The sequence below is a fragment of the Urocitellus parryii genome, chromosome 1 (assembly GCF_045843805.1).
Source record: "Urocitellus parryii isolate mUroPar1 chromosome 1, mUroPar1.hap1, whole genome shotgun sequence".
In the NCBI taxonomy this organism is placed as follows: domain Eukaryota; kingdom Metazoa; phylum Chordata; class Mammalia; order Rodentia; family Sciuridae; genus Urocitellus; species Urocitellus parryii.
Genome location: NC_135531.1, coordinates 96,321,724 through 96,465,609, shown reverse-complemented (window position 1 = coordinate 96,465,609; position 143,886 = coordinate 96,321,724). Strand labels below are relative to the sequence as shown.

General features: G+C 42.8%; 4 protein-coding genes and 1 long non-coding RNA gene across 12 annotated transcripts; 2 read left to right on the top strand and 3 right to left on the bottom strand.

Annotated features, from left to right (window-relative positions):
• The first annotated feature begins 32,758 nt into the window (after positions 1-32,758).
• Gnpda1 (glucosamine-6-phosphate deaminase 1) lies at positions 32,759-44,099 on the top strand. Its single transcript, XM_026384436.2, has 7 exons — positions 32,759-32,814; positions 33,603-33,732; positions 35,895-35,996; positions 38,167-38,349; positions 39,309-39,493; positions 41,322-41,496; positions 42,568-44,099. Exons 2-7 carry the CDS (start codon positions 33,609-33,611, stop codon positions 42,666-42,668), a joined length of 870 nt encoding a protein of 289 aa, XP_026240221.1. The 5' UTR covers positions 32,759-32,814; positions 33,603-33,608; the 3' UTR covers positions 42,669-44,099.
• A 7,933-nt stretch (positions 44,100-52,032) lies between these two features.
• Positions 52,033-69,504, bottom strand: Rnf14 (ring finger protein 14). Of its 7 annotated transcripts, XM_026384396.2 has the most exons (11): positions 68,669-69,379; positions 68,389-68,434; positions 67,431-67,537; positions 66,791-66,964; positions 65,372-65,533; positions 64,188-64,339; positions 58,680-59,207; positions 57,580-57,808; positions 57,039-57,211; positions 54,020-54,150; positions 52,033-53,409 (listed from the first exon to the last, which is right to left on the bottom strand). In XM_026384396.2, the coding sequence occupies exons 5-11, from the start codon at positions 65,523-65,525 to the stop codon at positions 53,352-53,354; spliced, it is 1,425 nt and encodes a 474-aa protein (XP_026240181.2). In that variant the 5' UTR covers positions 65,526-65,533; positions 66,791-66,964; positions 67,431-67,537; positions 68,389-68,434; positions 68,669-69,379; the 3' UTR covers positions 52,033-53,351. The 7 variants fall into 7 exon arrangements, with proteins under 7 accessions (XP_026240181.2, XP_026240180.2, XP_026240182.2 ...); XM_026384395.2 differs by lacking the exons at positions 68,389-68,434; positions 68,669-69,379 and adding an exon at positions 69,389-69,504; XM_026384397.2 differs by lacking the exon at positions 68,389-68,434.
• An 11,886-nt stretch (positions 69,505-81,390) lies between these two features.
• Pcdh12 (protocadherin 12) lies at positions 81,391-96,967 on the top strand. The gene is given in 5 exon segments (XM_026384347.2): positions 81,391-84,694; positions 87,840-87,937; positions 90,652-90,803; positions 93,880-94,224; positions 94,227-96,967. Coding segments are annotated over 5 exon segments (3,567 nt in total). The 5' UTR covers positions 81,391-81,814; the 3' UTR covers positions 94,319-96,967.
• LOC113179642 (uncharacterized) lies at positions 88,484-92,911 on the bottom strand. Its single transcript, XR_003300376.2, has 3 exons — positions 92,872-92,911; positions 92,269-92,364; positions 88,484-88,552 (listed from the first exon to the last, which is right to left on the bottom strand). It is a non-coding gene; the product is annotated as an uncharacterized LOC113179642 (long non-coding RNA).
• Positions 96,968-99,394: 2,427 nt separating the features above from the next.
• Dele1 (DAP3 binding cell death enhancer 1) lies at positions 99,395-111,977 on the bottom strand. Of its 2 annotated transcripts, none has more exons than XM_026384348.2 (13): positions 111,858-111,977; positions 110,989-111,103; positions 110,776-110,893; positions 108,590-108,737; positions 107,502-107,663; positions 107,171-107,259; positions 106,973-107,069; positions 105,004-105,146; positions 103,830-103,988; positions 103,643-103,735; positions 101,458-101,617; positions 100,729-100,950; positions 99,395-100,040 (listed from the first exon to the last, which is right to left on the bottom strand). In XM_026384348.2, the coding sequence occupies exons 1-12, from the start codon at positions 111,886-111,888 to the stop codon at positions 100,730-100,732; spliced, it is 1,536 nt and encodes a 511-aa protein (XP_026240133.1). In that variant the 5' UTR covers positions 111,889-111,977; the 3' UTR covers positions 99,395-100,040; position 100,729. The 2 variants fall into 2 exon arrangements, with proteins under 2 accessions (XP_026240133.1, XP_026240134.1); XM_026384349.2 differs by having other exon boundaries at positions 99,395-100,037.
• Positions 111,978-143,886: the final 31,909 nt, after the last annotated feature.

Sequence of the window (143,886 nt, the reverse complement as noted above, 5' to 3'; positions counted from 1 at the left end):
AAATAAACAAATAAAATAAAGATATTGTGTCCACTTATTAAAAAAAAAAAAAGAACCTAGAGGAGTTTATTTGGGGATCACAGTTTCAGAGATCTCAGTCCATAAATGGCCAACTCCATTGCTCTGGACCCAAGGTGAGGCAGCTCATCATGGCACAAGGACCAGTGGAGGAAAGCTACTTGGATCACGAAGGGGTCAGGAAGTAGACAGAGAGGAAACGGGACTACAGGGAAGATGCACTTCCGGGGCACACTCCTAGTGTCCCACCTCCTCTGGTCATACCTCACCTGCCTACAGTTACCACCCACTCTAGTCCATTCAAACCAGAATGGACTGATTAGGTTACAGCTCTCATATTCCAATCATTTTACCTCTGAAGATTCCTGCATTAACATAGGAACTATTGGGGGACATTTCATATTCAAACCATAACATAAATTTCAGCTTCTCCAGAAAATCACTTGAGTCAGGAGTTTGAAACCAGCCTGGGCAACATAGTGAGAACTCTGACTCTTAAAATAAATAAATAAATAAATAAAATAAAAGATTGTGCATGATTCCAAGTATCTAACTGCAGAATATTTTCATTTCCCAAAAGAGACCTCATACCCATCAGTGGTCACTCCCCAGACCTCACGCTCTCCATCCCCTGGCAACCAATAATCTTTCTGTTTCAATGAATTTAACTATTATGGACATTTCATATAAATAAACTCATGCAATATATTGCCTTGTATGACTGGCTCCTTTTGCTTAGATAATACAGGCAAAATTGTAGCATATATTGGTATTTCATTCCTTCTTATTATTGAATAATATTGCATTGTATAGATGGATTATCTTTTGTTAACCCATTCAGTTATTGGACAAATGTGTAATTCTACTTTTTGGTTCTTATGTGTGATGTTGCTAGGAACATTCATGTGCAGGTTTTTGTGTGAACAAAATCTTGGGTACAATCTAAGGAAGAGAATTGCTGGGTCATTGAGTCACATGTGCTTTATTTTTGATATACAATATGCAATGCTTCCTTTCTCTGGAAATACCCTTACTTTATCTTCCTTGCCAAAACTTAACCTATTCTATGCACCATTCACACCTTATGTGAAAACCTACTCAACACCACCAGTTCCGTGTGCCATTCCTTCTCATTAATACATTCACAGTTTAAGAAGAACTTCCTGGAAATACAATAGTATCTGAATCATTTTCCAGTTTCACATATTCTGAAATCATTTATTTGTAAACCTCTTTTTAATATGATAAACCAATAATTATGAAATAAAATTGATACTTTCCATAGAAATAGGTTTATTTCCATTTTTAGTTATTATCATGAAAATATACATTTGTCATCAATATCATATGTTAGATATCTTAAGGAACACAAACAAATTCCAAATGGTCTAAAGCAAAAAGAGGACTTATTTACTTACGTAGGTGGCAGGATAGCTTATAGACTCTGAGGGTGAGTTACAGGAACCAAGATTTCAGGGGGAATCTCTCTTGCCCTTGTTCTTGCTATTTTTCTCTCCTTCTCTCCATCTCTCATTTCTGTTACCTATACTTGACCTCATTCCATAATCAGTTTCTTTCCAGGTGCAAGAATGATGTCTGGCAGAAGCTTCAGACTTACTCCCTCTCGGTTTATTAACCCAGAACAGGGGCCCTCTCTCCTTCAGCATTGTGTAAGCCTACTCAACCCTGAATCAATTAGGTGTCCAGAAAAGTAAAATCCAATGTTTGGCCCACAATGATTCCCATGCCCATATCTGTGGCCAGCTCAGAAGAAGGGAAAAAGAAAAAGAAAAAAAATATATATATATATATATGAGGGTAGGTGGTAGGAGACACATACCGAGCACCCCAAAATAATTGCTGCCAAAGACTTTAATCAAAGGAGAAGCACCAGTGTTAGGAACTACAGAGTCCATGCCAGACTGGTAGAAGGATATTTTGAGACATGAGGGACCTGAAATCAACTGCTCAGCTTCGTCCATCTGTGTCTAGAGCCAGCCCTGCTCTCAAGAGCCTCGTGGGGAAACACAGGATTCAGAGTCCCTGGAAACCTGACAGGCACTTTTCAAATTATAGGGCAGCGCGCATCCCACAGCAAACCTAAGGCCAGGCAGACCTATTACTTAACCTCTCTCTGCCTCCTCCACCATTTCACTGAGTACAATTGTACTTTTGCTAAATGAGCAGAGCAGAATCCATTTTGGAAAATGGAGGAACAGCTTCAATAATTGAAAGCATTTTCTTTACTTTTCCTAGGTTCCACAGTCTAAGAAAGGATCCTACCGGGCTTAAAAACACTGTTTAAATAAGGTTGCACCAGAAACTCAAGCCCACATTGTAAAAAGAAGAAATAAGGTGAATCCTCGAATGTCAGAGCTGAAGGAGCCCCCCAATTCTCCCACCTGTTTTGCAGAGGGAGAACCTGAGGTCCAGAGCTGCAAGAGACTGTCTGGTCATGGGAATGGTAAATGGCAGAGCTGACTCGAAATCAGGCTCTCCCAGCCCCCCTCACTCTTTCCTTTCCCTCCTGAGCACAATCAAAGAGGGAAAAAAAAAAAAAAAAAAAAAAAACAGCTTCAGGTACATCATAAAGACCTAAGAATGAGGTGCCGAATGAATGCAAAGACTTTCCAGTTTTAATTCCCTCTTTGGGCACGGCAGGAATGCCATCTATACCTTGGGGAGGGCTTCTTGCTGAAATAGGCACTGCTGGAGCCATAATCCAGCTGTGAGTCACATCCTGCGCAGGAAGCATCTTAATGAGATCTCTCTGAGAGGAGTACCTGAGGGCGAGCAACACAGACAGGTGCAGACATTTTTGGAAATGAGCTCAAGAGCTGAAATCTACAGACTCAATAGGAGCACTGACATGCAACGTTCTGTGGGCAGTACAGAGTCATTCCAGATGCCATCCTCTACCTGTGCCTTTTACCATCTAGGTACCTAGAAAGGAGGTGCTGCTGGGACACGTTCTGTAGTTTTTTTTTTTTTTTTTTTTTCCATGTAATTGTGAAAGCTCTTTCTTTAAGGGCTTAGATCTTATCTGTTTTACAGGTTACAAATATTCCTCTTAAAGCGTTCATTTGTGTTGTTTTGCTTTTCCAAAGTATTTAACTTTTATACATGATCATATCTGTCAATCTTTTCTTTGATGTTGCTTAAGTTCTGGTGTCATGGTAATACCTGTCAGTACCTTCCCCTTGTGTTATTTGTGCCATCTGAGAATTCAATATCCTTTTCTACTTCATTTTCCTTATCTGAATTTCCTCCAATACTTTTTTTTAAGAGAAAGAGAGAATTTTAATATTTTATTTTTTAGTTTTCAGCAGACACAACATCTTTGTTTGTATGTGGTGCTGAGGATCGAACCTGGGCCGCACGCATGCCCAGGCGAGCGCGTTACCGCTTGAGCCACATCCCCAGCCCCCTCCAATACTTTTGAATATGTAAATGTTTCAACTGTCTGGAATTTATTTTGGTGTACAATGTAAGATATACATTTTTGTTATTTTGATTTTTTTATCACAATGGTTAGTTTTTTATCACAATAACATTTATTGAATATGATTTGGATATGAGAGGTCTCACCAAAGCTCTTGCTAATGCACAGATGAAATCATTAGATTATGAGAGTTGTGACCTAATCAGTCCATCCTCCTTTGAATGGACTGACTGGGTGGTAACTGTATGCAGGTGGGGTGTGGCTGGAGGAGGTGGATCACTGGGGATGTTCCCTGGAACAGCATCTTCCCGGTAGCCCCTTCTCCCTTCTCTCTTCCTTTCTCTGCTTCCTGACCTTGCCATGAGCTGAGCAGTTTTTCTCTGTTGGCGCTTCTTCTATGATGAGCTCTCTTACCTTGGGTCTAGAGCAATGGAGTTGGCCATCTATGGGCTGAGGTCTCTGAAACTGTGATCCCCAAATAAATTTTTCTTCCTCTAAGTTGTTCTGGTTGAGTATTTTGATCACAGGGACACAAAAGCTTACTAAAACAGTGACTAATAATTCTTCATTAATAATGTTTGATAGAGGAACAGACTGACAGAATGTATGTGTAGTCGTTTTTTTAAAAAATACGTGTACAAATTGTATGATACCACTCCCTTCGAAAGGTGGGATTTAATATCCCTTCTCAGAGTCAACTGGGCTTAGTAGCTGCTAATGAATAAAATATAATACATGAGGCCAGGTGTGGTGGTGCATGCCTGTAATCCCAGTGGTTCAGGAGGCTGAGACAGGGGGATCAGGAATTCAAAGCCAGCCTCAGCAACTTAGTGAGACCCTAAGCAACTTAATGAGACACTGTTTCAACAAAATATAAAAGGGCTGTGGCTCAGTGGTTAAGTGCCTGTGTGTGTGTGTGTGTGTGTGTGTGTGTGCAATTGTATGAATGCTCTGTTAATATAAAAAAAAAAGTTGTTAAAAAAATAATGTGAGAGAGAGAGAAAGAGAGTTGGGCATATAAGTGATGATAAGTGACTTTGTTAGGTAGGAGTTCAGGGACTCCGAGATGGCAGAGGCAGGATGCAAGAAAATTGCCGGTGGAGGACAAGACAGGAAGATGAGTCATCCTGTCCCTGTTTACGCTAAGTCCATTTACCATGACAACTCCTACACTGGACTTATCACCCACAGGTTGGTATTCTAAAATAATCAATGGGGGCAAAGTGGACAGTATTCTAAATACAAGATAACCAACGGGGCAAGGCTTTCCATCAGGTTTATATAGGGAAGAGAGCCCCTCACAGCTCGGCATAGAAGACCCTGGGCCTTGTGCCTCTCTTCCTTAGCCCACTCTGCTCTACTTTACCAAGTGCTACTTTTACCTTCACCTTCAATAAATCTGTACTTTGCTTGTTACTTATGCGTCCTGTTCAATTCTTTGTCCAGGCCACCAAGGATTTGGACCCCAACTGGACATCCCAAAAATAACAACTGCTGAGACAAGGTCAGAAAGGGCTACTTCTTGTGCTCTCTTTCTCTCTTTCCCTCTCTCTCTCTTTTGGTACTGGGTATTAAACCTAGGGGCCCTCTACCATTGAGCTATATTCCCCACCCTTTTTATTTTTTATTTTGAGACAGGGTCTCACTAAGTTGCTGAGGCTGGCCTTGAACTTGAGATCCTCCTGCTTCAGTCTCCTGCTTGGATTACAGGTGTGTGCCACTGTGCCCAGCTATTTCTGGCTCTCTCTGAATCACCCTGGGAGAAGGTGACTATCATACTGTAAGGATACTCAGGCAGCCCTGAGGGAAAGATCCATATGGGGAAGACCTGAGGCCTCCAGCCAATAGCCATGGGAATAAGATCCTTTAGCACTATCCAACCTTCAGATGGGGCTGGGGCTGTGGCTCAGCGGTAGAGCGCTTACCTTGCATATATGAGGCACTGGGTTTGATCCTCAGCACCATATAAAATAAATAAATAAGTAAAACAAAAATATTGTGTCCATCTTCAACTAAAACAAACAAACAAAAAACTCCTTCCGTTGACTGCAGCCCAGTCAATGCCTTGAGTTTCTACTCACTAGAGACTATGGGGCATAATCATATAACTAAGCCACTCCTGAATTCCTGGCCCACAAAAATTACAAGATAATACATTTTTTGTTGTTGTTGTTTTAAGCTGCTAAGTTTAGGGGTAATCTACTATAGAATAATAGGAAATTAGTACAATGGCTACAGAGTATTTGTTGAATAAATCAATTAGCTTGTTGTGTGGTTCCCAATTCCAACACTTCTCCTTCACCTTGTACCTTTCATTTCATTCCTTTTGTGATATTTAGACTATTTTGCAAAATATCCCTGATTTGCATGCAGGCATTGTGTTGGTCGAGGCATTCATTTGGCTGTTCTAACAAAGAATAACAACAGCAGTCAAAACAAGATAGACATTTATATCTCAACCACATAAGAGTCTGTGCTTACAAAGTCTGGAAGAAAGGAATCCTCTGTTTCATGATGTAGTCCAGGCCCCCTTGAACAATAAAATGGAAGATACAATTCCTCAATTGCACCAGCTATAGTTAAAGTGCTTCATATTCACATATGCTAGTGGTTCCCATCGGGGGCAGTGCAGATATGTAATGTTTCCATCACCATCTGTCTTAGGGTGGTATCTTCATCCCCAAGGTAGAAGATTCAGCCTATATTGTTTGGATGTGGTTGGCCCTCTCATTTTAATTTATCAGAGAAAGAAAATACAGTTTCCTTTAAGTGACGTGCTCCAGAGAATGAGTGTATCTCTTCAGTTCAAATTACATTGGCCAAATTTTTGTCAATGGCCACATCTAGCTATAAGGGAAGCAGAAAAATATAGTCTTATGGAAAGTGGCTAACCTCAAAGTGATATATAGCCTGTTATTAAAAGGAAGATTGGAGACCTTTTAGTAAAGTCTGTAAGCAGGGTCTTCCCCAGCCATGTTCCTCGAGGACCAATATATCCTCTCAAGTAGCATCCATGGCTCTTTCTGGGTTTTTTGTTTGTTTGTTTGCGTTCGTTTTTTGTTTTTGGTACCTGGGATTGAACCCAGAGGAGCTTAACCTCTGAGCCACATCTGTGCTCCTAAATCCCTTGGAAGGGCATTGCCTCTTTCTCAACCTTCATGAAAGACTGGTGGCTCTTCTAGGCTCCAGGGCAGAGCATTTCCTGCAGGGTTGGGACTGGATTGGCTCCTTTTGAGCCATACCAGGTCACCTGGGTCCTTGAGCAGCTCTATTTTTCCCTGAATCTTGGAAAGTCCATCTTGAATTGACCCATCTTCTGGCTGTGGCCCCTCTCTCTAGAAAGTGCTCAAGTCCAGTCCAGAGGCATGGGTAGGGTTACTCCCAGACATTACTTCTCCCTCCCACAGTAAAACTTCCTGCGTGAATGGATAGAGCTCAATAGCAGCTGTTAGGGATATGGATTGTCAAAACAATGGAGCAGAATCACCATGCTGTTATTTCCTGATCCTTTTTTATCGACTTCAACTGAGAAATCCTTGATTAGTATTTGCCTGCTCACAGATCCACATTCCATATCTGGTCTTTGAATAATCCTACAGCTCCCCCTCTGCCCCAGAAAAACCCAAGGGCCTGTGCTTTCATGTTATAGATTATCAAGCAGGCCTAGGGAAACAGTGCCTCCTGCACTTTAGATCCAGGAAGGACCAACCCTAGGTCCTCAAGAGGATTCTCTGGCTCTCTGTCCTCTTGCTTCAATGTGAGGGGGAGCTCCTGGGGAGACAGTTTGACAGCCTTCAAATCATGAAAACCAGCCTTTAACAAGCAACTCCACTGTTGGGAACTTTTAAAGGAATGAGCCAAGATTGAATGGCAAGGGTGCTCTTTATAACATTGCTTATATTAGTGAAGAATTGGCAACAGCACAAGAGCAAGGGAACTGATTAAATTATGGCAGGTCCAAACAATGAAATATTATTTAGCTTTTAAAAACTATGCTAGGGTGAGTTTTCAGGGAAAGATGGTCATACTAAATTGTTAAAAAAAAAAAACTCTTTTACTATGTTGTCATTTTTATCAATACTGAATGGATAAACGTATGGATGGATATATATCAAATGTTCATAGTGGTTGACTGGAGGTAATGGGTATTTTTATATTCTTTTTTGTCTACATGTATCTTCTAAGTGGTTATCTGTTATCTTATATAACAGATAAGAGAACAAAACAAGAATTAGTTTCAGTTCAAATCTAGATTGCCTTCTTATTAGACTAGTTAAAAATCGAAAGGACTGGGGGTGAAGCTCATTGGAAGAGCTCAGTGGTACAGCACTTGCCTAGTATGCACGAAGCCCTGGATTTAATCCATAGTACTTCCCTCCAAGAAAGGACTGACAATGTCAAGTGTTGGTGAGGATGTGGAACAACTGGGACTCTGACCCATGGCTGCTGGGAATGTGGATCATAACAACTACTTTGAAAACTGTTTTCCAGTGTTGTTAAAGCAAAATGTATGTTTAACTCATGACCCAGTGATTCCTTTCCCAGGTACATACTCATTGAAATGAGTGTTTATACAGAAGCTCATTGACTTATGATGGGGTTACACTCCTGTAAGCCCTCTGTAAATTGAAAATATTCTAAATTGATAATGCACTGAATGCATTTTCATAGTGCACCATAGACAAATTATATTCTGTCTGGCTGACTCAGAGTGCTGCTTTGCTGCTGCAGTCTAGCATGACCAGAAAATATCATACTGCATATACACTAGCTTGGGAAGGAGTTCAAAATTCAAAATTCAAAATTCAAAGTCTAGTTTCTGCTGAATGTGTGCTACTTTTGTACTATTGTAAAGTTGAAAGTCCAGGACTATCTATACACCAAGATACATATATGAAAATTTTCATTATACTTTATTAAAAATAGCACCAAACTAGAAATGACCCCTATGTTAATCATTAATGGAATAGGCAAAATAAATTGTTGCCCATTCATATCACAGAATATTACAGAACAGTGAAAAATAACAAATAACTACAACATGAATGGATTCCATAGATTTAATGTCGAGTGATAAAAACCTGATACAAAAGAGTATTTCATCTATGAAGGTCAAAAACACCCTACCATGAATATAGGGTGGTAGAGATCAGAGATTCTCTTTCATGATAGCACTGATGAGGAAGGACCATGAGTTCTAGGGTGCTGGAACTCTTCCATGTCAGGGCTGTCCAAAAGAAATACAATGCAATTTGCAAATAGAATTTCAAATTTTCTATTAGCTACATTTAAAAAGATTTTTAAAATTGGTGACATTAATTTTAATTAGATATTTTTATTTAATGCAATACACAAAAAATATTGTCATTTGGACATTAGTCAATAGCAGAAAATTATCACTTATACACATATACACACACACAACTCTAAGATGTTGAAGCTGCATTTTATGTTATTTTATTTTTTGGTACTGGAGATTGAACCAGGAGCACTCAACCACTGATAAATATCCCCAGCCTTTTTAATTTTTTATTTTGAGGTAGGCAGGGTCTCACTAAATTGCTAAAGCTGATCTCTAACTTGCAATCCTCCTTCTTCCTGTCTCAGCTTCCTGAGTCACGGGGATTACAGGCATGTGCCACTATGCCTGGCTCAAAGGTGTATATTATACTTGCAGTGCATCTTAACTGTAACTAGCCACACTTAAATTGTTCAATAGCCACATGTGCAGACTATATTTTGCTCTGAGTGGTGGTTTCATGAATATATACTTCAATAAAAGTTAATCAAGCTATATAATTCAGATATAAAAGTTATACCCCAATAAAATGAAAGAAAATATAAAAAATATACCTTTTTAAAAAGAGATTTGATTCCTATCAAGCATGAGAGCAGCCTGTAGCTTGGCTGCTCTGCTGATCAAACATTTCTGAGGCTCAGGACACACAGTTGGGTATTTCAAGGGCAGCTCCTAAAGTCAGATGATTTGCCTTCAGGATAGAGACCTGACCCATGTGAGGGGCAGGAGGGTGAATTCAGTTCCACTAAAAGGAGGAAGAATAGGAACTTGGGAGAATGTCCTGGTGTAAACAGGAATGTGGACAGATTCTAAAGGTTTGTACCCAGTGCCTTATCACTGTTTGCTCTGAGTCCCTAGAACACTCTGAGGCTCCTGCAGAAGAGAGGAAGGTGACATCCCACACCCACTGGCTGAGAAGGCCCCCTGGGGCACGTTGGTCCTTATTTCACTTAAGCTTGAGAGAATCCACCTACATAGATCTACCCTGAGCACCAAAATCTGAACCAATGTTCCTGAGACAGACACACATACTAGATGATTTTAGTGGCACACCAGTAAATTTTATTTTTAATAGCTATGTATTTATTTAGAATTGTGTGTATATGTATATAATGGAACATAAAATCCACATAGGTAACAATCTCTTTAAAGATGACTTTAAAGAGAAATACTAAGAAAATAAGAACACAAATGGTTCATGGATACAGAAGAGAAAAATAGAGAAAGGATCAGTATACAAATCTTTCAAGCTTAAAAAATGGTAGGTGTATACCACCCTCCCTCTGTGAATTGATCCTGGATACAGGTTTTGGGAATGGGAAAGAAAGAGGTCCACACTGGTAAATCAGGAGGAAAGTAAATCTGGAATGTGTTCAGAATCTCTCCAAGATCCATCAGAAAAGGCCTGGTTGGGCCAAACATGGTAGTGCATGCTTGTAATCCTAGCTACTAGGTAAGCTGAGGCAGGAGGATCTCAAGTTTGACAAGACCAGCCAGGGCAACTTGTGAGACCTTGTCTCAAAATAAAAATATTTTTTAAAAAGGGTTGTGCATGTACTTCAGTGGTAGGGTACTTGCCTAGCATGTGTGAGTCTCTGAGTTCAATCCCCAATACCACCCACACACACACACAAAAAAAAAAAAAAAAAAGAAAAGAAAAGGGAAGAAAAGAAAAGAAGGAAAAGAAACTGGAAGCCATTTGCTAAAATAACCCAGACTTAGAAGAAAACAAATAGTGCAGGTTTCTCAAGAGGAGTTTATGTTGTAGTCACAATAGAGACTCTTCTTCCTTCTAGGACAAATGGAAAGGGCCCCCACTCTTCAAGCAGGTGACGTCCCTGGAGCAGGCACTTTCAGGTTTTTTCATGTGGGTACTTCCTGTTTGTCTGGTCCATTGACAAAATGGCCGCCTATAGGATTGACCAAAGCTGGTACAGGCAAGCTGATGGCCTGACAAAGGGGAAAGCCAGGCGAAAGGGCACATCTGTGAATACTGAATTTATTGAACAAATAAAAACAGAGCAGTAGCCTGTTTTGCAGTGGCCAGTCTCTTATCAGTAGATCCATTTAGTTTTCTGATCAATCTTCTGAAAGTTTTTCTTTTTTTCCTATTTCTGACTGGAATACGTCCCAACTTGGCTAAAACTACCTTGAGATTCCAGAACTAGCTGTCAAGATCATGGAGACCTAGCATTTGTCCTAGTCTTAAATTCTCCTGGGAGTCTTAGAACCCACTAAGAAGAGAATCCCCCCTCTCTCACCTCAGAAAATACTTTGGTGTCACCAGTATCTTTACTCCTAAATCCCTATGTATAGCAAGCACAGAAGAACACAAGAAACATTTGTTCAGGTATTGAACCCGAGGCCTTGTATATATAAGGCAAACACCCTACCAACTGAGCTGTATCCCTAGCCCTAACTCCTCCTCCTCCTCCTCCTCCTCCTCCTCCTCCTCCTCCTCTTCTTCTTCTTCTTCTTCAGTTATAATTGCACACAATATCTTTATTTATTTTTATATGGTACCGAGGATCAAACCCAGCACCACACATGTGTGAGGCAAGTGCTCTATCACTGAGCCCCAGCCCCAGCCCTAACACTTGTTCTTGATAGTGCTTAATCCAATTGATGGTAGAGTATATAAGCAATTAAAAAAAAAAAAAAACAAGAATGGGCTGGGGTTGTGGCTCAGTGGTAGAACACTTGCCCAGCATGCATGAGGTACTGGGTTTGATCCCCAGCACCACATAAGAAAACTAAATAAACAAAATAAAGGTATTGTGTCCGTTTATAATCAAAAATATTTTTTAAAGAAATAAAGAGAGAGAGAAAGCTGAGAAAGAGGAAAGTGTAGGATTGGGCTGCAAATGAATCCAGTCACTATTAAGATCCTGTGCCAGGTCAAGGACAAGGCTGGGAGGAGGTGACTTTTACATCCCTCCTCAGAGTTGCCTGCCACATGGATGGGCTCAGAACAGCGATGACAGCTACTGTGTACTTATCTGTGGTTTATAATGGGCCAAGCATTTAGTGCTTTCATGCATTATCTCATTTGGCAGAGAAAACAGTTTCTGGAGTTACTCCAGTCAGCAAACTGTAAGAGCCTACTATGTGCTGAGCCCTGTTCTAGGTATGACTCCAATAGCAGTGCCAAGGTGAAGTCCCTCCTCTATAAATCACACCACAGGCTTCACTCAGACTCACTTGAACTGCCTTCTACTAATTCTTTTTCATCTTTCTCTCCTCCCACCCCCACACACATATACTTTCCCTCCCTTCTCTGCTTCTCTCTTTCTTTCTTCTTCTTCTTTTGATACTGGGGACTGAACCCAGGGGCACTTAACCAACCCCTTTTATATTTTGAGACAGGGTCTTGCTAAGTTGTTAGGGCCTCAGTTGTTGAAGCTGGCTTTGAACTCGCAATCCTCCTGCCTCAGCCTCCCAAACTACTGGGACGCAAATGCTCTACTCCAGACCTACACACTGAGCCTTTCCTTTTACTAATTCCATGTCCCATTTTTAAAGGAACTAGCACCCTGTTTTCCAGTGGCTACACAATTTCACAACAGCGCACACAAGGTCCAGTTTTTCCACACCCTTGACAACGGTTGCTATTTTCTGAGTTTTTGACAGTAGCCATCATAATGAGTATGCAGTGGCATCATTGCAGTTTTGATTTGCACTTCCCTAAGAGTTAGTGATGTTGAAAATCTTTTCATGTGCTTGCAGACTGCTGCATAGCTTCTCTAGAGAAATGTCTATTCAGGTTCTTCACCCATTTTAAAATCAAGTTGTTTGTTGTGTGTTGCTATTGTTGAGTTGTAGCAAGGCGTTTCATATGCATTTCTTCCTTTCTTCCCACATACCCCTGGAGTCTCCTATTAATTCCCTACCCAAGCCACAGGCCCTGCCTCCTCTGTGGTCCTCTAGAGGGAGCAACATCAGCCTAGACAAAGATCAGACCTAAATGCAGTCTGCAAGGGTAACCAGAGACAGGAAATAAACACAGGAAGAAGGGAAGGGATGGCCCTCCAGAGAGAGAAAACAAACAGGTTCCAATTCTGTCAGTTCAGTCCATATTAAATTAGATACAAAATATCAGTGCTTCAAATCCAAATAACAACTGATACCTATAAGTTTCATCTCTTAACTTCACAAGGGGAATGGGTCTTTGTACACTTTAGGGGTGCCCTCCATGCCTACCCCACAATGGAATAGCAGCAGCAAAGACCAGAATAATGAAAAAAAAGGGTGAGGGGTCTAGAAAGATGTTATGTCCTGTGCAAGAAGCTGTGGGGGAAAACAGAGTGATTGCTGCCCACACACAGAGGTGAAGTCTTTTTTTTTTTTTTTTTTTTTTTTTAGTGAGAGAGAGAGGGGGACAGAGAGAGAGAGAGAATTTTAACATTTATTTTTTCTTAGTTCTCGGTGGACACAACATCTTCGTTTGTATGTGGTGCTGAGGATCGAACCCAGGCCGCACGCACGCTAGGCGAGCGCGCTACCGCTTGAGCCACATCCCCAGCCCCCAGAGGTGAAGTCTTAAAAGAATAGTGCAGCGGGGCGTGGTGACACACACCTGTAATCCCAAGGGAGGATTGCAAATTCAAAGCCAACCTCAGCAACAGTGAGGCACTAAGCAACTCAGTGAGACCCTGTCCCTAAATAAAATACAAAATAGGGCTGGGGATGTGGCTCAGTGGTCGAGTATCCCTGAGTTCAATCCCCAGTACCCCTCCCCCAAAAAACCAATAGTGTAATAAGAGATGAGGTAGTGAGGCTAAAATGAAAAGTTGTGCAGAGGTGTTGCAGAGGAGATCCCCCCCCCAGGGAGCCCAAGTGAGGTAACCATGGAGGTTCCCACCCCCAGATTCTTGTGTCCTTCTCCCCTGCACCCACCCCCAACCATGGTGCTGGGGATTGAACCCAGGGCCTTATGCATGCAAGGCAAGCACTGTACCAACAGAGCTATATCCCCAGCCCCTTGTGTCCTTTCTTTTTGTTAAATTTATATTTTAGTCGTAGGTGGACATGATATCTTTATTTCATTTTTATGTGGTCCTGAGGATTGAACCCAGTGCCTCACAAGTGCTCTGTGAACACTCTACCACTGAGCCACAACCCCAGCCTCCTTTGTGTCCTTTCTTGAAAGGATTCCAGGCAAGGCATGAGACTTAGTAAAAGAATAGCAAAGTTTATTAGTAGGGTTAAGAAAAGGGAAAAGGGGACACCCTCAACAGAGAGAGTGGGTTCTTTTAGAGAGGAGAAGAACATGTGCTCCTCCTGCCCTCCACTTTTATTGGGGGTCTCAGGGAAGTTTCCAGAGAGTCTCACCGGGGTCCACCTCTTGACTTTTGACTGACAGCAGGATTGCATCAAGTTTTCAAGTTCCCATTGTACATGGCAAAGATCAAGGGCAACCCTGGGTGGCTTTGGCCCATGCCAACTGGTTCTAATTGGAACTTATTCTTTAAAAAAAAAATTATATATATATATATATATATATATATATATATATATATATATATATATATTTGTAGGTGGACACAATACCTTTATTTTATTTATATGTGGTGCTGAGGAACGAACCCAGTGCCTCACACACGCTAGGTAAGCACTCTACCACGGAGCCACAACCCCGGCCCTCTTACAGATTTTATGGTTAAGAAAATTATTCTTATCTCTCTAAGTTCTGGGATCTGGTCTGTGTAAAGGTCACAAAAATCCCTCCCTTCTGGTAACTTGTGTTCTTCTTATTGGTATTTCAGCCCTGACATTCTCCTGCAGATAACAGGTTATTTGCTGAGGAATGTAACATATCCTATTTGTCGTAAGCCAGGCAGAGCAACAGGTAAATTTCTTTTTCAAAGAAAGTATGTTGGGGGCCCACTTTATAGAATTATTTCCTTCACCTCCCGTTCCTGTCACTCCCATCTGTCTGTCCTCTATCAGAGGAAAGTGAAGTCAAGAGATCCCCTAGAAAGGCAGCCATCAGTGAGTCACTCTAACAAACTTGCTCTTGAGCTGTGACTCCAGCCCTGCCCTGGGCCTCTTCCCCTGGGTACTGGAATAAGAATGTAGCTCAGGAATGTAGGGACTAACTAGTGTCATAGGCACACCACGCCTCCCCTCCCCCAGCTAGGGCTCTGGGCTGGCCCAGGAACCAGCTGTTTTTCACCCAGCTGTGCATAAGGAGGTGACGCTGGTGGCAGAGCCCATGCTAGAGGCACCCGGCTGGTAATGGAGACTCTCCTGGGCTTTCCTCAGCCCGTGGATCAAGGGGCATAGTTTCGTTTCTGTTCCTTCATTCCCTCCCAAATTCCTAGAAGGATACATGAGATAATGAACAGAAAAAAAATAGGAGGTGATGACTTACCTCTCCCTCTACCACAGGATTCTTCCCTTCCCAAAAGAACCGGCTAAGAAGTGCTTGGGCCTTTCAGGTGTTTGCCTTGTAAGTGTGATTGCCACATCAGGATCATGAGGGAGAAGCTGAGCAGCTGAGGTCCAGGAGAGAGAGCACAGAGCCTTTAAGAGTTGTAGCAAACCATATGTCAATGAGCACTGAAGAGCCCTAAGCTAAGTCACAGAGAAAATAAGATCTGATTTTCATAGTTGTCAGGAGCACATTACTTTGTTGAGTGCAATAATCACAGTCTCTGAGCCAGGCCCTGTGCTGTGTTTTAAACACTAATGTATGAAAATATGTTTGTTTATGGATGAGCACACAAAACAAATTGGCTCCATAAGGAATCTGCATTTATAGATGGTCACAGGTCACCAAGCAATGGTTTAGCACATGGCTTCCAGACAGCCTCTGGTTCATGTCCTGACTTGGTAAACTTAGTAAGGTTCCAAGGCCTCAGTTTCCTCACATTTTAAGAGTACAGTGCCGATATGTAATAAAACTACACTTCTGAGTGTGATTTTTTGGTTTCAGCTCTGGTAACTGAACCCAGGCCTTGAGCATGCTAGGCAAGCGTTCCGCAGCTGAGTCATATGTCTGGTTTCTTTTATTTTGTTTGCGATAGGGTCTTACTAAATTGTCCAGGCTGGCCTTGAATTTGTGATCCTCCTGCCTCAGCCTCCTGAATCACTGGGATGGCAGGTGTGGGCCACTGTGTCCAGCAGAGTGGTTTTGTAATGGGGGCCCACTGGCATAGAGTCCTGTTACAAAATGACATTTCATTGTTGTTTTCTTCGTCTTCTCCCTCTTCCCCTCCCTAATTACTGGGGAAGCAAGATTAACATTCTTCCCATCCTAGGCCAAGTCATCTATCCTTCAGCTCCTGAACCACAGGAATGAAGGAATCCAGACTTTGGGGCTGGTACTGGAGGATCCAAGACACTGCTCTCTCTCAAGGCTACAGATGAGTGATGATTCCTGATAGGACACAGCTGGAGCGTAGCCTTTGCATTCCCTCAGTAAAAGCGCACTGTTTCCCCCTGGCAGTTAGAATCACAGCCCCTGGGACAGGAGTCTGCTCTGTTTCTTCGTTGCTAGGAAAGCAATAAAACTTCTTTTCCATTTTCTCAAAACCTTGTCCTCATTTTTGGATTGGCTTCGGGGAAAAGGATTGAGCTTTTGATATCAGTTTTAATGTTGTTTATTGTTATCATTAGTGCTGCTAGAGCAGGGGGGGAGTCCCTGAATTTAAATAGAGAAAGTTGGGTCTGCAGCCATTTTTCTTTTTAGAACTGAAGATTTAACAGAGGGCTTCACACATGCTAAGCAAGTGTTCTACCACTGAGCTATATACCTAGCTTTTTATTTTTTACTTTGAGACAGGGTCTTGCTAAGTTGCTCAGGCTGGCCTTGAATTTGCAATCCTCCTGCTTCAGCCTCCCCAATAGCTGTTACTATAGGCATGGGCCTGTGCACTGCCTGTAGCCACCTTTGAATTTTTACTTATCTCCAGAAAGATCCAGAGGGATCCAAAGGGTGCTGTAAGGCTGGCATACAGCTGGGTGGTATCCAGAGAAGGACATCCTGCCCTTTTGTGCTTGTGTTCCTATGACAGGTAAGACAGTATGGCCTGCATATTGGAGGACCCTCCCTATGCAGAAACCATGTCCTAGAAACTGGGTACCTATTACATCCATGTGAAGTCACCTTAAAAGTCAAGTGAAGAGCCAGGCATGGTGGCACACACCTGTAAACCCAACTACTCCACAGGCTAAGGCAGGAGGATGGCAAGTTCAAGGCCAGCCTGGGCAATTTAGTGAGACCCTGTTTCAAAATAAAAGTGGCTGAGGATGTAGCTCCATGGTACAGCATTTGCCTAGCATGCACGAAGCCCTGGTTCCTGTCCCTAGTACAAATAAATAAATAAAAGTATTAGATATATAGTATCTTACACACAGCAAATAAATAAATAAAAGTAGTAGATAGTGCCTGGCGCACAGCAAATATCAATTATCCATAGACATCATTATTATCTATTATCTATAATTTTTATAAAATTTGCTCTAGTGTCTCTAGAAACATGTCCTCGTTAATAATAATTAGCACCAGTTGAACATCAACTTTAAGAGCCATCTTTTGGGTCTGGATGCCAGTACCTTTTCCTTTTCCTGGTGATAACACACCATTTTACTTTGGGGAACTGCCTACTCCTTCATCCCATAGACCTGGAGGGGCTGCCAATCACAGACCTCCATTCTAGGCCCTGAGAGTTCTTTTAAAAACCTAATCAATTAGAGACCATGTAATGCCACAGTCTGGCTGGGCACAATTCAGGAGCCACTTGTCAAAAGAAACTAACTTTATTTTTAGAACTACAAACGCCAAGCAAAACAGCTCCTCAGGAAAAGAAACCCTCAGAGCCCAACTGCCACCACCGGCTTCCACAAGCCTCTCACCCCCACACCAACAACCACCTCCCACAATCCTCCTGCTCTTGAGGCCGATTGGCTAGGTTGCATGGGTGGAGCCAAAGAAGTCCCCCAATGAGCAGTTCCATAGTCTGAAGGGCAGGGAAACAGCCCAATGAACATGACCGCAGAGGAGCCAATCAGCTAGATGTTGCTGGGGCCACTGTGAGCCAATCATCAGCCGGCAGCTGGAAGTTTGCTGGCAGCTGGAAGTTTGTTGGGGCCCCTTTGGCTGTGGCTCTCAACAATGTAACAAGCTGGTAGTCTGATAGAATCTGATTTCTTGACTCTGTAGTGAGGCAGGGCTCTCCAGAGAACTTCTGGAAGGAGGGCAGCTCTCTGATAAGCCCAAAGTATATCTTAGGGATTCCAAGGAAGGTCTAAGGGAAGCAGGAGTCAGTCCAGGATGGGTTGCTGTTTGGGATGTGCTATTAAGAAAAGCAGAGATTAACTAGGGATCAACTGCTGTCATGAGGCTAGGGTTGCTGAGCTGTTGGCTACTCCCGGTAACAAACTCCTTAGGTAACAAACTCCTTAGCTTTTGTCTTTCGTCATGTGTAACAGAGCAGTGGTCACTTAAAGAGGAGGCCTGATAACTCCTCACAGCTGTGCCTGGCTCTGGGCGGAACAGGGTTTCCTGCTGGCTTTGGGGCTGGTTTCATCACCTCTGTCCTCCTAGCCAGCTTTTTTCTTTTTTAGTCCAAGCCGAGTTCCATTTTTAGTCTCAGGGTTTTACTCTTTCTGCTCCAACTGTGACTTTGTACAAATGCCTCCATCCTCAGGACACTTTACTGCTATCTTCCAGAAAATTGTTATAATGAGCCGTTAAGCCTCTGCTGCCTGTGGTGGCAACCCTGAGTTATATAGCCCCACTGCAGTGACAGGCAGCAACCCTGAGCCATGTGCCTTAGTTGGGACAGGTGGACATTCAGGGCTGGGGCTGGCACTCCCAGCTGGGGAAAAAGGTTAGAGCAGGTCATTAAGGCAGAGCCCTAAGGGAGGCTGAGCTACAAGCTGCTGTTTCTGAGGATCCTGTAGCTGCCTGGGCTCTGCTGGAACTCTCTGAGGACTGTTGAACTCTTTTTTTGATCCTGAAACTATTTCAGTCTTTCCTAAGTAATGCTTTTTTTAAAAAAATATCATTATTTTTTAAAGCATTATAGCTCTACATAGTAGATGGATCATTTTCACAAAATCACACATGTATGGAGTTGATTTCAACCTCTGTTTTAGGTGGACACGATATCTTTATTTTATTTTTATGTGATGCTAAGGATTGAACCCAGTGCCTCAAGTGTGCTAGGTGAGTGCTCTACCACTTCAGTCACAAACCCAGCCTCTCTCTCTCTCTCTCTTTTTTTTTTTGATAATTTTTTATTTGAGATGGACAAAATACCTTTATTTTATTTATTTTTACATGATGCTGAGGATCAAACCCAGTGGCTCACATCCACTAGGCAAGTGCTCTACCACTGAGCTACAACCCCAGCCCCTGTTTGTTCAACTTTGATTGGTACTGTCTACATGTACCTAAAGGTGAATTTCCCCTGTGGTACATTTATATATGCACATAACATGATTTTGTTAAATTTATTCCATATTTCCTACTCTTTCCTGCCCTTCCCTTCCTCTCAATCACCTTCTTCTACTCCACTCATCTTCCCTATATATCTGATATCTATCCCTCCCCGCCGCCACCTTGGATTCTTTCCTTTATTTTCCACATATGAGACAAAACACTCTCCTCTTGATTTTCTGAGTCTGACTTATCTCACTCAGTATGATGTTCTCCATTTACATCCATTTACTGGCAAATGCCATCATTTCTTTCTTTATGGTCAATAAAACTCTATTGTGTATATATGAAGCCAGAATTAGACAATAAGTATGGATAGGTAAATCGACTTAGGTCAGATCTAGGAGGCCAATTTCAGTGAGTCGGGGAAGTTGGAGACTGCCCCCCCCCCCAGGGACTGAAAAGCTTCAAGTCATCAAGGCACAGCCCTAAGGGAGGATGAGCTATAAACCCTTCTTCTATCCTATCAAGATAATCTGCCCCTGCACCAACCTGTTGCTAAGGTAACGGGTCCCAGGAATTGCCCCTCCCTACAGGGAGTTATAAAGTTGTTAAAGTGTCCTGGGCTGCTCCATCCTGCCCTTCCCCCTACAGTCCACCTGGTTCCCACCTTTTGGCCATCCCACCAAGCATTTCCTGGGCCTAGTCACAGTTCACAGGAAGGAGAAAGATAAAGAGAAGAGGGCAAGAAGCCTAAGACATATAAAAAAGCAGAACACCTTGCTTCTTGGGATACCAGGATACAAACTATGCCCCCTTCTCCCTCCAGTGAGAAGTCTATGTTACCCCTTTTTAAATAACCCTGCTTTTTTTTTTGTGGAAATCAAGTTTTTTTATTAGGAAAAAAAACAGTTTTCCTATATCTCAAAAGGGGGAATGAAGATATTGACACATCATTTATCATCTCAAGGAGAGAACAGAGAAACCAGCATTTCTCCATTTCAAAGGCTGGTAACTCCTCTCCTTTCTCTCAATGATAAATAACCCTGCTTTATATGCTTGCCCAGGTGTCATGATGGGCAGAAGGTGTGACCTATGCAGTCCAGGGGGAGAAATAAAGAATGTCCACAAGCTTCTGCCCTTTTCAATGCTTTATTCACTCAAGTCACTCAATACAATTTCACGCTATAGGTTCTTAATCAAGAAAATGACGATCCTTAATGCTAGGCACTGCAATAGACACAATCAAGTATCAGCAAACAATTGTAGGTTAATTCTAAGCACTGCAAACACACTTACTCATGACAGGCTCATAACAGACATTCCCTCTGCATGTTAAGCTCTAGTGTCAGATCAAAAGTCTCAGTCTTAGACTTCAAGTCCAGCAGATGCAAACTTACTCAGACCACGGTGATCAGATCAGGAACCAAGGCAGGTTTCTCCTGGGGTAGCCAGTTGAGGAGAGGATCCTAGGAAGAAGTTGTGGCTCTCACCAGGGCCAAGATGTAGCTGCAGAGTTTGAGAGTGGTGAGAAAGATGCAGAGGATCAGCAAAGGATGAGAAGAGTTGGGATGTCAGTCCAGGTACTCATCAGGCTCTCAGGCTTGTGTGTGTCAGTGTCAGCTGGCTGAATGTCTGTTCATTTGCTCCATCATTTATACTAAATTTGGGGGCTTGTGACCACCCTTTCAATTCCTATCAGCTGCCACAGGATTTCTCAGTGACTTCATTTGCCCTGGGGTTAAAGCATCTGGTCTGGTGGTCCCCAACCTGATTTTCTTGCCTTTCCCCTTTATCAGGGCAAGAACAACCTGACAGAGACTTCACTCTGAGCTTGTTAGGGTGGGGAGAAGTCACTTGTTTGTGCCTGAGGGTCATAGTGGAGGGCTCCATTAGGAGTGCCCAGAGAGACTGCAGGTTTCAAACTGGAGTTTTAAAATGGAGTTGCCTAGGCTCAGGCCTAAGGCCATCCTTACACTGGGCTTGCTTTTCTACTATTCAAACCTCAACATGTGAGGGAGCAGAACTCGCCACTGATAACCAGGGGTTTCTATACCACAGTTTCTGGATCCATTCATCTACTAATGGGCATCTAGGCCTAGATTCCATAATTTGGCTATGTGGACTGTGCTGTGGTAAACATTGAAGTGGCCATATTGCTGTAGTATGCTGATTTTAGATTTTTTTTTCTTTCTTTCTTTCTTTTTTTTTATAAATACCAAGGAATGAGATAGCTGGGTTATGTGGTAGGTAGTTCCAGTCCTAGTTTTTTGAGGAATCCCAGTAATCCTTTTTTTTTTTCTCTTCTGTACTGGAGATTAAATCCAGGGGACCACTGAGCCACATCACCAGCTCTTTTTATGTTTAATTTTGAGACAGGGTCTTGCTAAGTTTCATAAGGTCTTGCTAATTTGCTGAGGCTGGCTTTGAACTCGCTGTGCCTGGTGGATTTTTTGTTTGTTTATTTATTTATCTGGTACTGTAAAGGGGTCCGGCGGAGCGTCGGAGGGAGAGACCACACAAGAGACTTACTTCATGCAATTGCAGGGGGGAATTTATTGGGGATACGTTCCAGCGTGCTGGGGCTCTGTGCTCACTCAAGAAGGGAGAGCATCCCAGAGCCCAGAGCAGAGGTCAAGCAGAGCTTAAGTACACTTTTTGGAGAGGGTGGGGGGCTTTGCATACATCAGAACAAATCATCATGAGGCACGGGAAAATTGAACAACAACTCTGAGACAGGATTAGTACATTCATTGGCGGGAACAGTCTGGGCAGGGGTGATTGGTCATTTCTAAGGGGGGTACACATTTAAACTGATTGGTTTTGGAGCCTAGATGCATACGTGCCAGGCTACTTGGAGCCCTTAGCTATTAAACAACCAGGGAATCAATGGAGATATTTACTGGGCAGTTCCAGCATTGTCCTAACAGCTACAGAGATTACAGGTTCCGGGGGTAGCAGAAAAATTTTAACAATACGTAGTCTTTACTTTTTAGCTCAGGTCTTGCCATTTAGAAGCTTTACAATGCCCAGTCTTTTACACTTTAACTCAAGCTTTTGCAGCTTAGAATCAGCTTGGAAATTTTACCTTTACAGTACTAAAGATTTAACTCAGGGGCCCTTTGCCACTGAGTTATATCCCCAGCCCTTTCATTTATTTATCTATTTATTTATTTGTTTGTTTGTTTGTTTAAAGACAGAGTCTTGCTAAGTTGTCCAAGCTAACCTAAAACTTGAGATTCTCCTGCCTCAGTCTCAAAGTGCCACCAAATGAAAAAAAGTGTTCTTCCTTTCACAAAATAATTCTCCTCTGAGTCCTCCCTTTATTGCCCCAGCTCATTCTATAAGCTCCATGATTTCACTATATCCCCAGTGTGTAGCCCACAGAAAGCCCTCAACAGATTCACGAATGAAAGGATGAGTGAATGGCGTAGTTAACCATTTCTACAGATAAGGAAACTGAGCTTGGAAGAGGCTCATGACTGAGCATATGCAAACGCTGTTAACAAGTGGTAGAGCAGGGATTTAGAACCAGGCCAGAAGGCCTCTTCTCTGCACTCCACCACATTATGTTTTTCTTATTCATCCAGAAGGAAGTTATCTACTTTTCCTATACAGAAGAAAGACAAGGTACTGCTGGCTTGTTGTTTAATTAATCAGAAGGGGGGAGATGCTGAGAAGAAAATTTCGATGTGTCATTCCTACTTGGCAATGGCTCTCAGCAAGGTACCAAGGAAATATTCTGATGTTAAAATATCACATTCTGGTGGGAGCAGTGGCGCAACCCTGTAATCCCCTGGCTCAGGGGATTGAGGCAGCAGGATCTCCAATTCAAAGACAGCCTCAGCAAAAGAAGACGCTAAGTAACTCAGGGAGGCCCTGTCTCTAAATAAAATTGTAGCAGCCCAGAGACCCCCACCCAAAAGACCCTTTCCATAATTAAGCTTCTCCTCTCAGATCAGCAGGATGTGTGCAAGGTTATTATGGCTGAAGCTTCCTCTTTCATGTAAATGCCAGGTTTGCACACAAAAGGTGTGAGTTAGTCTGCAGGCTTGTTGTGCACAAAGGTATTATCTCTCCTTTCTTGGTAATAACTTGTGAAACCTGTGTCTGGTCTAGAGGATGGAACAGAGAGCACTTGTCATGTGAATCTCCAAGCCCCTCCCCTGACTGGTTATAAAGTTCAAAGAATTCCAAAATCTTTGTTCAGAGGAAGAATTAATTCTTAGGCAAGAACCACCTCTGAACCCTGAAGTCAATATACCTGCTTCCTGAAAATTCCTCAGGTGTTCAGCTTCTTCTATCCTACTTCAGTATAACTCACATTATATGAAATACCTGAAATAGGTAAATCCATAGAGATGGAACCCAGAGCAGTGGAGACCAGGGCAGGAAGAAGAAGGGAATGAGAATGTTCTTTGCTTATCAGAATTTCTTTTTAGGGTGATAGAAATATTTGGAATTAAAGAGACAGTGACTGTACAACATTGTGAAAGTCCTAAATGCTTCTAAATTGTTCACTTTAAAAGGACTAATTTTGGTATGTGAATTTCACCTTTTTAATAAATAATGTTGAAACTTCTGAGTCTGATAAAAATGATTAAAATGGTAAATTTTATATTATGTATATTTTACACCAAAAAAAAAAATTGTTATTGCAACCCTGGCCCTCGAGAACACAAATGTTTCTCACAACACCACTCTCCTAGTACTGGGGATGCTCAGTGAATGTTCTATGGTTTAACTATTGTTAAGGCTGTGCTGAGGAAGTCCTCTTCTGGAGGCAGTATGGTCAAATGGCCGGGGCTTAACCTGGGATCAGCTTCTGACCAGCTAGGTGAACTTGGGTGAACTTACAAACCTGTCTATAGAAGTTTACTTATCAATAAGATTGGAGCAAACATGCCTCCCTCATAAGGTTGTTCTAAGGACTAAGCAAAAAGATAATGTGTACAAAGTACTTGGGAACAGTCCCTAGGACACAGTATGTGCTGAAAATAGCTGCCCTGATGAGGATGATTATCTGCTCAGTGGGTTCCCAGGCTCCCAACTCCTCCCCTTTCACAATTGTTTACCATAGTCTCTCTCCGTCACACATCTTGGGCTTCAGGTATTTCATTTTTTTTTTTTTGTATGAAAGGAGCTATTGCCCTCAAAGCAGGCTGAGTCCAAATGAGAGGCTTCTTGTGATGAAATTCAAAGGAAGGCTCCTTGGTTTTCATCTCCATCAGCAGTGGAGAGTTCCCAGGAAGTGAATGTTACACAAAATAATTAGAATGGTTTCTGTCCCCTTTGGCTGCTTGTGTGATTTAGCACGTTGGTAATGAGCTCCGTTTTTCAGTTCATTCACTGTGTGGAATGACCCCTGCCCCCAACCAGACTCCCTCTTTCATACACAGGCTATTTTTTTGCTCTGATATATAACAGACTTGGAGACATGGGATCTCCCACATGGCTAATGGCCAGGGTTACAGGTCCACCCAGATGCAGAGAGGTCACCAGACTCAGACCTATCCATACCCTGAAACTTATCTGTGCCTCTTGCTTATGCCATAATTTTTATTATTTAAATAATAAAATAAAATTTTTAGTACAGGCAATGCATCTCAACGGAAAAGGAAATCAAACAGTACCAAAAGAATATTCCATTAAAAAGTAAGATGCCCTCTGCTCTCTGCTTTTAGTTCCCCTTTTAGTACCTTTCTTTAATAACTTTCTAGAGAGAGTTTATGAATATATTTATTTTTAAAATTGTTTTTATTTTTTAAATACATGACAGCAGAATGCATCACAATTCTTATTACACATTAGAACACAATTTTTTGTATCTGTTTGTATATAAAGTATGTTCACCACATATTTATTCTTACCTCCTTGACTTTCATGGATATTTTACCACAAACACCACCATATACATGGAGTTCTGCATCTTTGCATCTTGCTCTTTTTTGGGACTTAAGTATTGTGGTTGTCTTCACATAAGTTTATGGAACTGTGTCCTTTTAAATTTATTCTACTTTACAGGTTCACAAAATTGTATTCAACTAGTTTCTGATGGTTTAGATTGTTATAATATTTTCCTTTAACAGGCAGAGACACGAGGAATTTTCTTCTAGAAGAATTCAATTTGTTTTGACTTAAGCCTTGTGATACATGAGAATTCAATTTCCTTCTATTGGGGATGGGGCTTCCTCTCTCTTTCCCTGTCATTTTTCCCATGCAGTTGCCTATATGTACAGGACATACCCTGTATTTTGTTGCATGACCTATATTGACTTTGATGGGACGCCCCGAATGTCTTGTGTTCAGCATTTTTCTATGTATATAAAATTTTGCCAGAGCTATTTTTCCTCCACAGCAACTGGCACTTAAATCATTTAAATGTCACTTCACTGAAAAAAAAAAAAAATCTCCACAAATACAATCCCTTACGGCCTCCTGCAGATTGGGCTAGGGAAGAACAGAAGAGTCTGAGAATTAAAGTTACTGTTTTCTTTTTCAGGAAAGGAAAACACGGTTCTTGGCAGAAGTCCCGAGTCAGGAACAACATCCCCTGTTAATTAGAAAACTTGCCTTCAGTGCAAACATTCTGAAAACCCACCAGTCAGCGACAGCCTCACTCCGGTAACTAGGCTCCTGGAGGCAAGCTGACTCACGAAGGCAGCCAATCAGCGGCAAACCCCTCCTAACACCAGCCAATCAGCAGGTGCCTCACTTTGGGGACGGCCCTTCCAAAGGGAGTCAAAGGCCCTTACCCTGATGTGCTAACACAGCAGAAAGCCCTTAGGTCCCTCAGTACTTCCTCTTGTGAAAACTCACTAGTACCCGAGCGCCACGCTTCCTGAAACCCTGAAACCTACGTAAAATCACTCTGGGGGTGTTGGGGCGATTTTGCCGTTCAAAACAGGAGGCGAACAGGATCTCTCTCTCTTCTCTCTCTCTTCTCTCTCTCTCTCTCTCTCTCTCTCTCTCTCTCTCTCTCTCTCTCTCTCTCTCTCTCTCTCTCTCTCGGCATCAGATGTCAAGGTCATTTTAACACATTTTTTTTTTTTAAACTGGGAAACCTCCTCCTACACCTGTTTGTGGTTCGTTATGAATTAAGTCTTGTGATACATGCCTAAGAGTCTGTGAGCTTAGCAAATTCAGTATCTTCCATTCTTGTGTGGTTTCTGTTATCTATATGTGTATAACTGAACCCCAAGTGAGGAAAAAGCAGGTGTAAATTTTTTGAGCAATGGACATTTATTAAAAGAGAAAAAGGTCCTCTTCAAGCTCTTTGTGCAGTATGCAGTTGTTTATTTAATATAAAAAATAGCAGAAAGTCAAATACTAGCATATACTAACTAGTAAGCATAAAAAAGGTATGATTTCCTCAACTAGTTCTAAGAGAATTGATAAAAATTTTTGGTCAAGAGAAATTAAGATGATAACCTTGGTAAAGAAATTGGTCAGATTACGACGTTGTGTGCATGTATGAATATGTAACAACAAATCCCACTAATGTGTGATTAGAATACGCTAATAATTTTTTTTTTAAATAAGGTAATCACAGCAGAAGTTGTAATGGTTTTCCACACTGCATCATCAACAGTCTTTTAGCTCAAATAACTGTACCAACAGAAGCATTTTCTAATTCTAAAATTACATGTATATTTTCAAATTCTAGAGTAAAATAGAATCTACTGCCAAAATAAAAATGGTGATAGTTTTATTCGTTATTTCATACATTATCAAATATTTGAATGCCTCACTTTGGTCATAGCCATGATACAAATAATGACAATACAGAAACAATTTTTTCCTTTGTCTAATATTTTTTCTCATGAAAAAGGCTTACTTATAAGGCAACTGCAAACAGAATCCTTTCCAGATGAGATTTCAGAAACAAAAGCAAGTTTTTGCAGTGACTCTTGTTGAGTTGGTAGTTAATGAGAAAATTTTTACTGCTTTTGTTGGAGATAACAAATAAAACTTTTGGTAGTTGTTTGCATAAAGGTTCAAACAATGCTTATTCAAAGTTGAAGTAAAGCATAAATGATTTTTTGGAAGATGTCAGCTGTCTTGCCATATTCTGCATAATGCCCCTCAAATAGCCAAATGTCTTCCAGTGAGATTGAAGTAATTGTCATTAATTGCCTACTTCAGCATTCATAGTGTTCTAACTGAGCAATTAATTATAGGATTTTAATGATTTTGTTGGCATTCATAATTTTTCATTCATCTCACATTCAAAAATCCATTGACAATCTTTAACAAAGGCAGTTAAGAGAAACCTCCGTTTACTTGAAGCACTGTTTTCTGAAGAAAATCTCCCCCAAATTCTTGATTTTTAAAAATAATCCATTGAATGAAGCCGGATTATTTCTTTGTTATGTTTTTAATGTCAATTTAGCAGCAGGATTATGCAAATTGAAAAAGCAAAGAGTGTTATGGTAGTACTCTATATCAAGTTTTTTTTTTTTTTTGATCAGTGGCAACATTTCTAAAAGTTGTTGATCAAAGATGCAATGTAACCTTGAGGAATGAAAAAGCAGTTATGCTATGAGAGATGTTATTATTATGGGCTTCAACCAATCAAATTTGAAGAGCAAGTCTCAAGAGTTGTTAATTTTATGCCAGTACATGTCCAGAATACTGACTCATAATGCAAATCTTGAGCATGATTTCTCATTAATGCCTGTTCAGTGGCCAAAAGAACAAAATAAGTTTGATATGACCCCTGCAGAAGCCATGTTAAAATGTAAATGGAACACAGACCAGAATTGAAAGGATTTTTATAAGGAAATTCTGCAAAATAATGAGGAAGTATTAAGAAGAAACAAATCACCAAGGACATTTAATGAAAGAGAGAGGTATGTGATTTAGATATTTGTAATTTAGTTCAGACTAAAACTGAATATGTTTTTAGTATAGGTATATCCCTTGCAATAGTGCTCTTTTATCCCAACATATGTATGAATGGCAATTAGAAATTATTCAAATTTTACTGGGTGTCCTGTACGTTCACTTATTAAATCTGGAAACGATTTCCCCAGCCCCTGTGCCTCTGTGCTTTATTTCATGTCTGTCTGCAAAGCTTCCTCTTTGAGATCAAATCCTGACTGAAAACCTTAGCAATAATAATAGTGAACCCTTAGTGAGGGGTCACTCTGTGCTGGGCACTGTCTTAAATGCCTTAGTCATGTTAAATGAATAGTTTACTCTTCCCTATGGTGATACTCTAGATAATAATAGTAAAACTAAAAGATATTATTTTTCCTATTTTATGAATTAAGCAATTAGTGCACAAAGAAACTAAGTTACCTCCAGAGGTTAGACAATACCTAAGTAGTGGTGTAGTGGCACCCCCACTCCTCCACAGAAAATCTTAACTAAGCTTCTCCAGAAGTCTTCACCATAATTGATTTTAGGACTATCAGCAAAAGAGTTTGATGTAAATAAACTTCCTATTTTCCTGTTGCTTTATTACTTGGCCACTAGCCTGGAAGAAATCAGCACTCCAACTGCTGAATGCCAGTTTACTAGTTTTTCACAAACATTTATCCAATATAGTAGTTTGCAGAAGTGTGTTTGCAAATGCAAAATGTGATTAAAAAAATTTTTTTAACAAGGCTCTGGCCTTGAGCTGGACTTCACAGAGATGCCTACATTTCTAAGATAAGAGAAGTTACCAACTGGGCTTCATGGTAACAGCTGGCAGAAAAGAAAGGGGGGAAAAGCTCTCCCCTTCTCAGGTGTTGGCCTTGAAGGGTTAACTTGCCCAAAACAGTGAAAGAAAAAGCTGCTTTTATGTGAAATTCTGCAGACAGTGAACTTCTGAGCCTCTTCCCTTACACACTGGGTATAAAGTTCTGAAACTACCTGAACTTGGGGTTCAGGGGATTAATTGATTACAGCAAAAGCTGTGCCCTCTGAACCTGGCTGCAGCCAAAAAAAAAAAAAAAAAAAAAAAAGGCTTCCTGATATCTTCGGTGCCCTGCTTTATCTGTCTCCTATAACAGTGGCGCTGGGATTCAAAGCTAGGCCTTTCCCCAGCACACCACCTGTATCTGTCCTGTCCTGCCCCATGTGGCTCTCCGTAGCTCTGACCTACTTTCCCATTTAATGTTTTAACCACTCAATAAGGCAGTGTTATATTGTCTGTCCCTTGTGGTGGAGCCTAAGATAACTAAATTTGTTCTTGTTTCCCCCTTTAAAAGAAATTCTGAAATACCCAAGTGCTGGAAGCAACCTGAACATCCATCTACAGGTGAAAGGATGAACATGATAGGAAGAGGTAAAACTATAGTGATGATAAAAAGTTCAGTGGTTGCCAGGAGTTCAAAGAGTTCATTAGGTACAGAATGGATTTTTTTTTTAGGGCATTGAAATTATTCTACATGATACTGTAATTGTAGATACATGACACTATGCATTTATCAAAAATCTTCAGAGTTTTATGGCACAAAAAGCAAATCTTTTTTTCCCCACTTCCAAGACTGGAGATTGAACCCAGGGCCTCACTCATGCTAGGCAAGTGCTCTACCACTGAGCTTAAGTCTCCAGCCCAAAGAGTAAATCTTGATGTATACTAATTAAAAAAAAAATGTAGGAGATTGGGGGAACCTAGGATAGTGCTATAATTCAGACCCTTATACTTTATTTTGTGGTATAAAGTATAAAGGGCATGCATGCTAGGTAAGTATACTCTACCATTCAGCTATATCCCTTGTTTGGGTCATCAATGTTCCTGAGAATCCCATGATGTTGAAGGCTTACTCCTCAGCCTTGTGCTATTGGGGAGGTGGAAACTGTTTTTTTTTTTTTTTTTTTTTTTGAGACCGAGGATTGAACCCAGGATCATTTTACCACTGAGCTACATTCCCAGCCCTTCTATTTTATTTTGGTTCAAAAGATTGAACCCAGAAGCACTTTTTCACTGAGTTTTTAAATAAACATCCTCAGTCCTCTTTATTTTTTATTTTGAATTATGGTCTCACTAAGTTGCTGAGGGTCTTGCTAAATTACAGAGACTGTTCTGGAACCTACAATACTCCTGCCTCAGACTCCCAAGTAACTGGGATTACAGGCCATCAGGCCTGGCTCAGGAAGTGAGAATTTTTTAAGAGACGGGGCTTTTCTTGGAAAGATCTGGAAGCAGCTGCAGACAGGCCTGTGTTACCTGGTGTGTTTGGAGATTGGGGCTGGTACTTCATCGTGAAACATCTGCAGTCCTCATGCTGAGATGGGATTTTTTTTTTTTTTGTACTGGGGATTGAACTCAGGGGTACTGAGCCACATCCCCAGCCCTATTTCGAATTTTATTTAGAGACAGGGTCTCAGTGAGTCCCCGAGTGTCTTGCAGTTGCTGAGGCTGGCTTTGAACTGGTGATTGTCCTGTCTCAGTCTCCCAAGCCGCTGGTATTATAGGCCTGCACCACAGCACCCGCCCTGAGATGAGATTTGGCTGACTTTTTAAATAAACAAATAAAAACTATACCAATAATGAGGCCAAAAAAACAAGTTCCTCAATCTGTAAAGGTATCAGTTCCACCATCTCTGGTCTCATCAAGGTTTACAGGTTCTCAGCAGCTGAAACCTACCCCTATCAGCTAGCCTAGCACTGCAGCTGGGCCCAGGAGCAAATGAACCCCTGGGGCTGTCCACAGTAAGCAGAGTCAAGAGAAATGCAGAATGTGGCTCCTCCACTGAGGGAAGAAGATGCAGTCATCAGGGATGCAAAGCCAGGATTCCTTTGGCCTTTGACTACTTGGAGGAGGCCTAAACTGACTCAGGAGGTGTGGCTACAGCTCCTAAGAGCTGCTCATGGTCTAGAATGTCCCAAACTGTGAGACCATATACCATAAGTCTCTATACTCCTCTGAGCCCCTTTTTCCACATCTATGAAATGATTGTGATCATATCTGCCTATTGAGAGGGATCATATGAAACCATGGGCACCAAAGTTCTTGGCAAAGTCCTATATTACGGCAGGTGTTACTAATGACCACTTATTCTTTCATCCTGATCTCTGTATAGAGGATTCCCAAATGCCCTCAGAAGTCTGGTACACTCAAATGTTAACTTGAAAGAATAAGATGACTCTCTTGTTGGCACATACGGTGTACAAAATCTGCTGTCATAGCAGTTGGGAGGCAATGCAGGCTAGTGGTGAAAAGCAAGGCTTGAACTTCGGAAGATCTGCCTGATCTCAAATCTTAGCAAGTCATTTGTGCCCTGACCAAGTGAATGTCTCTAAGCCTCAGTTTCCTCATCTATAAGAGAGTAATAGCAAACCTACCTCACTGGAAGTCAATGAGAGTTAAGTGAAAGTATGCAGGTCAAATACCTTACCCTTGGTGTACACACACATATTACTGTGTGCACATAGTAAAATAAATGTAAACATATTTTTAGAAAAACAGTTTAGAACGTCCTCTACCTGTTAGCAACGGTTACTTTGGTGTGGGTAGTTACAGCAAGGTCCTGCTTTTTTCTTTCTTTTTGCATTTGTTTTTTATTGTTGTTCCTCGGATTTTCTTTTCTGCTAGGATTGAATCCAGGGGTGCTTTACCGTTGAGCTACATCCCCAGTCTCTTTTATTTTGAGGCAAGGTCTTGCTAAGTTGTTGAGACTGGCCTCAAACTTGCAATCCTCTTGCTTCAGGTGCTTGGATAACAAGTGCTGATAGACCCAACCTGATTTTCTCTTAAAATTGGGAGCCATCTCACCACAAGGCCATGAAAAGATAATTTCGGCTTTATTAAAAACTACTGCAAATTCTGAACCTACTTGGAATGCCTGCCTGTGCCTTGAACTCACCCATGCCAGGCTCTCTGACCAGATAGCAGCCCTCTCAGAAACTTTAGTGAGGCCTCATAAATCTTGGACTCCCCTGGCCAGATACCGACCCTCTCTGAGGCTCTGATGACCTTCATAAATTCTGATATCAGGGCCAACAAAAATGTAAACTAGCCTTTTTTTTTTTTGTTATCTGTAACCCCACTTTTCTGTAAAGTTGGGCTGCAAGAAAACTGCCCTGCTGTCTTATTCCTGAGGTTTTTGTGGGGAGAGGCAGCCCTGCAGGTGCAAATAAGCAGCTTGCTTTAATTTAATTTTAATTGGAGTCAGTGGTCTTTTCTTGCCTCCTGGTCTAACAATGCCACCCTTCTAGCCACCCTTCCTGCTCCTGCCCCTTTGTCTAGTACATATTGTTGCAAAGCTTGATCTTAAAGGGAACAAAAAAAAAAAAAAAAAAAAAAACACAAAAAAAGCCCAGTTATATTTAAAACAAAAAATGTAGCACCTAGCTCAACAGATCCCACCTACAGGAAAAGCGGGCAGCGTCAGGGCAACCCCGGGGCCTCCCATCCCCCGCACCAAGCGGGGGACACGGGGCCAGGAGACTCCTACTAGCCAGGGACCTGGCGCCTCCAAGTCTCTCCTCCCGTGCAAAATCAGGCCCTGACCCCGCAAGTGTGTTTCCCACAGCCCATTTCGGCTTTGCTCGCTCCAGGCCCACGTTAGCTGGCGGTAGCGGACGTCCTGGGCTGGCCAAAGTCGAGCCTGGGGGCCGGCCCGCTGAGTCAGCCTGCGGGGCGGCGCGCACACCGCGTGACCGCGGCCACGTGACCAAAGCGAGGCCCGGCAGCCGGCGCAGTCGCCTCGGCAGCCTCGGGAGGCGTGTGCGTAAGTGGGGAGCGGGAAGGGCGGGACCCTCCTGGTGGGCAGGGGTCCCGGCGTTGTCCCAGTTCCCCCGCGTCCAGGCGCGGCCCGGCGAACCGCTTGCACCCCTTCCAGGAGGGCTGGAAGGAGAGACGAAGTCGTAACCTGGGTGGGAGGGACACTGAACCCCACCACCTCCGCGCGGGCGACCCCTCTCCGGCCTCCCCAGTCCCCACCATTGATTGTCGTGCTGGGGGTGCCTTCCTTCCGGAGTGATACCTTTACCTGATTGTGCTTTGGGGGAAACTGAGGACCCAACAGTGTTCCCCAAGCAAGGCGGTCGATGAGAGTACCCCTTTTCGAGTGCTGAGTAAGAACACACCTCCCCAGGCAAAGCATCACCCCCACCTGTTCCATTGGCCCAAGACGATCCTAGGGCCCCTCCAGTTCTTGAGCAAGACTATGGGGTGGAGTATCCAGCCTGTAGGGCTGTGGGAGGGGAACTGAGTCAAGCTAGAAGAGAATAATCGCCAACATACTGTGGGGTTTACCAGCATTTTCTCATTTGTTATTCCCTGTCTGAAGTCGGCGAGTAGGTACTGCTGTACCCATTTTTACATAGGAAATGTCTTCATAGAACGCGGGTGCTTTATGAGTTCCTACCATTGGTAAATGGAGCTGAGATGAGAACCCTGGTCTACCCTCATAATAGCGCCTCCTGGTGGGTGGAAGAGGTGCCCAGCCCAGCCTATTCCTCTGAACTCAAAGTGAGGGCCATTGGTTCCTTTTCTCATCTCATCTACCCACTGCAGAACAAGATGAAGCTCATCATCCTGGAGCACTATTCACAGGCCAGTGAGTGGGCGGCCAAATACATCAGGAACCGCATCATCCAGTTTAACCCAGGACCAGACAAGTACTTCACCATGGGACTCCCCACTGGTGTGTTGTGGAATGGAGACGGTGGGATCAGAGGGTTTTAAGGGGCCAGGTTCTGGGCTCGTTCAGCCCAGGGACTTACAGGAGGACTTAAGGTATTGGTGCTATGAGAGAACACCAGAGCCCACTCTACATACAGAACAGAGGACCTGGCTTTCTTTATGGGTTGGTTTAGTTGTTGCCTATAGTTCCTATAGAATCTTGGAACAGTTAGACAGGAAGAACTTGATTTTAGGCTACATCCTAAGTCAGCTCTATTAAGGCATTCAGGGTGCCTTAGCAGAATTAAGTCCTGATTCCTTAAAGCATGCATTTTATGAAAAGAATTAGTTTCTCTTATGTGTGTTTGGGGGATGCTAGCTAAGTACCATTCCTGAGAGAATTGAGAAGATAGTTATTCAAATATTCTCTGTAAGGTTTAATTATGCACAAGATCTAAGTGGAAAAGTCCCAGTTTCTTCTAAAAAAAGGTCAGAATGTTGCCTTTATAGGAAGATAATTTGACTCCAGCTTCTCAAGCTGAATGTCCTAATTACTTCTTTCACAGGTGGGTGGATTTGCCCCATGGGTCTTACTTGACTCATCCACTGGAGTAGGGGCTGTGAAACTTTTTCTGTAAATGACTAAACAGTAAATTACTTTAGACTTCCCTGTTGCAACTACACAACTCTGTCACTGGAATATGAAAGCTACCAATAATAGGTTGGTGACTTTTATTGGCTGTGTGCCAGTAAAACTTTACTTATAGACACTGAAATTTTCATATGTTGCAAAACATTCTTTTGATTTTTTTTTTTTCTTTTGGTACTAGGACTTGAACCCAGGGGTGCTTAACCACTGAACCATCTTCCCAGCCCTTTATTATAATTAACTTAGAGACAGGGTCTTGTTGAGTTGCTGAGGCTGGCTTTGAACTTGCAATCTCCTGCCTCAGCCTCCTGAGCTGGGATTACAGGCATGCACCATTCTTTTGATTTTTAAAAATGTAAAAACCATTCCTTCTTAATTTTTTTTTTTTCCTTTTTGTATTGGGGATTGAACCCAGTGGCATGTTAACACTGAGTTCCATCCCCTATCCTTATTTATTTATTTATTTTTTTAAGACAGGGTTTCACTAAATTGCTTAGGTCCTTGCTAAGTTGCTGAAGCTGGCCTTGAACTTGTGATCCTCCTGCCTCAGCCTCCTGAATTGCTGGGTTTACAGGTGTGTGTCACTGCACCTAAGAACCATAGTTAACTCATGAACTCATACAAATAGGCAGCAGGCCCAATTTGGCCTGTGGACCAAAGTTTGCTGAACTCTGCATTGGAGCCCTGTGAGAGTGGTATCTGCCTGCACCTTGTGAAACCACCTGTGTCTTGAACCTGTTGGAATTGTGTTAACATCCTGTCTCCTATCTAGAGTGAGCCAGCCTCCACCTGATCAGTCTGGCTTCTATGTCAGGCAACTCATTGCTAATTCCCGTTATCACACAATCAGATCCAAGCTCTGCAGAGTGGCATTGAAGGCCCTTCAGAACCAGACCCCTTGCTGCCTGTCACATTTTAAACAGCACAGCATTTCCAAGTGGGTTCCTTGTCATAGGGACTAGTCGATTATTTTTGGTGGGACTGGGGGAGTTTCCATTATCATTCATTCAGCAGATGTTTATTAAGTGTCTCTGTTAGCCAAGCAGTTCTTAGCTCTGGGGATGCAGCAACAAACAAAAGGGTTTGTTATTAATTCCTGTCTTCCAAAGCTTAAATTATAGTGGGAGAGATAGACAAGTTAATTAGCAAAGTGTGGAGTATGTTAGACAGCAATAAGGAGGAGGGAGAAAAATGAAGCAGGAAAGAAGGATAGGGAGTATTTAGATGGAGGTTTGCCATGTTGGATATATTGGCAGGGAAATCCATTCTGAGAAAGTAACAGAGGAGAGGCCTGAAGAAGTGAGTTAGCCGTACAGATACCTGAAGAGTATTCCCATTAGAATAGCATGTGCACAGGCCCTGAGGTGAAGCGACTCTTGCAAGATAAGGTATGCAGAGGGGTAGCCAAGGGCCCAATAATGTGGAGCCTTTGTAAGGACGGGTTACCACTGATAGTGAAATGAGAAGCTGTTGATGGATTTTGAAAATATGAATGACTATCTGATTTGGATAGGTTTTTAATTTTCCTCTTGCAGGGAGCACCCCACTTGGCTGCTATAAGAAACTGATTGAGTACTACAAGAATGGAGACCTGTCCTTTAAATATGTGAAGACCTTCAACATGGATGAGTATGTGGGTAAGTCTTTCTCTTTCAGGGTTCTAACCTGATTCCAGGAGTCATGCTCTTCTTTCAGAGGCTCACCTCTGGAGAGAAATGGGAGCATCTCAAGGAACCAGTGACATTTGGTGATAGGCTCAGTTATTGATAACCTCTGTCTTTCAGCCTTGGTTTAGTTGAGTTATAAAATGAAGTTAATAGGGCTGGGGATGTGGCTCAAGCGGTAGCACGCTCGCCTGGCATGTGTGCGGCCCGGGTTCGATCCTCAGCGCCACGTGCAGACAAAGATGCTGTGTCCGCCAAATACTGAAAAATAAATGTTGAAGTTCTCTCTCTCTCTCCCTCTTTCTCCCTCTCTCTCACTCTTTCTTAAAAAAAAAAAAAATAAAATAAAATGAAGTTAATAAAGTTGACTTCATGGGTTGTAAGCATTATGATACTCACAGATATGGAGGCTTCTAGCACATAGTAAACATTTAATGAATACTTAATATTAGAGTACTTCCTTCCCCTTTGTCTGCTTCCCAGCTCAGTGCTATTTCTTTCTGGAACAAATGCATGTAAGTAGAATCTTGGCTGGGGTGGTTTGAAGGTTCTTTGTCTATATTTTCTCTCTAGTGTGCATCCTCTACTTCCCTTTTTGCTTTCTTTCTTTTTCTTTTTCTTTTTTTTTTTTTTTTTTTTTTTTTTTTTGTGTGTGTGACTGCGGATTGAACCTCAGGGTTACTTTACCACTGAGCTATGACCCAGCCCTTTTAATTTTGGGGATGGGGGTCTCATTAAATTCCAAGCCTGGCCTTGAATTTGCAGTCCTCCTGCCTTAGCCACCCAAGTCCCTGGGATTTCGGGTGTGCATCACCATGCCTGGCTCCTTTAGCTCTCCTTTCTGCCGGGTACACTTGGAGGGGAGCTGAGGCTTGGTCTTCTATTACCTTTCTGCTCCCCACTTCCCCATATTATAGTAGCTTCACTTTAAATGTTCTTTTAAAAAGGATTGTAGTAAAATATATACAACATAAAATTTGCCATCTCAAATGCCAGGTTGATGTTTGAGTCTGTAGTCCCAGCTATTTAGGGGCTAAGGCAGGAGGATCACTTGAGCCAGCCTGGGCAACATAGCAAGACCCCATCGCAAAAAAAAAAAAAAAAAAAAAAAATATATATATATATATACACACACACACACACACACACACACACACACCATCTTAAGCACTTTTATGTGTATACTATGGTAGTGGTAAGTACATTCACATAGTTGTGCAACCAATCTCAGAATTCTTTTCATCTCATAAAACTGAGACTCTGTTTCCATTAAACAACTCCCTGTTTCCTGTTTTTCCCAGGCTCTGGGAACCACCATTTTATTTTCTGCTTTCATGAATTTGATTTCCCTAGATACCTCATATAAGTAGATTCATAAAGTATTTGACATCTTATGTCTGGCATCTTTCACCTAGGAGAATGTCTTCAAGATTCATCCCATGTTGTAGCACTGTGTTGGATTTTCTCGTGTTTAAGGCTGATTTTAATTTTTTTTTTTGTACTGGGGTACTCTACCACTGGGCTACATCCCCAGCCCTGTTTATTTTGAGATAGAGTTTTGATAAGTTGCTGAGTCTGGCCTGGAATTTACCATCCTCCTGTCTCAGTCTATTGAATTACGGGGATTATAGACACAGGCCACCACAGCTGGCTTGAATTTAAATATTCTTAATGCTCAACATTAACCATTTATTTTAAACATTAGTTTTCTTTCTGGATTAAAAAAAAAAAAAAAAAAAAAAAACCAAATACATTTTGAGAAGCCCTGAGATAATTTTCTCCAGCCACTTGGTATTTAAGTTGGGGTTTAAATTGAGCAGGGTATAAATGGTGGGGTATGTTTGCTTCCTTTCCCAGATGAGCCCAGTCCTACCCCAGGTGACCAGGCTACCTCCAGAAGCCCAGAGTGTTCCCACCCTCCAGCCTATGGTCATTCCCTTGTGAATGAGGGGATTTCCCAGGTCCAGCTCCATAGTCAGTGGATACCTAATGGACACCAGCTCAGCCTATCCCAGGAGGATGGGAGGCAGGGGGCTGGTGTCCAGGGCTTTCTGATGGACAGTCCCCTAAGTGTTCTGGCATCTTCCTTGGGAGGAGAGCTCTAGCGCAGCCTGGGTATGACTAAATGTCTCTGACCCCACAGGCCTTCCTCGGGACCACCCAGAGAGTTACCACTCCTTTATGTGGAACAACTTCTTCAAGCACATTGATATCCATCCAGAGAACACCCACATTCTGGATGGGAATGCAGCTGACCTGCAGGCTGAGTGTGATGCCTTTGAGCAGAAAATCAAGGCTGCAGGCGGGATCGAGCTGTTTGTCGGAGGTGAGCTTAGCACTCCTCAGCACATATCCAGGCCCAGGCCCAGGCTGGCTGGATTGTATGGCAAGGACATGATGCCAAGCCTGTCCCCATGAAGCCTTCTTTGTGCTCGTGACACTGGGGTCATCTATCACCATGTGGATGCAGGGAAGGCATAGAGAAAATGGGAGTCTTGGGTCCTAGCCCTGGCTCTGTTGCTCAGGATGGAACCGTGATCATGGACGCATTCTGTTTCTATACTTTGATGCTTTATGTAAACTGAGAGGTTTGAGATTTGGACACAGATCTTTTATCCCCAATCTTTAGGCTTTATGGATCAGTCATGTAATTTACCTAAACATTAAAATCATGGACTCATGTAGTTTCAGAAGATTCCATATGGCCCTTGCATGCTCTCCATAGGACCTGAACCCCAGAGAAGTTGTGTGACTTATCAAGGTCAGCCAGTGAGTAGCAGTGAGAAGGTGGGACTCTAGGGAATCTACCTCTGAGGCTTAGGCTCTTATTCCTACTTAGGTTCTTATTCCTATTCTACATGTTACTACCTTGGGCATCACCCACAGGGGTATAAAATTGGACTTTTTCTGGGTCTAACTTCTATAAGAGTAGGGAGGAAAAACCTTGCATATTCTGAGGTTTTGGAACTCGGCACCCGCTGCCTAGGTGCTGGGTGTGTTTTCCCTATAGACAGGAGACAGAGAAATCATACTTCCCAATAATCTAGGGGGTCAGGAACTATTTGGAGTGCCCCTTACTGAGCTTCCTGAAGGTGGAAGCAAATTAATAGTGTCTGTGCCTCAGATAGAAATGGTGAGGAGGGGGCAGAGTTGTACCTCAAGAGTACAAATGAGGAGATAGTTTTCAAGGATTTTTTTTTTCCAGACCCTAATTAGAGAAGGATTGTACAGTTTTGAAATTGTGGATTCCTAGGACTCACAGAACTGTTGTGGCTGTCTCTCTAGGTATCGGCCCCGATGGACATATTGCCTTCAATGAGCCAGGTTCCAGCCTGGTGTCCAGGACTCGTGTGAAGACATTGGCCATGGACACCATTCTGGCCAATGCTAGGTTCTTTGATGGTGATCTTGCCAAGGTGCCCACCATGGCCCTGACAGTGGGTGTAGGCACTGTCATGGATGCTAGAGAGGTAAGGGTGCAGGGGTCCACCAGCCTTTGTCAGAGTTGGGGCCAGTGGGCTTGTCTTTTTGTTGTTAATTGTAGCTATACAGCTGAACATATTCATATTAAAGATGAAGATGTAATAAATAAGGCTAAAATCCCAGCTGGTCCTGTTTCTCTCCCTTCTTTGGAGGTAATCATTGTTCCCAGTGTGGGTAAATCCAGTAAGCAGTTTTTGTGTGTCTTTGGCTAATTGACCAGGGGCTGCTACCTGACCTTGGCCTCTGCTGATGTTCCACTTCCATGCTTCTCACGGGCAGAGAGAACCCCAGCACAACTAATGTGGGAATGTGAATTTGTACTTGCCTAGGCACTGAGAAGGGACCCTCTTGGTGTCCCTGAAGTTGGTCACTATTTGAAAGAATGCTTCTCCTACAATCCAAGGATGTGATGATTATGGCCCTGTGCTCAGGAATAATAAATGTAGTGAAGTGTGATTAAAAGATAAGTCTTTAAGGCTTTGGGGATATAGCCAGTGGCAGAGCAATTGCCTAGCATGCACAAAGCCTTGGGTTCAATCCCCAGTACCATCAAAAAAAAAAAAAAAAAAAAAAGTGGCTTGAACTGAATTTAGGGAGTTTTTCTCCTAGAAAATTGGTTATCATTTGGTGTGTGTGTCTGTGTGTCTGTCTGTGTGGTTCCAGTGTCCTTACTGCTTTCATTAGAATTTTAGAAATATTTTCTATTCCTTTGTGAGATACATTCACTGAGTGACTGGAGACATTTTAGCTTCAAATTTCTTTTCCCAGGTCTATAAGCAAACATCTAAGTCAGTGGAAAAGTTCCCTATTTATATAGTGAATTTCTGTGAAATGAATGATGTCTCCTAGATTTCCACTGGGTAACCCTGAATCAGTAGCTAGGGGCTTGCTGCTTATAAACGTGACAGTTTGGGAGCCATCCTTATCTAGTGAAGGTATATGGTCTGGGGAATATCTGGGCTGGAAATCAGGAAAATCTCTTCTAAAATGAGCTTAGAGTTGCTGAGGGGTTCTGAACTTCTCTCTGTGCCTCTTTTAAGAGAGGGAGAGTTGTGGCAGGGGCTGTAGGCTGTAGCTCAGTGGTGGAGTACTTGCTTCACACTGAGGCACTGGGTTTGATCCTCAGCACCACATAAAAAATAAACATATTGTGTCCATCTACAACTAAAAAATATTAAAAAGAGGGAGAGAGAGGGGGGGAGGGGGAGAAGTAGAGAGAGGAACGAACAGTAAATTCTATTCACAACTCCATGGCACAAGTGTATTAAAATGGAAAGATATCTGTAGAGCTGAATTCTTTAGGATCACTTTTTGGCACTTATGCTCTTGATAATTGAACTGTTAGGTGGAGTCTCTACTGTATCACTTCAAGTCAGGTTAAATGCTATGAACTGAAAGAGATCAAATTAAGGGAATCCCTTTCTGAAGGGATTCAACCTTAAGGGACCCACAGGTAACTCCTGGCATTGTTTCCAAAACCACAGGGTAGCTGGTGCAGGCAGGGGCCTCTTTCACACACTGCGAAAGCTGATCTAGCTATTGGGATGACCCGTGTGGGCCTGTGCACGGCACAGGGCACCTTCACAGTTATCATTAAAGTTGTCTGGAGGCACTGTCATGTGGTGGTGGTCAAGAGCATAGACTCAAGTCACAAATGACCCTGGGCAAGTTACTTAACTTCCTGGAGCCTTATTTCCTTTTCCTAAAAGGTAGGAGTTTGTGTGATAAGACATAGAGGGCTAGCAATAAAAAAATAATCCTTTTAGCATTTGTTGTCTGGGCTGCTCCATCATGGGCTTGCTTTCTCATCCCCAGGTTATGATCCTCATCACAGGCGCTCACAAGGCTTTTGCTTTGTACAAGGCCATTGAGGAGGGGGTGAACCATATGTGGACCGTGTCTGCCTTCCAGCAGCACCCCTGCACCGTGTTTGTGTGTGATGAAGATGCCACCTTGGAGCTGAAAGTGAAGACTGTCAAGTATTTCAAAGGTGAGGGAGGGTGGATATGGGAGTAGGTAGTCAAGCCCAAGCATGCTAGGAATGAGGAATGGATTTTGTTTTCATTCTGGCCATTTTATTTTTTTATTTTTGTGTACTGGGGATTGAACCAGGCACACTCTATAACCGAGCTGTACATCCCCAGCCCTTTTTATTTTTTGAATCAAGGTCTCATCAAGTTGCTAAGGCTGGCCTCAAACTTGTGATCCTCCTGCCTCAGCTTCCTGAGTTGCTGAGATTACAGGTGTGTGCCACCACACCTAGCTCATTCAATCCCTGGACCCCCTCTCCTGTGCTGGGGATGGAACTCAGTTTCTCCACATGCTAGACAAGTGTTCCACCACTGAATCACATTCCCAGCCCTCACTTTGGCCATTTTAATGGACACCTAGAATCTCAAAAATGAGACCCTACTGCCTCACAATACAGTCATTTCTCTACCATCCATGACAGCAAGGGTCCACTTCTGGAGATGTTTGCTCTGAGGAGGCAAAAAAAAAAAAAAAAAAACCAAAGTTTTAGTTAAAGAGCTGTGTGTGATCTCCTTGTGATGACATTGAGTCTTAGGTGTTCTCAGTCTAGATCTCATACACATCTTTCCCCTTAAGTCAAGGTCCTGACATGCCTTGAAGTGAAGATCTACAGGATCTTTTTTTTTTTACTTTAAAAGGATACTTACTAGAGGGTTGGGTGTAGCTCAGTGGGAGTTTGCCAAGCACACATAAAGCCCGGGCTTCGATCCCTGGTACACCTCCTGCTTTAGGCAAATTACATGAACACTCTCATCTAATAAATGGGAAGGTAAATTAGGAATTTTTCTTTGTTGAAAAGATTAACCTTTAAATAATCAGCTGTCCTTGTGATTGTGCTGACAGAACTTCCATGAACTCTAGCATTCACTGGGAGTAACAAACTTTTCCTGCTCTTAATGTTTTTATGATTTGGAGATCAGAAAGATAAGAGTGTCAGTTCTAGGACAAAATTGGAGAGCTTCTAGAAGTTCTTGTTGATAATCGTGGAATTCTTGCCTCTATCTGCATTAACTACTTTTTTTTTTTATAGGTTTAATGCTTGTTCATAACAAGTTGGTGGACCCCCTGTACAGTATCAAAGAGAAAGAAATTGAGAAAAGCCAGTCTTCTAAGAAACCATACAGTGATTAGCCTATGCTGGGACCTATTATCAAGTACCTCATAGGAAATTTTCTTTAGGAGAACAGAATTGTTTTTCTTTAGTCCAGTATGGTTACTGCAGTAAGTAGGTGAACTTACTCTTCTTGGTTCCGAGGCTAGAAGCCTTGTCATGGAGTTCAGCTGTGGAATGACATGTAACTTAATCAGAAACAGTCTCTGAACAGTGTTCTCCATCATGTTGCTGTCCACCACACCCATGTTAGGGCTTCTTGGCTTTTTGTTCTGCCTTAGCCACTGTTCACGTGTACAACACACTCCTGTCAGGAATTTCTATCCTTATGTGCACCTATTAGAGGGTGGGAATTAGGGGCTTGTGTATTTTGGACTCAATCTCTTTGGAGTCTTGAGACCTCCTCTTGAGCAAGCCTGCCCCTTATGTGAGAACTGCTGCTTCAGGTTAAGGTGTGCACTTGATATCTAAATGACATACAAGGTAGCAGCTTCTCTGGTCAGTAACAAGTACCACAGAAAGAAAACTGTTCCTTACTCTCTTTCTCCTAGTTGTTTTTCTACTCTCAAGGTGGCTTTTCCATGAACTGGGAGGACTCCTTGGAGGAGGATTTGGGTGGCTGGGGCTAAAGAGGTAGCTTTTGCTATTAACTCCAAAGCTCCAGGAGTCCATCCATGACAAATTTCTCTCCCTTTGGGGACCCAAAAGGAGAGAGGTAGAAACCTTTTCCCTCTAGAGCCCTGTGTTTTTGTCAGAGGTCTCTTACATACTCATCAGTAAGGAGGAGACGCACCAGGGCAACAGACACTTCTACAGCTTCAGTGTTGTGATCAGACAAGGTGCTGGGGCAGAAAGCAGCTCAGTTCTGAGTTTAGTCACTACACACAAATGCCACCCTCTCCTGCCTCCCTCAGAGTTGAGTGCCAAGGCCACACACCAGATACTTTTAGTATTGTTGCCCCATTTAACATATCCTGCTCCTCTAACCCTCTCAGGTTTGTGTGGTAGGATCTGATGTCAGAACATCAAGAATTACAAGCCTGGGCTGTGGATGTGGCATTTGCCTAGTGTGCATGGAGCCCTGGGTTCTGTTTACAGCACCACAAAAAATTTCAAAAAACAAAAACCCTTTGCCCATTTGTCCTTCAGCCCTTCCTGCCAAATATTTTGTTGCTGTCTTCCTCTTATGCCCTTAAGCCTTTGTGGAGTGGTTGCTGCCACAGCCTCCCTGTTCTTGTGCCTGTTTGAAGCTACTGCTGCCTATTTCTGGGAAAATTCTGGCTCAGGCCTCTCTTTAAGTGCTGCCTTTGGCATCAGCATCTCGTCCTTTAGCTTTTATACGTGATTGTGCTGTCATTCTATGTTAAGCTAATCAATCAGTGGACTTGTTTACAATGTGATTTTTTCTATTAAATCCAATATTTTCAATAAAGTGTGTCATTTGTGGGTTTCTACCTCCGAAGTTCAGAAGGTTGTCTTCTGAAGTTTTGTTTCCAAAATTGATAAATTTTGTAAGTAGCTGGTGAACCAAGCTTCACACTGAGTCCTCACAAGAGCTTGCAGGAAGATCACCAGCATAGCAACAGTCTGTTGGTCTTTAATCATCAGGGTGAAAAAAGATTTTTATAAAAATGAAGCACCTATGTGAAAAAAAGGTGGGAATAAACAGATGAGCAATACATTTTCATATTGTGGCTATACTTGAGTTTTTAAGCAGGGATAATGGCTATTAAAAATGATAGGAGCCGGGGATGTAGCATTGGTAGCATGCTTATCTAGCACGTGTGAGGCCCTGGTTTCAATCCCCCGCACTGCAAAAATATCTACAAGTTATGCAAAAATACAATTTTTTTGTGTGTATTAAAGTTCTAGGTAAAGAATTATCTTTGGTCATATAATTAAGGACATATAAATGAAGGGTTTTTATTTTATTGGAGTATAATTTTCATGCCAGTAAAATCCACTTGATATAAATCCATTGATTTTTAGGTGTGTGGAGTTGTGTGATCCTCTTCATCATTCCACAAAGCTCCCTGCTTCTGCCTCCAGTCCCAGGTGGTCACTGATATGATCTGTCTGTAGACTGACCTTTCCTGGACATATTTTTGTAGGGAGGCAGTGCTGGGGATTGAACCTTGAGCCTTGTATATATGTGCTAAGTACATACTCTACCACTGAGTTATATCCCTACCCTTCTTAGACGTTTCATACAAATGGAATTTATGACATCTTTTGTGTCCGACTTCTTTGATTCAGCATAACGTCTTTGGTGGTTATGTGTGTTTTGTGTTGCTGGTTATTGAACTCAGAAACTTGTGCATGCTAAGCACTCTTCCACTGTGCTGTTTCCCCAGTCTAAGCATATTTTTTGAGGTGGTCCACATAACACAGCAGTTGTCCATTCTTTTTTATTAGTATTCTGTTGTGTGGACATACCACATTTTGTTTATCCAGTCAAGATAAAATAACTATAGTAGAATTTAAAGAAAATGGATTTAGAAATGACAGCCAAACTGGAGACATCTGTATGAACTTGAGACCTTGAAGAGATCTGATCTCAATCTGCTTCCCCGGTGGCCCAAAAGCAGGATCATCCTTCTAATACCAGTACTTATGTGAATCAAGTGGGACTTGCACCTCTGGGCCAGTTTAAACCTCCAATCTACCCCAGGCTTGTTGGAGAGGACCTAATTATATGTTTTGGGTCAGGGATCATGGTGGTGGACCTGAAGTATCTTGTTGCTAGAAAACAAGAGTACTTGGGCTGGGGTTGTGGCTCTGGTAGAGCGCTTGCCTAGCATGCATAAGGTACTGGGTTCGATCCTCAGCACCACATAAATGTAAAATAAAGATATTGTGTCCACCTAAAACTAAAAAATAAATATTTAGAAAAAGAAAAAGAAAACAAGGGTGCTTTCAGGGGTGTCTAAGGTAGTGTTGAAAAGACAAAACAGCCAGTTAAACTGGACTCCACTGACCAGGTTGTGATAATTTGATTAAAAATACTAAATACAGTCTACAGTGACATGTTGAATCTATAAAACTGAAAGTCTGATACTCAAAAAGGGAAAAGGTAGTATTAAGTGTACAAAGAGTAGTGTTTCAGGAAGTGTGGATAGAATGTGTTTAAAGTATAACATTTGGTCAATAGTGGCAGCATGGACATAAAAAGGTGTCACCTTCCTTCTTCCTATGTAGTCTGCTCATAAGTACAGATGCACTGCTGTGGCCTACTCTTCCTCCTCCTTTCCAGTCTCTGAAAATATTCAAATGCCATTTGTTAGATCTTCCCTGACCCTACAATACAAAGTAGCAATCTCTGAAGCCTGCCCTCCCTGCCCTGCTCTTTTTTCTCAGAACCATTTACTGACAGGATTTCCCCATTCAATTTAAGCTCCATGAAGGCAGACTTTGCTAAATCCTACTCTATCCTGCACCATAACAGTGCCATAGAAGGCACAACTGTTTGCTGAACAAGAAGCATGCTCCCCAAGAGTAGCAATCATACATGAGAAGCAAGGAAAGTAGCATATTACATGATGATGGGTTAGCCCACTGGCCTACTGAGAAGGAAGTCTAACTTAGTGTGACAAGATGCTAGTGAAGCCTGCCTAAGTGTCAACAAGGCACTCTGTGACTGTGATGAGACAGTGGGTAAGTAAAACAAAATGGAGTTACTTGAACCTCAAGGGAGCCCTAATGCCATCAGGTAATCAGACTAGTAATCATGCCCACTCCTTTGAGTCTCCTTGAAGACCAATTCATAAGGTCTCAAGCCACTCCGTCAGCTTTTCTTGACTGATGACCTTGAAAACAGAATAGAAAATAATGTCCACAAGTTCCCACCACCACACACACCCATATGCCCAAGCTGGCCTGGAACTTGCAATACTCCTGCCTCAGCCTTCCAACTCACCAGGATTACAGGAATGCGCCACCACCCCAGCTGGCTCCTGGTTTTTAATTCTCAAGGTGGTCCACACTCAGTCCTCAGTAATTGGTTTAAATTCAATCACTGGCTCTAGCAGTTTCTGCCTTAGGTAGGCTAACTGTTCCCCATCCCTTTCCTTTTTAGAAACTGTTCAGTTTGTTTAGCTTTTTACCTGTTGTGAGAACATCCCTTTCTTTCTCAAATACACTCCAGATTTTCATCTCCCCTCCACTCGAACAGCACCTATCAAAGTCTCCCAATGACCTTAACACTGATTGCTTGATTATTAGAGCTCATATTACTTATGTGCAGCATCTGACACAATTGATTACTCCTCCCTTCAAACTTGACTTGACTTCCAGGACAGCACACACTGCTGGTTTCCTTCCCTTACCGACCTGACCATTCCCTGTCTCCTTTGCTGGTTCTTCCTCATTTCCTCAGCCTCTTAGCATTTGGGCCAGTCCTTGGCCCTTTCTCTATATACAACTTACTCCTTTGATAAGCTAGCTCATCTAGTCTCTTGGCTTTAAAGATCATCTATATGTTGTCTCCAATATTTTTATCTCTAACATGAATCTCTACCTGCCTATTTAACATCTCTGCTGGGATAACTACCAGGCATCTCCAACATACTTTCCCACAACTAAATTCCTAATCTTCACCCACAAACCCATGCTGTCTACATAGTCTTCTCCATCACAACTGCTCAGAACACCTAGAAATCAACCCTGATGCTTCACTCTCTCTCAATATATATGCAGTCTATGAGCAAATCTTATTAGTTTTGCCTTCAAGCTAAGTACAGAATCTAATTCTCAAGAATTTTTTTTGTATTATTGAGGTACTGAAGATCGAAACCAGGAGTGCTCTACCACTGGGCTATGTACCCAGCCCTTTTTATTTTCAGACAGGGTCTCACCAAGATGACAAGGCTGCCTTGAACCTATGATCCTCCTGCCTGAGCTGCCCAAGGCCCTGGGATTATAACTATGTGCCATCATGCCAGGATCCAATTCCCCAAATTCTGCTGGCACATTAGCACAATCCATCTGTACTTCTTACCTGAGTTGCCACAAATGGCCTAACTGGTTTCTAAGCTTGCTCACCCCTAAAACCTAACTCAGACCATATTACTCCTCTGTGCAAAGTCTTTTAAATTCACTCAAGCCCTGGAACTGTCTGTAGTACTACCCATTCACGTCCTATCTCTTACTGTTCTTCCTTCCTTGGTCTATTTCAGCCCTTACTGCTTACTATATTGTTCCTAGAGCCCTCTAACGTGTCCCCATCCCAAGGGCATTTGCCCTGGTGTCTATACCTGGAATTTTGTCTTTCCAAGCAGCTAAAAGGGTCACAGCCACATTGCCAAGCCTTTGTCATTGTGCTATTATAAAGAAGTCTTTTCCCTCTTTAAAATTCTAGCATTGTGCCTGGCATGGTGGCACACACCCATAATTCCAGCCGCCTGGGAGGCTCAGGCAAGAGGATGAGACAGGAGGCTTTCGAGTTCAAAGCCAGCCTCAGCAACAGGGAGGTGCTAAGCAACTCAGTGAGACCCTATCTATAAATAAAATACAAAATAGGACTTGGGGTGTAGCTCAGTGGTCAAGTGACCCTGAGTTAAATCCCTAATGTGCCCACAACACACACCAAAAAAGGGCTGGGGATGTAGCTCAGTGGTTAAGCACCCTTGGGTTCAATCTTTGGTACCAAAAAATAAAAAATAAATCAAAAAAATAAAAAATTTTAAAAAATCCAGCACTGTCCTGCTTCCCCTAACTCCCTATCTCCTCCTTGACTTCTTTCCACTGACACTTATCTTCTGGTGACCTATATAGTTTGCCTATTGTCCGTCTCTATCCATCAGAATTTAAGTTCACAAGGGCAGGGACAGTACATCCATTTTATTCATTGCTATGTTCTCAGCAACTGGAAAAATAGGCCCATTATGGGGTGCTCATTATTTGTTAAATGAGTGAATTATTCAAGGAAGTATAATAAGTTGCAAAAGTGGAATGGATTGAGAGTAAGATACATAATTGCTTTAAAAATCTTATGTTGCATAAGTTTATTTTTTTCTTTTTTGGGAGTTGTTTTTATAATGGGATAAAACAGTATAAGCAAGTTAAAGAAATAACTGTGCTAACTTTGCTAGCTACATGAGCATCAGAATCCCACAAAGTTTTCAATGTGCTCAATCTTCTCCAAAGCATCCTGTGGCTCAGAGAAATATGGAAATGCTTGGAGTGGTGAATCTTCAAGCCACCGAGTAATTGTACAAAGTCTAGACTATGGGTGCTGAAAGTCAATAAGCACCATAACATCTGTGAAGAACATCCCTAAAGTTCCTAGAGCCAGCCTTCTGACCACAAAACCTCATCCTGGTCTGCTGACCAATTTTTTTATTCAGCCAAGTTTAGGGAACAAATTGTCTTCTTCTTTTTAACCAGCATCAGTGGGCATCACATTGGTACAATTCTTTGGTCCTACTCAGGAGCTTGATAAATAACTTAATTGCCTTCCATTAGTAGCTGAAGATATGTGTACCTGTTAGGCATAATACTTGCCATTGTGGAACAACTGAATAAGATAGCAACTATGGATCAAGTAAATTTTGAGTGGCCTAAAAGTTTTTGGTAATACTACTCTTCCTGCCTTGCTGATATTGTCATATTCTGTCTCCCAAGGTATAAAAGGTATTATGATAAAATACAATGAGGAAAATTATAATCCCAGAAATTAAGTCTGCTTCTGTTAACAAAATACTATTCCTAGCTTAACTCGTCACTCTGTGTTTGTATGTTTGTTTTTTTGAGATTGAGTCTCACCATTTTGTCCAAGTTGGTCCTGAACTGCTAGACTCAAGTGATCTTACTATCTCAGCTTCCCAGAGTAGCCAGGACTAGAGTCTTGCCCCACCAGGTCTCCTAGGCCACTCTATTTTTATAACAGGGGAACTGCTGCCACCTGTTGGTGATGCTTATAATAAAGTTAATATTTGGTGGGAGATTCAAATTCCAGTCAATGAAACCATATAAACCACCTCAAGATTCTTACCTGATTAACTCACTACTCTTGACAGAAAAATAAATAGCAGGTATATTATGGGATTTCTAATGTAAACTAGAGCCCTCTACTACTAAAAAATGACCTTATTGACAATGCTACAGGCCTGGAAAGATGGTTTCCAAGTCTTTTCTGTTTGCCACATCTCTAGACAGAAAGAAAAGCACTCCAAGCTCTTCAAGTTTTAGTCGAAACAGCAAGCTAGTTCTCTCAGTGCAAAGCCATGTGGGCCCAGCTGATCCACAGGATAGTCTGATCAACTTGTCCAGGGTTTAATGACCACCTCCCCCCAATAAATCTGAGCAGGAAAATGACCATCCAAGTAAGCCTAAAGCTGCACATGCAGCAATGAAGTATCCTGAGGAAAAACTGATTGGAAGACCTTGATCATTGATTTATCGTACCTGCTAGGACTAGGTGATCAATTAGCCTTCAAGAAAAGTTTTTCAGCTCCTGGTCAATCTAGGTGTTTTAAGATATAATGATGTTTATACAGCACTAACAATAAAAATGGATTTTGACAATTAAGACATGGTGACTATGTAATAATGTGGTATCCTGGATTGAACCCTGGAACAGAAAAATGGACATAAAGGAAAAACTCTGAATAAAATATGGACTGTAATTAAAAATATATCAACACTGGTTCATTATTGTGACAAATGCACCATACTAACGTTCAGTATTAACGGGAAATTTGGTATAGGATATATGGGAACTCTATGCTACCTTTGTAGTTTTTTATAAATCTAAAACTATTCTATAAGTTTCCTTTAAAAAAAACAAAAAATTATGAGCTGGGTGCAGTGGTACACCTGTAATTCCAGCAGCTCGAGAGGCTGAGACAGGGGGACTGCAAGTGCAAAGCCAGCCTCAGCACTGTGAGGCGCTAAACAACTCAGTGAGACCCTGTCTCTAAATAAAATACAAAATAGGGCTGGGGATGTGACTCAGTGGTTTAAGTGCCCCTGAGTTTCAATTCCTGATAACAAAATAAATAAATAAATAAATGTTAAACAAGATGTACCTCAATTGACAAATACAGGCCCTTTGTTCCATCACAAACAAGCTTAAAAATTCAGAGCTTCTATTTTGACTTAAGGAAAGAAGTTATTTGGAAGCTTATTTTAATTTCTCCACTCTAGACTCACAAACCTTTCATATAAAATCAAGAGACATCGCCTCTTTAAATTCCTACCAAAAGGACCCATAAAGGTTCATGTCAATGTATGGCAAATCTCAGCCCACTTGTAAGATAAGGTCTTCTTATTTTGTCCTTAGGTACAAAACTCTATTCCATCATATACTTTTGTGACATGGCAACTTTCCCCAAACTCAGTTGTTTTACAGGGTAGTCAGGGAGTTACCCCAATCTTTCATTTTACTCAGAAACAAAAATACTCTACCCAAACTATACCATATCAAAATCAGCTTATAACTATGCCTCAAAAATAAGGCTTTGCGGGGCTGGGGGTGTAGCTCAGTGGTAGAGCACTTGCCTAGCAAATATGAGGCAATGGGTTCAATCCTCAGCACCACATAAAAATAAATAAATAAAATAAAGATATTGTGTCCATCTACAACTAAAAAAATTTTTAAATTAAAAAATAAGGCTTTACTATGTAACAACAAATCCCACCATTATGTATAATTATGATGCATCACTAAAAAATATGGGTAAAAAATAAGGCTTTATAAGCCTTAAGTTCTTTGATAAAATTAAGGGATGAATATTTTGTACCTAAGAAAGGAAGAAAGAAAACTTTCAGGTGAATAAATACCTGTGTTAGGTTTTTAAAAATCATAAAAGAAGAAAAATATCCTTCCATTTCTTTCACAAAACTGTACTATGAAGACTTCTTTCCTACATCTATGATATCATCAATATACAACAGCTTAAAATAAAATGATCGGTAGCAAATATCAACCAGCTTATGAACTAGAATTTCTGAGTGGCTACTACTAAAAAATTCCAAATTATTCAATCACTTTTCTTAGGTATACAGTCAATTTTCATTTCTTATCACCAACTTATTCTTTAACTTCAGTTCTCATATAAAATGTGTTAAATGAAAGTCCATAAAACATAGTTGTTTAAACAAACATGAGCCTTAAAATCTAGGCTCAGTCACAAGCCCAGATAAGAAAAGAAAGTTCCATTCAGGACTTTCTTTTACTCACTTTAAGAGCTATACCTAGGTACAGGGTTTTATGACCCCTTGGATACAGGTGTAGCTCAGGGGCAAAGTGCATGCTAAGCATGCTTGAGGTCCTGGGTTCAATCTCTAGCACCAAAAAAGTAAAAAGTTATAATAGTTTTACCATGTGATCAGTTGCCTCAATGATAGAACAAACAGCAGCAACTCCGTTCTAATTATAAGATGATTTTTAAAAACTATTTTTATTTTTAAGATTAAGCATCCTCATTGACAATCCAGAAACACACTTGCTGACTTTTTGGACATACACACCTAAAACAGTTAAAAGTGATTCCTCAATTTTCAATGACAAGGTAGAAGCAAAAACATGTTCACAAGCTACAACTGAATTCTTCTATCCCTCTTTAAAAAAAAAAAAAAATTTTTAAATTTGCTAGCCACTCACCAAATCATAAGGAAAAACAATTTTCCAAAAAGCCAACAAAATCCAGAAATAGGAATCTAGGTATCAAGCCAAAATTATCACCCAAAGCACTGCTGTTGCAAAAAAGCCAAATTCCCATAGCTCATTAGAGAAGACCTTTAAAAAGAACTCAGGTTAGGGCTGGAACTACAGTAATGTATATAGGTTCAAAAACCAGATAATTAAAGAACATTCAGCTTGTTCAGCTTGAGAATACATTAGGCTTTCTCTTGTTTCTGCAGAGGAAAATGTGTGCTGCTGGAATTAATATTAAAACTGTCCTTGCAACAGAAGGCAGGGGGAGGGTAAAAGGAGAAAATGTAGAATAAAAAGGTAAATCCAAGCTCTACTGCCCAGGAAAGTAGAATAGGGTAGAAATTCTCCCACATCAGTTTCATTACATTATAGATTTGGCTCAAAATCAGTGAACTATATATATCACTCATAAATATCAAGCCACCCACAGTGTTTGTGGTACTGAAAAATATTTCTTAAATTATTATAAATTTCTAAATTCTAAAAAGCATCAATCAAAATAACACTGGGCCATCCAGTCATAGAGCAAAAAGCTTCCTCCAAAGAGAACTTAGCAGAAATTTCAGTTGGAAGGAATGTGAGTAATGTGTAGTGAATGGGATCAGGCTCTCAGTACGATTTTAATAAGGCTTCTACCCACCCCAGCTGTTAGGAGTACTGAGTGGGCTCCAACAGAATGTCTCAGAGGGATGCTCCTTGGAGACAGGTCTATATGTTTAATTCCTGACCCTTCTCCTTATCTAAAGCTTGGGGAAGAAAATAAATATTTACTTTTTAGTTAAAAAGAGCTTTGGGCATATTATATTATTTAATATTCTGTAATTTTCATTTTCTGAACCTTTGGCTTATAATTTTATCAATTTATGATACATGGAAAAATGTATGAAGGTGCCATAATCAGTAGTACCAAATGAAAATATAAACCTTGCTCTTCCTTATCTTCTATGAATGCATGGTACCCTAAATATCCTGCAAAGTTACTTTGTACACTTGACAAGATTAGGGCAAACCATTCCATTTCCATATTATGAGCAGAAAGAGTTAACTAGTCTTCAATCTCATCTTCCCAAATATCTCCATTAACATCCACAGCATGGAACAACCTGGAAGCATAAAATAAGGTACATATTTAAGCACTTCAATAAAACTAAATGTTTTTTCTCCTCTCAAAAACACTTTCTGTACTGTTTTAATAACATCTGTGTATATCTTTTCTTCTTTTTAATCACTCCATAGAGGAGGGCTGACATCTGGGTCCCTCTCAGCAAGCTGCCTTAAAGTTAATAAGAATAGTTCTTTTAGCTACTTGTGGTGGTACATACCTATAATCCCAGCTACTCAGCAGGCCGAGGCATGAGGATCACAAGTTTAAGGCAAGCCTCAGCAATATCCTATCTTAAAATAAAGTAAAAAGGGCTGGGGGTGTGGTGTGGTTTAATGACAGAGTATTTGCCTATAATGTACAAGGCCCTGGGTTCAATCCTGAGCACCAGACAGACAACAACAACAACAAAATTGAGAGGAAAAAAAGTATTTTCAGACAGTGTGTATTCTCATTATTAAACTCACTTTCAAGAAACTAATATAAACATTTATTTGGAAAATGTAGTGGAATTCCCTAAGTCCGAGTACATAAGTAAAACATGCGATTTGTAGTCTGCAAATCAGGTATCAAAAAGTGCTGCTAAGTCTATGGATTCTGTGTATACATACCTGTTAAAACATGGGGAATCGGGATCAGTAAAATGTTTGTAAGGGTTTGCTCTAGACAGAGAACCCATGCAAATCCAGCAGAAATATTGCATACAGCCAGTACATGTCATCTTGTTACATCCATCTAACTTCTGGTGGGAAGGACAAAAAGAACATTATCAAGGATGTAAAAGCAAAAGTGAAAAACAAGTGCCAAAAAGATTCCATATAAAATTCTAGTTTTCTCCCTGTTTTCATATAGAATTGAAATATACAGGTAACACACAACTATTTAATGCTTACAATTTTGCATTACAAGTAAAATATAGAAAATATCTAGTAGGTATTCTACAAATAGATACTTAGCAAAATCGTGTTTTTTAAAAATATTTTTAGTTGTCAATGGATCTTTATTTTTTTATATGTGATGCTAAGAATCAAACCCAGTGTCTCACATATCTTTTCTGATAAATGGTAGATACAAACCAAACATATGACTATATATGTAGTTACATATGACCATATATATGACGATATTATAGATATTATAGATTAACATTAAAATGTTTGGATTAAATGTTTAAGTTTTAAATTTTTACATAAACCTAAGTAAATATTTGGTATCAAGTCTTCCAACCTATTCTAGGGCTAAGGCATATCAGAAGTGATCAAAATACAACAATTACTAATAGGGCATTATGTAAAATTGTGGATGTGTAACCAACGTGATTCTGCAATCTGCATTTGGGGTAAAATTGGGAGTTCATAACCCACTTCAATCTAATGTATGAAATATGATATGTCAAGAGCTTTGTAATGTTGTGAACAACCAATAAAAAAAAAAGGAAAAAAAAAAGAAGTGATCAAATATAATGCCAGGTTCCTATGTGTGTGTGTATAAACACACACACACACACACACACACACACACACACACACACATAAACTGAAACTGGAGAATATGTAATACCATCAATATTAACTAGAGAATCACCACTAGGTTCAGTTCAGATATAAAGGATTGGAACAGTAGTTATATTTTGACTTTAAAAGGTTAAAATTTTGGCAAGAAATAACAGATTTTTCTACTTATTTGACTCAGATTAATAGAAAAAAATTTCTCTACTTTCTAAGTATATACTTGTTAAATGGGTATATTGCTTTCCTGGGCAGTTTTGAGGAATAAGATGTGACATTTTTCCCTCCTGTACTGGGGATTGAACTCAGGGCTGCACACATGCCAGGCAAGTGCTCTATCACTGACTTTTTTTTTTCTTTTTTTAGTTCTCAGCAGACACAACATCTTTATTTTATTTTATGTAGTGCTGAGGATCAAACCCAGCGCCCTGCGCATACCAGGCAAGCGTGTTACCGGCTTGAGCCACATCCCCAGCCCTCACTGACTTTTTAATGTTTTTATTTTTTTGGTACCAGAGATTGAATCCAGAAGTGCTTAACTACTGAGCAACACCCTCCACCCTTGTTTATTTTGAGAAAGGGCCTTGCTAAATTGCTAAGGCTGGCTTTGAACTTGCAATCCTCCTGCCTCAGTGTTCTGAGCTGTTGGGATTACAGACCTGAGCCACTGCTCCTGGCTCTTCCAACTGCATTATAGCCCTGGTCCTTTATCTCATTTTGAGACAAGGAATGCTAAATTGCCCAGGCTGGACTCAAAACTTGCACTCCTCCTGCATCAGCCTCAAGTAGCAGGTGCCAGTATGCCTGACCAGATGATTTTTTTTTTTTGGGGGGGGGGTAGTATGAGGGTAGAACCCAGGGACCCTCTACCACTGAAATGAATCCCTATCCCTTTTCACAGTGCTTTCTTATAGAGACAATTGTTCTCACAGTTTATCCACCTCAGAATTGAATGAGTTATGCTTTACCTATTATTTATTTTTATTTTGAGACAGCATCTCACTAAGTTGCCAAGGCTGACCTCAAACTTGAGATCCTCCTGCCTCAGCCTCCTGAATAACTGGGATTACAAGCATGTGCACCATACCCAATCAGATATGATTTTTTAAAAGTTCAGAGGTAGTTAGTTGACTGTATCTCCAGTATGTCCTCCTCTAACTAGCTACAGTTTGAATAAGGTTTGTACCCTCCAAAACTCATGTTGGAGTTTAATTCCCATTGTGGAAACTTAATCTGACTATGGTGTTAGAGGTGGGCTTTTGAGAGAAGATTAGGATTAAAGTCATGGCGGGGAGACTTATTAGAAACTGATGAAATTATAAGATGAGAGACTACAGGAAACACACACACACACCCTATCTCTTGCTATGTGATGTTCTGTAACGGTCTTGGGACTTTGCCAAAAAGAAGGCCCCTCAACGTTAGACCAGAACCTAAGCCAAAATAAACTCTTTTCTTTATAATGTATCCAATCTGGGGTAAATTAGCAAGATAAAATGGATTAAAGCATAACCCATTCAATTCTGAGGTGGATATACTGTGAGAACAATTGTCTCTACAAGAAAGCACTGTGAAAGAGAAGTATACATACGTTTCAGGTCAATAACAAACTCAGTGGAAGTGCATTGCTGTAAGTGCACCTACTGGGAAATCAGAGGCAGGAGGATTACAAATTGAAGGCCAACCTGAGCAACTTAGCAATACCCAGTCTCAAAATAAATTAAAAAATAGGGCTGGGAACGTAGCCCAGTGGTACAACACTTGCTTAGTATACACAAGGTCGGGGCTGGGGTTGTGGATCAGCACTCGCCTACCATGCGTGAGACACTGGGTTCGATCCTCAGCATCACATAAAAATAAAATAAAGATATTGTGTTCACCTATAACTAAAAAATAAATATTTTAAAAAAAGTATACACAAGGTCTTTGGTTTAATACCTAGTACTGCAAAAATAATAAAACAAAGTCAATAACATTGTTAATAGTCAATTTTGCATTTTCTAAGTAATAAAGCTTAGTAAATACTAAATTGTATTTGTTTATTAACTCATAAAATTGACTAATAATAATGATGACATGTTTTCAAATCTGTTTGCCTCCAAGTCTGATACAAAACATTCACCTGTATGGGAGTCCCACAACATGGGCAACTCTTTGAGTTCTTTTCCAGCCACTCTTTACTTTCCATTTCTTCCAGGGCCTTCTGAATCACCCTCTTACCATACCTCTGTTCCAAAAATCTTTTATTAGCTTCATCTGCTTGCAGGTACTCATTTCGTAAATCTATTAATTTCTCTAGAAAGTGAAATAGAAAATAAACTTTTATACTACTTTGAATGCTAAAAATCTTTTAAATAAATGGCCATAATCTTTGACTGAAACATTTCATATCCTGCCTCTGCTTTCTTTTTTGCCCTTAGCACCTACCATTATCTAATATCCTTATTTATTTTGTTTGCCTGTTACTCCCACTAGAATGCAAGTTCCACGAAGGCAGAAATTTTGTCTCTCTGGTCACTGCTATATGCCCAGAGCCCAGGGCAGTTACTGACACAGAAAGATATATCGGATGAATACTTCTAAATATAAAAGAATTGAAGCCATACAGCCTTGGTGGAGAAGGGGTAAAGGATACGGGGCCTGAATTCACAGTTACAACATACCTGCAGTTACCTTACATGGAGAGACCCCATGATAGGTCAACCTACACAAGGTACAGAAGGCAAAATTGCAGCTGGAGCAGATGCCCATGGTACAGCCAGGCTCCTGCATCACAGGCAGCTGGCAGCATGGGCGGGGACAGTATACAACATCTGCCATCAGGTCCAAGGTGGACTGGAGGAGAAGGCGGTCATAACGGGCAAATAACTCTGCTTCCACTAGCTCTTTGACCTGAAGGGAAATATAAAACACCATAGGTTTAATAATTCCTTAACCAGTTCTGATCCCGAGGAGATTCTTAGAATGCTGGTATAAATTAGATGGGCACAGAAATTGAAACTTCTATCCTCCTTCAGAATAAACCAAATAGGCAATGGTCTCTATCTTGACTGAATGGTGGTAGCATGGATCTACACATTTGTCAAAACTAATCAAACCATACAATTTAAATGGGTATCTCTTATTGTAAATAAAATTATGCCTTAAAATTTTATTTTAAAAACAAAGAAAATAAAAACAAGTAGGATGACTTATGCTAAAGTCTATGAATGGTTCCAAAGGATGTCCCCTTCAGATCCCAATCTCACCCCAGTAAAGGCTAGTGATTCCAAGGTTGATAGAATCCTAGCAGATACACAAAGTAAACAATTATGAATTACTTCATAATTCCTTGAACACTTCTCCTTGTCTAAGACTGCCCATTCCAAGGCCAAAAAAGGTAGCATTTACGTTTGCTTAAATGATAGATTAAGACCATAACAGCTTTTCCGCTCCCCACAAGTACTGGGGATTGAACCCAATGGTGATTTACCACTGAGCTCTATCCCCACATCCACAGCCCTTTTTAAAAATTTTAAAACAGGGTCTTGCTAAGTTGCTAAGGCTGGCCTTGGACTTGTGATCTGCCTGCCTCAGCTGGGTTGCTGGTGTGTGCCACTGTGCCTGGCCAAACTATATAGCATTCTTAATGGATACAGTGAAACAACTTGTGTGCTTGTTCCAAGGCCTTAGATTGCCCCATGAGCTATCAAGGAAGTCCCTGAGAAGAAGTCTCCTTCTGTGAAAGATAATTAGGAGGCAACCATTAGCAAAGTCAAGTTACCTGACCAGGAGTGGCCACTGAAGGACACTTTGGTTCTGGGCAATTGAGGCATTGGACTTGGCCATCTTTTATCTGGATTTCAAAGTAGTCCTTCAGACAGGCTTTACAGTACACATGCCTACATTCCAAGAAGTACATGCACTCACTACCCAACTTCTCACAGAAACAAATATTGCACAGGAACAATTTACTATTAAAGCATTTCATCTGCTGAGCTTGATCAAAGTCCAAGATTTCCTGGATCAGACTTGACAATGATTCCACATCCTGTACAGCTCTTTCATCCACAACTTCCTCTTGGTCTACATCAGATCCAGTAGCTCCTCCAAACTCTAGTTCTGTATTGGAAGAGGCCTGAGCCGTCCTTCTCTGCACTTTTTTCTGAGAGCCCATCTTGAGCTCAAAAGGAGAGACAATGTTCAGGTATGCTAGGGTGTCTTCCTTAAGAAACTGCATCCAGGCAAACAGGACCACGCTGCCTCGGTGCTCTTCCCACAGGTTGTCTAAGTGCTTGCAGAGAGCAGAGAGCTAGGAAAAAGCACATGAAAATGCTGTTGAGTTTGGAAAGAAGAAGCTGCTATCAATTCTTTGATCTCTCTTGGAATATTTTTAACTTGTATGTTAGGCCCTCACACTTCCTAACATAATTTTTATTGCTGTGATAAACTGTGCTACAGAACAGTATCAACATTCTTATTGAAGCACTCATATTCAGCAACATGAGCCACAACAGAATACCAAGTCCTAAGTTAGAAGTACCAGGAAAACAGGAGAAATGGCAAAATTCCATATGATGTAAACAAGATTTACATTTTCAGCTGAAATGAAGGATTTTTTTTTATTCTTTGATTTTGGTTTTAGTATTACTTTATACCTTTATGCAGAAGAAAGAGATCTAGTTCTACAACAAACTATTTCTTTTCTTTTGGGAATCCTAGCCCTGTAGGTATTCTGGAATTATGGTTAGAAAAAGAACAGTTAAAAAATATCATCCAGGACTGGGGATGTGGCTCAGTGGTAGAGGGCTTGCCTAGCAAGCCTGAGGCCCTGGGTTTGATCCACAGCACCACAAAACAAAATCATTCAAGAAAGAATAATCTTGGGCTGGGGATGTGGCTCAAGCGGTAGTGCGCTCGCCGGGCATGCGTGCGACCCGGGTTTGATCCTCAGCACCACATACCAACAAAGATGTTGTGTCCGCCGAAAACTGAAAGAAATAAATATTAAAAAAAACTCTCTCTCTCTCTCTCTCTCTCTCCTCCTCTCTCTTTAAAAAAAAAAAAAAAAGAAAGAATAATCTTTTCAATAAATGATGACGGCAGGGCTGAAGTTGTAGCTAAGTGGTAGAGCACTTGCCTAACACATGTGAAGCACTGGGTTTGATCCTTAGCACCATATAAAATAAATAAATAAAAATATTGCATTCATCTACAACTAAAAATGCATTAAAATAAAATAAATAGTGATAGCAAAATTGAACATTTACATGCAGAAGGATAAAACCAGACTCTTATCTCTCACCAGTTTAAAAAACTAAAACCATAAATGTAACACCTAAAACTATGAAACTACTACAGAAAACATAAGAGAAATGCTTCAGACCACTGGAATGAGCAGGGCCTTTTTGGATAAGACCCTAAAAGCTTAGGAAACAAAAGCAAAAATGAACAAATGAGATTACTACAAACTAAAAAGCTTGTGCACAGCAAAGGAAATAATCATCAAATTAGGAGACAACCAATAGTATGGTGAAAGTATTAGTAATGTATACATCTGACAAGGGTTGATCCAGAATATATAAGAAACTCCAAAAACTCAATAGCAAAAACAAACAAAACAAACAAAAAATCCCCAACAAGTAACTTGGTTTAAGTAATCTGGGCAATAGGAGACTAGAGGTATAGCTCTGGGATAAGAGTGCTAATTTAGCATGCACAAGGCCCTGGTTTCAATCCCCAGCACTGCAAAAAGACTAGTGGAGGAGCAGAGAGGAATAGACCTAAGTAGATATTTCTCAAAAAAAAAGAAATACAAATGGCTAATAAGGTATATTAAAAAACGTTCAACATGACTAATCAGGGGAAGTGCAAACCAAAATCAGAATGAGATATCACCTCATTCCAGCAAGCACAGTTATAAAAAACAAGTGCTGACAAGGATGTGGAGAAAAGTGAACCCTTGCACACTGTTGGTGAGAAAGTAAACTAGTACAGCCAATATGGAAAACAGTATGGAGGTTTCTCAAAAATTAAACACAGAACTATAATCTGATCCAGTAATCCCACTACTGGGTATATATCCAAAGAAAATAAAATCAGTATGTCAAAGAGATATGGGAGTATCTTCACTCCCATATTAATTGCAGCACTATTTACCATAGCCAAGAAGGGGACTAAACAATCATCAATGGATGAGTGGATAAGGAAAATGTAGTACACTTATATAACAGAATACTATTCAGACATAAAAGAATCTCCAATCATGTAACTGGAAATCATTAAGCGGAATAAGACAGGTACCGAAAGACAAGTACTACATGATCTCAGTCATATTTGGAATACAGAAAAGTTAATCTCATAGTAGTGGAGAGTATAATGGTTGCTACCAGAAGCTGGGGAGAAAAAAAGGAGAAGGAAGACTGGGGAAAGTTGATTAATAGGTACAAAGTTACAGTTATATAGGAGCAAAAAAATTCTGGGTGCTATTGCACAGTAAAGTGACTACAGATAACAAAAATATTTAAAGAAAAAAGGAAGGATGTTAAATATTTTCATCATAAAGAAATTATAAATACTTGAGAAGACAGATATTTACCCCAACTTAAACTTATATATGTAGGTATGTAATGTAAACATACATAATGCATGCATTAAAATATCACATATCCCATAAATACAATAAATCTTTATGCTTTCATGTCAGATAGAGAATAAATTTAGAAAATAAAAATACCACCCAAGTTTTAAAGTTTATTCTAACTTTAAGTCCTCTCAAAAAGTCAACTCATCTGAAGGATTTACTAGCAGACTTCAACCTTAGAGCTTGTTTTTCAGATTTACAAGCTACTTTTAATTAAGCAATCTGGGCTTACATGAGATCCTGATTAATAGAGGGAAGTGACTGATACTGACCTTGGACATAACTACAAGCCCTCAATATGGTTTGGCTGCCATAGAGTTAGTTTACGCTTTCTAAACTAAGCAACCAAAGTTAAACTATTTTGTCTTTTTCTCTTTAAAAAATGGTCTGTTCAATTTGAAAGGCAAATATAAGAGGATTTTCCATTAAAAACGTAAAATATTTGTAAGTAGAGCTCAGGAATTATAAGCTGCTTTTCCTTTTTTAGGTAAACACTCAAAAATAAGCCTTCCAGATGGCAAACAAATGTTATAAATTTAAACAAGTCAAAAAGGACCACATTTTCTGTTCTTTGCTCTGCACAGTGCTACTGACTAAACCCCATACAAGTAAAATCTTATATACTTATTGGTGAGATAAGATTGGACAACTAATACTATTTCACATTTGCTTGAAGATGCTTATAATATCACTCATGCTTTGGAGAAATGTGCTAACATCTGTAAAATGTAATAAATACTTAAAAGGGAAGCTCTGTATGCTGTGTGAGTGACCAAGTCCAATAAAAAACCCATTCTTTGGCCATCCCTTTTTCTTCTCCAGTCCCTTCTCAAAAGACAGGGATGCATGTTAATGTTAATGTGAAAGGGAAAGGGGAAGACAGTGGAAAAGAGCAAGAGAGAGACTATGTGTGTTTACATTGGAGGAAGAACAATGGAAATACCAGAAAACTAAATCCACTTCTTGAATCCTATCTACCCACCCCATTTCAATGAATAACAACAGGTCCATGTGTCAACTTCACTATCAATAGGTAAATTTATAATGCCATGGAGTCAGGGTGCAGCAACAAATGAGAAATGAACCATGAAAGAATCTAAGAGACCAACTAAAATGTCAACTATATGCATAAGAATTTGATAAAGAATCATACTATAATTTTAGCTGTAAAACAAAAAATGAACAATCCTCCTCCTCTGCAGCCCCCAACAGGTCAGCATTAAGTATGCTAGAATCTGAAACTACCACTAGACAGTTAACCTATCCTGTTTGCATGTGTGTACATGCATAAATGCATGAAAGTCAAATATCAAGAGCTCTCTGGAGAAATGAAACTATAAATATCTACAATAATCTGGTCATCTTTCAGTGATCTAAATGTCCAATAGTCTTTATCTTCCTGGGCAAACACTCAGCTGTCTTGCATGTACTGGCTCTGGTACAGATACTACAATGCAAAGTAATATACCTTTTTATTCTACATGTATTATCTTTTATAGAGTTAATTTTTTCAAAACCATAATCTCAATTTTGCAAAAGCACTTTCATCTAAAAGATTAGACTGGTGGGTGGGGAAATGAAAATTATATGTTTAAAAACTAAGGAGCTAGGGCTGGGGTCATGGCTCAGTGGTTTAGCGCTTGCCTAGTACATATGAGGCTCTGAGTTTGATCCTCAGCATCACATAAAAATAAATAAAGCATTGTGTCAATCTATAACTTTAAAAACTTAAAAAATTTAAAAATATAAGGAACTATTCCTTGAGATCAGCAACTCTGACAGGTTTTGTCTTAATAAATATCAATCTTTATCATGACCTCGAGAAAAGTAGCTCTTATTGATCCATTATGTCCCAGAATATATGTTTATCAAGAGTTCAGGTTGAAGAAGTGCATGAAGGCTTCAAACATAAATGATAAAGAGAAGAAAATGCTGATTACCTGATTTAATTAATACATACTGTTTACATTTGTTGAAATATCACACTGCGGCCTATAACTATGTATAATTAAGAAAAGAAAAAAGAATTGAGGATGTTACTAGAAAAGAATATATAACCCAGAGGGAATAAAGGCTCTCAACAAAGGGTCTCAAACTTTAATGAGATCTCTACAAGAACTGTACACGTTTCTATTTGTGTACATTTACAACTAAATGATACTAGTCAATAATTATTGATTAATATATAGATTTTTAGGAAGAAAATTGCTTGGTATATTTACTCAAGAAATTCGCTTATTATAGCTACCTTAGCTCAATTTTCAGTCCTAATTACATCTTTCATTTAAGGAATGGATTTAAAAAACTAAGAAAAAAATATCAACATCTATGAAAAACAAGGACCTTATAGTCTCCATTACGATAGAGATTAAATTTAAAAATAGTAAAACCAGAAACAATATACTTGATTAAAACTTATTACCATTGCAATTCATGATTAATCACTTCAGTTACTGCCATTCCTTTTTAAAACACCAAACATTTTCAATTCATTAACATTAGGATTCATGAAGGCAAGTGGGAAAAAATTACAAAATCAAAGCCATTTGTTCTTCATGCACTGAATTCAAGATCATCAAAGTAGTCTTCAATTAAAGATGATTTTGTAAGGTTCTAAAATGGATAGGAGAAATTAAGTTTTGGGTCTACCTGAGTTGGTGACAGCCATTTGCCACTAAGTGTGAATGAAGGTGGGGAGGAGGATGGATAATCTGGTGGCAGTTCAAAGTTCAGCACAAGTGGAGGCAGAAAGCAAATGGTGTATTCAAAGCCACTAGTCTGGAGACACTCATTTGAATTGCCTGAACCAAAAACAAAGATTAGAAAGGATCAGTTGATCAACACTTGAGTGTCCATTACTGTTGAGCAGTGCTCAAGAAAGACTAATGCTTTAGTTGAGGGAATAAAAACCCTCCCCCAAAGCACTTTCTATTTCCTAATTTTAACTTCATAGCCACCACTTAAAAAAAAAAATCTTCTAAGCCCTCAAGAAATCTACTAAGCACCATGAAAATGTGTAATGAAGACATATAACATATTATTACATAACACTTCTCAGTACATTTCCTAACATTAATAATCAATGTTTTGTTTTGTTGTTGGTTATAAACAAGACAATTAAAGATGTAATCCAAAGAAAAAGATGTTTATTTCTATCAAACAACCATGACTTTCTTAGACTAGGATGTGCCAAATACCCACGAATCACAGTTGAGAATGTTTGTGCCAGCACAATGATCTCCGGCTTGAAGACCTGTTAAAGCACACAACACTCTCACAACCAAAGTTTCATTTAAATAATCACTTTTTCTTATTCAATATCCCTAGAGTAGAAACATTTTGAGAAAGCATGCATCAAGGTCTTCTGTGTTTGTATCAAAAGCAGCAGTTTTGTCTTTTTGAAGCAAACAGCCACAGAGTAACAGGATATGTCACTTGTTTATGATAGCTGAAATGATTCTGGAAACCAAATAGTATCAACAATCACCATGGTATTTTAAGGCTTTCCCAAGTTTTATGTGTATATTCTTTCGTTTTCTCTATGATTATCTCTATTAAACTATCAGTGACTCACGGCTGTAAACTGCTAGTTAGAAGACAGAATGCATGAAACATGCAAGATAATGCCTCAATTCAGTGGTCAAAAGGCAGAATGAAATTGCAAACTGCTTATCTCCCATTTTTTAAAAATAGAAACATGGATTAAATCTGTACTACTACCATCTATCACTAATGCCTAGAAACACACAATGACAAATAGTTTAGAGTACACTAAACATTTGAGAATAATCTTTATTTAGAAAAATCTGTGTAAGAGAATATTATTAACTAACCGCTCACAAATATCTTGAAATTTTGTGGCAAATCCAAATAGATCCTGGTTTCTCCACCTTGGACAGACTCTGCTTTTCTAAATTCATCTCCATCATAAATACTCGCCAGGGCCAGCAATTCATCCTCCTGAGCTTCTCGGTCTTCTGACGACATTTAATGTTCTGAAGAATTGAAGATAATCGTTCAAATCAGTTAAGAATAGAAATTATACAGAGTTGGGAAAAGTTTAATAGTACACAAAACAAAAAGTTCCTCACAAATAACTGCAAAGGATTAATCAATACTCTCACTCTTCTATTAAACTAAAAATGACAGCCATATCTAGCATTCTACTAGCTTTGCAATAAAATCTTTTTTAAAAAGGGTGCTTATGGTGCTTCCAATTGTTCACAGTATCAGTTAGGTATCATGACTGATTCAGGGGGTAAAAGCACAATTTTAAAAAAAAATTCAAAAGAACAAATAAAGCTGGGAATATAGCTCAGTGACAGAATTTCAGCCTATCATGAATGAGATCCTGAGTTCAATCCTCAACATTGCAAAAAAATAAAATAAAGGACAAAGTGCAATCTACTTTGACTTATCCACTGAACTTAGCAAAACCTTGTTCATCAAAGGGACTGGAAAGAATATCTGATATGCTTTTTAAACTTTTATTGTGAGGAGACTGTGTTGTGCATTATAGAATATTTAACAGCATCCCCTGGCCTGTACCCACTAGATGCCAATAGTGCACCCCCTCCAAGTTGTGACACTCAAAAATACCTCCAGATGGGGAGTAAAATTGCTCCCAAATGAGAAAACTCTGTTCTAGATAATGTTACAGACATAGATACTATATAAGAAAGTTAGACAACTGAGCAAGCAGCAAAATAATAGATTTCTGAAAGAATACCAAATTCCAGATAATTTAAATGGGAAAAATATGCAATGAGAATCTATAAAATTACTTTAATAAAAACAAAAATATTACCATCTTGTCAATTAAAATGTTGTATGTAACTACAGTTGTTCCCTCTCAACTACAAACTTGTTTCATTGACATGTACAAAAGTGAAAGGTTAGGACTTGGTTTTATAGATTATAAAAGTTGACACTGTAGCTGGTGATGTAACTCAGTAATAGAACTTGCCTAGCATGTGTGAAGCCCTGAGTTCAATCCCCAGTACCAAAAAAAAAAAAAAAAGGGCTGGGGATGTAGCTGAGTGATAAAGCACTCACCCTAGCATGTGTGAAGGCCCTGGGTTTGATCCCAGCACCATGACACAAAACGGTGACACCAAAAAAGTTAAACAAAATCATTTAAAATATTCCATTTTCTAGTTATATATTTTTTCCAACAAATGCTAATGGCTCTGTTTAAACTGCATCCCCTATCTAAGGCACAGTGACATGTTCTATTTGAGGTCAGTTAGTACCTGTTAATAACAACCAGAAGAAAATGATATTAACACTGCAGTCTGAATTTCAGTTCTGTTTGGAATTTGTGCAAATCCCATTTATTCTCCAGCCAGTGGAGCTGAGACTGCTGAAGCTGGGTAAGAGGCCAAGATGTGGGACTCATATTAGATATACTATAGAAATCCTGCCATCTGCAGAAAAGAAATATGAAAGATGGTGTTAGGACCCTGTCCAAATTTAAGTTCTGAATTTTCATTATGACTACTTATGTCAAACACAACCTAACATATGGCCAATCCTAATGTACAGCTGCATATTACTCTCCCACAACAGACTGAATCAGGTGGTTAAAGGGGCAATTGCGTGTTCTGCAGCAATGACAGAGGCCTTCTTATCTCACTGCACTCAGCCCAGAGAGGAACACAAGGTCATATGAAAGGACAAGATACATGCCCCATAACAAACATTTTCCTAAATTTGTTTTTTATTTTTCTTTCCTTCCTCTTCTGCTTCTTCTATTCATTTAAATCCCCATCCCCCTCCAGTTTTTCTTTTCTCCTATACATGAATTAACCTTGGCAGCAACATTCAAGGTTGGCTCAATGTCGATTGCAGGATAATATTTTAAAACAAGAGAATATATACATGCATACATACACTTTTTAAGTTTTATTCTAAATGCTTTAGAGTCAGACTTCTAAACTGGGGTCCACAAGAAGGGAAGTGTATTCCACAGACGGGTTATGGAGAATCCAATGAGTACCCTGAAATTATATGAAAAATACTGTATGAAACCATAGTTTTAAAACCAGATTCTCAGCCAGTTTCGGTGGTGCATGCCTCTAATTCAGTGCATGAGACTGAGGCAGGAGGACCACGACTTCAAAGCCGGCTTCAATAACTTAGTGAAGCCCCTAAGCAACTTAGTGAGAACCTTTCCCTAAATATAAAAAGGGCTGGTAATGTGGCTCTGTGGTTAAGGAGCTCCCTGGGTTCAATCCCCAGTACTAAAAACAAAAAGCAGATTCTCAGATGTGTGACAATAATATTCAGAATCAATTTTCATTTATTGAGCATCTACTATGTACTATATTGGATCCTTCTGCATGAGTTTTAAATCTTCAACAATTTTACCAGGTGATAACAGGATTAAGCAAGCTTTTTGTTTCTTTCCATTAAAATATTGATAGATGATATGAAAAATGAGCTTATAGTTTTAGGTTACTGTTCTCCATCTTGTCTGAACATTAGACTTTCCTAAGGAGCTACTTTTGAAAATCCCAAAATCCAGGCTATACTCAAGGGCAACTGAATCAGGCCTCTAATTTTCCAAGCTGTCCAGGTGATTCCAATATGCAGTCAGGGCTGAAAACCTGTACTCTTAAGATGTACTTCCCTTCAACAGTTCTCATGACCTAGCACACTAGACTTCAGCTGCTTAAGTTGCCAGTGGGCCCTAATTCCCTAATTCTGGTCCCTAAATTCCATTTTCTACTGATTCCATCCCCTCATCATCCGAGGCCCAATCCAAAAGCCCTTATTCCACTCAGCACTTTCCAAACAGACACCATGTCTTTCTTTAAAATGCAAACATTATGACATTGTCACATCCCACCTGATGTTACAGTAGCTGATGAATTTGCACTTCCTCTCCTACTAGTCTGTAAAGGGAGAAGACCAAATCTTTCATCTGTGTATTGTTCTCGTCATCTAGTAGTGCTTTGCATTAAACACTGGAAAACTATAAATGGATCGGGGTGATACGCAGTGTACTGGAACTAGGGGATCTAGGGGCATGGTGTTCAGTGACCACCCTGCCACATCCCACTAGAAGCAGGAAGTTGGGTCAGTCGTCACAATAACATTAAGAACAGTAACAATCGGTGAACTCTCACCGTGTCGGGCGTTGTGCTAAACCCTTTCAATGCATTAACTGATGCTGAGTTCCACAACCACATGAAGCAAATCCTATTACTATATCCATTACACAAATAAGAAAAATGACAGCGTAGGTTGACTTTCTGGCCCAAGGTCACACAGTTACTAAAGAACTAAATCTGGATTCACAACGCCCTGTTTCTTCATCTGTAACACGGGAGCAACAAGAAACCCTGGCGCCAACAGACAAGAGATAATTCAAAGTTTAATATTAGTTGTGGCAAACCGGAAACCGCTACAGCAGTGAGGGAAGCCCCTCCTCCGCCGGCTTTCCCTACAGCCTCAAAAATGCTACTCATTCTTCCAGGTCACAGCGTGCAGACTCCCGCCCTGCAGCCAGCCCCGTTCCGGGCTCAGCGGGTCGCTGCCGGTCTCCACTGCGGGCCACCCGGCGTGCAGAGCTGTTTGTGCAACTCAGCAACTACCCGAGGCAGGCCCAAGCCGAGCTGCCTGCCCAGGGCCAGAAAAAGAGCGCGCTGTGCGGCCGGGCGCGGAGAGGGCCCGCCCAGGGCGTCCCGAAGGAACAGGGCCTGGACCTTCCTCTTCCTCCTAAGCGTCCCAGTGGGCGCCGGGCCAGGCTGCCGGGTCCCAGGTCTGCGAGCCTCGGGCCGGCTGAACAGGCCCGGCCCGGCCACCAGTCTCTGCCTCGCGCGCCCAGAGCGCGGTCCCCTCCGTACCTTCCGGCCGCCCCGCCGTGCCGGGCCCGATAGTTCCGCTCTCCGCCCTTGCCCGGGGCCCCCGCACCACCACTCGCCGGCCAGGCCTAGAGACGCCCAGCTCAACCAGCGCACCGCCTCTTCCGTTTTTAGAGCTGTCAGCTGAGCGGGGCGGATACGGCAGGGCGGCAGCCGGCGTGGGGACTGCTCTGCGCAGCCTCCGGGACCGTCCCAGTTTCCTGTGCGCCCTCCGCAGGCCATAGGCGGCGCTGCAGGCGAGCCAGCCGTTCCCACCACCACCTCGTGTGCTTCTAGAGTCTATACAAATGCAGGTTCGGGGGACATCTTAGTTAGGGGACTCCTTTCAGTAGTTGTGGTTGGGGGCCGTGAATTAGAATGTTTACCAATTCCTAGACATGAACTCCAGTCCTTGGTCCACTTGGGGTAGAGTCCCATAGCAATACTAGACCTGCGCCTCCAGGAGGACTAGGCAAGCCTCCCACCCACCCAACTACCTTCTGAGAATAGCTGCCCATCTTTCTCGCACCTGCAGTATGAAAGCATTGACTTGTTGCTCATTACAGTGCTAACTACCACATTTATTAAGCAGTTGAATGCTTCAAGCATCGTATGGTTTAATGTACATTTTCTCCATATTTAAACTTTTTTGATTTAAGTATCATTTGTTATTCTCACTTTACAAAGGAGAAAATTGAGATTCAGATTCAACAACTTAACAAAGGCCACATGATTATTTAGATATGAGCAGGAGTTAAAATTGCATGCTTCCTATCTCATTCCATAATATAAAAAATAAAAATGAATCAAAGGTCTAAATGTGAGGACATTTAAAATTATTAGAAAAATATAATAAGTCTTTATGAACTTGGATTAAGCAAAAGTTCCTTTTCTCCTTTGAAGTACTGAGGATTGAACTTTTATGCTGAGCTACATCCCCAGCCTTATTTATTTATTTATTTATTTTTATTTAGGCAGTGATGGTGATTGACCAGAGGATCTTGTGCAAACTAGGCAAATGCTTTACCACTGAGCTACACTCCCAACCTGTATTTTTTTTTTTATTTTGAGACAGATTCTTGCTAAATTCTGAGGCTGTCCTTGAACTTGTCCTTCTGCTTCAGCCTCCCAACTTGCTGGGATATCAGGTGTGAGCCACTGTGCCCAACAGGCAGTAGTTTCTTTTACAGGACACAAAAAGCACAAGCAATAAAAGGAAAAAAAAATAGATAAAGTGGATTTATCAAATTAAAAACTTTGTGCTTCAAAGGACAATATCAAGAAAGTGAAAAGACAAACCACATAAAATATTTGCAAATCATATATCTAATAAAAATTAGTTACCTAAAACATCTAAAGAACTCTAGCAACTGAACAATAGAAAAATGGACAAAGGATCTGATTAGGTACTTTCCTAATGAAACTATGTACATGGTCAGTAAACGCCTGAAAGATGCTCAACATCGATAATTATCATGAGGAACCTTTTCACACCCACGAAGATGATTGTAATAAAAATAACAGGAATTGGTGAGGATGTAGAGGAATTGGAACTTTCATTTACTGTTAATTGGAATGTAAAATGGTACAGCCGCTTTGGAAAATAGTTTGGTAGGTCCTCAAGAAATTAAGAGTAGAGTTAAAATGAAACTCAGAAATTCTACTCCTAGATATATACCGAAGAGAATTGAAAAATGCATACTGTACATGAATATTCATAGCAGTAATATTCACAAAACTGAAAAAGTGGAAACAACCCAAACTTCCATCAATGAATGAATGGATGAACAAAATGTGGTATATCCATACAGTGAAATACTATTTAGCAATAAAAAAGGAGTACTGATAGTTGATTTGTTATGGTTTGAATCTGGAATGACCTCCAAAGGCTCATATGTTAAAGGATTGGTCCCCAATGCAGCGATATTCACAGGTGGAGATTTGGGAAAGTGATGGAAGCCGGGCTCGGTGGTGAACACCTGTAATTGCAGTGGCTCTGGGAGGCTGAGGCAGGAGGATCATGAGTTCAAAGCCAACCTCAGCAATGGGGAGGCGCTAAGCAACTCAGTGAGACCCTGTCTCTAACCCTGTCCTTCCTGGGCTGGAGATGTGGCTCAGTGGTCGAGTGCCCCTGAGTCATTGGATCAATTCATTAATGTTATTTATACCTGAATGAACTATTAGGAGGTGATGGAAACTGTAGGAAGTGGAACCTAGTTAGAGGAAGTGAGTCCTTAGAGGCATTCTGTAGGGGACTATATCATATCTCCAGTCAGTTAGTCGGTCTCTCTCTGCTTCCCACCTGCTGGGCAGTTTTCCTCTGCCACAGCTCCTTCCAGCCATGGTGCTCTACCTGGTCTCAGGCCCAAAGCAATGGAGCCAACCCACCATAGACTAAAACTTCTGAAACTGTAAGCCAAAATAAATATTTCCTCCTTTAAGTGGTTTTTCTCAAGTTTTCTGTCATAATGATGAAAAGCTGACCAACACATGCTTCAACATGAATAGAATCTTAAAAACATTGTCAAGTGAAATAAGTCATACAAAAGGCCACATATTGTATTTTTCCATTTATATGAACTGTCCAGAATCAGCAAATTCATAGAGACAGAAAGTAGATTAGTAGTTGCCATGGGCTAAAACAGAAGGAAATGGGAAGTGACTATTGATGGGTATTTTGAAGAGGGATAAAAACATTGTGGAATTAAGAGAACAGTGACGGTTGCATAACTTTGTGGATGTATTAGATATCACTGGACTGTACACCTTGTGGTGTGTGAGATACTGGGGATCGAATCCAAGTGTTTGCTAGGTGATCACACTTATAACTGAGATGCAGCCCCACATCCCCTTTTTTTTTTATCTTTTTTTGAGACAACAGTCTCTAAATTGTGCAGGCTGGCCTCAAATTTGTGATCCTCCTGCCTCAACCACCCAAATAGCTGGATGGTTGAGGCAGCATCTGGATTATACATTTTAGAAGGTTTAATTTTATCATCTGTGAATTATATCCCAATTAAAAATTCTTTTAGGTTTGAAGCACTGTTCTCAGTATTTAAAAGGAATACAGATCTGTTAGCTCCTACTCCTGGGAACCATCAAACTAATGTGCCTCTGATGATCTAATGAGCTCCTATGTCTTGCTCATTCTATATTTCTTGCTCCCCAAAAGTTAATAGCAGAGCTTGGACTCTGATCCAAGTTCATAAGATTCAAAAGCTCTTATCCACCTGCCTCTCAGGCAGGACTGGCTTCGCAGGCCACAACCCCTGCAGTCACACAAGACTGCACTGAGAAGGGTCCCAGACTTAGAAGGGCTTCTGATTTGATTTGATGCTATGATGTTGCCATCTTGAAATTCTTAGTAATTTTTTAACAAGAAGTTCTGCATTTTAATCTTTCCTTGGAATCTGAAATTTACGTAGTTGTTTCTGTACCCAAGAAAAAGTAAAAACAAGTGGGTGTATCAGAGTACCCAAAGGGCTTACTGGCTATAACCTAGAGAAAACTTGAAATACCAATAATCATTCCTAACTTTCTGTCTACAAATCTTGATTGTCAGAAAACAGAAACCTGACTATACCAAACCAAACCAAAACATATGTCTTAAAAAAATGCAAAGGAAAAAAGCAGAATCTCCAAAACTATTCACCAATGTCACTATTCACATTTAGCCATAGGAGCAAAATGCATGACAACTCTACCTCAGGGTGCTCAGACTAGAGACGAGACACCTCCCAGAGATGCAAAAAGTGAGGAGGCCCAAGAACCAGCTCGGGAAATTCTCACAAAGTTGTAGCAGAAGGTAAATTATGACATCATGTCATGACCTCATGTCAAAGGTCACAAGAAAGAAAAGGAGAGCATTTCAGAGTAGCGTTAATAGTTTGGTGGATGTTAAAAGTCAATTAAATATTTAGAATCTAGTTTTGAATAAAGAATTGGATAAAAAGAGTCTTTTAATAAGTTTTGCCTTTAGACTCCATGAAAATAACTGACTTTAGTGACTTTTATTTTGTGGGTGGTGGTAAGTCTTTTCCAATGAGCTTTTCCTTCATACCCAACCTGGGACTGTGTTAAACACTTTACATGCATCGTCTCATTTAAAAAAATGCTTAGGACTCCCACATCTTAGGTAATTTTGTCTTCCTATCTTACAAAAGAGGAAATTGAGGCCCTAAGGATGAAGTTATTTGACCAGTGTCACAAAATGGTGGACCAGGGTTAGGACCCATGACTCATCAGTCTCTCTCTAGTAGTCTATAAGACAATTAAGAAGTTACAATTTGCTATAACAAATACAGACAACACAAAATAGTTCTGGCCTAAGAGTTATAAGAGAAGGTCCTGAAGAAGTTAGTATTAGAGTTTAGGACATAATGTGAATATAGTGAGGCAGAAGAAGAGACCCAGCTCTATCTCCTATTCCCAGATGATGGCGCCTAGGTCTAGGAGAGGGTGGAGTGTGTGACCTAGACCAGAGGTTCAGACATAGGCCATTAAGTGGACACCAGCTTTCCACCATCAGAGATTGTGCGGGGACTTTGCTGAGCTTCTCCGACCTTCCCAGTGGGCACAGCCTCCTTTCTGAGAGCCACCATGCACAAAGCACTCCTGAATCAAGCCCTTGACATATGGAGGAGCAGCAGTATGGAGAGGAAGCCCTGGCTCAGCTCCTAGGGAGGACTGAATGGTGGTGAGTCCCACCTAGTACCAAAGTGTCGCTGAATTCTTGCTGATCAACTATCATTGTTTATTTGCTCATCATTTAGATCTTAAAAGTCTACATTCATGTGGGAATCTAAAAAGTTGGTTGTTTTTAAATGGAGACTTTATCCTAAAAAAAAAAAAAACAGAAAACTTAGGAGGTATCTATACTACAAGTGCAATTGTAAATAACAGAGTGCTACCATGCCTTACTTAGAGCTCTGCTCTAAGTGCTGTGTATTGACTAAGCTAAATCTTACAGCAACCCCATAACATAGTTACCATCATCATCATCATCATCACTATCATCACCATCCCTAATTTAAAGCTAGGGAGAATAATCATGGAGAAATTAACTGGTCTGCCCTTGTCACACAGATGGTCAATTACAGATCCAAGCTGTGAACCCAGGCAATTGGAGGCCTGAGCCCACATCATTAACCCCAACGCTATGCTTGAACCAAGCCAATGCTTTCTCAAGGAAAGTGGTCAGTTGGGTCTGTAAGGAGAAATAGCCAAATCATTGTGTGACCAGCTTCCCTGGTCAGTGCAGCCCAAATAACACGGGTCATCCCAGGGTTCTATAAAGACAGACTCTTACAAAGGCTTGAGGTTGCTGACAGTAGAAGATGTCTTCTATGCTTCTGATGCAAGGTAAAATTTGATTTACAATAATAGGCACAGAATGATCATGTTTATACTTGCAACCTGGCATTTTATTATTATTCCCCTGAATAACAGTGAAAAGAGTTTTGTAACCCCAAGGTAACATGGCTCTGTGAGAAGGAAAGAGAGGTGAGATTTAGCAGCAGCTGCCATCATAAATCAGTGTGTGGCTGTTTCTCTCAGAGCTCCGGGCTCAACTCTTGGCTGTCATAAACTTGTAAAGGGAAGCCCCGTGAGAATTTATGTAACGATGGGAAGACTCATTTTCCTTCCTGTAAGAGCCTTTCGGAAGCAAGGAGAGAATTAGGCTGATTAAATTCTATATGAAGGAAAGAAAACAAAACAAAAACCAGTGGTGTAGAGGAAGGGAAAATATGGGTCAACTTGAGCTACTTCTCTTGCCAACAAAACTGACCTTGTAAACAGAGAAGAACATGCTGAATTCCACCAAATAAATGAGTGACTGGATGACCGAATGATTTAATGACTGAGTGTGATCCCGGCTTCCTCCGGGTGGTTCTTTCAGTGTGAGAACAGTTCGATCCTGGAGTGACCCAGAAATGCTGAGTACATAACAAGGCCAATCAACAGAGTCAGCTTCTGAATATTCATGAACAGATGATGCACCCAGTCAATATGTTTGATTTTTTTTGTGTGTTTACTGATACATTTTCAAATTCACTGTGGAACCCAAAATTCTGAAGAAAAAAAAAGAGAGAGAGAAGAAAGAAAGAAAGAAATTTGTGTTAAGAGCATTGGTTATTTCTGAAAAGGGTTGTCAAATAAAAATACTTTTACCAAAAAAGTACTTGTTGTTTACCTGTAATTCAAATTTAACTAGGTGTCCTGAATATTTATTGGCCAAATCTGGCAACTTCTATCTGGGCCAATAACTTAAGTAGAAGAGAGAGCTGAGGTCAGTATCTGGGAGAAGTGCCTGCACCTGGGAGTCAAAAGAAAGGGAAACTAAAGGAGTCCAAGAAGTAGACAGAAGAATGTGCAGACATATGGAGACAGAACCAGGTAAGTGATGAGCTGTGACACGGCTGTTAGGGAAAGGTGGGATCCAGGAGGATGCTGGGAAAGGAAGCATCCAGCTTCCTTATAGAGCTATAGAATTAGTGTATTGGTCGACTTTCTGCCTGTAACAAAATATGTGAGAAAAACATCTTAAAGGAAGAAAGATTTGTTTTGGCTCATAGTTTCAGAGGTTTGGCTAACTCCATTGTTTCTGGGTCAATGGTGAGGCAATATATCATGGCTGAAGGGTGTGGTAGAACAAGGCTGTTCACATCACGGTGGCCAGGAAGGAGGTGGGTGGCTCAGCACAAGATATAGTCCTCTCAAGGACCCACCCCTTCTTACAGTGCCGATCACCTTCCATAGTACATTCAAGTGTGAATCCATTAATGGATTAATCCACTGATGAGTTTAGAGCCCTCATGATCCAATCACCTTCCCAAATACCCACCTCTGAACATTGTTGTATTGGAAACCAATCCTTCAACACATGAGTATTTGGAGGACATTTCAGATCCAAACCATAGTAGTTGGCTCTAGAGTTTGGTCCTTACAAGTTTGCTGGTGCTTCTGAAAATTTCTAATCAAGGTTCTCAGTGAGGTTGGAGAGGAGATAGATTGCATGTCTGAATTGCCTGGAATGTATCAGAATAAAATCTGAGGATTGGGTAAGAACTCATGTGGTCCAATTTTGGAGTCATGTTATAGTTACCAAGGCACAAAATAAGTTTGGAAGACAAAACCAATCTTTTCTTGCATTCTTGAAAATCAGGAAGGAGGTCTGTAGTTTGCAACAATTCATTCTAAAGCCCTTGCCTTCTCCGGTCTACGTTCTTCCCAGCCTCTTTTGTTCTCTAGTGTAGTCCTCTTTGTAATTTCCTCAACTTTCAGCAACCCCCCTCCTCCCATCTAGCTATAATTTTATTATATAGACCAAACTAAGCGCTCTTTCCAGTAAAAAGATCTAACCAACTTCCCCAATCCTGCCCCAAATGATCTGAAAGATGAAGCATTTTAGAAGGAGGTTAAATTGTGCTGGAAATTATAGAATACTCTGGCAGATTGGGAGAGGGAGAAGTATGGATTTTCTTGTCCTATCCCTGGTATTTTGCAAATTGAGAACTGCCACTCTTAAGACATAAGCCCTTTTATTTTCTTGAATATTTCTATTGCTTGGCTAGTTTCTCCTTGGAAAATGCATACTTCTTTCTGCACTGGACCCAGAAAGAGGTGTCATTGTATGTGAGCAAACATCTATCATCCACAAAGTGCTGTGACAGGAGCTGGTGACCAGCTGGTGACCCAGAACATCTAGCTGAGTCCCCTGTGTCAAGATTCCTGGCCCTGCCACACAGGATGGTGCATGCCTATAATCCCAGTGGCTTAGAAGGCTGAGGCAGGAGGACCACAAGTTTGAGGCCAACCTCAGCAATTTAGTGAGACTAGGTAAAAGCACCCACGATACAGCCTTGGCAATTTATCGAGACCCTGTCTCAAATTTTTAAAAATAAAATAAAATAATAAGTGATGGAGATGTGGGTGTGGCTAAGTGGTAAAGTGCTCCTGGGCTCAATACAAAAAAAAAAAAAAAAAAAAAAAAGATTCTTGGCTTTAACTTCAATAAGATCTTTCTGAAAAAGCAGGCTGACTTTGGATGGTACAGCCACCTACCGGACTAGAATGACAATGCTTCTTGGCTAAATCAGAGCTGCCTTGTATGGTGCAGTGGCAGCTGCTGGGCAAATTCATGAATCTGTCCAGAAGACCCGATCCCTGAGAGTGGGCAGCCAGCCCAGCAGGACCTCAGCCTTCATAGCTGGCTCGTGAGGCCCCAAAGGGCAGAGTCCCACACTACTAGTCTGACCCCTTGAGGTTGCTCAAGACTCAAGAATTTTGAAAAGATCCTGTGAACTTCACCATTCCCACTCCACCCCTTGGCCCCTCCCTGTGACCAAGGGGTCACATGTGAGCAGCTTCAAGTTGGTGGTGAGCAAGGCCTCTGGAGACCAACCTCAAGTCTGCCCTCTTTTTAAAAATATTTTGGACTTAAGGGAGGCTGTCCTTAGTTGTTTCAAATCTGTTTGAGACTGCTACTCCTGCCCCTTCAAACCTCTTTTCAAAACTCATGGAAATGAACCTTTTACAGACAAACTAGTGACAACTCCATTCAGCCAGACACAAGGAGAGAAAATGACTAAACAGGACCTCAATCCCAGAGGCCTATAAAAAGTATGATGCCTTTTTGCTAGCTGTGGAATCTTTTACAATTTTTAAAAATTTATTTATTTAGCTTTGGAATCATAGAGTTTTATATTAGCATTATATCCTTAATGTGAATAGAACAGGCACATGGCAACAGTGAAAAACCACATGTGAAATCCAAATTCAAACTTTTCTCATGACCTTTTTCTCCTCTCTCTCTCTCTCTCTCTCTCTCTCTCTCTCTCTCTCTCTCTCTCTCTTTCTTTTTTTTGTACCTGGGATTGAACTCAGGGTCACTCTACCATTGAGCCATACCCCCCAGCCCTTTTTGTATTTTATTTAGAGACAAGGTCTCACTGAGTTGCTTAGCGCCCAGCTCAGTTGCTGAGGCTGGCTTTGAACTCTCAATCCTCCTGCCTCAGCCTCCCAAGCTGCTGGGATTATAGGTATGTGCACTGTGCCAGGCTCTCTCATTACTTTTTTCTAAATTCAGTCAGGACAACAAAACATGAACACACACACACGTACAAATAAATATATGTTTATAATATCATAAATATATTTACATTTTATATATATATACACACAAAAAACATATAATAAATATATATAAAACAATGTCTTTTCAAGAATATAAATGACATAGGTAAAATCCTGAACTTCGTTCATTCCCTCTGGGACACTGGTCCACATCAGGTTCTCCATTATGAGATATTTATGTCATCTGTGTGCAGCTTCTTGCATTGTGGTCTTCTGGGCAGCACAGGACTGGTCTTGGTGGCTGTCCCCTGTCTGTGCCTCTGCGCTTTTCTCCCTGCCTTTGGCCACCAGATGGCATTCTGGAAACACTGTCACCACTGGAGTTTTCTGCATCCAAGTTCCCCTGCAGCATTCTCAGGGAGCCTCCCTCCCTCCTCCCTGCTCCCTTCCAACCCACTTTCCAAAGTGCAGTAGAAGCGGCTCTCCAGAAGGCAAAACTGCATGACCCTGAACAAGTTGCCCAACCCTCTGTGCTCAGCCTCTTCCACCTGACAACTTGGTTGTAAGGCTGACATGAGAGGACATAGGTAAAGCACCCAGGACCCAGCCTGGCATATTGCTGCTGTTCTCATTATCCTGCTTTGAGCCTGCCAGCAGCTCCCCATGGCCTGTAGCACAAGTTTCAAATCTTTACCATGGGACCCTAAGTCTCCATCATTTGATGACCTGTGCTTGTATCCCCAGCTCCACCTTCCCCTCTCCTCTCTACCACATGGACCCTACTGCGGTACACAGGAGCCAGTTGGCCCCTTTGGGGATCAGCTCCCTCTGCCTGCTCTGCCTCTCCCCTGCCCACCCACCTTTCTCTGGCCAACTCCTCCATGTCCTCCAGGAGTCAGCAAGCACTCTCCATGACCACCAGGCCCCAACCCAGAGCCATTGTACCAGTCTTTTCCATTCCCCACCACCAGCACCTTAGACTATAAGCCCCTTGGGGGTTGCTTATCTTGCTCACTGGCTGGCACACGATGGGATGAATGCAGGCCAGACAGCAAGGCCATTCAGTGGCTCATTGTCAGTAGATGACCCACTGTGTCCCTGATCTCTGAAGGGCCACTTGGCTCCCCTTTAGTGCAGCAGCTTGCCCAGGCCAAACTGAGAGAGACTTGGGAAACAGGATTCCTGGCCAAGGAAAAAAGGAAAAAAGTCAAAGGGCAAATGTAAGGCCACCTTCACCATTTGCATAGGAGGCATAAAACCTGGGAGATGACAAAAGGTACAGTCATAGACCACTGTGTGCTGTGTGCCAGGTCCTGTGCTGAGCTCTTCATGTGTATGGTCTTCTTAATCCTTACCATCAACTCACTAGATGGGTGACAGTCACACTCTCAGAGAAGGAAATGAACCAAGGCTCTGAGAGGTCACCTATGCAATGTCTCAGAGCTTACAAGGGCCTGTCAGTCCCTGTCATGCCATAGGAAATGACCCCATGGATTCAGGACCCCTGCTATGATAAATGAGTTTTAGTGAGATGATGGGGAAGCCTTCAGGAGTGGATACAGGGAAAGGGAAGGAGTGCAGATGGCTGTCCCTCAGCCACCCAATCCTGACAGCCATGGGCCTCCATGCTGACAAACCAACAAGCCCTGGCTTCTATCACTGTCCAAATGGGGCATCTCTGGCTCCAAGGACTTAGTTGCAAACATTTATCTAGGGGCACTGGCCTTAAGTCACATCACCTCAAATGCTTTACAAACCCCTGGAATCAATCTTGAGGTAGGGTGTAAGGCAAGGAGAATATTAGGGACAACCTATTGAGTGAGAAGTTAACAAGCCCATCCCAAGGGCCACCCAAGCAAACTGCTCACGTCTTTCTTCTTGTACTTTACCTCTTGAGGTGAATGGGAGAGAGGACACCTCTTAACATGTCTAGAGGCCATTGGGGGAAGCAATGGAGTTGTTGTTTATGGGACTTTGTCATATACAGAAAGGGGGAGAGAAGAATAGGAGGAAGGGAGGGAAAGACCCACATGAAAGGGAGAGGAAGGTGTGGGAGAGGGAGACATAAAAGTCTGAGACAGGGAACGGAGGCTGGGGGTTCCCCAGACAGGGACTTAGGCTGGACCAGATGCAGAGAACAATGGACCGCAAGGATGGGGCCGGAAGGGAAGGGGGGAGGAAAGTTACACAGTAAGGGCACACAGGTCCTCAGGGCTTCAGGAGCCAAAGCTATGGGAGTCCTCAAAGGTCAGTGTGAGCAAGGACTGCCCCAGGACCAGGGCAAGGGCCAGAGGCAGCCACAGGGTGAGACAAGTTGTGCAGATTACAACCTTCTCCCCAGCAATAACTTGCTTGTCATGGCTTGTGATTTAGGGACAGACCGAGGCCTAGGCCCTCATATATCATTTCATTTGAGCTTCACAATTTCCTGCTCAGAGGGCTCCTCTTCTTATCCCCATTCCCACTCCAAAGCTCAGAGAGTTTAAATGACTTGTCCCAGATGATCCAGCCGGTAAGTTGCAAAGTTCATACTTGAACCCAGGCTGTTTAGTTCTGATGGCTGCCCTGTGCATCACAATTGCATCCTCGTGAGACACACAAGAGATCTGGGCTGGTTCAAGAATGAGAAGTAAACAAATGTAGGAAAAAGAAAGAAGCGGAAGGAGGAATGATGGGGAATGAGGAACGGAGGAGAGACAGTGAGCATGAACTATCCAGGAGGGGCATCAGTCAGGAGGCAGCAGGCGGGGCTCGGGGCTCAAGTTCTCTGCTCACTTGGCCACGCAGGGGCCCCCTGACCCTCAGCAGGGCTCGTCTTGCTGTGCGGATAGCATCTTCCCATCCGGCCTGTCCCTGGGAGCCCCGGCCTCATCCTCCTCAGTGGCAGGCCACTCAGCTTCACAGGAAATGCTCTTTCTCTAATTGGCATTGAAATCCACAGCCCTCCCTTTTCCTGTAGGTGGGGTTTCCATAGGAAAAATCTGCTTCTCTGTTTCCCTAGCCTAGTTACTGTTTGGAAGTCTGCTCCCCACATCCTGCTTTACTGGGTCAAGTCCCTTTTAGAGCACTCTTGTCCATGGTTGCTGAAGTGGACCAACTGCTACTGCTGTGGGCTCTCCCTTGGCAATTTTACTTCATCTGTGCTTAGACCTCTCAAGACTGTTTCCAATGAAAATGACCTTGCCTGAAAATCCTGCTTGTTCCATCGTCTTCTAATTATGGGACAAGGCTGTGCCAGCACATCTGGGGGCAGGAGAACGGGGCTCATCGAGCCACCCAGAAAACACTGGAGGACCTGTCCAGCCTTTGAAGAGCTCTAGCGGCCTCTGACCCTAGCCCACTCTGGGGGTAAGCATGATGCCACTTCTGCAACTTCTGCTGGGGCTTTTCGGGCCAGGTGGCTACTTGTTCCTTTCAGGGGGTTGTCAGGAGGTAGCCACTCTCACAGTGAAATACCAAGTGACAGAGGAGGTGCCGCCTGGTACAGTGATAGGGAAGCTGTCCCGGGAACTGGGCCGGGAGGAGAGGCACGGGCAGACAGGGGCTGCCTTCCAGGTCTTGCAACTGCCCCAGGCGCTCCCCATTCAGGTGGACGCTGAGGATGGCTTGCTCAGCACCGGGAGGCGGCTAGATCGAGAACAGCTGTGCCGGCAGCGGGATCCCTGCCTGGTTTCCTTTGATGTGTTTGCCACAGGGGATCTAACTCTGATCCACGTGGAGATCCAAGTGCTGGACATCAATGACCACCAGCCACAGTTTCCCAAAGGAGAGCAGGAGCTGGAAATCTCTGAGAGTGCCTCTCTGCACACACGAATCCCCCTGGACAGAGCTCTTGATCCAGACACTGGCCCTAACACACTGTACTCTTATACTCTGTCTCCCAGTGAGCACTTTGCCCTGGATGTCATCATGGGGCCTGATGAGACCAAACATGCCGAACTTGTGGTGGTGAAGGAGCTGGACCGGGAAGTCCACTCGTTTTTTGATCTGGTTTTAACTGCCTATGACAGTGGGAACCCTCCCAAGTCAGGCACCAGCTTAGTCAAGGTCAATGTCCTAGATTCCAATGACAATAGCCCTGTTTTTGCTGAGAGTTCACTGGCATTAGAGATCCGTGAAGATGCTGCCCCTGGCACCCTCCTCATAAACCTGACCGCCACGGACCCTGACCAAGGCCCCAATGGGGAGGTAGAGTTCTTCCTCGGCAAGCATGTGCCTCTAGAGGTACTACACACCTTCAGTGTTGATGCCAAGACAGGCCAGGTCATTCTGCGCCGACCCCTGGACTATGAGAAGAATCCTGCCTATGAGGTGGATGTCCAGGCAAGGGATCTGGGTCCAAATCCCATTCCAGCCCACTGCAAAGTTCTTATTAAGGTCCTGGATGTCAATGACAATGCTCCCAGCATCCACATCACGTGGGCCTCGCAGCCATCTCTGGTGTCAGAAGCTCTTCCCAAGGACAGTTTCATTGCTCTTGTCATGGCAGATGACTTAGACTCAGGAAACAATGGCCTGGTCCACTGTTGGTTGAATCAAGAGCTGGGCCACTTCAGACTGAAAAGGACTAATGGCAACACATATATGCTGCTAACCAATGCCACTCTAGACAGGGAGCAGTGGCCCAGATATACCCTTACTCTGTTAGCACAGGACCAAGGACCCCAGCCCTTGTCTACCAAAACACAGCTCAGCATTCAGATCAGTGATGCCAACGACAACGCACCTGTATTTGAGAAGAGCCGGTACGAGGTCTCCACTCGGGAGAACAACCTGCCCTCCCTTCACCTCATCACCATCAAGGCTCATGACGCAGACTTGGGCAGTAATGGGAAAATCTCATACCGCATCCAGGACTCCCCAGTTTCTCACTTAGTTGCCATTGACTCAGACACTGGAGAGGTCACTGCTCAGAGGTCACTGGACTATGAAGAGATGTCTGGCTTTGAATTCCAGGTGATAGCAGAGGACAGAGGCCAACCCAAGCTTGCATCCAGCATCTCTGTGTGGGTCAGCCTCTTGGATGCCAATGATAATGCCCCGGAAGTGATTCAGCCTGTGCTCAGCAATGGAAAAGCCAGCCTCTCGGTGCTTGTAAATGCCTCCACAGGCCATCTTCTGGTGCCCATCGAGACTCCCAGAGGTTTGGGTCCAGCAGGTGCTGGCTTACCACCTCTGGCCACTCCCAGCTCCCAGCCATTTCTTTTGGCAACTATTGTGGCAAGAGATGCAGACTCCGGGGCAAATGGAGAGCTCCTCTACAGCATCCGAAGTGGAAATGAAGCCCATCTCTTTGTCCTCAGCCCTAATCTGGGGCATCTATTCATCAATGTCACTAATGCCAGCAGCCTCATTGGGAGCGAATGGGAGCTGGAGATACTAGTAGAAGACCAAGGCAGTCCCCCCTTGCAGACCCGAGCCCTGTTGAGGGTCATGTTTGTCACCAGTGTGGACCACCTAAGGGACTCTGCCCATGAGCCGGGGGTCCTGAGCACATCGGTACTGACTGTGATTTGCCTGACTGTATTACTAGCCATCTTCGGGTCAATCTTGGCTCTGTTCGTGTCCATCTGCCGAACAGAGAAGAAGGACAACAGGGCCTACAACTGTCGGGAAGCTGAGACCACTTATCGCCACCAGCCCAAGAGGCCCCAGAAACACATTCAGAAGGCGGACATCCACCTGGTGCCCGTGCTCAGGGGCCAGGCAGATGACTCTGGTGAAGTCGAGCAGTCCCACAAGGACACAGGCAAGGAAGCAATGACGGAAGCAGGCTGGGACCCCTGCCTACAGGCCCCTTTTCACCTCACACCAACCCTGTACAGGACCCTGCGTAACCAAGGCAATAAGGGGACACTGGCAGAGAGCCAAGAGGTGCTGCCGGATACTGTCAGTCTCCTTTTCAACCATCCCAGGCAGAGGAACGCCTCCCGGGAGAACCTGAACCTTCCTGAGACCCCGTCTACCCCAGGCCAGCCGCGTGCCAGGCCTCTGAAGGTTGCAGGCAGCCCCATGGGGAGGCTGGCTGGAGACCAGAGCAGTGAGGGGACCCCGCTGAGCCCACCCACCTCCTCTGCAACCCTGAGGCGGCAGCGGAATCTCAATGGCAAAGTGTCCCCTGAGAAAGAATCGGGCCCCCATCAGATTCTGCGAAGCCTGGTTCGATTATCTGTGGCTGCTTTTGCAGAGAGGAATCCCGTAGAGGAGCTCACTGTGGATTCTCCTCCTGTTCAGGTACCTCGGGCATGGGCAGCTCTTTCTTTGGTCACCCTTGGACCACTACAAACAGCATCAGATGTCCCCATTTCCCTCCCGTTCCTCACATTCACTCCTTAGCTCACTTAGCACTTTATGATGCTTTCTTTGAGCAGCCATAGTTCAGGGAAGAGCTCTGGGGCCAACAGATCTTTGCTGTGGGATCCTGGGCAAGTTACTTACTGTCTCTGAGCCTTAGTTTCCTTAATGATAAAATAGGAATGATAGTAAGAATATCTGCCTTGTAGAGTCATCCTGAGGATTTGATTAGTTAATTCTTATCAGGTGCCTATTCACAGTGCCTGGCATAAGCAGACACATAGCAAAGATAGTGAAAATGAGTACAGGCTTCAGAGCAAACTTGTCTGGGTTCCAATCCTGGCTCTGCCTCATCCCAGCTGTGACCCGCAGAGAAGTGACTCAATTTCTGTTAAAGATGCCATGTTAATAGCACCCATCTCCCAAGTTTGCTTAAGGATAAAGTGAGTCAATGCACTTAGTGCTTGTAGAACGTATCTAGCGTGTACTTGGTGCTCAGCAAACGATTACTATTACTTCTGCAAAGCATTTCATCTCTGCTTTCCTCTTTCCCTCATCTCATCTGGGCAACCTCCCTATGAAGTAAGCTAGCCTGTCATTGTCTCTGGGTTCAGGGGCTGCATTTGACTTGCCTGAGACCCCAAAACTTACTAGCTGAACCTGAAGAATGAAGCAGAGGAAACCACCTTAGAATTTTGGAGTTAGGTGAGTTAAATTTCAACATGGCCACTTAGGACCTGAGCAACCTTGAGCAAGTCACATCTTTCACAACTGAGCCTCATTTTCTTCATCTGTAAAATGGGAGTCCAACACCGAACTTGCCCTGTTTCTATTCTCAGGAGGGTGAGTTGAAGTGGAATGATACCAAGCTGTCTAGTGACCGAGGATTTACTGCATAGGTGTGGAATCGTCACAGGAATGGTGCCTGATCTCACCCCTGTCTGCTCCTCTGTACTCCAGGGAGTTTTCACTGTGCCAGGCTGCCTGCCCCAGGCACGCTTCTGTGTGACCAGGCCATCAGCTCAGGTTTCCTGTGGAGCAAGGACACAGCTTCCTTCCCCCACTCCTTTCCCGGGAAGCCACCTGGAGATGGCTTGGCTGTTTTCTTTGGAATCTTGTTGTGGGTTCTTTGCAGACCCAGAGTTTGCCCAGAGCCATCTACTTATCCATCCATCCATCCATCCATGCACCACTTTTTGAATGAACTCTTTGTGCCAAACACTGTGCTGTCTGCTGGCAGAGAGCAGGCACTATGGGTGACCCCACTGGTAAGATGGAGGAGTCCCTATTTGGAATCAACCTAAGGGTAAGCGAGTAAAGTACCAGTGCTCATGTCTTTCCAGGAGCACAGCACCACAGTGGAGTCAAGTCTGAGCTCAAGTTTCAGTCTAGAAATTTAAGCATAATGATATCTGCTCCTTGGACTATTGTAAGGATTAAATGAGATTATATGCTATTGTGGGGGTCTATTAACATGTGATTTAAATACCTTAGTTCATTTATACTTCATAATCACCACATGACCTCCATCTCATTTTTATTTACCCTTTCACTATTGAGGAAACTGAGGCTCAGGATGGTTAAGTAATTCCTCAAGGCCACAAAGATGAGAATTAGGGCAGGAACAGCTTTAGAGTGTGAGTCTGGGCTGTAACTGTGAAGTAGCCCTGGATGACAGAACTTAGCACAGGGCTTGGCATACAGGGAGTGTTTGCCAAATGCCATTTGGGCAAAGGGTTCAGGTGCCTTACCAGGGCTTTGGGGCCTCAGCAAGGAAGTGGGATCTGCCTGAGGAAGCATTGGCACCCTGATCCTCCCAAGTCACAGTGAAATCCCAGTCCTGGCCACCCCTCCTTCCAACATTCCTCTGAGGTTGGCACTTCTGGGCCTTTCCAGGGAGGAGTGGGGGTGAACCCAGAGGCAGAAGCAGCATTTCTAGGAGTAACAACACAAACTTCTTGCATTTGCAAAGGACTTTTAAGTTTTCCAAACCTTCTAATTAATTCTGACAGCTCTTTGAAGAAGGCTAGCCCCGCTTTAGAGATCAGAGATGAGAAACTGAGGTCTGAGTAGGTCAAAAAACCTGCCTGATACAGTGCAACAAGCTAGCAATGATCTTGAACTAGAACTCAGTCTCCCAAGACCTGTTCTTATGACCTCTCCCTCCCATGGCCCTGACATTTCACCCACCTGCTGCCCCCTTTTCTAGCCTTTCTGAAACTCTACCATCTTTCTGGCCTTTTGGCTTACAGTGCTCCTGCTTGAAACCTGCCTTGCCCAGACCCTCACACTCTTTCCACATGGTGAACTCCTGCAGAGACTCTGGGTCTCAGCAGAGCTGTCTGGAATGCGGTAGGAACTCAACGTTTGTTGAAAAATAATAAACTTCCCCCAGTACCACCTCCCTATGTCTTCCCTGCTCCAAGTTGGGTGGGGGCCTCCCCCTGCTCCTGCAGTCTCCCATCCTTTCCCAGCCATGCAGCCCCCACTCAGAGCCCTCTTCCTACCTTCCTGACAGACTGTGAGTCCCAAGGGCAGCAGAGTCTCCTTGTTCTTATTCCATAGCAGGCCCTGTGCCTGGCATGAGCAAGTGATTATTAAAGACTTGTTCAGAGAATGAAAGGGTGAAGAAATGAATGATTAAATGCTATCATTTTTGTCTTCTCTACAATGCAGTCTTACATCTGGCCCACACAAATTGGCCAGAGTGTTAGAATACTGCTAAAAAGGGAAAATAACACTTGAAGACAATCCATATCAAATAATGACTTTATGATCAGGAAATGACTATTTCGCCCCATCCCACGGAGTCCACGAGGAGAGGGGCATTTGGAAGAATGATGGGGAGAGGATGAGCCTGGAGGGTCCCCACGCTCTCCCTTATATACTCAAAGCAGAGAGCTGCCCCCCTCCCAACAGGTCCCTGTCTCCGTCACAAGGGACCATCCCCCCATTTGATCACACAAACATCTGAAGCCAGAGGAAAAACTATAAAAAGAAAGCACCGGCATTGAGGGAAACATCCGGCAAGGAAGTGTGCTGGGTTGGAATTGTGTGGAGTCAACAGATTTTTCCTGTCTTGTAGCAAATCTCCCAGCTGCTGTCCTTACTGCATCAGGGCCAATTCCAGCCCAAACCAAACCACCGGGGAAATAAGTACTTGGCCAAGCCCGGCAGCGGCAGGTAAGCAGCACGTAGACCCCACGGATTTCCCAAGGTCCCCCCTGCCTGCCCCTCACCCCTGCAGCCTCAGTGAGGTGAGAGGATGAGCACATCCTAGACACTCTGGGTGAGTGATGCCGACAGCCTCCACCCCCACCCCGGGGGCCATGTCCTGGGACTGTTGTATTTATAGAATTTACAGGACCCAGAGTCACTAAGGAAATGACTTCATCCTGATCTCTGATTATCTGTCCCTGATGACAGAGGTGCTGTAAATCGGCTTTAAATCTATAACTTCCACCTTTTTTTTTTCTCTTGGCCCATAAGCATGATATGGAAGGCCGTGGATGTGTGGGTGTGCCCCTTTGGGCAATTTCCTAGAGTTGAAGAGAACTCAGGGGGACACCAAGCAGCTGAGTGTGATGGTATACAGTCATCCCAGCTATTTGGGAGGCTGAGGCAGGAAAATGGCAAGTTCAAAGCCAGCATGGGCAATCCTGTCTCAAAATAAAAATGAAAAAAACGGGGCTGGGTTTGTGGCTCAGTGGTAGAGTGCTCACCTACTATGCATGAAGCACTGGGTTCCATCCTCAGCATCACATAGAAATAAAGTATAGATACTGTGTTCACCTAAAACTAAAAAAGAAAAATATTAAATTTTTTTTAAAAAAAAGGAAAAAGAAGACATCTAACCCAATTCCTGGGGAAACTGAGGCTCTCAGTAGTTTGATCCAACTTAGCTATATGAAAACTTGAGCAAATAAGATAATCCCTCAGTACCTCGGTTTCCCTATCTGGAAAATGGAGGCCATACTACTTCCCTTACACTTAAGGATCAAATGTATTCTAAGTCCATAGCCCAATGCCTGGCATTGCACAAGCAGTGCAAAGTCCCTTCCCCTTAAAATAGTTTTGCTCAAGGTCATGTAGCAAGTGAATGGCAAAGTTGGGCCCAGCTCTCAGGGATCCTGATTGGATCCATGCTCTTGCCCTGATAACTTGTATCTTCTTTTTGCAAGGATGGTAAGAGAGTAGAACAAGAGGAAAGTTCAGATTTTCTCTCTGAAGTTTCAATATTCAAGTCTGCTGCAATAAACTGGCAATAGACAAGATTAACAGGAGGAAAGCCATAACAAATTTTTTTGATCATAGTTTACCATGACACAGGAGCCTGGGATTGAAGACCCAAAGACCCAGGGTGAACTACCTGCTCAAGTTTGATAAAGCAGAGATAGCTGTGAGAAATATGAGTGGCCAAAAGGGTCTGAGCTGATGGGAATGACTGAGGGGAAAACCCAGAAAGGCCTGTCTGTTCAGATTCTTCTCAGCCTCTCTATGCAGCATTCTTTCCTTCCAGATATGGGGCAGGACCCTTTCTGGAATGGGGGTCTCATAACCTATAATTAAACAAGGTAGATCAGAGAATGTCTTTATGGCTAACTCTTACATAGAAAGGTGGAGGGAAATAAGAGTAATATTTGGGGGTTTTATGGCTAGCTTGAGGGAAAAGAGGCTCTGGTTTCTATGACCCACCTTGGGAAAGAGGAATTCTAGTTTCTCTGGCTTGCCTCAGGTGAAAATGAGAGGTGAGAGACAAGGAGGGCAGACAGGGTCAGAGAGATACTGCTTCTGAGGCCTTCCCTAACAGGCTCTAACTGAACACCATTCCAGAATTGCTGAGGGCCATTGAATTCTGCATTTGAATTCTTGCTTCATTGCTTAATCCATGGGGATGTCGAGCAAGCTGAAAAATCATCACAAGTCTTGGTTTTCATCATACGTAAAATGGGAATGAATAAAAGAGAACCCTTAAGGGTGTGAAAGGCTGGAATGAGAAGGTGCATGTACCTTGCACAGGATAAGGCCTAACTCAGTCATTGCTCAATCAATACCAGTGATCATTATTACCCACAAACTGGCTACCGCCCCACTGATCTCTTAATAGCAGCTAAAATGGCCATTAGAGGGGTGGGGAACAACTACCAGTAAGGATTCTTAGGCTTTACAGCCTCAGGGAGCCCTCTCACCTGTTGGGATGAGGGTCCAGGCCTCTTCTCAAGGGACTATTAGAGGGAGGGAGAATTCATGAGGTACCGGGGCCAGGGTGAGCCAGCAGGAGACTGGGGTGCAGATGGTAGATTTCAGCAGCTTGAAGACACCCAATCTCAGCTCTATCCTCCATAGACCTGCTCCTCTGCTCTAAGATTTGGCTTAAATAGGGAGGAAGGACCATTCAAAAAATGCTTTATTAAGTACCTACTGTGTGCCAAGCCCTGTTCTGGGCACTGGTGAGAGAACAGGGAATGAGACAGAAAAATATCACTGCCTGGCTAACGATGAATGGGTTGATTACCTCAGCTCAAGAAGTTTACTAAGCTCCTGATTTGTGCCACACAGGATAAAGGCATGGGAGGGACAAGGGTGAGTGATGACACGAATAAATTCATGTTCACTTCTGTTTGCTGGGTGCTTGCTGTTGCCAGGCACTACGCTAAGCCCTTTACCTCCAACACCTCATTTGACAACACCCCATAAGGCAGGTGTTGCTTACTACTGCTATTTAACAGATGAGGAAACAGAGGAAGTAAGGGCAGGGATCCCAGAATCCAGGCTGGTCCGTCTCTGAAGGCCAGGCTGTGGATCCGGTTCCCCGTGAAGATGAATAAATACTGGCATGAATGAGCAAAGCTGTGTGGGAATTTCCTCACTCGCAGACTGGTTGGTTTCCTTTGCAGGAGTGCAATCCCAGACACAGATGGCTCAGGTGCCAGGGCTGGTGGCCAGGCAGAACCAGACCAGGAGGAAGGGCCCTTAGATCCTGAAGAGGACCTCTCTGTGAAGCGGCTGCTTGAAGAAGAGCTGTCAAGCCTGCTGGATCCCCATACAGGTAGGGACTGCCCAATGCTGCCTCTGCCCTCTGGTCCCTTCAGGCTTCGGAGTTCTGCTCCAATCTACTAAGTTCTGGAAACATCCATTCTATTTCTGGGGAAGAACATTACTAACCTTGTACTTCCCCTGGAGCCTCAGAAAGTATTCCTGGGTTTAACAACTGCCTATTAATTGTAAAAATCATTGAAAATAGTGGTGATTACTGAGCTCTTGGTGTGTGCCAGCACTGAGGTGGTACCATCTACACATATCTCATTTAAACCTTCAAATAATCTCTCAAGGTAGATTTTATTAGCTCCAATTTACCGAGGAGCAGCTGAGGCTCAGAGAGAGATAATAGCCTACCCAGGGTCACCAAGCTCCTTAGCAATTGAAGGGGAGCCTAAACCTGGGCCATTCTTAATTCCTAAAGCACACATTTGCATTTCTTTGTTGTGTTTAAATACCCTTTCACCCTGGGAACTGAGCCAACTCTCTAAGTGCTTACACTACTAATTGAAACAAAAAGAATTCTGGGGGGTAGTCAAACAAGTAGTTTTAACAATAAATGCATAGTGTGAAATTTAATTCAAGGATCTGCTAGGTGCCCCAACCCCTGCTGTGGACACTGATCAAGCTCCTTTAGGTAACTCAGTGTGGGCCTGCCCATCCCCACACTGTAGTTAACAGTTTCTCACATGCGCCATCTGGTACAAACATGCAGAAGGCATGACAGGGGATGGTCCTTTCCTTGGTTTAGAAAATAAAGCCAACATTTACTGAGTAAGTTTTACAGCTAGTCCCTAAGTTCCTCATGAGGGACTCTTAAGAGAGAGGGGCTATTCATTACCCCCATTTCATAAAGAAAAAAAAAATGGAGGGTCAAGGGCGTGCAGCTAATGGTTATTAACACAGTCTGTGTAGCATGCCTCTAAATTTTTGAGCTGTGCTGTTCAGTGTGACAGCCACTGGCCACATGTGGCTATTTAAATCTAAATGAATTAAAATTAAATAAAATGAAATATTCAGTTCCTCAGTCATCCCAGCCACATTTTAAGTGCTCCATACCCACAGGGGATTAGCAGTTAAGCTTTGAATTCTATCTCCATTGGCCAGCTCTGGGACTCTCACCACAGCAGAGAGAGCACTGGGTGCCAGGACAGGAAGTGGGGGATAGGAAGTAAGGGTGGGGGGACAGGAAAGCCTTCACTGTTTATACGGCTGGACTGCCCTGAGGCTCCTGATGAAGGTGCCTGAGACTGGAGTCTTGGTGATATTTAGATAAAAGCTCCACTTGAGAATGTGACAATGACAAAATTTTACAGGTTACATGAGCTAACTGGATTCTCACAATAATGAAAGTTACTTTCTCACCACTTGTAAAGAGGGAAAGGAGGATCATAGAGGTTGAGCCATTTTCCCAAGGTCACACTGCCCTGAAGTGGCAAAGCTGGAACATTAAACCAGGTGAGACCAGTGCCTACCTGCAGCTGGAACTGGAGGATGATACTGAGTGAATACTCCACTTTTCAGTTGTTCTCAAATGCCCAATGATTTCTCATTTTCTCATGATGCTGAACCTTGTAAAAAGAAAGGCCTGATTTTTTTTTACCACTAAGAGCTCCATCCAACCTGACAGCCTCAGAGTCTCAGGCAACAAGGGTCAAATGTCCTGAGTCAGTGTTTATGTTCACTAATACTTCAACAGACTGTCACTGTCCCAGGCATGGGGCCAGACCCCAGGATCCAGTAGGGCAGGGACCCAGTCCTATCTCACAGTCTGCACAGACCAAAACCAAATGCAAGACAGAGTCATTTATCAATATGAAAAATGATTAGCTGTACTTTGGAATAACATTTTCAAATTACAAAAGTAGTATTTGGTTAATGTAGAAAATACAGATACACAAAAGGAGAATAAATACTTCTACCCAAGGTTAATTTTGGCTAACAATTTGACCTATCTCCTTTTCCAATTTTTTTATTTTTGCACAAATTTTAAAGCAGTTCACCTGATGCAAACATTAAATAAATGTTAAAGTAGATGTGTGTCCTTCCAGACACTGTTTCTTAACCATAAGACTTACGCTTTCTTTCCTCTGGTTTGGCATATGCCATCAGGTCTGTAACTAGTTTTTTGAGACAAGATTTTCTGTTGAAGAAATGGGGAAAGAAGAAAGATGGTGTTATCAGGAGTCTCAGGGATAAACTTTGAATTCCCAGACTGCCTAATCACTGCCCCTGACCTGGTCCCTTTCCTGGGATAGCCCTCAGCTAGGCAGCCTCTTTCCAGCCTGACTCTGGGCCAGGGGTTCCTGCAGCTTGAGAGGTGAAGGTGTGAGGAGGTGGTCAGGGTACAGGGCCAGGTGGTGACAGTGCAGCCCTGGGCAGGCCTGGGAATTTTAGAGGAGGGCACCTGGAGCATCTAGGGAGAGGAAGGGCCTGCTCTTCAGAGGGAGCACACAGGGTGTTGCAATCCCAGGGGCTTCAGAGTCATTGGACCTGAAGTCAAATCTGGGTTTGGTGGCTTAGCAGATGTGTGATTTAACTTCTTTGAGGCTTAGTTTCCTCATCCATAAAATGAAGATAATACTCTTGACCTTAAAGTCCTATAAGGATATTAAATAATTATGTAAATCTTTTGGCACATAAGTACCTAACAAGTAGCCACTGTTATTATGAACAGAGGACAGCACCAAGCCAGGAACCCCAGGCTTGACTAAGAAAAGGGATTTCCCCCATCTTCAGCTGGCCCTGCCCTGGGGGAAAAAGTTTCCCCAAGGAGGTGGAAATCCTGGTTGCACAGGAGTGAGTAGAAGTTGTTCAGGAACAGGCTGGTTTCTAACTCTAGGCCCTCCTCTTCCTCCTGCTACCTTTTCACATAGCTCATCCGGGTGCTTCAGTCAGCAGCCTTCCTGCCCAGCAAGCTTCCCTGTCAGGGCCTCTTCCTTCCTGTCCCCCTCTCGCCACCCCGTCTGTCCCCTGACATTTCCCTTCCCTCCTTTGTCCACTGCCCTTGCCCTGCCCACAGCCCCCCTCAGCTGCTGGCCCTTCCCTGGGCAGGGCTCTCATTGACTCCCTTCCTCCCTCTACAGGCCTGGCCCTGGACCGGCTGAGCGCACCTGACCCAGCCTGGATGGCGAGGCTGTCTTTGCCCCTCACCACCAATTACAGAGACAATGTGTTCTCCCCTGACGCTGCAGCCCTGGAGGAGCCAAGGACCTTCCAGACGTTCGGCAAGGAGGCAGGGCCTGAGCTGAGCCCCACGGGCACACGGCTGGCCAGCACCTTCCTCTCAGAGATGAGCTCGCTGCTGGAGATGCTGCTGGAGCAACGCTCCAGTGTGCCAGTGGAGGCTGCCTCTGAGGCCCTGCGGCGGCTCTCCGTCTGTGGAAGGACCCTCAGTCTAGACCTGGCCACCAGTGCGGCCTTGGGCACAGAAACACAGGGGGCTCAGGTGGAAAGAAAGGGGCTAAGGGCAGGACCAGTGGCGGCAAGTGCCTGGGAACACACCTTGGAGGCCTCCATATCTAAGAACCAGGTCCCCTAGGAGATGTGAGCAGAAGCCTTAGGGATCGGCACGTGATCTGGTTCTAAAATCTTGGAACTCACCAACCAGAGGTAGCCCCAGAACTTTAGGGTGACTGATGTGGCCCCCACAGAGGGGTCTGATCAAAGCAACCCCTTGTAAGGGGCTCTGACTGTGAGTTTTTGGAGAACAGGGACAGTTTGTGGCTGAGGTGTTTGCTGACAAAACACATATAAAGGATTGGTTCTTCAGGCAGAACGGAAGCTATGGAGTATCACAAGCAGGAAGATGGCCTTGTTGGCTACTGGAAGAAGGGCTGGATCCTGGAGCACCAGGCAATGCTCTCTGACCTACCAACAAAGGAAAGGTAGCTGCTCATTCTCCTGTGTGCACCTATTGAGAGGGAGGAGGGAAGGGTGACAGAGCAAGAGTTCTTTGTCATCCAATCACTGGCAAAAAAGTCATTGGGTCTAGACAGGAGTGAGCCACCTTGGTTCACAGTGACAGGTATGCAGATGATGGATGTGCGTGTTCTTGACCACGCTTCACTGTTATCAAATAATCTGCTTCTCAGCTGGAAAACTAAGACTAAGAAAAGCACAGCTATAAATAGAGCACTTATATGAGCCAAGCAAAGGGCTTAACAATAGGATTTAATTGGATTTTCCTACAACCCTGGGAGGGAAGTATGATATCCCCATTTCATAGACAAGGATACAAAACTTGGAGAGGTTGAGTGTCTTTCCCAACATCAAGCCAGGAGTAGAGGCAGAGCCAGGATTTGGACCCAGGTTGGTCCAACACCAAAATCATGCCTTTAAATTTGGCACTAGACTGCCAGTCAAAGGAAAGAAAAAGAAAAGCCCTAGAGGTGGACAGTAGACTCGCCCGGTTCCCCCTGCAAAAATGCTCTTGAAATGGACACTTCCAAAGTCACTCAGGCTCACACAATTCTGCACTAGTAAGCACCGGGGGAAAGGAAATCGGATCTGACCTGACGCAGGTTCTGCCTTTCCCAGTGAGTAGCCTTTCAGGTGCTGAAGTCTTCTTACCTGACCCCTGTTTGAGGGTAAATCTTCCTCTGTCATAGCAGGTTCGGGCCTATGAATTCAGGCCCCAGAGGACTGTATGTGAACTTGGTCTATGAAATCGACACTGACAGCAGCCAACCTTCTGGGGAAGGAGGGAGTGAAGAAAGAGCAAGTATTTTCCCAAGGCTCAGCCTTATAATTTTCCAGGAAATTTCTAAACAGTCACAGCTAGTTTGTAAATAGCGTGGGGGCCCTCTTGGACCCCGAAGGCAGAAGATTCTCTAACTATTCTTCCTTTTGTCCTCTTTTGGAACTCAGTGCTCATGTCCATTGTACACAGAAATGGGCCAATCATACTCCCAACTAGGGATAATGAAGCCATACATATCCAGGGTGCCATGTGGTGTCATTATTCCATTTTACAGATGAGGAAAATGAGGCCCCCAAAAGTTAAGTGTCTCAGGGACAGAGAAGCTGGGGTCTCTGATCACCTCTCTCTGGGCCAGAGTGATCTCCTTATGAGAGCTGTGATATTCAAGCTGCTTCATGGAGTAGATGGGTTCTGCAGGTCACTGAAAGAGGCCAGGAGGTCTCCTGCTGACCAGCCAGGTGCCTGACACAAAGAGATACTTCACAAATACCTGTTGAATGAATGCATGAATGAATGAATAAATTGGTAAAACGAATGCTTCAGAATCCTCTCTTATCTAGACTGGAACTCTAGATAGAACTGCACTGGAAAAAAAATCCAAAAATGTTTAATTATGTAAAAGCAAAGTCCAAAAATGACAGAACTAGAGAAGCCCACATTGATCTACTTGCTCCTAGTAGATCTGCAGCTGGGAGGGTGGAGAAAAGAGGAGATTGGGGGAGGAGGCTGGACCACAGCTGCAACCGGCTCATTGCATACTCAGGATGACTGCATCCATCACTCTAGTTCAAAAGCTCTCAAACTGTAGTCCTTGGACCCCTGAATACCAGAAAAATTTTTATATAGGCATTTTTCAGGCAAAAGGCATAAAGTTCTTATCAGATTCCCAAGGGAGCTTGTGATCTATAAAAGGTTATGTCTAAACCTCCAGACAAGGGCCATTGTCGTCATAAGGAGTCTGAATTTTAGCTATTTCAACTCTTCATTTTACATCCAAGGTTATAAAAAGACAGAAATGGAAGAAAATTTGCCCAAGGCCACATGGCAGAGCTGGGATCAGGATCTGGGACTTTGTATAGTGTTCTTTCTAATATATCAAGGGTTCTTAACCTGGGGTCCTTGGCTGGCTTCAGGACACATGAACCTGATAAACTGCACTCAAAATTGGGAGCATATCCATTTTTCTTTGGAAATAGTAGGTGCTTTCATTAGATTTCCAAAGGGGTCTATGACTGAAAAAAGATTAAGGGCTGGGCATGGTGGCACAAGCCAGTTATCCTAGATGTTTGGAAGGCTGAGGCAGGAGGATCCTAAGTTCGAGGCCAACCTGGACAACTTAGCAAGACTCCATCCCAAATTAAAAATAAAAAGGGCTGAAGATGTAGCTAAGAGGTACAGCCCATTGGAAGGACCACAAAAAATAAGTAAATAAAAAAGATTGTATAGCCAGAGGAATGAGAAGTTGTGCTCCATTTGTGTACGATGTGTCAAAATGCATTCTACTGTCATGTATAATTAAGTAGAACAAATTTTTTTAAAAAAAGAAAAAAAATTTAAAAAATAAAAAACAATAAAAACCACTGCAATCCTCCAGGTTGATCCTTAGCCCTGCAGAACCCAGAGAGTGAGACAGTGTATAGGATGACAGAATTGGGTGTGCTGAACAGGAAGGTTACCGAAACTTCTTGACATCAGCCAAGATGTCAAAGCTGAGATTTTGGACATGCTCAAAACAATTTTAACCAAGATGGGCTCTGTCCCCTGGGAGGAAGAGGGAGTATGCGAGCCAGCTAGTACTCAGTTAAATGTCTTCTTAATTTGGAAAGCACAGAGGGACACTTTTTATCAATAGTCAGCCTTTCTCTAGCATCAGGAATGCAATGCAGTGCTCGCTTGGAGCCTGGGGGCAGCTCAGAGATTGACAGGCAGCCTCCTTGTCTGTCACCCAACTTCAGCTAGGCAGCTCACTGACCCTACCTCTGCTCTGGCTGAAACAACAGAGATGAAAAACACTTCCCTTGGAACTCTAGAGAAAACCAAATCCCCAAAAGAAGATAGGAACAGGGTGGAAGGAGACTTAGCACAGGATCAGCTCAGCACATAGTATGTACCTAGAAAATAGGACAGTGTTTTCTAGTCCCTACTAAATAGAGTCTAATGTAATAGAAGGGCACAATTAGAAATATTCACCCATCAAACATTTTGTATTTATTGAGCAATTTCTAAGTGCCATAAGTAGCAAAGAATCAACAGTGAAAGGGCATGTGAAATCATTCATCCATCATATTCAACAATTGTTTAAAGCACCTACTATGTGCTAGGTAGGCTTGGTGCTGGGCTTTGGGTAGAGAGGGTGTGTATATAATCATTCTCATTTTATGAATAAACATTTACTGAACTAAGTGCCTACACTGTATTAGCACTGAAGATCTAATGAAGCAAATGGCCTGTTCCCACCAGTGTTGGGGCTTCCTGGAAAGAGCATCTCTAGAGAGAGAAACTGAGGCAGTAGAGCTTTGCTCAAAGGTCTCATGACTGAAGTCAGCAGACCCCAATCAGGTGCTTTAGCATCCTCAACCAGGCTGGCCCTGCTATGGGGCCACCTCCCTGTTCTCCTCTTGCATTTCCTCTCAGGGCACTGAGTCATTAATAACAGAATTTTAATGGCAGAAGCACAGCCATTCCAGGGTCTGCCCATGAAGCCTATCCCCTGGGGCTGTATCAAGACCGCAGTCACTGCACAGCCACAGTTTTTGGTCCCCTGACAACATCTCTCATGACTTCCACCCTTCCCTCTCCACAGGGAGAGGCTCTTCCTTCTTAGATTGGCGAGCTCAGAAACATCCCACCCCACCTCAGGCATTGCAAATCGAGTCTGTTTAACTCAGCAGTGACTGGGCAGGAGGAGAGCAGCATTAGCCATCATTACAGGACACCGGGGGTCCACTGTCTGAAGCACACACAGCCCTCAGGCATGGTCAGGGGAAGCAGGAGTCAGAGAGCCCAAAATGCCCCAGAGGGGAAGAAGCTAGCAAGCAGGGCTGCGGGGAGGGTAGAAGGTGACATTTTCGAGGGTGCTCAGGAAGGACAACCTAAGGGAGGCAGGCTTTGTGCTCACGTCAGCGAGGAACACACTGGGTTAACCACATTCTTACAGCAGGACTTCTTGGAACCTGGAATACGCTGATGTGTACTATGAATCTATAAAAAGGGGACGTCTAGTGCAGCGTTTCCCAAACTTATTTGACCACAGAAACCTTTTTTTTCTTTCTTTTTGGCAGAAAGATTAGCGCACTGCTTGGCTTAGAACTCTGCACGTGGAGCCTGTACCCTGCGCAGAGCACTGCCCTAAGTTCTGGAATACCAAGGAGCACTGTGTAGGGGAGGTGGCCATGTGAGAAGGGATGAGGATAATATGCAGGGCAGCTTCGAGCAGGGATCAAGGGGTAGGGAGGCACTGGGGCTCCAATAGTCAACGTGGTATTGGAAAAGTGTGACAGAAACCACTCAGAAGTTGGGGAAGTGGGGGTAGGCAGCAGGGGGAAAAGTAGACAACTCCCCCCTCCAAGTTAAACTGGCCAGGCTGGCTGCTCTTTCCCATCCAAGCTGTCATCAGAGGCTGGTCCTAATTCCCTCCACCCCTTACCCTCAACCACATCTATGCTATTGAACTTGGGCTAACATCCAGAAGCCAGGGAACAGCTATTCACAAATTCAGTAATTGGAGTCATTAGCGTTGACTCAGAAATCATTTTTTTTCCTTAAGTCTCTCTCTTGGAGAAGCTTTTAAGACCCTTTAAATTGGTTAATGGAGAGTTTAGAGATGAGGATGGAGCCTTGGCTTTCAGCTCCCCCTGACCGTCTCCCTGGCCCTCCCCGACACATTCAAGAGAAAGTGATGAGATAATCCACCATCTGCTTTATTAAGCACCCATACATTTCTGGCTCACCTTTCCCAATCGAGGACTCACAATCTACACTCTCTGGCTCCAAGTGCCCAATCTCCATTTATTCCCTCACAGCGGTAGGACCCTAATAATGCTTTCACGTAAACTGACAGTGTAGACTAGTAGAACGTAAGGCTGGGCTGGGAGTCAGAAGGCTAAGTTCTCATACTGGCCTGGTGACGCATAAAGCCACTCAACCACGGGCATCACCTTGCCTCTGGGGTCTCAGCAAGAACCCAGGTCCTTTCCACAGTAAAACACCTGTGCTTCAGCCTGAAAGGTAGGAGGCAGGGCACACACTGCTGCTCTCGCTCTACAATTCAGGAGACAATGTCAGCAAGTCAGGTCCATTGCTTCAAGATGACATGGCCAGGCAAGCAGGCTGAGCCAGAACCTGGGTTCTTCGCACACTTTCTTCTTCTTATGATGCTGGGAGCTGCTCAAGGTTGGGGGGAAGGTGAGTGAATAACTGGCCTCTTCTTTGGGACTCTAGCTTTGATATCTCTGAGCATTCACAGGTTCCCTCTTCAGGGCTGAGGTGAGGACTGAAGAAGCCAAGCAGATCCACGTCGGCATTTAGGCAGGCAAGAAACTCCTTCTGCCCAAACCAAATGTGAAAGGAGAACCATGACAAATCCATTGGGGATGAACAAAGACCAGTGTTGGAGCTAGTCCCAGGGATGTCCTGATGTGTCTTTTCCCAAGTATTAGCCACTCATAGCACCACCCCCATAATTTTTGCCACCTCTCTGGATCTCTATTCCCCTTTACACAATGTTTTTCTCTAAATTGACCTCTCCCCCTTTTGAAATTAGCTTTATAAATATCTGTAAAAACTATAGCTCAATATGTCATCATCTTTTATATTATACATTAACTATATAACTACTATAATCCTCCTGTGCATCACCAGAGTCACACAATTCAGATTATGGCCAGAGATGGTGCAGTATAAGTGTGAGGAAAATTCGGCATGGGATGGAGAAGGTGAGGGACTGGCTCAGAGACAGGCTAAGGTGAGGAGCAGGGTCTCTGGAATCTCCAGTGGATTTTCACAAGTCACTGAATGCATCCTTTTGGTGAACGGATCAGAAATGACTGAGAACAGAATGCTCATTCATGAGGCTACCAAGTGAGGGGAAAGGTCAAAGTCATTGATCAACCATGCATTTGATAAAGTTGGGGACCTGGCTCCCTCTGGGGAAAGGGACTTTGACACCCTATTTTTATCATCCAGCCCCCTGTTCCTCACCCCCAGACCCTTAAGTAACTGTGTTTGATCTCACCTTAGCCAAAACCCAGTCTTACAAGACTCCTTTCCAACGAGGGAAGAGCCCTGCTGGAGGCTCCATGGCTGGATCCAAAATGCCCACTTCTGCAGAGGAGGCCAAGGTTCCCTGTGCTGGAGGCGTGAGGGAGGCCTGAGGCACCTGCCAGCAGAGTGTTCAGGCTGCAGAGGGAGGGGCTGGAGAAAGATTTCGGTGCTGCTGGGTGGCTGGGCCCTGGGGCTACAAGAAGGGGTAAGAGCAAGGCTTACTCACGCAGTATTCTCCAGTATTCTCCGACTCCTATTTTGGAGCAAGAACTTTTTAAAGGACTTGGTTCCCCTGGCACTGTTAACCCAGCCCCGCTCTAGTGACTCATGAGTGAGCAGGACTCCCAGAGCCCAAGAAGGGTAATTCAATAGCCTCAGGGCACTGGCTCTCCAGAGAAGCCTTCAGAGCAGCCACCATTTGTTCAATAGCTACTGTGTGTCAGGCTGTGCTAAGCCCTTTATCATCATCTCATTTAATCCTTACAAGCTAATGAGTGAGGTACTATCACCCTGATTTTCAGAGGTGAAGAAACAGGCTGAAAGACATGGAGACCCAGTTCAGTACAAGGAGGGGTTAACACTCCAAGAGCTGTGCTCTTAACCACCACCGAGGCTGGACATGACAAGGAGACTCTTGTCTGCCACAGGGTGGGTGCTGAGCTCAGTGGAGGAACCATCTGGCTTTGACTTGCATTGGTACCTGTTGTCTCTATGGAAAAGAGGGTGCGCAGCCTCTCCTGGGCAGGCTTGTTTCCTAGAGTCGCTGACTGCTGGTAACATCTCATGGCCTCTCCCAGATTTCTCTGCACACCAAGGCCCTTCTCATAGCAAATTCCCAAGTGGTATCTGCTCTGTGAGTCCTAAAGGAGAAAATGGACAGACATACAGACACACGTGCAGGACTGAAGAACTGTAAGGCTCAGCCAGGAGGTGGAGTCAGGCATGCTGGGGCTTCATCCACGCAGGGTCAAGGGCCAGCCCGGGCCCATCCCATTCCAAGGGATCTCAACCATGAAATGCCAGAGGCCCAGAGCCTGCCTAGCCCAGAGAAGACTGGATCCCTCCACCCAGGAGATTCCAGACAGAGTGGTGAGGAGGCTTCTTGTGCTGAGGCTGCCTGAAAGAAGGCTGCAGCCCTTATGGGAAACCTTGGAGTCAGGCTCCTGCATTCTCCTGAAAGAGCAGAAGGCAGTGATGGAAGATCAGCTTCCCAAAGGCCCTGTGTGCCTTCCTGAGTCTCTGCCCAAGAGGTCTGCTGAGCAGAAATGACAGAGCATAGCTCTGAGTCCTCTCTCCTGAGGACAATGCTCCTCAGAGGCAGAACAATTAGTGGTTACAAACCTGGCCTGTGCAGCTGGGTTCCAATCTTGACTCTACCACTTATCATCTGAGTAACCTAAGACATGTTACTCTACATCTCAGTGCCTCGGGTTCCTCACCTATAAAGTGGAGTTTAGTAACTATACTACCTTATTAGTTTGCTATGTTACTCTGTGAAAAGTGCTTAGATGAGTGCTGTTATTATTATCATCCCCTTTAATTGCCCACATCAATAATCCCTCCCTATTAGAATATTTTCATCATATCCCAAGTTAAAATAAGACACCTTGTAGACTCCCAACTATGGTCCCATTTCTCTTTTATCCTCTGCAGTCATCTTGTTGCTACACATTCTGCCCCCCACTTCTGTTATACACAGGTAAAAGTCTCGGCAACAGAGTAGCTTTGGGGCTACAAGCCAGGTTAGAACACAGCATGGGCTTAAGTAAGGCTAAGCACGCACCCCAGCAACACTGAAAACCCAAGGAGACACCATTCCCTGTAGGTGGGAAGAGGGTGAGGTCAGTATCCCAACTGACCATATGGGTGACAGACATCCTTTGTACACTTTTCTTCTTGGTCTGCTGTCTGACTCTAACCAGCTAGGGTGCCCCCAGGTGTGCCCAGCACATGGATTGCAGGCCCACTTAGCCTGAAGAAGGTTGGGGGGGGGGTTCTTGCAAGGAAAAGAAGACATAGTGCCAGGTAATGGCTGGGGACACTGGTCCCCTTTTGATAGTTACTATATATACTTTGAACAACACAGAGTGGACAAGAAAAAGTATTCTAATATCTAAGAGTTCAATAAAGCTATCAGGTTATTGAAAAGAATTTGGTGTTTCATAATGACATAAAGCTTTTAAGATTTCCTGCATTAAAAATAGCTGTTATAACTCAGTACTTCCCAAACCCAACTAACTATTTATTCCCTTGTAATATTTGGAAACATCCCATGGAACTACTTACTGCTCTATTGAACAAACTCTGGGCTAGCACACCTGAATGCCAAGGCCCCCAGTTCATAGAAAACCAGAAATTCCTTTTCCCACAAGGTGCTCAATGTGTCCACCAGGTGTATCTGAGTCTCGGCGACTGCCACAACTTGCACAGATGCACTCATCATGGGAATAGCTTACAAAGCATGCTCATATTTGTTACTTTGGTTAGATTTTGATTCTTTCAACAACCCTGTGAAGTTGTAGACAGGTGAGGAAGGCACCATTATATCAGTTTTAAAGATGGGTAAACAGGTTTGAGTCGAGAAGTGAGTGGCTCAGTAATGTGCTAATAAATGTTCAACAACTGGATGGGCAGGAAGGAACCCTACTTTGCAGCATTCAGCAAAGTGTGTAAGTAAATACTCCCCCCAGGGCTGATTTTCACCTCCAGCATAGCACTGGACCTGCCCAGTGGTCACAGAACAAGTACACCAGAGCTAAGGCTTAGAGCCAAGCCAAAGCTCCTTGAAAACAATTTTGTAAGCACAGAACTCAGTACCAGTTCCCAAACCCCTTCTCTGATCAGGCTCAATATCCCAACATGTCTAGCTTCCAGAGATCTCATACCCCATTGTTGGCTGCAAGCCAAAGATATTTCACAGCTCTCTGCTCATCCAGGTGTGGCTCCTTGGTGAAAAGCACCCCGAGGAAAGCCTGGGCCTACAGACAAGGAGAAAGGAAGATGACATCTTGGTCACTTTAGAGGATCCACATGCTCCAGACAGTTAGGATAGACCCTGCCAATGGCACTCACCTCTCTCAATCCCGAGTCTGCAGCTTGCTTCAGCATGGACACTGCCCTCTGCCGCTCAGGGTCTTGTGAGGAGGCGGGGTCTTGCAGTAGGCACCTGGCATAGCGGTATTGAGCCAGGCTATGGCCCTGGCTGGCAGCCAGTTGGTAATAAAGAATTGCCTGGGGCAAAGGGAGAAATATCAAGTCTGCTGGTAACTCTATAAGCACCTTATTCTTTGAGTGAAATTTTCAAAAAAATCATTTAAATAATACATAATCATTATAGATTAGTCAGATAAGCCAAAACTTAAAAATAGAAACTAAAATCCTGAGAAATCCTGCCTCCAAAAGATCATTCTCTGTTAAATTATTGTTTTTGTTTTTTTTTTGCAGACCACCAATTGAACTCAGGGGCACTCAACCACTGAGCCTCATCCCCAGTCCTATTTTGTATTTTATTTAGAGACAGGGTCTGAATTGCTACCTTTTGCTGAGCCTGGCTTTGAACTTGTGATCCTGCCTCAATCCCAGAGCCGCTGGGATTACAGGTGTGCACCACCATACCCGGCTCTCTGTTAAAATTTTAGTATATAGGTTTGAAGATTTCTTCCCATAGATGTGTATTACATATGCACACATAAACAGAAGGAGAGGGGGAGAGAGAGAGACAAGAGATATGAGAGAGAGAGAGTGAGAGAGAGAAAATAGTATCATACTACTTATTTTATAACCTTTTACTTAACAAGACACTATGAATATATTTCCCTGTCAATAAATATCGATCTATCACATCATTGGTAAAGCCCATAGATTTAATTTGCCAGTTCTCAATGAAGGAATTTTAAGATGGTTTCCCCTTTCTTGCCTACATATACAATTAAAAGAAACACATTCATGTTTATTTTTGTGTACTTATCTTTTTTAGAATGATCCCATTTTTTAAGGGCTGTTTTGAGCTCTTGAGGGTATAGGTACAAGGAAGAAAAGCAAGATCCCTGTCCTGCCAGAGCTTTGAGTCTAAATTCCTGGAAGTTAGGAGCTTCTTTTTTTATTTTTTTCTTTACAGCGAGCTGCAACCAAGTCAGGAAAAGAAGCTGGACTTTCCCCCATCCGTGCCAACTACTCATTTCTGGAGATCATGCTGGGCAGCTCAGCACAGGAGACAGGACAGGTCTGGAGGCAGAAGGGACAGTACCTTGTTGAGGTCCCTGGGGGTGCCTCTGCCATGCTCGTGACACAAGCCCACGTTGTACTGTGCTTTGCTGTAGCCACGGTCTGCAGCTTTCTGGAAGTAAGAAAAGGCTGCTATATAGTCCCCATTCCTCATGTTCTCTATCCCTATAAGAAAGCACAGGGCATAAACACAACATCCTCTGTGAAATGTCCTACATTCTCAACCAGACACTCGGCTCCCTACTGCATCCCAGGCTCACTCTTCTTTGTGCTACACCTCAGTATATGTTTCCATCTTCCAATTTCTCTTTGGTTTACCATAGACAACAGTGGGTTCGGCCCTCCCACAAACCATCCCTCCCCTTGGTAATAACATTCCGATTGCCCTTTAGGAACAATGCTGTCTATGGGCCTGTGCTCTTCCTAACCAATGAGACCCTCACAGGAATCTGAATCTTTTTTTTTTTTTTTTTTAATATTTATTTTTTAGTATTCGGTGGACACAACATCTTTGTTGGTATGTGGTGCTGAGGATCGAACCCGGGCCGCACGCATGCCAGGCGAGTGTGCTACCGCTTGAGCCACATCCCCAGCCCCAGGAATCTGAATCTTGATCAGGTTGGGATAAGGAGGGAAGAGAGCTCTTGTAAGTTTATTCTGATAGCAGCTGTGGAGATACTGTCTATGAGTTGCGGCCCCTTGAGTCTTTGGAGTTTCCCTGATTCCTGTCCTGAGGCTTGGCAGGTCAAAATTTTCCTTTGGGCCTTATGTGAGCCAGAGTGGAATTAAATAGCCTATAACCAATGAGCCACACCTGACACAAGTGACACTTCTTATCTTATAGTAATGAAGCCAGCCAATACCTGCACGCAGGTACATCCAAACCCAAACTCACACATCACCCAAACAAAAAGGAAATAGGAAAGGAGCAGGGAATAGCCAATTCTCAACTTTGCTCAAACTGTTTCCTGCCTGGGACCCCTCGGTCCACCTCCACCATCAGGCCTCCCGTCTCATTGCTATTCTAGAATCTTCTGACCACACTCAGGCTTTACACAATTTTTTGGCACTTTACTAATATACCAAATTTTTCCCTATAAAATAAACTGCTTTAAGAATACAAGTCCTGTCTCCTCAATTAGACTGCAAAATCCTAGAGGCAGAGCAGGAAAAAAAAAAGAATGTAGGAGAAATAACTTTGCATAGGGTGAAAGCTCTATACAAATGCAAAATATGATTATAGCTTATGCTGCTTTTGTGTTCTGCCACAGTGCTTAGCACTTGCTGAATAAATGAATATATGAATGAAGGAATGGGCAAGAAAATTCTGAGACTGCCCATCAAGATCACAAAAAAACTAATGAGGGAGAAACCAGGTTCCATTCAGCCAGCAGTGAATTAAGGTTGCCTCCCCGCTGCCTGACAACTCACTGTCCAAGGTTCACAGAGCCCTCTGTCCTTGGGGAGAGGACTTGAGGGGACAAAGGAGCCCACCCTGTCACCAGTCCCCACACTGGCTCCATCAGTAACCCTGATCCTTCTACTCTTCTCATTTCCTCTTCCTTTAACCTTGTGTTTTAACTATTTTCTCATACTTAAAGAATTTTCAGGGAAGCACATGGTCATTCAGCTGCCTGACAGGTGTGGCCTACACTCTGGCTCATACATCTCCCTACAAGGTCATGTCCTTAAAGGGAAGGAGTGGTCCTTCAGCTTTTCCTACCTTCCCCCTTCCAGTGATTTAATCCATGGATCAGAAGGTAGCAGCCAGAATAGCCAAACTGAACCTCAGGATGACAGGTAGTTTTAAGAATGTCAGAGCACATGTGAACATGAATGGGTCCCTGACATCACTGAGCAGGTGCTAGATTGGTCTACCTACCTGGGAGAAAATTAAATCTCTTGTCTAAACCACTTCCGACCCTGACTGTATTCCACCTACCAAATACCCCTTCCATTGTCCCACCCTCCTGCAGGGTCTCTCCAGTTACCCAGGAAGTTGAAAGCGATGGAAACACTGAGCTGGAAGAGCTGCTGAATGGACATCACGGCCTCCTCAAGGGGGAGAGGTTTTGACTTATCTTGTTCCTGGGGAAGAAATATCCAGATGCATCAGAAGATGGCTCATTGGGATGGCCCTTCCCCCAGAGAATGCTGTGAGGATCCAGGTAGCCAAAATTAGATAATACCTTCTTTTCACAAGTGGGCTGAGGCTGGGCTGGCTTTGTCTTGGGCTCAAAGCTACTGCTGTCATACAGGAAATCAAACTTACTGGGACCTGAAAGGGAAAGATACCCAGCCAGTGTGAGGGAGAAGACTGCTACTTCCCCTACCCTCCCAGTCTGCCCAGCCTCTCCGTCCAGCACCCATCCAGGGTCCAAAAATAACTGAATCATCCCAGAAAGCAAGAAACTTCACAGGAATGACAATTCCCTTATCTGGCAATATACAGCAACAAGCACCCATCTGCCCAGCTCCCCCTAAGCCACCCTCTACCCATTTAAGGAGGTGAGAATATACCTTCCTCAGGAGGCTCCTGAAGACCAGTTGTTCTCAAGGAGGTAGGCAAGGAAAAGTTTCTGAACTGAGCCGAGAGTTCTTCCTGGCCCAGCCTAGGTTCCCTGAGGCCAACACATCTGGGAACTGGGCCATCAGGGCCAGGGAGAACGTGTCTCCTTAGTGCTGGAAAGAGTCAGCAAGAACAGTCAGGTCAGAGGGGATAGTTCAGATTGACAGAGTCCTCCCTGAGGTTTTAGAGGTCAGAGAAGAATTCTGAAACTCCTGGGACATCTCCTTCCCATTTTTCCTTCTGCATTTCCTTTCTGGACTCCCTCCAGGACCCACATTTATGCTGATCTTCCATCCGGAGCATAAATCACTCCTCTGCTTGAATTATTTCAGTATCAGGGAAGTATTGACCTATTCAGAGTGTAGCCCCAGCACCTAGCACTTTGTTTAATGGCAATGTTGGTAATGATTATAAGCATAATAAGAGCAAGAATTTAAACTGATAATTACCAGGCACTTATTATATGCTAGGCACTGGTCTAAGTCCTTGACATATATTAGCTCATTTAGTGTTCCTAAGTAACCTCTACAATGGAATTTATTATTATTACACCATTTTCTAAAGAAAGAAACTGAAACAAGGGAAAGTAAAAAGTGGCTTGTTCAGGGACAAGCATAGAACTGGGGCGTGAACCCTTATAATCTGACTTCAGAGCCTCAACCACTAGGCTATATGGCTTCTGTACCACGGCACATAACGCATACTCAATAAAGATTCACTTCATGGATGAGTGACAGAATGACTGACCAGAGAATCACCTAACTTGCTGAGGGTCAGGCAGGAAGCCACACCCAGGATTCTAAAGGACTCTGGACTTGGGAGCTCCATGGGAGGTGATGGGAGGACAGGGAGGGACACAGAAGGGCAGGTGTGGCCCACACCCTGGGTGGACAGAACTTCCCCACATTCCCCTTCCTCTGACTTCAGATAGGAAAGGCAAGGAGCTGCTGATGGCTCTTTTCCTGAGGTGTGTCCAGAGAGCTTCCTGGCCTAGAGAAACTCCCAGCCTAGCCCTCCTGCTCCAGGACTGAGAACTCACAGGAGTGCGGGTGCCACCAGGGAGAAGAGAGGAAACGATCCAGGGGACTGCGCCAAGAGCAGCGTTCTGCTCGTCGAGGTCCTGCTGGCAGGGATGCCTGGAAGTGAATCTGCCTCGCCAGCTGCAGTGCCAGCACAGCCAGAGTGCCCTGGGAAAGAGCACATCAGGACATGGTCCCCCACCAGTCAACTCCTTCAGAGCTGGCCTTCAGCTCCCCCATCATTTCCTCGGGAAGCCTTTCCCGACTCCCGCTGGGCAGCTCCCCTGCTCACAACATGCAAACTTTTCCTCTTGTACTGAATAAGCATCACTACAATTACTCATCTAAGGTCTGTTGCTTCTGTTAGCATAACAAAGGCAGGGACTGTACATGCTTTGCTCACCAATGTATCCCTGGTTCCCAGCACAGTGCTAAGCTATCGTATGGGCCTAATAAATGCACACTAAATAAATGCACAACTAGTAACTGAACAAAGAAAATCTAGGCAAGCAAAAAGATGATGCGGTAAGTTGGAAATGATGCACATTTCCAGCTGCAGGCTTGTGGAAGGTGTCTCTTTCTCTGACAGGTCAGCAAAAGACCTGAGCTACCTCTTAACCCAGTGCCTGCTTGGTTTTCCCTGTCTCCACCCCTGTGATGCTCAGGGAGGGATGCCCAAACACTTGTCTGTTGCAATAGGTACTGTGCATATGATGGCAAATAAGACAGACCTACCTCTACCTGGGGAAACTTATATCTTGTATAACCCAAGTATAGAGAAAAAGAAATACAATAATTTGCAATTATGCTAGATGCCAAAAACAAAACAAATTGTGAGGTTTCAAAGAATGTAAGAGGAAAGCCTGATAAGGAGTCACGAAAAGCCTTCCTATGGGGGTGATGTATGAACTAAGTTCAGAAGAAAGAGAAGGCAGCAGTACTGTGAAGAAAGGGACAAGTATCCATCGCATTGGGGACAGCTTGTATGTAGGCCCTTTCATATGGACAGTAGTACAGAGCCCAGCGATGATATAAGGCCCTCTGGAATCCAGGCCTAGTTCACAAAAGGACTTGGTGTGGAACTTTACTAGTGCTCAGATCTTTGACAAAATGGAAAAACGTTCCCCTTTCTAGGGTATATGGCCCTAGTCTGCAAAAACCCAGAGAATGGTATCCCATCATAGAAATATCCCAGACTCAGTTGATGACACCAATTTACAGGTTAAAAAAAAAAATGAGGGGCTGGGGTTATGGCTCAGTGGTAGAGCACTTGCCTAGGCACTGGGTTCAATTACCAGCACCACATATAAATAAAGAACAAAATAATGGTACATCAACATCTAAAAAAAAATATTAAAAAAAAAAATGAGGCTCAAAGAGGTCAAGTCAATTGCCTAAATGCACAGCATGAAAGTAGTGGGGATGGGATGTGATAGATACAAGTGATACATGTGTCAACTTCACTCACAATACCTTCTAAGCTGAACCTCTACCTGAAAATTTGCCCAAAAGACAAAGGTTCTGCCCTATTATACTTAGTGTTTACTACGGAGCACCTAACTTTCTAGATTCTGTAGTAGGTACTTTTACAAGTCATAGTAGCTGAAGTGATACAGCCTGAACTCCAGAGTTAAATCGGGAGTAAACACAGTGACTTGGAAGGCTGAGACAGAAGAATTGTAAGTTCAAGGCAGTTTCAGCAACTTAGTGAGATAGTGTCTCAAAACAAAAAATTAAAAGGGCTGGGAAGGGAGGTTGATGGTAAAGGACCCCTGGGTTCAATCCCCAATACCAAAAAAAAAAAAAATTACATTTTTCTTTGTGTAAGATTTTTGCAATGATGTTAAACAAAATAACACATGTATAATAGTTTACATTAGTATGTAATGATATTTATTATTATTTACTGTAAGCTCCATGAAAGCAAGAATTATATCTACCTTGTTCTCTGCTACGTCCCCTAGTGCCAAGAAAAAATGCCTGGCTCAGAGGTTTTAGATAAATGTTTACTGAATAAAATGAGGGCTAAGTACACACCAAGGGTACAGGGTGTGACACTACCTCCATGAATATTCTCCAGTGTCATGGGTTCTCATTGTGTAGACACAATGATGGCCTTGCTCTCCTTTCTAGACCTGGCTACTCTTCCATGCAGGATCATTCTCATCCATGCTGAAGGTAAAGGACAGGATTGGGGATGCCTTACCCATGAAATGGCATCCCTCAGGGTATTTGGGGAAACATGAGCAGACATCCACTGGAAGACATTCTTCCATCCATGGGACTTTGGGCCCCTGCTTGTACTCGGACCATGGTGGCCTGACCTAGATGATATAATTAGAAACTATCAAGTTCTGTCCAAAACGGGGGCAAAGGAAGGCCAGAGGAGAAGATGGGTGACAGAATGGCAGTGTCTCACCTGTCAAGGTTGGGCAAAGGGACCAGCAAGGTGGAGGAGGTCGCTTGAGGCACATCTGAGCTGTTGGTCTTGGGGGTCACACCCCGGAGGTGAGGTCCCAATAGACGGGGAAGTGCTGTGCAGAGCAACAAGGATCAGTTACTTCAACAGGAACAAGACGGAAGCCAAGTGGCCCCAACAAAGCATTATCTCAGGAAACACAGGAATCACTGGCATCTGCCTCTACAGTGTTTTCTTATTTCTTTTTTTTTCCCTTTTTCTTTTCTTTTTTTTTTTTTTTTTTTTTTTTTTGCAGTGCTGGTGATTGAATTCAGGACTTCATCCATATTAAACAAGCAGTCTACCACTAGCCACATCCCCAGCCCTTGCACTCATGGAAATCTTTAGCCTGGTGGGGTTCTCATGGAAATCTTTAGCCTAGTGGGGATTCTAAGGTGCCACCCCAAAACCAAAAAAGAAGGCTCTCAGGATGAGCATCTACACTCTGAAAAAGTTCACCCAGGCGATTCTAATGCCCTCTATGGGTGACAACCTTTGCTCCATGGCCACACATCCACATTTAGAGTCTCTAAATCTCTCCTTTGTTCATTGGTTTCACTACTCCACAGCCTCTAGTTCTTTCATTGACTCCTCCCCTTCCTAAAGCTCCACCCATTTCCTTGGGTCTAAGCTCCACCTTCTTCTCACTTTGCTGCACAACTCAAATTCCAACATCACCTGACTTCTAAGACGTAGCCCCGCCTCCTTAAGGCCCCGCCTTCCTCCAGTCTAGCCCCGCCCACTGTCGCTTTGGCAGTTTCCTTGCGCCCCTTCCCTCCAATTCAGAGTCTTTGCGACCTTTGGGCGCTAGCAGACGGGCTGCCCCTTACCTCGGCCCAGGAGACCCGTCAGTCGCCACATGTCGCCAGCACCATAGAGACCGCGCAGCCGAAAAAGCCAGGCCAAACCATGGGACAGCCGCTAGAGCGGCCGCTGTGGTGTCCCAAGTGGGGAAATCCCCACGCGACTCTTGAGCTCGCCAATTAGAAAAGAGCTCCACCGGAAGGACGGCCCTCAGCGAGAGGAAGTGGAGGATGTGGGCGTATCTGGGGCCAGTCGGGAGGTGAACCGCGACAAGGGCATGGGGGTATAGGCCCAGGAAAGAGCTGTCATTTGCCACCCCCACTGGAGAGAGGACAGCGCGCCGACCCGGGGATAGCAGGTGGCCATTGTGGCAGGGCTGGAACGACTGCGGTGGAGCAAGAGGACCTTGTAGACACCGCGGAGCCGCCGAAGAGGAAAAGACTCCCCAGGCCCAGAGGCTTAAGGAGGCGAAGTGGATCTAGGCCGGAGGAGAAGAGCCTTAGGGCCCCACGGAAGAAGCTAGCAGTCCCAGCTTCCCGCTCGAGGCCATCGTTTAGCGATGCCAGGCCCCGACCCCACCGTAGGCCATGAGAAATGCACCAGGCAGGGTTTCAATTCTTAGATTCTAGCTGTGGCTCAGCTTTGTCGCACTGTGTAGCCTAAGGCCGACTCCTTCCCTTATCAGGGCCTCAGTCTGTGTACCACGATGGGGTCAGGTGGAAAAGTCTCCCCTGGTTCTTCATGGTGTAACAGGCTGAGACTCTGATTTGCTCCTTTCAAAATCCCAAGAGCAGCCAGCCACACGCCCTGTTAATCAGAGCCCATGTCTGCAGACCCAGCCAATGTTAAATGTGTTCTTTTGAGAGAAATAGCTCTCCTTTCACTATATTTGAATCCATTAAATAAAAGAGCTCAAATTAAAATATAAGATGTTCAGACTTAGACTTCTTGTCCTCTTCCCCCTTTTCAGTGAGTGTAAGTCTCTAGGGTGAGAGAGTACTGAACGTAACTACTTTTAAACCCAGGCATGTGGTACGAAATTTGTATTCATTTGTTAAACAGTTTTTGAGCCAAAAGTCAGCTGCCATTCTAGGATCTGAGAAATAAGTTGAATAAGGAGCTTCTGTGACCTTCAGGAATACATGGTCCAGTGGATTAGAGTGGATGATGGAGTCCCACAAATCTGAGTTTGATTCCCAGCTTTCTCATTTTCTAGCTTTATTATATTGTGCAGGTTCCTTAATCACACCAAGCCTCTTCTTCATCTATAAAATAGAGAAAGTAATACCTCATGCAATTGTTGTGAGGCTTAAATAAAATAAAAGTTTAGCATAGTTCCTGGCACATAGTAATAGCCCAATCAATGTAAATTGCTATTATGGTTGTGGAGGAGGTGAGTAGGCAAATGTATTAGATAACATTGTAATAGAAGCATGAGCAATGGGTTGTGGGATGTACCATGGAAAGATTCAGAAAAGTGGTTGCATTTGAGCTGGGCCTTTAAATATAAGTAAGAATTTATGAGGTAGAGATGAGAAAAAATAATTGTAAGCAGAAAAACTGTGAATAAAGGTCCAGGAGTTTGAATATTGGGGAACTATTCAGAAATAACTTGATTTGAAATTTGGGGCAGTTACCTTTCATATTCCTTGTGTTGGCTGCCTCAACAAGTGCTCTGGTTCGGCTGTGTTCTTCCTGGGACTTCAGTGCCCTTCCTTTCAACCTGTCTGTACTTGGCTTTCTTTTCCAAGGGTCAGCCCAATCCTCAACTGTTGGAGACCTCCCTGATTTCTGCTTTTCCCATTTCTTGTAGCACTTAATTTCTTACTACATGGTTTAGCAGTAATTACATGATGTCCTGTTATTTAATTACCTCATTTGTGTAAGTCTAGTCTCCCCAGTTCTCCAGGGCAGAGATAGCATTTTCCCATTTTGTGTCCTATATGGGGCTGACATAAACTAAGTCCACAGAATAGGTTCAAGCAATGCCTGTTGACGACCAGATACCTTGTGCTGATGGTGATATAGCCACGTGTACCAGAGCCCAATTATGGGATTTACTGATTTGAATGGAAATGTCTTCACTCCACATCCACACATTATTGAGTGTTCTCTCTGTTTGAAGCTAGTTAAAAGGTTTTGAAGGAGAGGATCTGAGAAGACACATGTGTAAGGTGCTTGTTGCCAGGTATAAAATGGCATTATGGCATCTTGTCGCCAGAGAACAAGGGATAGATGTCAGGGGCAGCTGGCCTCCTCACTGGCATACCAGGAGCACTGTCAGGAAAGGCAACTTTGTTTCCTTGAGCTTTGGATTTGCCTGAACCGCCCAGGTTCCAAACCATCAGCCATTCTCTTCTATTCCCCAAACTGTGGTTGGATTGTGGCACAGAGTCAGGTTGATTCAATTCCTCTTCAAAGGTAAGCTATCTTACACTGGGAACCTATTGTCCAGGTACCCATTTAATCACCTCTTGTGATAAATACTCATGCTACTGTGTATACAGTGAATGTTCTAGACTTTTGTTATTGCTTTCGTTTTTGTAGACATTCTTAATTTTCATTAATCAAGTATATGAGAGCTTAATTCAGTGTTAGAGAGTGTTCTGAATGTATAACAACTTTAAAAATGGCTGTAGTCCCTGCCCTCACAGAGAAAATAGTGTAGTGGGGCAAAGTCAGTAGGCAATTAAAATACAGAATGGTGTTTTATTTATTTATTGCAACACAATAAATAGTGCAACAATCATTTTATTAATCTCTCACAGTTCTGCAAGTTGACTGGGCTCAGCTGGGCAATTCTGCTAGTCTCTCTTGGGGTCTTAAGAGGTTGCAGTCAGATGGCAGCAGAAGCAGGAGTTGTATGTAGATAAGTGGTGCACTGGAAAGACAGGGCCTCATTTTCTCTCCATGTAGTCTCAGGGCCTCTCTGCTCTACATGACCTCTCCAGCTGGGTAGCAAAACTTACGGGATGGCTCAGAGCTTCCGAAATTACCAAAGTGGAAGCTGCCAGGCTTCTTAAAGCTTAAGCCTAGAACCAATATGGCATCACTTCTGTACTCTGTTGTTATAGCAGTTTACAAGGCCAGTTCAGAATCAAAGTGAGAGTGAAAGACATAAGGTGGGAAGTTGGTTCTTTGGATACTACCAACTTCTACAGTGTGGGGAATGTACAGGTGCTATTGGAGTTGGGCACGGTGGCACACACCTGTAATCCCAGCAACTCAGGAGGCTGAGGCAGAAGGATCTTGAATTTAAAGCCAGCCTCAGCAACTTAACTAGGCCCTGCCTCAGAATAAAATACAAAAAAGACTGGGATGTGGCTCAGTGGTAGAGTGCCCCTGGGTTCAATCCCCAGTACCCAAAATAATATCTATCTCTCTCTCTCTCTCTCTCTCTCTCTCTCTCTCTCTCTCTCTCTCTCTCACACACACACACACACACACACAGCACTATTGGAACAAGGAGAGACCCAGACCTAGGCATGGAAGTTGGGAAGACTCCGAAGCAGCTGCATCTACAATGACCAACCTGAATGGTGAGGATTAGAAACTAGCCAGGTGATGATGAAGGGAAGGTACAGTACAGGAAAAGGAAATAGCTGATGCAAAGTCCCAGGGAGACACAGAAAACACAGCTTCGCAAAGAAAGCACAACTTAAGATCACTGTGAGCCAGGCGTGGTGACACACACCTGTAATCCCAGCGGCTAGGGCAGCTGAGACAGGAGGATCTCAAGTTTAAAGCCAGCCTCAGCAAAAGCAAGGTGCTGAGCTAAGACTGTGAGATCCTGTCTCTAAAATAAAGTACAAAATAGGGCTGGGGATGCGGCTCAGTGGTCAAGTGCCCCTGAGTTCAATCTCTGATTAAAAAAAACAATTACTGTGGTTATGGGGGGTCAGAGTTGGCACGGGTGGGTTGGGGGCATAGAATAGTGACACTCCTTTCATCCGAAGAGGTATGGGGCCAGATCATAAGGCCCTAGAGTTGTCTGGACTTGGTCAGAGGGCAAGGAACACCTAGGAAGGGTTTTAGCAGAGGAGTAACCAGGCCAGAGGAACAAAGAAAGGACTTTGGCTACTGTGTGGGGGACAGATTGGAGAGAGAAAGTCTTCATTTTCACTGTCTCTTCTAGGCCAGCGGCCTCACCTTCATCATTGAGAAGGCTGGGTCATCACCTCAGCACTGACTTGGGTTCTTTAGATGTTTTTTTATTAGTGGGGATTTTTTTTATATATAGGAATGCAAATTCCTTTATACAAATGTTTTGTTTTGTTTCATTTATTTTTAAAAGGACATGTAGAAAACCTGCTACCTGGCAGGGATCTGGACATGGGCTTGGTCAGACGGTCAAACAATTTATATTTAAGTGTGAAATGTGTTAAGGAAGAGCCTGCTGGTAGGGATCAGGGAGCATGACAAGTTCAATAGATCTGACCCCTCAGATGAAAAGATATATAAAATTTAAATTATCTTTTCATTACCAATGAAAAGATAATGTAGGGGAGGGCATAGAAGGTCATTGAAAGAGCTACTACTCCAGTAAGAAGTCAAATAGTACTAAAGGTTTATATCAAACCCAGCAGACTTCGGCTCCCTGCTCTCCAGTCTCTAGTTCTGCTCCCCAGAGGCAACCATTGTCAACCCTTTGAAAATGTCAGGAGGCAGAAGGGCAGAGGCTCTGAAACTGGCGTGTCTCACATCCAACGTAGCTCTCCTAAAGACCAGCCAGGTTATCTTGGTCAAGTTAATTATAATAGTTCCCTCAGTTTTCTCATCTGTAAGATGGAGCAGTGCAGTCAATGAATAGTAGCTGCATGCGATGCTGATGATAGATGAGGACTAACTTGAGAGGCGCTGTGAGCGTACTCTGATGTTAGTCACATACTATACAAATAAACGTAAGGCCTGATTATGGCTTCGAGGAAATGACAAGGACATGGACTCAGTTGGAGAGGTCTGAGTCTTCCCCTTCTTCTAAGGCCAAACCCTGTTTATTCTCAGGCCCATTCCCTTCCTGTCTCTTGTAGAACCTTGTTGCTATTATTATCCTTTTCCTCATGCTAAAGCATACATCTCTTTACTAGATTTTTTTTTTCTTTCTGCCTATGAAATAGACCAGGGCTTACTTATCTTAGGTGAAGAGCTCTTTACTTGATCCTCCTGCCCTTTTCTGCTCCTATTCTGTTCATTTCTGTCTACCACCAGATTTCTTAGTCAACACACATTCTGCTTCCCAGTTCTATACAACTTCCTTGCTCTTCATCCATGTCTCCCAGTTTTTATCCTTGTTCTTCTGATGCAGAGTCACAAGGATCATCAAAGCTCACCTCATTAATCCCCAGTGGGCCTTTGGATCCAGAGCACTTGACTCAACTCCTTAAATTTTACATACAGAACCTCATCATCCTGCTCCTTCGTTTTCTATTGTATCAATTCTCTAAGCCATCCAGGCAAGAAAGAGGGGTGATTCAATTCCCTTCTGTCCCTCCCACGCCCACATTAGTTTTGACTCTCACTGCAAATGCTAGAAACTCATTGAGGATAGCTTTTGAAAAGCTTTACCAGGGTAGCAGGGGGGATATCTAATGAACCCCACAATCAGGATAGAGCTGGCAGCCAGGAAAAACTAGAACTAGAGACTCAGGAGTCAACAAATTGAGTAATCTCTCTCTCTCCCTCTCCCTCTCCTTCCTTCTTTCCTTCCTTCCTTCCTTGTGGATTTCTTGTGATCTGCGCAGACACCCCAAAGGTGTCTGATACTCCCACACCCAGCTAGTCACCAGGTCCTATTAAAAATCACCCTCTTGCATCAGGGCTGGAGTCTGTCTCTTCTGCAGTTTCCCTTGTACTGCATCTTGCTTGTTTGTTTACCATCTGATCATTTTTCTGTCTCTGCTATTGCTTCTTCCTTCTTCTGACCCCTAGCGCAAGCATCACATTTCAGTTCTTTGCTCTTTTCTGAAGCTCCCTTTTGTTTTTTTGTGGTTTTTGTTTTGTTTTGTTTTTTGGTTTTTTTTACTCCTAAATGAGAATATAGTGGTTAAGAACTTAGGTTCTAGAATCCTAATGGCCTGTGTTTGAATCTTCCACTACTTTCTGATTGTGTAAACTTGGGAAAGTTACTTGAATTTGTGAGCCTTAATTCCTCATCTGTGAATTGAGGTGCATATAAAGTGCTTAGTTGGCACAATGTCCAGCGCACAGAAAGAACTCAATCGGTGGTAACAATGATTAGCCTTACCTTGTCCTCTTTCCTGAGTTTCAGTCCTAGATCCCCTGCTAGCCTTTTCCCTTAGATGTTCTGCTGGGATCTCATATCCACCTGTCAGAATTCTCCAGATACTGGGGAAAGATGCACCTTTCCCCAAGAGAACTGAGAGTGGAATGCCGCAGTCTGACTGGGCACAATTCAGGAGCCACTTGTCAAAAGAAACAAACTTTATTTTTAAAACTACAAACGCCAAACAAAACAGCTCCTCAGGAAAAACCCTCAGAGCCCAACTGCCACCACTGGCTTCCAGAAGCCTCTCTCTACACAAACCACACCACTTCCCACAATCCTCCTGCTCTTGAGGCCGATTGGCTGGGTCGCGTGGGCGGAGCCAAAGAAGTCCCCCAATGAGCAGTTCCGTAGTCTGAAGGGCAGGGAAACAGCCCAATGAATATCACCGCAGAGGAGCCAATCAGCTAGATGTTGCTGGGGCCGCTGTGAGCCAATCATCAGCTGGCAGTCTGAAGGGCAGGGAAACAGCCCAATGAACATCACCACAGAGGAGCCAATCAGCTAGATGTTGCTGGGGATCCATTTTTTTTATGAGCGCTCATCATATATGATATATGGACATATGTACATTCAAACACAAAACACAAGTGTGCACACATAATATAATACATACAACACATAACATAATGGTAAAGGCCTTATAACTTTTTACAGGTGAAATCTCCATTGCAATGTTTAAAAACTCTATAGTAAAAAAAAAATATATAGAACTGATCAGCAAAACATTAACCTAGGTCTATATGAGCTCAAAAAACAAAATAGAATAAAATAGATATTGAAAAAAGCATCCTGGTTCTGTTGCAGATGTAAGGATAGCCAAATTGGAGTTTTGGATATCAGCTGTTATGGATTTGAGCCAAATCATCTTCTTTTTGGTCTGTAGAAATTGCTTTAGTTAATCTCTCTGGAATCCAAATCGGCTGCTGTTCTCCCTGTGGAAACACAAAAACAGGCCCCCGACTCCAGACAATCACTGGGTCAGGACTTTAGTTAATCTCTCCGGAATCCAAATCGGCTGCTGTTCTTCCTGTGGAAACACACAAACAGACCCCCGACTCCAGACAATTACTGGGTCAGGACCTTTCCACTGTCCTGTTAGAATATCTTTCCAAAGTACCTTGGGCTTATGTACATTTTTTGGACACATATGCCTTTCTGCAGCACTAAGTCCTGATGAATCCAAATTTAAAAAGTTTAGAGTAAAAAGGGTTATTTTAAGTTTATCTTTGGGGAATATATACCCCTTCCCAATTCCGTCTTTTTGCTTTAATAAGTACATTTTAATAGTTTGATGAGCTCTTTCAACTATGCCTTGTCCCTGTGGATTGTATGGGATTCCTGTTATATGAGTAATGCCAAATGATGAACAAAATTGTTTAAAAGAAGTAGACGTATAACCAGGGGCATTATCTGTTTTTAACTGTTTTGGAATGCCCACAGTGGCAAAATTTTGTAAGCAATGAGCTATAACATCTTTAGTTTTTTCTCCGGCATGAAGGGAGCCCATCAAAAATCCAGAAGAAGTATCAACTGTAACATGCAAATATTTTAATTTTCCAAATTCTGGCAAGTGTGTGACGTCCATCTGCCAAATATGGTTAGGTATCAATCCTCTAGGATTGACTCCAAGATTAACTTGTGGTAAAAAGGTCACACAATTTTGACATTGTTTTATTATTTGTCTAGCTTGTTCCTTAGTTATTTTAAAACGCTTTTGTAAAGTATTAGCATTGACATGGAACCTTTTATGAAAATTTATAGCTTCTTCTAGTATAGAGAAAATATGAATGTCATGTGTAGTTTTATCTGCTAAATCATTGCCCAAACTAAGGGCTCCAGGCAATCCTGTATGTGCCCTGATATGTCCTATAAAGAATGGATCTTTTCTGTCCCAGATTAAACTTTGCATAGTGGAAAACAAAGAGAAAACAGTAGAAGAAGGGGAAATCCTACCAGCATCTTCAAGGGATACTATAGCATTAACTATATACTGACTATCAGAAAATAAATTAAATACAGAATCTTTAAACATCACAAAAGTTTGTAATACTGCATTAAGCTCTACCTTTTGAGCTGATTGTTTGGGTACTAAAAATGTAAAAGTTTGATCAGGGGTAACTATTGCTGCTGTACCATTATTTGATCCATCAGTGAATATATTTGGAGCATTCATGATAGGTGTTTTTCTTGTCATTTTTGGAAAAATTACAGGATGCAATGACCAAAAAGACAATAAAGGATTAGATGGTAAGTGGTTATCAAATGAAACATTAGATTTGCACATGATTATTGCCCAAGTATTTAACTCATTAGCTAATTCATCAATTTGATTCATAGTATATGGAGTAATAATTTTATTAGGAGAAATTCCAAACACTGCCTTTGCTGTTTTTATTCCTTTGAGTATTAATTGTCCTACAGCCTCAGGATACCTAGTAAGAATATTGTTAGGAGAATAAGATAAATGTATCCATAATAATGGACCTTCTTGCCAAAATACTCCTGTAGGAATATTTTTTGTTGATAGTACAATAAATAATAAAGGCAAACTTATATCAATTCTATCCAAATGCATATTTTCCATATATGTTTCAATGATTTTTAATGCCTTTCTTGCTTCAGGCGTTAACATTCGGGGTGAATTTGGATCTGATGGACCTTTTAGGATATCAAATAAAGGTCCCAATTCTCCTGTTGGAATACCTAGATAAGGCCTTATCCAATTTATGTCTCCTAATAACTTTTGAAAGTCATTAAGTGATTTGAGTTGATCTACTCGTATTTGAATTTTTGGTGGACGGACCATGGTTGAGGATAATAGAACTCCCAAATAATTAATTGGAAAATTTAATTGTACTTTATCTATTGCTATCTCTAGATTATAATTTTTTAATAAGTTTGTAAGTGTGGCATAACATTCTAGCAATGTGTTTTTAGCTTTGTGTGCTAATAATATGTCATCCATATAGTGAAATATTTGTAGCTCAGGATTTTGATTTCTAAGTGGCTGGATTACTTTGTTAACATAAATTTGACACATAGTTGGGCTGTTAGCCATCCCTTGAGGGAGTACTTTCCATTCATATCTCTGATCAGGACCTTCATGATTCAGTGCAGGGATAGTAAATGCAAAACGTGGACTATCCTCAGGATGAATTGGAATTGAAAAAAAACAATCTTTAATATCTATAACTAAAACATACCAAGTTTTTGGCAAAGCAGACAACTGAGGAATCCCCGATTGAGCAGGTCCCATAATGACCATTTCATTATTAATGGCTCTTAAATCTTGCAATAATCTCCATTTACCAGATTTCTTTTTGATGACAAAAATGGGAGTATTATGGGGAGATACAGAAGGTTGTATATGTCCTTCCACTAATTGTTGTTTGACCAGATCATGGGCTACTTGTATCTTTTCTTTAGTCAAGGGCCACTGAGGGACCCATACTGGTCTTTCTGATTTCCAGGTAATTTTTATTGTCTCAGTGGCCCTTTGTGAAAATCCAACCCATGTCTGTCTGTTCCTTGATTTATTTGTATTGGTGCTGCTATACCTTGTTCTTGTTTTTCTAATCTTTTTCCTTTCCTAAAACCTTGTCTAGCCATAATAGTGGGTGCATTTTGATTGATATTATTTGTTAATGTCAAACCTAATTGATCTAAGACATCTCGTCCCCATAAATTTACAGGAAGATGATCCAATACATATGGCTGTATAGTTCCTTCACATCCTTCAGGATCCTTCCAATCTAATACCATTGCACTTTTATCGGGATTATTCGCCACTCCTAGGCCTCGAAGCGTTTGAGTGGCTTGTTGTAATGGCCAATGTTTTGGCCATTCTTGACGAGAGATAATGCTAAGGTCTGCACCTGTATCCAGTAGCCCATTAAATTCATGACCTTGAATATTTAGTTTTAGCATGGGGCAAGAATCTAAATTTAAAGAAAGCATAGCCCAATCTACACCTGTGGAGCCTAATCCCTTGGAACCTCTTTCTACAACATGACTGGAAAATTTATCATGTAGGCTTGGTATTATTAGTAATTGTGCTATTCTATCTCCTGGTGAAATTACTGATATACCCTTTGGAGAACTGGCTATAATTTTTATTTCACCTTCATAATCGGGATCAATTACCCCAGGACTTATCAAAAGTCCTTTTAGAGTAGAAGAGCTGCGTCCCAATAATAAGCCTACTGTTCCTTTGGGAAGAGGTCCTTTCACCCCTGTGGGAATGATTTGAACTCCCATCTCTGGAGTTAGTACTGCTCTGGCAGAGGCGCAGATGTCCAACCCTGCGCTCCCTCTGGTTTGTCTGATGAGGGATCTGATGCCCTGGGCACTACCCTGATGGGGTTGCTGGGGTTGCTGGGTTCCTCCAGAGCTCCGTATATTTGTGGTTTGGGGCCCCGGAGCATTGGGGCCCCCTGTCCGTTTTTTGGCAACGGAGCCCGATGCCTTTGTCCACGATATTGTGGATAAAAACCTTGTCCTTGTTCGTTTTTTGATAATGGAGTACCCTCTATGGTGGTTTGAGAACGGCATTCATTAGCCCAATGTCTCCCTCTACGGCATCGTGGGCAAATACCCGGTATTCTATTCCTTTGATACCTAGTATTGTTAAACCCTCCTCCTATGGGGCAATTCCTTTTAAAATGTCCTGCTTGTTGACAATTGTAGCATGTTCTTAGCCCGGCATCTAAAGCCTGTTTTACTGCAGCTGCCACAATTTGCCCTTGTTCATTAATGTCTCTGGCATCTAAAGCCTGTTTTACTGCAGCTGCCACAATTTGCCCTTGTTCATTAATGTCTCTGGCATCTAAAGCCTGTTTTACTGCAGCTGCCATGACTTGCTCTTGTTCATTAATGTCTCTACACAATTTAATATATTTGTTTAAATCTTCCTGTTTCCATGGTCTAATGATATCTCTGCACCAACGATTCGCTTGGTCATAAGCCAGTTGTTTTATTAATGGCATTGCTTGTTCTGTATTCCCAAAAACTCTGGTAGCTGTTTGAATAAGCCTATCTACAAATTCAGCATAAGGTTCATTAGCTCCTTGTATTATCTTAGATAATTGACCTTGTAAACCTCCATGTCCTTGTAAAGTCTTCCATGCCTTAAGTGCATCTATAGCAATTTGTGCGTATACACCAGGATCATATGCAAGTTGTTGCTGCCGATCCTCATAAGGTCCCTTTCCTAACAACATATCTAGATTTCTCTGAGGATAACCAGCTGCTGCATTTCCCATAGCTGTCTCCTTGCAAAATTCCTCATTAGCAACCTTCCATAACAGGTATTGTCCTCCAGTTAGCACAGCTTTACACATATTAGCCCAATCTGCTGGCGTCATGTTTAAGTTGGTAATGGATTCGATCAAGCTTACAGTGAAGGGTGCTTGAGGACCATAGGTTGTTACAGCCTCTTTTAGCTCCTTCACTGTTTTGTAAAATAAACCCTGGTGAATTTGCTGCCCTCCTACCTCAAATACAGGGCATACTTGAGATCCTGTCTCAGGATCCCAACTATCAACTGCGGGGGTTGGGAGTCTCTTAGCATATGGAGGTGGTGCTGTTGATTGGACCCTTATGCCCTCTGGTGATAGAATGCTGTTAGTAGCAGTCTCCTGTAGAGGTGGTGCTGTTGGTTGGAGACTTTCGCTCTCTGATAGAAAGGTGTTATTAGCAGTCTCCTGTTGTAACTTTTCCCCTGATGGCTTTTTCTGCTCTAAACTTCCTTCCTCTGTCTCACTAGCTTGAAAGACCTTCTCTTGTACTTGAATCTTTTCCTCATTCTGACTAACTTGAGAGACCTCTTTTACTTGAATCAATATGTCTTCTCCTTCCTCTACCTTTGTCTGATCTGAAGGCTTTGGACTAAGCAAACCAGATACGTTCGCCCACAATGTCAATGTGCCAACTGGCAGAGTCCCTGGGTTGTTCTTTTCTATTCTTTTTAAATCTTCACCATGATGGTTCCATTGTGATATATCTAACAACTCCTCCTTAAAAAGCCATGGGCTATATTTTTGTATTGTATCAACGTATGCCCTGAGTATTCTTGATTTTACTGAGATGCCTCCTTCGTCTAACAATTTACTTAACACTCTTTCGGTTTGTTTTTTACTAATTGCTGATCCCGTATTTCTACTATAATACAACCCAGCAAGATAACACCAAACCAAACCGAGACAGAATCCAATAAAAATGGAACAACAAAATTTCATTATAGCCTTTCTATCCTCCTGACATGTGCATCCGTCCTTTCTCCCTATCTGTTCCTCAGACACAAATAGTTTTTCCTCAGATGTGAGCGGTTTTTCTTCCGTCTCACTCATTTCCAGGGACTGAAATGTCCATCCTTCCTTTCTTCCTATCTGTTCCTCAAACGCAAATAATTTTTCCTCAAATGTGAGCGGTTTTTCTTCCGTCTCACTCATCTCCAGGGACAGGCAACTTAAAACAAAAATGAAGCAAAACAAAAGAGTAAACTTAGAATGGCTACCCATCCTCTCGCCCTGCCCTCAGGGGCGAGCAGTTTACTTACCCTCAGTCGCTCCCCGTGCGAGCCACCAAATGCCGCAGTCTGACTGGGCACAATTCAGGAGCCACTTGTCAAAAGAAACAAACTTTATTTTTAAAACTACAAACGCCAAACAAAACAGCTCCTCAGGAAAAACCCTCAGAGCCCAACTGCCACCACTGGCTTCCAGAAGCCTCTCTCTACACAAACCACACCACCTCCCACAATCCTCCTGCTCTTGAGGCCGATTGGCTGGGTCGCGTGGGCGGAGCCAAAGAAGTCCCCCAATGAGCAGTTCCGTAGTCTGAAGGGCAGGGAAACAGCCCAATGAATATCACCGCAGAGGAGCCAATCAGCTAGATGTTGCTGGGGCCGCTGTGAGCCAATCATCAGCTGGCAGTCTGAAGGGCAGGGAAACAGCCCAATGAACATCACCACAGAGGAGCCAATCAGCTAGATGTTGCTGGGGCCACTGTGAGCCAATCATCAGCCGGCAGCTGGGAGTTTGCTGGCAGCTGGAAGTTTTCTGGGGCCCCTTTGGCTGTGGCTCTCAACAGTGGGGGGCCTGAAAAAGATGGATGGTCTCATCAAATTCTCGAAGGAACCTGACCTCAGTCAGGCCTCAGGAGAGAAGACTCCAAAGAGCAGTGCTCCTGTAAGCCCCCAAGTCCTGTGCTGGCTGACTCTTGGGACTCAGAAGGGCAGGCAGGGCTGCCATTAGAGGCACATGGAGGATGGGAATCCAATCTAAAATAGCCCGGGGTAGTGAGAGATGTCGCAGGATCTTCAGTGCTTCAAGAGTGTGTGAAAAGTGTGAGCTGCATCCTCAGGGCATTGTGCCAGGCTCTGGCTGGGGCCTCCCTCAAGTGCTGGGGTTTTGGTGCACTTCTGGAGGCCAGAAGCACTCCTGTTTTTAGCTGAGCTATTACAGATCCCCTTTGCACCCTTGTGAACATTCATCACCAAGCCCCACGTGTAGAGTGTACAGCTTTCTAGGGCCCAACAGCCCTGCTCTACTGGAGACATTTCTGCAACAGGAATCTTGGAGGGCAGTGCTCTCCTCCCACCAGCACAGAGATGGGGAGTGGGGCAGGGAGGCTGCCCTGCCAAATAGTTCAGCGCTCTGACTCTGAGTCAGAATGTGCCTGTGCATCCTGCCTTTGCCATTACTGTCTTTGTGGTCCTAGGTCATCAGTTAACTTCTCTGTCTCCTCTGTACTGCAGGGATGATGAAGGGCTGGGGATATAGCTCAGTTGGTAGAGTGCTTGCCTTATATGACCAAGGCCATGGGTTCAATCCCCAGCAACACAAAAATAAACAAACAAAAAATGGAGATACTGAAGGGGTGGTAATTCAACAACGAGTCTAATTGTTGAATTTTAGTAAGATAATGCAGGGAAAGCACTCAGTTTTATTCACTTACATGATCTGAGCCCTAGGGCCCTGGCCTTGCAGGAATAACAACCCCTATTCCACACACACACCCTGACTGCCATCTCTACCCCATCTGTTTAGTCCTCTGTTTACATATCTGTGGTTGCCTTTGGATGATAAGCTCCATTAAATCAAAGAACTGTATGGGTCTATGTCCCTTGTGTCCAGCATAGGACTTGGTATATGGATGATCTTAATACTTGTTTATTGGAAGGAAGTGGTGAAACAATATAGAAGACCCAGGATTCATTCGGCCTCAGAGTCCCATCATCCACTCTGGTTACTCCCCATAAGTGGAGGGCCTAGGTCCCTCGATGTCCTAGAGGCTGGAGATACCGCAGCAAATGCAACAGACTGAGCTCCTAGCCTGGTGAACCGTCCAAAGGGTGAAAGACATTAATCGCTTAACAAAACCAATGCTACATTTCAACTGGGAAACTTGCAAGTAAGGAGAAACCTGCTGCTGTGACAACATAGAACAGGAGGATCACTTTTGGGGGAGGAAAGAATTGGAAGGAATTTGCCACACCATGTAACAAGTAATGTAGGCCCAAAGAAAGGACAGGCTGTAGGTTAGGGATGTAGCTCAGTGTTAGAGTACTTGCCTAGCATGTAAGAGGCCCTGGGTTCAATCCCCAGCAAAACACAAACACACAGAGGCTTGGTTGAAGCAGAAGGTGAAAAAAATCTTTGAGGCAGAGGGAATGTGCAAAAGTCCTGAGGCTGAAGGTACTGAGTCTGCTGGATGGAAAACAAGGCTTATGTGACTAGAACCCGATAATGGAGGAATTCAGTGGCCTCTAGAAGGTTGCAGAGCTGGGAGCACAGGTTATGCAGAGCCTTTTTTTTTTTTTTTTTTTGAATGATACTAGTTAAAATTTACTCAATTTTATGTATATGTGCACTGTGCTAAGTACTTTGCATGCATGTTTTCTCAGTTACTTTTCACTTTTTTGGTGCTATTATTCCCATTTTACAGGTGAGGAAAATCCTGACTCGGGATGGTAAACTTGCTCTGGATCACACAGATGGTGCTAACGTAGTTGGGATTTGAACCCACACGTTAGGGCCCAACATCTACCTTCTTAATTCCTGCACCGGGTCTAAGAATTAAGTGCGGACTTCCATCTTTGGTGCACATTCCAGCTTTGCTACTTGTCGCTGATGCTTATCCTCTAGACTGGAGGAACCCAGGTATACCTTTGCCCTGGTCAGACGTGCTCTCCAGTGGCGACTGCCTGTAGAAGTGGCCAGAGTTGCCTGGTTTGGGCTCCCGTCCACGCGACCAACCAGGCGCCGCCTTGCAGCCCAGTGCGGTGCAGTGCGACGGGTGCTGCTGCTGCCACCGCAGCTGTGAAATCTGGAGGCATCCCACCCGGGAGCCGCCCCGGGTTGGGCAGGGAGGGGCGCCCGGCAGCCTCCGGCAGAGGGCTCCCTCCCCGCGCTCCCAGGACTGAGCCCGCAGCCCTGCGCCTGCTTCACGTCTCCTCCAGCGTTGAGGGGGAAAGCAGCGTTCATTTCTGATTAAAAACGACTCTTTTTAAATGGGCTTCATTCTTTATTTCTTTTCGTCCTCTCCCAGGGCCAGAAAGAGGCGGAAAGCGACACCGAGAATCCATTCCAAACGAGCAGCCAAGAGAAGACGCGGCAGCTCCCAGATGTTGATGTTTTGTTTTTTGACATAAATCTTTGCACTCATATGGGAGTTTTCATTGATTCATGTTCCCATCTGCTGAATTTCCTTTTATTTATTTAATATGGCTTTTTGGGGAAATCTTGCTCTGAAGCTCTGGAGGAGCATAAACCGTAGCAACCGCTGCACCCCTCCTCCCTCCTCCAAACCTTGGCTGCTGGGGACAGAGCTTCAGTGCCTGCAGAGAGGCCGCTCCAAGGCTTCCTTGCTGGGGGGCAGGCGCCTCAGGCCGTGTTAATGTGGCCGTTCCACTACTTGGGGCCTGCCAGAGGCTGCCAACGCTAGAAAGAATAAGCGGCCCTCCCTGGTGCTGGGGATTGAACCCAGGGCCTTACCCAGGCTAGGCAAGGCTATACCATTGAGCTTCAACGCAGCTTTACTCCCAAGAAAGCAACTATGAGCGAGACAGATGGGGTGGAGTGTTCCTCATCCTCACTGTACCCAAATACCATGTTTCCTTCATGCGAAAACACTCGTTCTAATCTACTGGGAAGCCAGAGAACATCTAACAATGGTTGTTCTGTTAAATGTAGCAGTTTACCCTACCCCCCCCCACACACACACCCGCTTTCCAGCACCCCAACATTGATACTTTGGTAATTATCAATTCTGACTCTGGAGTCAGACTGTCTGGGCTTGAATCCTGAATCCTGATTCTGCTTTCCATAGCAAATTCCTGGGCAAGTTCACTTCTCCAAGCCTCAGATTCTGCATCTGTAAAATAGGGATAATTATTACTTCTTTCTCAGACATAGGCACACTTTACAGATGAGAAAACTGAGGCTGAGAGTAGTTAAGAGATCTATCCAAGTGATCCTTACCCAATCCCACCACCTTGTCCTCCCACCAGTGTCCCCTCCAGCTTCTCCCCTAGGGTTCCAGGATAGATCATAAGCCTGACAGAGAGAGGTACTTTCTTTACCATGAGGCAGGAAAAAAGTCGAAAAGTTGATTCAGAATGCCAGACACTTTAGAACAATTTCCATTTGACTTTGGAATGTAGGCCCAGATTGGGAAAGGACCTAGATGTCATCTTGTCCAGTCTTTTACCTATGCAGACCTCCCAGACAGGCACAGCTTCTTTTAGTGGAAGATGCCTCTGGCATTAGGAGACCTACAGACCACTGTATAGAACTATTGGGATGTAAGCAAACACAATTTCCACAGACCAAGTCCCTTAAGACGTGTTGTTGTTAAGGCCCCAGGCTCTTACATACAATCCTGAGTAGAATGGAGATCACTTGCAATGGAAAGCCATCCCATAGCACCATCCTTTGTGGGTCCACATTCCTTCCCTATGTAGACTCCTTCAAATCCAACCTTCTCTGCGCATGCTAAGTGAATATCTCCTTGCTGAGGAGAATATGGCTGAATATCTGAGACTGATTTGATTCTAAGCTCACCGTGTCTGACCACATGCCCTTAGCCTTCATTTACAAGTGCCATGTCTGTAATACCTTACACATACATTAAACCTTGCTCATACTCCCACACTCTCCCAGCTGGATCTCAGACATGGCAACAATCTGACCTCAACCATGCCCCTTATAACAAGGCAGTAGAGGATCCTTGATTTCTAATGACCATATGGAACAGGGCTGCCTGCTGACCTGAAACACTCTTCGGGTCATTATGTGAGGGGAAAAATGCATTTCTATTATTTAAGTTACTGAGTTATTACTGGCTTCCTAGTTATACCAGTTGGATGTAACTTAATTTTTAAAAGAGGGTAGACAGTGAGTTGGTCAAGAGCATAGGTTTTGAAATCAGATTGATTTAATATACTTTCAGCTCTACCCTCTTTGAACTGGTGACCCTAAGTTACTAAGGAACTGAGCCTTGGTTTCCTCATCAGTAGGATGAGAGGAATAAGCACAACATCACAACCCCTTTGGAAAACAACCTTTGGACTTGTCCATTAAAGCTGTTAAGATACTAATAATCTTTGATATTGTGATTCCAGTATTAATCATATGCCTTAGGGTTTTGAACCCCAATACATCAAAACTCATGCATAAGAATGTTCATAAAGTCCAAAAAAGGAATAGAAGTCAAATCCCTTCTATTGTGAATGGAAAGATCACTTGTGGTATTTTACACACGGAATGTGCAGCAATAAACCTCAATTAACTTCAGATACATAAAACAACCTAAATTCATTAACTTCACAAAAATAAGAGGAAGTTTAAAAACTCAAATAACGTATACAGTGTGATTCCATTCACTTATATTTCAAAAATAGACAAAACTATATCATTTAGGAATGCATACATAAGTAATAAAAGTATAAAGAAAGCAAGGGGCCTGGGGCTCTGTGGTGGATCACTTGACTAGCATGCACAGGCTCCTCCTTAGCACTACACACACACACACACACACACACACACACACCAAAAAAAAAAAAAAAACAAAGGAATGTTCATCACAGATATATGAACAGGTGCTTTTTAACTTATTGTGGGACATAATTATTTATTAAACTGTGCATGGACATGTTTTAGACAGTGTGTGTGGTGCCCGAGAACTGAATGAGGCAACATGTAAAACACTGAGCATCACTTCCAGGTGGTTGTAGTAGATGCTCAAAGGAGCTGATTTTTTTTTTTTTTTCATGTCAAGGGAAGAATTTGAGGGCTTTGAGAGAATTTCATACAGTTAGCCAATGATACCATTAAGAAAAGATTCTATTTTTTCTTTGAAGCATATTGACTGCCTATTTTTGTAGCTTCTGTGTATACATGTGTGTATTTACATAGGTGGGAAGTATTGATTGATTTAGGATTAATTGATAGTCATAAACTCAGTGCAGAGTTAGAAAACTTCATTCTGCCCCTCAGAGAACACACAGAGGGAAGGGAGAGAAATCAAAGAGGTTGGTCATAAGATCAGATCTAGGGGGCCTGGATGACCGGCTAAGAGCAATGAGGAGAAAATTGCAGAATGCTGACTTTGTGTGAGGGGACAAGGTCTGAGGCTTCGGAAGTCCCCTGGATATCTCACCTACACCCTCCTGGCTGCATCGGCTTCCTGCAATGTTGGCAAGCCCTCAGAAGCCAGCACAGACGACAGTAGGTTGACCCAGAGCCAGTTCAGTAATGGTGAGGGAAATCATTTTGCTGACCATGTGCTCTAAGGCACTGTGGAAGCAGCCAAGAGTAAGAGTGGTCACCCAGCCAAAAGGCACTAGAATCAGCCAGGCAGGCCAGGAAAACCTGGCTAGAGTTTTGTGGCTAGGAGATGCCAACAGAGCTGTGCCCCCCGGAAGCCAGCCTCAGGAGTCTCAGAACCAAGACTGCTCTGCCCATGTCTGGCCATGAGCTCCTAGACGTGCCTCCCCAAGGGGAGCCCAGTTTGGGGTACTGCACAAGGCCTGTCTTTCCAACTATCTTCATCTGCTTTCTGCTACTATAACATAATACCACAGGCTGAGAAAATTACAAACAAAAAAAATAAAAGTTTCTTTGGCTCATGGTTCCGAAGCTGGGAAGTCCAAGATCAAGGGGCTACATCTAGCAAGGGTCTTCTTGCTGTACCACAACTTGGTGGAAGGGCAAGAGAGCATGCATGAGAGAGAGAAAGAGAGGACAAGAGGGTCAGAAGTTATAACAAACTCACTTTTGACCTAATCATCTCTTAAAGGGCCTACCCCTCAACACTGTTACAGTGGCAATTACATTTCAATTTGGGGCCTGACGGTGGTGGTGCATGCCTGTAATCTCAACAACTCTGGAGGCTGAGGCAGGAGGATCACCAAGTTTCAGGCTAGCCTCAGTGACTTAGTGAGATCCTTAGCAATTTAGCAAGATCCTTACTCAAAATTAAAAAGTAAAATAAAATAAAAAGGTCTGGGAATGTAGCTCAGTGGCAAAGAGCCCCTGGGTTCAGTCTTCAGTACAGATGGGAGTTCAGCTCAGTGGTACAGCAATTGTCTAGCATGCAGGAGGTCCTGGGTTTGATCTCCAGCACCAGAAAATAAATTCTAACTTGAGTTTTGGAGGAAACATTCAAACCATAGTTTCAACTGATTTCTACATGGTGGGCTGATACACTCCCCCATACAGTGAGAGTCATGGAAACAAGGACTTTTAAATCTTGGACCATTTAGACTGTAGGTTCTTGGGCTCAAGGACCCCTTGTGCCTTTCAACTTGTACTTTGCTTCCTTCTAGATAATCCAATTCAGTCATTCAATTCACCCAGTATCTACTGAACATGTGTACTGTTCAGGTACTTCTTTTAAATGCTAAGGAAATGATGAATAAGGAAGACATAAACCCTGCCCTCATGGAGTTTACAGTCTAGGGGAGAAAGAGTTTCTGGATAAGAAATTACAATTATGATGTATATTAGGAAAAAAAGAGGAAAGATATTATGGAAAAATATTAATAAGAGGACTTACATGGTTTAGTGATGTTTCTCAAACATAGTCCCTGAACTACCTACATCAGAGGCATTTCAAGTACATGTTGAAAACTCAGATTCTGGGCCTCCTGCTGGATGTGCTGAGTCAAAATCTTTGAAAATGGGGTCTAAAGAATCTGCTTTAAAAAAAAAAAAACTAAGATAAAATTTACATAACAAAACACCAGTCATTTGAAGGTATACATTCCAGTGACATTTATACATTCACCATGTTGCACAATCCTTACCTCCAGTCAGTTCTTTTTTTTTTTTTTAATATTTATTTACTTATTTAGTTTTTAGTTTTTGGCGAACACAACATCTTTGTTTGTATGTGGTGGTGAGGATTGAACCTGGGCCGCACGCATGCCAGGCGATATGGCGCGAGCCACATCCCCAGCCCCAAAAGTCTTTTTTTTTTTTTTTTGGTGCTGGGAATTGAACCCAGGGCCTTGTGTATGCAAGGCAAGCACTCTACTGTCTGAGCTATGTCCCCAGCCCTCCAGTCAGTTCTAAGACATCTTTACTATCCCTCAGGGAAGCTCCTTCGGAAGTCACTCCCCTTTGCCCTTCTCCCTAGCCCCTGCCTACCACCAACCCGCCTTCTGTCTCTGGATTTCCCCGTTCTGGACATTTCGTGTAAATAAGGTCATACACTATGTGATCGTTTGTGTCTCGCTTCTTTCACTTAACACAATGTTTTCAAGGTTCTTTTTAATGCTATTCAATCAATCATCCATTGATGGATATTTGGGTAGCTTCTTGCTTTTGCCTATTATGACTATTACTAGTACGAGCATTCAAATACAAGTATTTGTTTGAGTTTTGTTTTCAGTTCTCTCAGGTAAATACCTAGGAATGGAATTGCTGAGTTACATTATAATTCTATGTTTAACTTTCTTTTCTTTTTCTTTCTTTTTTTTTTCTTTCTTTCTTTCTCTTTTTTTTTTTTTTTTTTTTTTGATACCAGTACTTGAACCCAGGGACATTAACCACTGAACCATATCCCCAGCCCTTTTAATGTTTTATTTTGAGACAGGGTCTTGTTAAGTTGCTTAGGGCCTCACTAAGTTGCTGAGTCTGGCTTTGAACTCATGATCCTCCTGCCTCAACCCCCTGAGCCACTGGAATTACCCGTGTGCACCACTGTGCCTGGCTGTGTTTAACTTTTTAAGGAACTACCAAACCGTTTTTCATAGCAGCTGCATCATTTTACATTCCATTAGGAACATGCAAGTGTTTCAGTACCTATTTGTTCTTGCCAACACTTGTTGTTTTCCTTACTATAGTGGGTATGAAGTGGTAACACATTTTGGGTTTGATTTGAATTTCCTTAGTGACTAATGATGATGAGCATCTCCATGTATTTATTGGAAATTTGTATGTCTTCTTTGGAGAAATATCTATTCAAATCCTTTGCCCATTTGATTTTATTATTATTGTTATTGTTATTTTGGCAGTGCTGGGGATCAAAACCCAGGGCCTTGGGCTGGGGATGTGGCTCAAGCGGTAGCGCGCTCGCCTGGCATGCGTGCGGCCCAGGTTCGATCCTCAGCACCACATACCAACAAAGATGTTGTGTCTGCCGAGAACTAAAAAATAAATATTAAAAAAAAAAAAAAAAACCCAGGGCCTTGTATGTGCTGGGTAAGCGCTCTACTACTAAGCCACATCCCCAGAACTTTTGTCCTTAAAAAAAAAAAAAATGGACTGTCTTTTTGTTGTTGAGTTGGAAGTTATTTTTTTTTTAGTATTTTTCTTAGTTATACATAGACACAATATCATTATTTTGTTTATTTATTTATTTTTTTGTGGTGCTGAGTGAGGATCAAACCCAGTGCCTCACTTGTGTGAAGCAAGTGCTCTGCCACTGAGCCACAACCCCAGACCCTAGTTGGAAGTGTGTGTGTGTGTGTGTGTGTGTGTGTGTGTGTATATATATATATATAATATATTCAGAATCCTACATGATTTTCAGATTAATAAATAAAATGGAAAATGTCTTTTTACCTATGTGTGTGGTACTAGAGAGAGATTGTACCCAGAGTTGTGGGGTTTTTTTTGGATACCGGGGTTGAACTCAGGGGCACTAGGCCACTGAGCCACATTCCCAGCCCTATTTTGTGTTTTATTCGCTTAGTATTTTATTTGTTTTTTAGTTGCTTAGTGCCTCGCTTTTGCTGAGGCTGGCTCTGGACTTGCAATCCTCCTGCCTCAGCCTCCTGAACTGCTGGGATTACAAATGTGCCCAGTTTGTACCCAGGGTTTGTTTGTTTGTTTGTTTATTACCACTAAGTTATATATTCTGTTTCTTTTTTCTTTCTTTCTTTTTAAGTTTTGAGATAGGGTCTTGTTAAATTGCCCAATTTGTGATCCTCCTGCCTCAGCCTCCCGAGTCTTTGGGATTATAGTGTGTGTCACCACATTAGCTTCTGTTTGTTTTTGTTTTAGCCATTAAGTTTGTGGTCATCTATTGCATAGCAATAGGAAACAAATACAGGCCCAAAGGAAGAGAAGGTTCTGAAGCTAGTATAAGCGGTTTCTTGCTTGGGCCTTATGACCTAGCAGATTCAGCAGTGCTTCAAATGTCTACTGCAGATAAGAATGCTGATGGACCTTCTGGGAATCCCCAATAGAAGAATTCAGATGTAGATTCCTGATTTTTTTTTTTTTTTTTTGTACTGGGGATTGGACTCAAGGATGCTTTATCATTAAGTTATATCCCCAGAACTTTTTTTTTTTTTTTTGAGACAGAGCCTCATAAAGTTGCCCAGGCTGGCCTCAAATTTGTGATCCTCCTGCCTTGACCTCTTGAGTCACTTGATTATAGCCATGTGCCATCATGACTGGCTAGACTGCTAAAAAAAAATATTCTTTTTTATTGTAGCTATGCCTTCTTAACATAAATAAAATATTCATGCAAAAAAAAAAATCCAGCTCCTGGGAAAGAAACTGATTGTATGATCTGGAATGCCAAGTGGATTTACCTATTTATTACAGAGGCTATCCAAAGGATTCACATGAAACAGCCAGATAAAAGAGGTGGATAAAGCTGGGTATGATGGTACATGCCTATAATCCCAGTGATTTGGGAGGCTGAGCCAGGAGGACTGCAAGTTCAAAGCCACCCTCAGCAACTTAGTCAGGTCCTAAGTTAACCCTGTCTCAAAATATAAATAAAAATGGCAGGGGATATGGCTCAGTGATTGAGTACCCCTGAGTTCAATCCCTGGTACCAAGAGGGTGGGGGGGAAGAGGTAGATAGGGTAAGGAAAATGGAAAGTGACATGGAGCTTCACATGTTCAGCTATCTGGAAGCCCATTTTATAGGGTGTGAGGTAGGGGTCCAAACTTTTCATTTTACTGTTTTTTGCAGGGGTTACTGGCAATTGAACTCAGGGGCACTCGACCACTGAGCCACATCCCCAGCCCTATTTAGTACCTTATTTAGAAACAGGGTCTCACTGAATTGCTTAGGGCCTCACTGTTGCTGAGGCTAGCTTTGAATTTGTGATCCTCTGGTCTCAACCTCCAAAGCCACTGGGATTACAGGCATATGCCACCCCACCTGGCTTAATTTTACTGTTTTGAGTGTGGATTTCCAGTTGTCCCTTAACCATTTATTAAAGAACTAGCCAAGGGCTGGGGATATAGCTCAGTTGGTAGAGTGCTTACCCTGCATTCACAAGGCCCTGGGTTCAATCCTTAGCACCATAAAAAAAAAAGAGAGAGAAAAAAAGAACAATCCTTTTCCTTGTGAATGGTCTTGGCACTCTTGTCAAAAATCTATAGACCAAGTCAGGTGTGATGGCACATGCCTATAATCAATCCCAGTGGCTCGGGAAGCTGAGATAGGAGGATCACAAGTTCAAAGCTAGCCTCAGCAACTCAGTTGGGCCCTAAGCAACTCATCTAGACCCTGTGTCTAAATAAAATACAAAAAAGGGGGGGGGCTAAGGATGTGGCTCAGTTGCTAAGTGCCCCTGGGTTCAATCCCCAGTACAAAAAAAAAAATCTATTGGCCATAGATATATGAATTTAGTTCTGGACTCAAAATCTATTCTCTTGATATATGTCTAGCCTTAAGCCAGTATTATACCATTTTGATTACTGTAGTTGTGTAATGAGTTTTGGAATCAGAAAGTGTGAGTCCTCCAACTTTGTTCTTATTCAAAATTGTTGGGGCTGGGGATGTGGCTCAAGCGGTAGCGCGCTCGCCTGGCATGCGTGCGGCCCGGGTTCGATCCCCAGCACCACATACCAACAAAGATGTTGTGTCCGCCGAGAACTAAAAAATAAATATTAAAAATTCTCTCTCTCTCTCTCTCTCTCTCTCTCTCTCCTCTCTCACTCTCTCTTTAAAAAAAAAATTGTTTTGGCTTTTAGGATCCCCTGCAATTCCATATGAATTTTAGGATCATTTTTTCCATTTCTGCACTGAGTCAAAAACTCTGAAGGAAAGCTGGGCATGGTGGCACAGCCCTGTAATTCCAGCTACTTAGGCTTAGGAGGTTGAGAAGGGAGGATTGCAAGTTCTAGGCCAGCCTCATCAACATAGCGAGACGCTGTCTCAAAATAGCTTAGTGACAGAGTACCTCTGGGTTCAGTCTGTAGGACCACAAGCTAAACTCAGGAATTTCCCCTCTTTTAAATGGTACTGGGGCTTTCTGCATGCTAGACAAGCACTTTCTCATTGAGCTATAACCCAGCCTCCTTTTTTAAAATAATTTTTTAAAATTCTGAGACAATCTCACCTTGTTGCCCAGATTACAGGTGTGTCCCACCATGCCCAGCTAGGAATCTTCTTTAAAAGAAAAAAAATTAATTGTGAGTAAAATGAACATAATATAAAATTTACCATCTTAACTATGTAAGTCAGTAAATACAGTCAGTGGTGTTAAGTATATTTACATTGTCCTGCAATGAATTCCCAGAACTTTTTCATCTTACAAAACTGAAACTGTACTCATTAAACAACTTGCCATTCCCCCACACCAGATCCTGGCAACCATTCTTTGACCTTCTGTCTCTGTGAGCTTCACTCCTCTAAATACCTCATATAAGTGAGATCATGCAGTGTCTTACTGTCACTGGTTCATAAATCTTAGCATAATGTCTTCAAGTTTCATCCATGTTGTAACATGTGTCAGAATTTCTGTCCTTTTTAAGGCTGAATAATATTTCAGTCTCTCTCTCTCTCTCGTTTGTTTATATATTCAGCAATCTATGAATGTTTGAGTTGCTTCTACCTTTGGCTATCATGAGTAAAGCTGATATCAACATGGGAATCCAAATATTGGTATAAGATCATGCTTTTGATTCTTTTGGATTTATACCCAGAATTGGAATTGCTGAACCACATGATAATTCTATTTTTAATATTTTGAGGGGCCACCATATGATTTTCCATCAAACTGTTCCATTTTATATTTCCACTGACAGTGCACACAAGTTCCAATTTCTTCACATCCTCACCAATACTTGTTATTCTCTCAGATTTTTTTGACAGTATGAGGTAATATCTTATTGTGGTTTTGATTTGCATAGGAATCTGATTTTTTAAATAAACTTTATCTTCAAGCAATTTTAGATTTACAGGAAAGTTGTAAAGATAGTACAGAGAATTTCTGTGTATCTCTCATTTGGTTTATAAAAGAGAACTCACTAATGTTGTAATCTTACTTTCCATGGTACTTTGTCAAAACTGGAATCTAGTTGGGCATAATGGCACAAGTCTGTAATTACAATGACTCAGGAGGCTGAGGCAGGAGGATTGCAAGTTTAAGGCCAGCTTCAGCAACTTAGAAAGGCCTTTAGCATCTTAGAGAAATTGCGTCTCAGAAACCAAAACTCCCTGGGAATCTGCTTTGTGATGAGCACAAACACATAGTGATGTGTGTGTGTGTGTATGTGTGTGTGTGTGTATGTGTGTGTTGCTGGGTATTAAGCCCACAGCCTCACACATGCTAAGCAAGTGCTCTACCCCTAAACTACTCCCCAACCCACACAGTGATTCTTACATGTACTAAAAACCCACTGATTTAGGGATCAGAAAAGTTTTTTCAGAGAAATACATTTCAGCAGTTACTTGAAAGACAAGTCTAAGTGAGTAAAAGAAATGGGATATGATCCAGGCAGATGGAACAAACTGTGTCAAAGCCTGGGGGTAATAAAGAACTTGGAGCACTTGAGGATAATCATAATAGCAATAATAGTAATTTATTGACACTTACCATATGCCAAGCACTAGTAAACACTTTAAAAAATTATTATACCTAATTTTTCACAACAACTCTATAAACTGGGAAATATTATCTTTTCTATTTTATAGATGAGGCAACTGAGAGTTGTAACAAGTAACTTGTCCAATGTCACCCAAAATGGCTAAAGTAGAACTTGAACTCAAGCCCCTTCCAATTCCTTTTCTCCCACTAGGCCCCAGTAAAATTTATTATCTACTTGCAGCAAGGAACAAAGCATTAAATACATGCTCTTCCTGTTTCCTGTCTACTCTCCTACTCTGTCCCTCAAACTTTGTACCCTTCAGGGCTCAGAGAAGCCTTACTATTCTAGTTAACGGGAGCACTCAACAACTGAGCCACATCCCCAGTGCTATTTTGCATTTTATTTAGAGATAGGGTCTTACTGAGCTGCTTAGCAGCCTCGTTTTTGCTGAGACTGGCTTTGAACTCGCAATACTCCTGCCTCAGCCTCCCAAACTGCTGGGATTATAGGCATGTGCCATTGCGCCGCCCTGAGGCCTTACCATTCTAAAGTTGTTTCTTAACTGTTATTCTGTTTTATTGAATTGATAGGTAAAGGAAAAAACGAGAAAAACAAAGAGCATTAGTAAAATTTTGCAATTATAGATTCATTTTTGTATCTGTGTAATGCCTGTCTCTTTCACTGTACTGCCAACCCTGAAATGGCAAGGATCCCATCTGATTGATTCACCTGATACTGGTAGATGCATGCTAAATATGTAGTTCACATGGAATAATTGTAGGAACTCAACAAATTTTGGATGTTGGATGAGTAATTTTTATTTTTGAGAAAGAAGAAAAAAATGGGTTGCTGGATTCTATTTAAGATATCAATTATAGTCTCCTTCTCTCTCCAGCAAAAACTTCACTTGCCCATCCATCATATCCCATAGAAAGTGCCAGTAGTTTTGTATGAAGAGAGAGGAAAAAAAAAAAACAACCTTGGTCTGACTGACCTAAGAAACATCTCTTTGACTCTTGAGAAGGTCAGACCCAGAGACAGGGGTGGTGAAGTCTCTATTTAAGAATATATTCAGGGCTGGGCACTGTGGGTGGCTCAGGAAGGCTGAGACAGGAAGATTGCAAGTTCAAAGCCAGCCTCAGCAACACAGTGAGGCCCTAAGTAACTTAGTAAGACCCTGTCTCAAAATAAAGAATAAGAAAAGGTCTGGGGATGGGGCTCAAAAAAAATTATCAAGAAGATAGAATACAACTTCAGAAAGTCAACTGCCTTCAAGGAGGGAAGGGGCCTAGTGACCTCTCCAGATCTCTTCCTACGGTGGGATTCAGCTTTCCGGCACAACACCAAAGAGCTAGCAGAATGACCATGCGGCAGGTGAAGGCATAATTGCTCTTTACTTCCCCTGGCTCCCCCAGTGTTAAATTAGCTTTATGTCAATACCACATTGGCAGTTGGGATGAATTATTGAAGCTCATTCACTGCAACAGGCCCAGGTTCCACTCGCTTTATGGAACAGAGGTGACTGTGAGCATATTATTTCTGTTTGTCTTGTTATAGTCAGTACATTTTCAGTCTGTTGTTAATATGAAGGGACTCACTCTGATGGGCAGATCATCCCAGCCTCTGCTTCTCATGAGAACAACACAGATAGGCATGGTGGGAGAGCTAGGAAGAGCTGGTGAAGGCCCCTAACTCACAGAGCTCTTTTTATAATTCACACTGTACTCCCAAACACCTATTCATATACACACAAGCACACACTATCAGCGCGCACACACACATGTGCGCTTGCATACATTCAGAGTCTTAATGAAGTTAAAATCAACAGGAGCCCTGCAACAAAAGTACAAAGGGAGCCAACTTTCTAGAGAACGATTTTCCAATACACTGTGCAAATTTTAAAACCTTCTCCTCCCCTTACCTTCAACACCAATGCTTCTCTAGAAGTCCTGGCTAGTTTGCTAGCCACACTTAGCAGAAATGACTGGCCTGGTACTGGGGATATAGCTTAGTTGGTAGAGTGCTTGCCTTGCATGCACAAGGCCCTTGGTTTGATCCCCAGCACCCCCCCCCCAAAAAAAAAAAAAAAAAAGATTGGCCCGGGATGTCCCAGGGCAAGGATAAGGAACCCAAATTCTGGAGGTTCCTGTGTGCATATAAGGGACTAGTCTTTCTTCTTTGATCTCCTCCAAATTTCCCGTGAGCTGGCATGTTACTGAATTTCTTTTTTATTTTATTTTTTGAGTTACTGGGAATTAAACAGGCCACTCTACCACTGATCTACATCCTGAGTTCTTTTTCTTTTTTATTTTGAGACAGGGTCTCACTAAGTTGCTGAGATTGCCTTTGAACTTGCAATCCTCCTGATTCGGCCTCCCAAGTTGTTGGAATTCTAGGCATGTGCCACCATGCCTGACTGTGTTACTGAATTTCAAGATACTTCAGCTGCTTGGCCCAACTGCCAAAATTATTAACTAGAGCTCTACATTTATCCAAGCACACGTGCACTGATGTTCAGTTATGAATATGCATTCATATTCCTTCACACTCACACATGCACGCATGTACACACACACACACACACACACACCTCACATATCCAGAGATAGACCTCCTAGCCACATGGTTTATTTGGAAGGCTGATGAGAAGGCCTCTTGATTCTATCAGCTGGTCACATGCCTCACAAAAATCCCACCATTAAATATTTATTCCTTTGGGAGTCCCCAGTTGAGAATCAAATACCTCTGGTCAAGACAACACACCATAAAGTTATCATCTAACATTTTGGCAGGAACTCACTTCTGCCCAGGGAATTTCCTTCTCCTTGGCTGGCTGACTCTTTCACATTCTTCAGGTCTGGTACAGCCTTCTCTGCCCACTCTGCACCCCTGATTCAGAAAGGAAGGTTAGTCCTCCTGTTTTCCACTCTCACTACTCCCTAGCGTTTTCCTTGGATGCACCTATTATAACTGTTTAATTTATTATAGTGTGGTTATGTTCCTATAGTCTGTGGCTTTGGTGAATGGACAGCTCCAGTTGGTTACGGGCTATCTTTCTCTGCATTCTTCACTCCCAGAGCTAGCACAGTGCCTGATACAGTAGACAGTCAATAAAATTTATATGAAGTTGGAGCATTTGGGAAAAGAACAGAGAAAGAGGGAAAGGGTCACAAAAAAGTCAGAACAGATGATTCCAAACCCTCTGATCATAGGCCTTCAAATAACCTGTATTTCCCATGTCACCCTGCATGGGGCCTATTAAGATGTCCAATGGAACAAGGGACTGCAATAGAATTTAAGGAAGCAGAAGCTTCTTAGCTGAAGGGAAGAGGCTTGAGGGGCATTCTGGCCTAGTCTAGCTCCCCACTTTTCCAGAATGCAACAGAGAGCTTATCGTTCTAGACCAAGACTTATGTGAAGAAATCTCCTTTTCACATTTTTTGGTTTGTTTCTGAGGTCGTAGAGTATTGATAATTATTACAAAAACACTAACAGCTACCATTTATTAAAAGATTACTATATGCCAGGCACTGGGCAAATACTTTATACCTATTTAAATACAATTATCTTAACTAATCTTTTCAACCATCTTGGGAAGTAAGTATACTCTTATCCCCTTTTTACAAATGGGGAAGAAACTCAAAAAGAATAAGTGATTGACTGAGGTCACACAACTAGGAAGCAACTGAGCCAGTACAGAACTCTGAGGCCAAGCTCTCAACCACAAGCATAGGCTACATTCCACTTAAGTCCCTTAGGAGATGCCAGACCGTCCCTTGTCCCTGCACTCTCAAACTCACTCAACAAATATAAACTGGTGCTCTTTAATTTTGGATGTATTTGGGATCTTGGGATTGCTGCTATTCCCTCATCTAGGAACCACCAAGACCTGGCTCATGATTCCTGGAATCAGAGAAGAGGAGAGATGCCAAAACATCTGGAACTGCAGGAAAGAACAGGTATTAACAGCAGGAAGGCCCCATTTTCTTGATATTCCCCTGCAAAACACTCCCTGGCTCCTGGCCCTGCTGTTTGAAAGATGGGCTCATTTTCAGTCTTTCCTCTGCATGCTTCTCTTCTTCTGGTGGTGATGTGGAGACTCATTTAAGAATGACGGTCTTCAGGCAGATGACAAGTGAGCCACACAGGACCACACAAACCAAAATCAGCCAATTTAGGAGAGAAGCTGCCACTGAAGCTGGGCCCTGTGATCTTGGGATGGTCAAGACCCTGGATTATTGTGTACAACCCTTTACAGGAAGTAAGAACATCATATATCTGACACCTGGAAATGGTCTTTGTTCTCTTCCTTCCCTAGTGCTCTGGTGGCTTTGTTCTTCCATTCATTCTCAGAGACTGAACTCCATAGCTCCAAATTAGGTCTAGAACCAGTTTGAATCTATGATGGTACCAGACTCCTGACAGTGAACTTGGTCTGAGACACTTTCTGATTTGTTTTTTCAACTTGCATTGATCCTAAACTGGCTGCGGTGGTGCATACCTATAATCCTACTGACTCAGGAGGCTGAGGCAGGAGGATCACAAGTTCAAGACCAGCCTCAGAAGATTAATGAAGCCCTATGCAACTTAGTGAGACCTTGTCTCAAAATAAAAAAATTTAAAAAAAAAACATGATTGGGGCTGTAGCTCAATGGCAGAACACTTACTTAGCATGTGTGAGGCACTGGGTTTGATCCTTAGCACCACATAAAAATAAACAAATAAAATAAAGTCACGCTGTCCATATATAACTACAAAGTGTTTTTTTAATAAAAATAAATAAAGGGCTGGGGTTGTGGCTCAGTGGTAGAGTGCTTGCCCGGCATGTGTGAGGCACTGGGTTCGATTCTCGGCACTGCATATAAATAAATAAACTAAAGGTCCATTGACAACTAAAATGTATTTTTTTAGAATAATAATAAATAAGTAAAAGGGATGCATCTCAGTGGTAAAATACTGGGGTTAAATCCCCAGTATAAAAAAGAAAAAGGAAAAAAAAATCTCCAACCTCTATTGATCCTGATATTACCTTCTCTTTACTGGCAATGAACTCCTAAGTGACAGGGTCCAAGTCGGTGTTGAATTGGCCAATTGGCATCTTCCTCTGTTCCTACTTTCTTCATTTGTGTTGCAGAGATCAGAGAGCTAGTCTGCGTTTCCCTGATTCCTTTGCCATCAGGTACATTTGTATGACTGGAAGACAGAAAGGAGGAAGAGGCCTTCTTTCTCCTATTTCGGACTTTTTGCTGGCAAGAAAGATCCTGGAGATAGAGGGTTTTCCCTGTAACAGCCATTCCAATTTGCTGGTCTCTGCTTCCTAATTCCTGGTTGACAAAGATCAGGCAATGTGTTTTTTAAATCAATAGTTCCAGTGGGGGCCTTTTGGTTTTTTAAACTTACTGATCATGTCAAATATATGAGCTCTCCTGGTGTATTTTCTGGGAGTCCATTTCACAAGTACTTACAATTTTGTAATCACATTTT

Coding starts and splice junctions, on each gene's coding strand:
- Gnpda1 (XM_026384436.2), top strand. CDS start 33,609: ATGAAGCTCATCATCCTGGAGCACTATTCACAGGCCAGTGAGTGGGCG. Junction 38,350..39,308: donor GATCGAGCTGTTTGTCGGAG/GTGAGCTTAGCA, acceptor CTGTCTCTCTAG/GTATCGGCCCCGATGGACAT. Junction 39,494..41,321: donor CTGTCATGGATGCTAGAGAG/GTAAGGGTGCAG, acceptor TCTCATCCCCAG/GTTATGATCCTCATCACAGG.
- Dele1 (XM_026384348.2), bottom strand. CDS start 111,888: ATGTGGCGACTGACGGGTCTCCTGGGCCGAG. Junction 107,260..107,501: donor TCAGGAGCCTCCTGAGGAAG/GTATATTCTCAC, acceptor TTTCCCTTTCAG/GTCCCAGTAAGTTTGATTTC. Junction 107,070..107,170: donor AGCCCACTTGTGAAAAGAAG/GTATTATCTAAT, acceptor TTTCTTCCCCAG/GAACAAGATAAGTCAAAACC.
- Rnf14 (XM_026384395.2), bottom strand. CDS start 65,525: ATGTCGTCAGAAGACCGAGAAGCTCAGGAGGATGAATTGCTGGCCCTG. Junction 59,208..64,187: donor AATGGCTGTCACCAACTCAG/GTAGACCCAAAA, acceptor GCTTTTTCCTAG/CTCTCTGCTCTCTGCAAGCA. Junction 53,410..54,019: donor GATTCCCCATGTTTTAACAG/GTATGTATACAC, acceptor TTATGCTTCCAG/GTTGTTCCATGCTGTGGATG.